This window comes from Strongylocentrotus purpuratus, unplaced genomic scaffold, assembly GCF_000002235.5.
Source record: "Strongylocentrotus purpuratus isolate Spur 01 unplaced genomic scaffold, Spur_5.0 spur5_scaffold_2, whole genome shotgun sequence".
Taxonomy (NCBI): domain Eukaryota; kingdom Metazoa; phylum Echinodermata; class Echinoidea; order Camarodonta; family Strongylocentrotidae; genus Strongylocentrotus; species Strongylocentrotus purpuratus.
In genome coordinates this window covers 5,453,936-5,574,980 of record NW_022145605.1, presented here as the reverse complement: position 1 = coordinate 5,574,980, position 121,045 = coordinate 5,453,936, and the positions used below count along the sequence as shown (strand labels likewise).

General features: G+C 37.6%; 3 protein-coding genes, 1 long non-coding RNA gene and 4 other non-coding genes across 10 annotated transcripts; 1 reads left to right on the top strand and 7 right to left on the bottom strand.

Moving 5' to 3' along the window:
• Nucleotides 1–11,763: 11,763 nt before the first annotated feature.
• Nucleotides 11,764–15,601, bottom strand: LOC105444755. Of its 2 annotated transcripts, none has more exons than XR_004065167.1 (4): nt 15,551–15,601; nt 14,282–14,378; nt 13,751–13,998; nt 11,764–13,415 (listed from the first exon to the last, which is right to left on the bottom strand). It is a non-coding gene; the product is annotated as an uncharacterized LOC105444755 (long non-coding RNA). The 2 variants fall into 2 exon arrangements; XR_004065168.1 differs by having other exon boundaries at nt 14,282–14,372; nt 15,551–15,588.
• A 2,968-nt stretch (nt 15,602–18,569) lies between these two features.
• Nucleotides 18,570–18,643, bottom strand: TRNAN-GUU. Its single transcript has one exon. It is a non-coding gene; the product is annotated as a tRNA-Asn (tRNA).
• A 381-nt stretch (nt 18,644–19,024) lies between these two features.
• TRNAN-GUU lies at nt 19,025–19,098 on the bottom strand. The gene has a single exon. It is a non-coding gene; the product is annotated as a tRNA-Asn (tRNA).
• Nucleotides 19,099–20,010: 912 nt separating this feature from the next.
• TRNAN-GUU lies at nt 20,011–20,083 on the bottom strand. The gene has a single exon. It is a non-coding gene; the product is annotated as a tRNA-Asn (tRNA).
• Nucleotides 20,084–20,435: 352 nt separating this feature from the next.
• On the bottom strand, nt 20,436–20,509 carry TRNAN-GUU. The gene has a single exon. It is a non-coding gene; the product is annotated as a tRNA-Asn (tRNA).
• A 14,249-nt stretch (nt 20,510–34,758) lies between these two features.
• Nucleotides 34,759–69,723, top strand: LOC591641 (somatomedin-B and thrombospondin type-1 domain-containing protein). The gene is made up of 5 exons (XM_030992535.1): nt 34,759–34,873; nt 58,089–58,277; nt 58,725–58,818; nt 59,413–59,504; nt 67,810–69,723. Exons 1-5 carry the CDS (start codon nt 34,759–34,761, stop codon nt 67,998–68,000), a joined length of 681 nt encoding a protein of 226 aa, XP_030848395.1. The 3' UTR covers nt 68,001–69,723.
• A 1,981-nt stretch (nt 69,724–71,704) lies between these two features.
• LOC579533 (clathrin heavy chain 1) lies at nt 71,705–117,804 on the bottom strand. 2 transcript variants are annotated; one of them, XM_030991490.1, is made up of 29 exons: nt 117,618–117,804; nt 110,173–110,380; nt 105,097–105,365; nt 103,137–103,166; nt 101,863–102,024; nt 100,994–101,107; nt 100,376–100,549; nt 98,133–98,330; nt 96,066–96,266; nt 95,444–95,536; nt 94,517–94,699; nt 93,715–93,945; nt 93,047–93,118; nt 92,436–92,687; nt 91,533–91,751; nt 90,890–91,155; nt 89,945–90,179; nt 89,069–89,214; nt 88,388–88,571; nt 87,439–87,631; nt 86,972–87,129; nt 85,337–85,501; nt 83,760–84,035; nt 83,149–83,298; nt 82,106–82,297; nt 81,346–81,567; nt 80,549–80,770; nt 75,104–75,179; nt 71,705–74,479 (listed from the first exon to the last, which is right to left on the bottom strand). In XM_030991490.1, exons 1-29 carry the CDS (start codon nt 117,657–117,659, stop codon nt 74,310–74,312), a joined length of 5,103 nt encoding a protein of 1,700 aa, XP_030847350.1. In that variant the 5' UTR covers nt 117,660–117,804; the 3' UTR covers nt 71,705–74,309. The 2 variants fall into 2 exon arrangements, with proteins under 2 accessions (XP_030847350.1, XP_030847351.1); XM_030991491.1 differs by lacking the exon at nt 103,137–103,166.
• Nucleotides 76,030–80,329, bottom strand: LOC115926616. The gene is made up of 2 exons (XM_030991492.1): nt 79,299–80,329; nt 76,030–78,633 (listed from the first exon to the last, which is right to left on the bottom strand). Exons 1-2 carry the CDS (start codon nt 79,627–79,629, stop codon nt 76,478–76,480), a joined length of 2,487 nt encoding a protein of 828 aa, XP_030847352.1. The 5' UTR covers nt 79,630–80,329; the 3' UTR covers nt 76,030–76,477.
• Nucleotides 117,805–121,045: the final 3,241 nt, after the last annotated feature.

Sequence of the window (121,045 nt, the reverse complement as noted above, 5' to 3'; positions counted from 1 at the left end):
TTCTCTTACAAGTTTTTTTTCTTCATTTTTTCCTCCATCTTTTGACTTATCTGTCTTTTAGAATTACATTTATACATTTATCTATTTCATGTCTCTACATAGTTATCAGGGTGTTAATCATTTCTGAAAGATCTCCGTACATGACCTTCATCTCGCCATGGGTGGGCACATCGACTCGCTCTATACCCCCAGAGACAAAACATGGTGACATGACAAATTATACCCCAGTTAAGATTACAACATATTCCTGCACACCCGGGACTACAGTTCGTGAACTTGAAATCAATCCATTGTTTAGACTCGCGTATCCATTTGCGGATGAAGTGACAGTCTTGATTTTTAAGCTGGTCCTAAAGATTAAACATGGCCATATCGCTTTTTGGGCACGTGCAGGTTAACATTGGAGTCGCCATATTTCGTACAAAGTGTTATGGTATTGTGTAAGTTTGACTTAACTTTAGATTTTAACATTGCATTGAGCAATTAGGGTAAAGGGGGCGTCATTCCGTCTCTAGTTTTGAAAGTACAGAACTCCATTGTGTTTCCAATTCGCAGAATGGGATAAGATGCTTCTAAGTAAGTGATCAATTTCCGTTTCTAAGATAGCTAACACTGTCTTGTATAATGATTATTATAATAATAATAATAGTAATAGTAGTAGTAATAATAATAATAATAATAATGATAATAATAATGATAATAATAATAATGATAATAATAATAACAATAATAATAATAATAATAATAATAATAATAATGAAAATAATAATAATAATAATAATAATAATAATAATAATAATAATAATAATAATAATAATAATAATAATAATAATAATAATAATATTGATAGTAGTAATAGTAATAATGATAATGCTAATATTGATAATGATAATGATAATAATAACAATAATGATTATGATAACAATATTGATAATAAATAATGATAATAACAATAACAATGTAATAATAACATAATAACAATAACAATGTAATAATAACATAATAACAGTTTTATCAAGATAGTATCAAGTGAAGCTGGTGAAGCCCCCTCACCCTCCCTCCCGCCTCCCACCCATCATGAAAAGGTACCGATACCACCCTGCGTAGGCTACCATTAAATTACATCAGTTCATAAACATTAAAGCTTCGTGCATGTGACCCGTATGAAAGTTGTGACGTCAGTTATCATCAAAGGTCAGAGGGCGTGACATCAGGTCAAGAAAATCATTTATCGTATACTGCTTGTCTTTTAGCATATACATTATAGTGTTCGTTCATTTATATTTCTCTCCGTTTTCCAATGTTTCCCTACTTTTCCTCTCCCCTTTCTCTTTCTCTCTCGTCATCTTAACATTAATTCCTTTGCAACCCACACTCCTTTTGTAGTGGTACACCATTTCAAATCAATATTTTCAAATCATTATTTTCATCTCATCCCTAATTTCTTTATATTTTGTCAATACTAAATTTCTTACCATGACTTCTCCATATTTTCACTCTCATTCTAGACATTTCACTTCAAGTTCACCTTCACTTTACTACCGCTAACCTATGTAACTAAAACAAAAAAACCTTCTCCTCTTTCTCCAATCGACCTGTTCTCCGGCGGTGCTAGGGTAATTGGTGCCCGGTGCTCGCCCCATGGGACTGGCGACTAAGACTGAGCGTGCCCCGTCGACCAATGATCAGGATACTGATTTCATTTTTAAACTGAATGAACATTTTTATCAGCTACCTGAAAACCCTGTGCAAGAAATGACTATTATAATATGCTACAGGTATCAAGTTTAGTATCCCTACAAGTAATTCATTTAATGGACATTTAATACTGCGTAATCAATTCAACTAATGTACATTGTTATGTTTTGAAACATAGTTATTGTATTATAGGGATACATGCTGATACATGAAAGAACGTTATTGCTCTTACCTGGTTTAGGGAGAGAGAGAGAGAGAGAGAGAGAGAGAGAGAGAGAGAGAGAGAGAGAGGAGGAGGAGGAGGAGGGGGTCAGGACTTTATATACGGTTTAATCCCGGACAGAACCACTGTAGATCTGCAGCTTATATGCGGACCCATTGGTCCTTATAATGTTAGCTAGCTACTTCATAATTCCCTGATTAAACTATATTTCGGGCGCTCATGCATATGTCTTTCGTTGCTCACGCAACTATGATAATACGTTTTTTCCCCTAAAAACGCTTCATTGGCTTGTCTACTAAATAAATATCTTAACAATTGAGGCTGAAATAAACTGGTGAAATATATTTCACATACACATACCCATGCACATGTTGATCAAAAATGTTTTGATCAATAAACAGAATTTTCGTAAGATGCATGGAGCGGGCTAGGGCTATAGGGCTGAGGAGGCTGAAGCCCCCGTTTATTCGCAGTATTACCTTTAGAACCATACAGAGGCAGAACTCTCATAGCTTTGATATGAATTATACGCCAGCTATCTCCTCCTCCCCCACCTCTCTCTCTCTCTCTCTCTCTCTCTCTTTCTCTCTCTCTCTCTCTCTCTCCCTCTATCTTTCTTTCTATCTTTCTTTCTCTCTCTCTCTCTCTCTCTCTCTGCCATCGTTGTTCTAATTTGTCAATAATCTCTGGAGGTGTCTGTCTCCTGCAATTTGAGCTTACGATAATCACAATTACCATGCATAAGAAATACTCAACCGACAGAAAATATCTTAGATTCCAACTCATTCTCTCTGAGGAGGTGGAATTTTCTACTAAGTGAATAAATTCAGTATAACAGTGCGGTTAGGATGATCATATAGATCCTTTGAAGAAAGCAAATTCAGCAATAATTGCCAGAAGTGGTAAACTAATTGTTGAACGGTCAAAAACCAGCGTGATCAATCGACACGTTTGCTTACAAGTGTATTACTGCTTCCCTGGCGCGTTTAGTCTGTATAGTGAGAAATGGGCCGGTGTACATCGCAAAAGAATATGCACTGTGCCTTTCGAGGAAACAAGGATGTTTTTCGTCATTTTGTTAATATTCAATCTGCAAAATGAAAACAAGGAGTTCATGAATATAAGCGAGAACTTCCTCAAACTTTAAACTTTTATGAAATCATTATGCAGATTCTCGGCAAGAGAGTGAAATGAACCATGAAACTCTCCCCATAAAATGATAACGACATCAACGACGACGACGACAACAACAACAACAACAACAACAATGATGGTAATATTTATGATTTTTGTGGGGATGGTGATAATAACAATAATAATAATAGGCATTTGTATAGCGCCGTCTATCTAGACAATGCTATTCCGAGGCGCACAAGAAAAATAGAAAGAATGAGAAAGTTTGGACGAGAAAGTTCGAATGGGTGTCATAGTGCCAAGTACAGGTATTGCTAAAAAAAGATAAGATTTCAGCTTGGATTTAAAAGTCTCTAAGGAAGTTATAATTCTCAAATTAAATGGTAAATTATTCCAAAGACAACGTGCTGCATATGAAAAAGCCCGTTCACCACAGGCTACTCGTGTCTTTGGGATCTTAAGAAGATGCTGGTGTGATGATCTTAGACTACGAGCTGGTGTATAAGGCATAACAAGGTTTTGTAAATAGTGATTGATGATGATGATGATGATGATGATGATGATGATGATGATGATGGTGGTGGTGGTGGTGGTGATGTCGGTGGTGATGGTGGTGGTGGTGCTAATACTGGTGGTTGTGGTGATGGTGATGATTCGTATATTGATGGCGTATCTTTTCTTGTTGCCGCCGTGTTGGTCTCATTCATTTCAGATACTGATGAGAGTTTGTGTTGGCGACAAAAAGATCAATCAAAATTACATGCACGATATCTGGTCGGAAATATTACAAAGATGACGATCATTCAAAAAGATAAAACATAAAAAGAGGGGGAACGCTAAAAGGGTAAACTGATGACTACAAAACACCTTACATTAACCCTTTTAGTGCATTGCTCAAAATATGTGACGAAAACTTGCAAACACGTCTCACTATAGCTGATGGTAATTGCCGAAGACTGTTCCTTATCGGTGGAGCCTTGGTACTAGAGACGCACGACCACCACCAGTCGACATTTGTTATTGTTCACGCTCGCCCATGATATGCAGGCACCCTACCCGTTAGTCGACCGCAGAAGAACCGGGCGCTCAACGCCGGACGCTCCTGGGGGGCATAGGCCGGACTTCGTACCTATTAGCCTAGCTGCCATGTCCAATTCTAGGCATTTCAACTCTCAATTTTAATGACTTCTCCATAACTTAAAATGCCCAGAATCGACGTAAAATTGCTCTTTTTGTAGGTGAAAATCTTGTTTGGTTTTGAGATAACGATGTCCAATGAAAGCTTATCAAGTTGTGAAATGGTAATTTTGTTTTTCGTAGAGTTCTTCAGAAAACAATAACCTTTTTTGACCCTATTTATATGCGGGAAATTGCTTTATGTACAAATGAAATATGAGCGATGCTGATATTTGACCAAATCTATAATGTCCACTTTGGGTGAGTGTATCAGGTTATGAAAAGTGATTCTATCTATTCAGTAGTTCTGTAAGAGAGATGTGTTAACTGCCACTTATATGCGGGAAATTGCCTCTTTTTTCTGAATAAATAAGTGTTTTAACTTGTTTGATTGATGCCAGAATCCATTATGTCCACTTTGTGTAAGCATATTCCGTTTTGATAATTTATTATTATTATTATGAGTTGAAAAATGATATTTAAAGCTATAAATCCATTGAAATATGCAGAAATTTTCGCTTTTGTCTGCCCCCATTGAGCTTATCAAGTTATGGAATGTGGTTATCGTCATTTTCAGTTCTTTCAAAACAATTTTAACCTCTTAAAAAACTTCAAAATCTACTTGGTGCATTTTAAAGATGAATTACGAGTAGTTTGATATTTGAAGGAAAAAATCTACTCTGTCCGTGACGATCGTTACGAAATGTCAAGTAACTTTAGTCCTGTTTAAAACAAATTGAATTAATTCCATGTTTACTTCAATTTAGCGTAATCGAAGTTGCATATTTATTATTATTATTATTATTTATTCGGCAAAGGAAAACATTACATATCAGTGTACACAATACAAAATAAGACATAATTATCAACCATTGGAACGCCAGGGACAGAAAAAGTTAACTAAATTACTTCGCTTTAGAAGAAAAGTTTAACTTATTCCAGATACAAATTTCAATTTTGAACGTACCAAGTTACGACTCCTGCTTTTTAAATTCCATTGTAAAATTGTTGTCAAAGGAATTTCCAAACTCTCTAGATCATCCTCTTTGTATCTGATATTATTACTGTAAAAATTACCTATTTGGCATTTTCCCAAAGTCTGCATTTAGCCGACAAATCGAATTCATAAGAAGAACAGCGAGTAAAATAAATGTATTTGAAGACACGTACTGATAACATCTTTATTGGCAATTTTTCTTCAAACATTTTCAATTAGTTTCAGAATGATTTATGCACACTAGACTGTACATCCACTTTCTATTTTATTTTAAAATGTTAGATAGTACCTTTAATAACGCAAGGACAAGTGCGCATACCATTGGAAAGATTACTATATCCAAACTATTTGTGCCATTTTGTAATCTCTCTTGTTAAACATTTTCTTTGGTCTATTTCATTTCACCTCCCCCTATGAACACGACCCTTTGACCTACTTGTGGCTCCAATCTTTCGGCTGACGAATCAGTTTTCAGAGTTTAGCCCATATTTCTCACCTCTGCTCGGGTATCATGGTCAATATTTCACTCCGATACTTTGAATACCAAATATTATAACAGCTCTCGGTTTTCCCTTTGCGTGTCATTATCTTTTTTTATAATATACTTCATTTTCCTTTTTTCTTTGCTCTCGTACTTTCTCCGTAGACGTAATCTGTTAATTTGTCTAAACCTCCCTGTATTTTATTCCTTGTTCTTGATAGATCTGTGTAGGTTGGGCTGGATAAATTATTTGATTATCAAACTTATTTTTCTCTTTATTTAGAACTTTGCTAATTTTTTCAGGCCTATTTCGTACGCCTTTCCTCATGAATATATGATTATTTCTTTATAGGATTTATCATCTTTCCAATCATATCTTCGCAGAGGTTTCCTCGATTTCCCGGTTTTTAAAAATATATACATCTGTTACTGTTTTTTTCCTCATGACTATTCACTTACCTTTTGTCTTTATCATAACTATTAACAGACGAATTTATTTTATCGCGATCGTTTTCTCCTATATTAGCGTTTTAGAATGGAACATTTGATTCTCCTCAAATGTATTAGATTATTTTTCATTTCGGGTATAATGTTTTAAGGATGCGAGGTGAGAGATGTAAACCATTGACCCTGCATGTGCGTGAGTCGACGACTATCACGACGAGAACTCTCTGATTTATGCCATATACCATTGCCTAAACTCTCTACCGCACTATACTATGTAAAAAGGGATGGAGTAAGAAAAAAAAATGAGAAAGAAGAAATACGGTTTGTTGTGGCTACCTCATCCCATCGTCCACGAATCTATATTACAGCCATAAACTTCAAAACCGTCTGTTCGCAATAAACACATCTATTATTATTAATCGGCTTTACCCCGCGAGTCATCATTTTTGGCACCAGAAAGTTGTAAAATGGCTGGCGACACTTCCTATGAAATATGGATGTGACGGTGTGGCATTTCGATTTGGAATGGCTCCTCACGTTTTAAGTTCGTCATGGAATAACATTTATGTGAATTATGACTTCGCCAAAATGTTATACGGGCTCCTAAATTAGCTCATGAAGAGATGATGTGTAAAACGTGTCGATTAAGGGTCACTGCGATGAAAGCTGGTGCGATAACTTAAAGAGAAGGTTGAGTTCTGGGAAGAGGTGAAAAATAATTTGTGAGCATTATCATTCTTATTATGCAAGTGTGGAAGAACATCATATAAAACATGTTCCCTGAAAAGCATGGCTCTTCAAATGCCTTCATATTCGAAATATGTCATGTAACATCGTAAAACTCGGGGGGGGGGGGAGGATTTTTACGCCACGTGTTCGTGTAGTCTCATATACATCTTTCTGTGTACAGTGTTTGTATCTTACCAAGACTTGGCCAAATTTCTTATCATGTTGAGGATTCTAGAACCTTGCAATACACACAAATTCTTAAATGCTTGATGATCAACCTTTTCTGGTCGATTCCACACCGATGCTTTCACAATGCAATCGCATGACCAGAACTCAACTTCATCTTTAACGAAAAGCCAGGGTTTTTTTTTTAAACCGATTGTGCCCCCCCCCCCCCCCTTATCCACAGTCCATTAACACGAACATTGTGTTTGCTGGTCCTTGATATAATATCCTTGGTGTGAATTATGTGAAACAGTAATACCAGAAGTCGTTTTCACCTCTTACCTTTTCTCTTGTTTTCCTTTGTGTTTTTTAATAATTTGTTTTCCTTGGGGGGGGGCGTACTAGACTGTCGAGCTAGTCATGCCTTTGTGGTCCAGTGGAGAATTGATGACCATGTTATCGATCCACTTATTGATATTTTAACATTACTTTTGGATCTTGGATAAGATCATACCAAGATCATAACAAATGACGAAGAAAATGTCTGAAGTTCAATGTTATAAATGTGAACAATCCGTACATAAATGTTAGACCAAGAGCTAAAATCATATCGCGAACTTTTTTAATATATTAATTTATTTATTGATTGATTGATTGATTTAATTTGTTATCTTCTCTTTTACAGGAACCTCACTTTGTACCTAAACATTTACTGCTAAAACTTTTGTATAATTGTGTGAAACATTGTATTGTTGTAAGATCATGAAAGTGAAAGGAAATATCCTATGTTTCCACAGCTCTTTCCATCTTGAACTTTCAGAATATTTAAATAGAATTGTGATATTTCAAAAACATACATGTTTGCTCAGTGGGTTGATCATTAGGAGGGAGAAGGATGATTGCGGATGTATAACTCGTTCAAGGTACCGCCCTCTTTTTGAACACTCGCCCCCGCGACACAATTACATTTCAGTGCCGTGGATTCCTTAGCCTCGTTAAGAAACTAATGCCAACTGATCTGTTCCTCTGCCATCGTTGTTATTGCGTCATCCGGTCCAAAAAGAGGTTGTTTTCCAATAACCTATCCTGGATTGACAAAGATGTATGTCGCGTTACTTAATTATGAGTCAATAAGGCGCATTCAGGTTTTTACATCTAAAATCTTGAAACGCGGAACTATGTAATATTAAGCCTTCGCGTCCTAACAGCAGGAGGAGTTGTACAAGGTTTTAAAATGTGTTAATGATTTTTTGTTAATCAAATAAATCTTTACGAGCTTACACCTGTTTCTATAAGAATTACACAAGTAAATGAGAGGCCCGTATCCCTGTGCCGACAACCCTGCCATATGCCCCTCCCCTCCCCCCTCCCCCCTCCCCCCCCCCCCCCCCCCCCCCCCCCATGCGATGACTACTACCCCACTTCCTTACTGGCCTGGCCAATATCCATCTGATGTAGTTTTTTCTAACCTGAATAACAACCCACCAATCAGACAACAGCTATTCCATTACCCGATGTTCCAGCAGCAGCCGGTGGAGGCGCGCTCACACATTTTGACGTCAAGTTTTTTGGCGTCGCCGCAAACAGAGCAGAGCAGACGACCGAGAAAGCATTCATCATTCTACCTCAAGCACGGCGGATATCGTGTGCGTCTGTTTGTGATCGCTCACCTCTTTCGAGCGAGCTTCCCTGGGAAAAAAAGTTTTAATCCTAGCGAAGAACTCTGTCAGAGTTGGATTCAAAACTAAGATAACTTGTTCTATCTCTCTGGTTAATGAGCTACAGTCAGATGTAAATCAGAGAATTTTCTTTCTCTCCGCTCATTCGATCTTGGATTTCATAAGGTGATCAGTGATCGCGATCTCTAATGTGGTGTTATTTAATCGGTGCTAACAGAAAGAAAATAAAGGTTGGTCGTCTGACTTTTTTCTTCGTCTCTTGATTCGAATTTCGCAGCTCAGCAGTAGGTGCGATTTCGGATGGGTGGAAAGTTACAGATGTCACGGATTTATTATCACTTAACGAATGAGGTATTTCATTTTGGATTTCATTTCCTGCTTCCCATAAAGTTCAAGCCTTGCGCATACCTAGGAATCTCTACGTAACGGAATATATCACACATCACCTACGGACTGACTTTAACTTATTTCATCATTTCTTAACTTATTGTTTCTTGGCTGATTTTGATCTTCTATTTAAACAAAGATGGGATCGTCATCATTTTTTATCATATCGACTCTGTACATTTCGCTGCTCCCTGTTCTGGTCCTTGGTAATGGATGTCTAACAGGGGGAATAAACGGGGAGCGTCTTTGTTGCGAAGGGAAAGATGTAACTTGTTTTGCCAATGGTTACCAGTCCTATTACCGGTCGTGTTACTGTGATTCTGCTTGCACCTACTCACAGGATTGCTGTGGAGACTATCATCAAACTTGCGAAGGTAAGAATCATGCAAGATCTATGATAGGTCAGGGGAGTGGGGGGGGGTGGGGTGATAGGACATTTACCCCCGCTTCAATTTATCCGGACTTTATGCTTTATTCCTTCCAGAGTCAAGGGTTAGAGGCTTAGAGTGAGGGTTGGATGTAGTGTTGAGTCCAGGACTGAATTTAGAAATTTGTTTATTGTAGGAAGATGACTGCGGAGCAACCACAGGAACATGTGTCGTAGAACCTATGATTTTATTTCTTCAATATTTCCTCAAACCAACAAAGGTCTAATTCGAGGATCAGCACTCATACGGTACTGAATGTCATTATAAATGATCAGGGTACATATTCATCCCGGAACCCCATCCCCCCAAGGGCGGGCGATGAGAGAAGAGTTATTTATTTATTTGTTTGTGTGTGTGTTTGTGTTTGTGTGGGAGGGGGGGCTCTTGGGTTTTTGTTTAGGGGCTTCATCTTTTTGCATTCATTCTCTACATGTGCCTCGTGAAAATAGTTTGTTGAGGTGGCTTGAATATTGTTTTGGGGCGAGGGGGATTGAGCCCCGCCCAGTTCTGGAATAGTTACTGCCAATCTTCTCCTGTCGTTTTCTTCCTCAAATCAACAGTAGTAGAATTTTTACGTCGAATACTTCTCATTTCATTGATATGAAAAAATGGCAGGTGCTATTATATTACCAAACTCACTGCAAGAGTAGAATTTTTCATATTTGTTTCCCACAACTGCCCTTTTTTAATGATCCTCCAAATATTCGTCCCTGTTTTCACGAAGTGACGGTAGAGCGCGCAACTAAAAGAAAGTTAGTTTTGAATAAATCGCTTTCAAAGGTTCAAGCCATAATCTCAACCTCTTTAATTTATCAAAGGCAAATAAATTTTATATCCTGGGATAGAAAATATCTCAATGTTTAGTTCTATCTTTAAATATTTCCATTATTTCTTATATTTTTTGAGGAAATGAGCTGTAAACATTACCGTCACTTCGTGAAAACACGAAATTCAAGGACGCGCTGTGATTTTGTTTTCACGAAGTGACGGTACGTAGCCGCGCGCGTAAAACATATGGGATTTTTCTCTCGTGGATGGAATTCTCGAAATGGACACTAAATACGACAAAACGTTTTGTTTAATTGATGTACAGATAAAATAATTCGAACTGTGAGAAAGAGTACATTTTCCTCTTTCTGTAGCTGCTTTTTCATTTCTCTGTGTGAACTGTTAACACATCCGTCATTTCGTGAAAACACAAATTGCATAGAACGCTTTGATTTTGTTTTCACGAAGTGACGGTACGTAGCCGCGCGCGTAAAACGTATGGGACTTTTCCCTCGTGGATGGAATTCTCGAAATGGACACTAAAAACAGCATTATGTTTTGTTTAATTGATGTACAGATAAAATAATGCGAACTGAGAGATAAAATACATTTTCCTCGTTTGGTAGCTGTTTTTTTTTTATTGATAAGAATAAACTGAATGTCTCCGTATAAACTTTTAACTTAACCGTCATTTCGTGAAAACACAAATCACATAGAACGCTTGTATTTTGTTTTCACGAAGTGACGGCTCGTAGCCGAGCGCGTATAAAACATATGGGATTTTTATTGTGTGAAGCAATTTCATGAGATAGACACTGAAATACGGTAAAATTACTTGTTTAATAGATGTATGGATAAAATAAGAGCACCTTTTCTTCTTTGTATAATTATGATGTTAGATGTATGATGTCAGTTTTTGTTCACGAAGCTACGGCTCACAATAAATTAACTATCAATAGCACAGATGGATATTGGCACAAAGTGCTTTTAAAATGATTAATAAGCTATTCTCTTTAATCTTAAGCTAAAAATGGATATGTATTTAATATTCTTTGAGGTTTAATTATCAGTTATATTGTATGTAGTAGGAACTAAAGATTGCACTAAAGTTACTATATACTTTCCACTTAAGAACACGTTCAAGTAGTCTCCCTCTCTCTCTCTCTCCCTCTCTCTCTCTCTTTACCCCCTCCATCTCCCTTAATATCACACAAATTCTGCCATTTCTTGTTGAAATTCATGCGGGTGATATTAGGGCTTTTGCTACTCTATTACTATGAGGAATTTCTAAAATTTTAGAGAGGGGCCTAGCTAAGTATATTTTTTCATATAGGAAATAAAGCAAATATGTTAAAAAATATTTTTGAATGAAGGAAAAAGATTCAGTATTGATCATTGACCATAATCTGTAGTCAACTACTCAACTCTGCAATATAAACACAGAAAATGAATTTTGACTGAGCAGTTTTAATTCAAACATTTGGAACCAGAACAGCAAGTGGCAAATGGAGAATAAATTAAAAATATTAAATAATTCATACCAAACATATCATCATCAATTATCATCAATACTATATTGCATTTTGAAATGTACATTTAGAAATTTGTGGAAAAGACGTATCAGGTATACAGCCACGGAATACAAAGGTTATTTAGCACATTATACTGTACTAAATATGCTAAAATGTCTTTAACTTATTCTTCATACATGTCCTGGTTATCATGTTTATTCAGCAATCATAGCAAATAAATGCCACATGTGACATACAAAATGCTTGACATACATGTACTACATGTATGATTAAGTCAACAAAGAAATGAATCTATATTCAAAATACCATTCCAAAACAAAATGAATAAGAAATTTTATATCATTAGAATGCTGAAATATACTGGTTGCTAAATAAACTCTTTTTTTTAAAGGTTCATCTGCACAGATTTTTTTACCTGAAGACAAAAGAGGTATTCAAAACAGTACTGTGTGGTATAGTCTCTTTCGTGCACGCTATGGTTATCCTGTTCTGGCTGAAAGGTTTACATGTTGATCGTAACAAAACGAGGCAGTTCTTGAAAAAAAAGATGGTACAGTTTTTTCAATGGGAAATATGACTAATATAATCATAATCATTACTTTTTTGTTCATTACTGTTTTTCATTAATATCTTGTGAGTAGAGTTTCAGAAGCAAGTCAGTTTATACACAATCTCTTTCTAGGGTATTTCAATAAAATGCTAAAAGGTTGTATTCGCCCAGGCAAACATGTAATCTCTGACTAAACAATTATCAGCTGAACAATGCATGATAAACATGGAAATATCAATTTGACTAAACAATTTCATTTCTCATCAAACAGATAAAATTCAAAACAGCAACATTTTGATTATATTGTATGATTATAAGATAGTTTGAAGTACCAAATACAATTATGATGAGAATGACTATAAAAGTAAAAATAAAAACATTAAATGTGAACTAGTAACATTGTGTTTTGAAAGAAAATCAATTGTGGAAATGTAACTTATATTCATGTTCTAATGAAGGCATCAACCCCTGTGAATACAAACATTTAAAGAAAATAGATAAACAAATTCCTCAATACAAAGATACGATATGAGGATTCATGGAACTGGAATCGAAAACTCTAATATGCATTACTGATTGAGGTAGGTATACCTGATAAATAGCTGTTCTGAACTATACATTTGAATAATAAAGATTTATGTGTGCAGGAGTTCATTGCAATACTGTAACAGAAAACTGACACCTGTACAACTATTCAGTTCATTGTTTCAGAAATCATGGACAATGTTACCAGTTTGCTTTAAATCAATTCATTGATTTTATAATCAATCCATTTAATTGCGATTACAACACACAATTACAATTATGAGTGGAGTTTGCTTTGTTTATGATATTTAAAATGTTTAAAATAAAACAGTATAAAAGAGAGATTGAGGTATTGAAACATTGAAGCATTGTCAAAACGATCATGTAATTGATTCTGGTTTCTCAAGCATGCTCTTCAACAACAGTTCTTCAAGTTTCTTCACACGTATGTCATCCAAGCAATAGTGGTTGAAGCAGCGAAGATCCTTCATCTAGACTGCGTGAAAGCAAAAGGAAATAAGAAAGAACAATCAATAGAAAACCATTATCAGAATTTCAATTATGAAAGGGAAACTTTACAGTGCATTATGATTGGGCGAAATTATTTTGTGTAGTTTTGGTACCAACTTTTAAAGAGGCTCTTAATGAATTAAATACTTTATTTGGTATCACCTTAGTATTGGCAATTTTTGTTAAGGATTACAAAAAAAATTAGATGCTGACCTCGATAGGACCACTCATTCCCTTAACTAAAGGACCTAAGCATTAAAAGCAATTAAGAATATCTAAAATTTTAACTATTGGGAAACAATCAAGAAGGAAAGAAGATACCTTTTGACTCGCTCAGAAGCATAGACAATGGGTCATCATCAGAATCGCAATCGGAGCCGTCAGGAGACTTTAAGGGTCACCATGCCAAGTCACACATGCAGCTCTGACTGTACGTGTTCGGTGAATTGCTTCAACTGTTCCATACCGCTCCCACTCTTAGGTCACTATGCCAAGTCACATTCTGCAGCTCTGTGTTCAGTGAAGTATCAAGGACCCATCTTACCAGCATGTCGGTCCCTGTATCAAATCTAATTTTGTAGAATGAAAGAAATAATTACAAGGTATTTTCTTTCATTTATTTGCAAGCAGAGGTAAGGAAATGAATCCAATATTATCTTTTGTACATCAAATTAATTACTAGGCATAACTGACCCCAAACAGAAGTTTTCAATTGCCCCTATTACCCCAAAATAGAATTTTCCAATTGTCCCTACCAAACACAACCACCCCAATGCACATACGCAGTGAGTGTGCTTAGTACTTTGCTGCTAAAGTGTGATTTTCTTGAACAGATCATGAAACTATTCTCACCTGGATTTGTTTCTGGCCTGTGGCGTTCTTGAAAAGTAGATGTTCTTTCCCAGTGCTTCCTTCATACAAGTGAAAATTGTATCTACTGCATCTGAAACTAAGTGAAAGCAAAAACATCATCATAATGTCATTACCACTGAAGTGTAGGTACTGGTATTGAGACATGTACATCATCTGGTATGGTGCTTGCTTGGAAAATTCTTTAAAATACGAAGTGGAGTTGGGCAACATTTGCTGGTATCAAGAACAATTGTTTAAAAGAATTGTTGTATAGAGTGAAGGAACAAGGGTACTAAAGTGCTGCCTTTGAATATAACAGACACAGAGTACAGATAATGAGAGAAACTAAGCTAAACATGTAGACATTGTTCCCCAAAAGGTAGACTACTCATGATTACTTCAGTCTCAAAACAAAAGTATTCCTTTTTTGGATGGTGCCATTTATTCATTTTCAGGGCAGGACTGTATTTAATTTCCAATTTTTAATTAAATGTTCATTCATGACCTTCTTTGCTTGTAAGGCAAATCATTGAATTCCCTAACAGTTAACCAGGAGGAGCTACATCCCAGGTCATCTCAGCTCAGCATGATGATAATTTTCATAACTCCCTTTGCCCTTGGCCATGTTGATGTTGGCCTTGGGCTTGGAGCCCTGAAGTCTCTTTAACCCCAGGCACGCCTTGCATTACAAGAAAGGTCTCAGTCTGGTCTAGATCCTGATCTACTCACCTCTAGTCTAGATTCTAGATTGATGAGAAGTGGCTGACATAAACTGATAATTATAAAATGATGATCTACAATAACTAGAGTTCTAGACTCTAAAACAAATTAGCTAAATAGTAAATTACTGAAAAAATAAAAGTAAAGCTCTATACTCTAGAGTCTAGCCTAGATCTAGACCTCTAGGCCTAGACTCTATCTAACTTTCTTTCTGTAAAACTTTGTTCAAAATTTAAGCAGATATAAAAAAGAACCTAATAGCATTAATATTTGGTGTGGAGCTAAATAAGAAAGACTCTCCACTTAAGTTATTTAGTCTAGATGTATATTTGTTAAGACATAAGTTGATCTTTTTAGTTTTGGATCACATGATACATCACTCCTTTATTCACTTACATGAAAATAAGTATATGGGGCGATATGTTGAACGGCGGTGTATTTTTCACACATTTCTGTGCTCATGGACATATTTATGGCTTACAAAGAATCAGAATGAATCAAAAGAGTGTACCACATTAATTTATCTTTAAAAAACATTTAAAAACTCACCTTTACATGGTCTGTGACTGTTCCAAACTGCGAAATTTTCACTACCGTCACCCCGACCGTCACTTCGTGAAAATATTAAAAGCAGAAAAAGAGCAAACGATGTTTTCACGAATTGACGGCTGTTAAGCGCGTACTTGGCCGTCACTTCGTGAAAACAAAAAATCCTTTTGCTAGGTATTTTCTTGTTTACGTCATCGTCATAGTGACATAATTAGACATTATTATGATCTGAAATTTTGTGAGGTTCAAGGTATTAGTGAATGATGTCCAAAAATGCAAAAAAATCAAAAGTGAAAATATGTGCGATTTTCCTCACTACCGTCACTTCGTGAAAACAGGGAATGTTTCATGGTGATGCAACTTTTTTCGAGCATTATTACCTTTTTGTGTTCAGTGTCTTACCCTTTTTATAACTAGGGACCTACTCCAAAACTTACACATTCCTTAAATTCAGTGATACATCTGACCTTTAAAAAAAAAAGCAGAACATTCCTCCACCTCCCCCCCCCCCAAAAAAAAGGACAATAAAGAACTTAAGATCCTATATCAATGAAGGTGTCACGCTATCATAAATGGCACCAACCATCGTAATAAGCTTATCTCTTCTTGTGTTCCACACACCGATCTTAAAAGAAAAAGGTATTAAACACTCAAGAATCAATGAAATTCGATTCCTGAATTCTTGAAAACGTAGGCCTTGAGAACAAACAATTTTGATGACAGTTATTTGTTGATTCGTTTCCGATTTTTATAAATCTTCTCTTTATCTCATGATTTATCTTTCAGACTTTGATCATGGTTCGTTAAGCCGGGGGGGGGGGGGGGCACAACCATTCTTGTTCTTTTGTGTGTGTGGTGTTGTGTTGTATGTTTGTTTGTTTACGTTTGATTGAGTTCGCTTGAAATTGTGCCACTTATAAAACGTTGATCTGCCTCTGCATTATACCCTTGGTAATCTCCATCCTATCTATTCACGCCTTCGCCGCGGTGCGTTGCGTCACGCTGGATGCAATTTTTGACGGACACGCCTCAATTTGATCAGACCAGACGAGTTTCACACACCCACACACACACGTCATATAAGACATCCTCACAGTGAGAGGCTGGTTTACTATCGTCTCAAGATACACTTAAAGTGGCGTAGCCGTGAGGAGGGAACTTCCTCCCGCGCCAATTGTTGACCTCCAGCCCCACCGAAAATGGGAGAGGAAAGGAGGGCAGGGAAAGTAAGAGGGACAGAACGATTCTCAATCAGGCTAGCACTACCTTGTATTACTTACTTAATTAAACCCCCCCCCCCCCCCACATACACACATTGAATGAACCCAAGCTTCGCCACTGCAATGAAATAGCGGTAAACATCGCTATGAAAAAACCCAGAAAGATATGGGAGGAATTCTTATATTCAACCATCTTTCTAGAAAATGATTGCCCGAGCACTAGAAACTTAATCATAATTTATCGTCGAATAGAGTGAGATAATACTTCAAAAAGCAACAAGCAGTCAGAGCTACATAAAGTTATTTCTGATACCCCCCCCCCCTCCTTCCACCCAAAAGTATGTTTTAAAAATGTTAATGTGTGTCATGATTTCACCCATCAGCACCCTGTTTCTCCCAGCCCCCCCCCCCCCTTTCCCCTCTTTCCATCTCTCTCTCTCTCTCTCTCTCTCTCTTTCCCTCCCTCTCTCTCTCTCTCTCTTTCTTTTTTCTCTCTCTCTTTCTCTCCCTCTCTCTCCCTCCTCCTCTCTCTATCTCTCTCTCTTATCACCTCAATTAAACGGTTCCCCCACCTATCAATCGACGCCTAGATTCCTCATCATCATGTCAGATTAATTAGAGGTATATTACGGTGTTGATTATTCAATGTGTAGAATTATTCAATATGTACATGTAGGGTCAAAAATAGCATCAACATTCTACCAATCGCCTTCCTATACCGAATGATGTCGTTATGCAATGATTGGGATTCTGTATATATTTACGTTTCCCGAGTGAATGATAAACACTGACAGTGATTTGACAAAAATAAATATACTTGCATAGAATGATCTCTTTATAAATCCTAACAATGCGCCCGTTTTCGTTCTGGTTTGCGCTCATCTGGGCCAAGTCTTATATATAAAGAGTTGCAATTGATCGAAATCAATCGCAGGTATGCAGTCTCCTACCTCTTACGTACATAGTTGCTATTGATTTCAATCGCAAATAAGTAGCGATTACTATCAACTCTTTATAAGACTGAGTACCCATTATAGATTTCAAGGGATATGGAGATCATGCCTTCTCAATCACTGCTTCTCGATTGTGGAAGTTAATTCCTTGCTCTTTTCATAAGACTGACTGCCTAGTGCCTAGAACCCTTCAAATCCATGCCTCATAACTTACATATTTCGTAAAATGTAAAAATAATGAATCAATTGGTAATGTTTGAGGAGTCTGCGACTTTGAGTATTTTTAACATAAATATGGCGCAATGTAAATACTGTTAATCATTATCATCATCATCATCATCATCATCATCATCATCATCAACCTTCTTCTTTTATATCGCATAATGAGACCTTCTACCAATTTGAAAAGTCCTGAAACCTCATCATTGGATCATTAGCCAAATAGAATAGTCCAGAAATAAATAATTTGACTTAAGATTTAGAGGACTTCAGTTTATTATTCTTTGTGGTCGTTCGTTAAACATGCAGGATCCATGGTTCATCGAGACGAACATATACGTGTCCATTTTTTTTGACAGGCAATAACAAGGTTATCACAACGCTCCTTTCATTTACACTTGCTTGGCATTTTTTGCGTTACCCCCCCCCCCCCCTCCCCCCCCCCCCAACAAAAAAAAAAGAATAAATAAATAAAAAATATATAAATAAATATATAATAAGATAATAATAATTATAAAATAAAACTTAATAATTAAACTAATAAATAGATGAATTAATAAAATTAAAAAAGTGAAAAATTTAGTAAACTGTATAGAACTAACTGGGTCGTAAGAGGTTAAAAAATACCGCTCCTGGGTGGGCTCGAACCACCAACCTTTCGGTTAACAGCCGAACGCGCTAGCCAATTGCGCCACAGAAGCTAGATAACACCATGGACGTAGCTAGCTTTATATCAAGACCAGGGTGTAGATTTATTTGTTTGAACATTGCAAAACAGATTTCGTATCAAATACATAACATCTGTCCTAGTAGACCAGTCCACAAATGAGGATTCTGTTGATAGCCCTTTACACACGCTTGTTGAAGCTTCAAACGGCATCGGCAAGAACATTTTCATTTCATTTACACTTGCTTTGCATTTTTTTAACCTTAAAATTCTCACCCCCCCCCCCCCCCCTCCCGAAAAAAAATATTATAATATTGATAATACAATAAATGAATCAATAAATGAATCAATCAATCAATCAATCAAATGAGTAAACTGTTGAACTAACTGGGACGTAACAAGAAAACAAAATGACCGCTCCTGGGTGGGCTCGAACCACCAACCTTTCGGTTAACAGCCGAACGCGCTAGCCAATTGCGCCACAGAAGCTATATAAAGTCACTGAACGTATCTAGCTTTATATCAAGACCAGCATGTAGGTTTATTTGATTGAACATTGCGAAAACACGACACCTGTCCAGTTCACAAAATATGGATTCTGATGATAATCCTTAAAAGACACTTGCTGAAGATTCAACCGGCATATCAACAACTTGTCATATCATTCTGACTATTAAAATGCAATAACCCGTAACGTGTAAATGAGAAGAAAAAACGTCACCTGTTCTTATTAGAGAACAATTTAGATTTAGAGTGCTCCAGGTTATTATTTGTTAGATGTTCGTTCTACAATAAGGATTCAGGATTCTTCATCGAGAGGAGCATGCATATATCCATTTTTTTGACAGGCAATAACAAGGTTATCACAATGTTCATTTCATTAACACTTACCTGCAGTGGCGTACGCAGGATTTTTTCAAGGGGGGGGGGGGGTTAAAATCGGGCCCAAAATTTCGCAACGACTCAGCTTTATTATTTTGCTCCCGAAAATGTGAAAATCGCGCCGGCCGAAAAGTCGCTCAAAAAATTAAAAAAAAAAAAAAAAAAAAAAAACCTCAAAAGGTGGGGGGGGGGGGGGGGGGGGGGGGGGGGGGGGGGGGGGGTGGGGGGGTCACATAAAACCTACAGAAAACATACACATAAAAAAAAATCAAGGGGGGGGGGAGGGGGTTTAACCCCCCCCCCTGCGTACGCGTCTGTTTACCTGGCATTTAGTTGACGTTAAAATTCCCACACACCACCCCCCCCCCTCCAAAAAAGAAGATAATTATGAAATAAACAAATAAATGAAATAAAATAATTGAAAAAATATTTGAAAAAAAAATATCGATCAAATTAATAAAAATGCGTAAAATGAGTAAAATATTGAAGTAACTGAGTCTTTAAAAGGAAAAAAATGACCGCTCCTGGGTGGGCTCGAACCACCAACCTTTCGGTTAACAGCCGAACGCGCTAGCCATTGCGCCACAGAAGCTAGATAGAACACCTGAACGTAGCTAGCTTCATATCAAGACCAGGATGTAGGTTTTTTGCTCGAACATTGCAAAACAGGTTTCGCATCGAAGACACGACATCTGCCCAGTTCACAAATGTTGATTCTGTCGATATCCCTTACATACGCTTGAAGAAGATTCAACTGGCATCGAGAAAAACAGGCAGTAACAAAGTTACCACAATGTTCATTTCATTATGCTTGCTTGGCATTTTTTAAACGTTAAATTCCCTTCCCCCCTCCCCCCCCCCCCCCCCCCCCCCCCCCCCAAAAAAGCGAAAATTTAATAAACTGTTGAACTAACTGGGTTGTAAAAAGAAAAAAAAAACTATACCGCTCCTGGGTGGGCTCGAACCACCAACCTTTCGGTTAACAGCCGAACGCGCTAGCCAATTGCGCCACAGAAGCTAGATAGAACCACAGAGCGTAGTTAGCTTTTTAGCTGGTGATAGCACGCTCGCTGAAGATTCAACCGGCATAGCAACAGCTGTCATATCTGTCATATCTTTCTGACTATTTAAATGCAATAACCCGTAACATGTGAATGAAAAAACATGTCACCTGTTCTTACTAGAGTACATATACATAATACCCCCAAGTCACACCGATGAGATCGACAACAGACCGACAACAGACCAAACAAAATCTTCCATATACCCCGAATGGCCGAAAATCAGTCGATATCGGGACGGTTTGGGGTCAGGCTGTCAGTGTGACTGGGACGTGATAATGAATTGGTCTCCTGCGAATGTGACAAAACAATACAGCTCAATCCCTTTAAAGGTACTATGTCCCTTTTGCAGCCAACCTCAAATTCTGTAGAACTTTGCAGGAATTATGAATATGTCATGTATGTCCTATCTGTGAAATTTAAACATTAGCAGTGTCCTAATATTCAAATTATGCAAGGAAACCCGTTTACTTGCTAGACTTCACTGTCAGACACTATTGAGTGACTGACTGGCTTTTTCTTCTTCTGTGGTAATAACATACATAAAATGAGCTGTAAAGGGTACATAAGCATTTGTCTACATCAATAACCCACTTCTTGTGATGGGACATAGTACCTTTAATACAAAAATATTGAACTGATATCAGAAATACCAACACGTTTTTGGGAAGTGTATTGTTTACTCTGGTGATGTAAACATTCCAAGGTATATCGATGTGAGTGTATCTGGAATGAAACACGTGGGCCATTAGTTTCTTTTTATTCTCCTGCATCATGTTCCAACAAACACATTAAAAACCTATACAAGAAATGCGTGGGAAGATTTTCATAATTCACTCCACTTAAAATTTCAATGGGCTTTGATAATTGGAACGAAACATATGTCTCCGAGCTCAATTTCGTTTTATTGATTATTCTCTTCTATCTCCAAATAAACATATAGGTTTTTCATGTAAAAAAAAAATATGTGGGATTATGCGCAAAATCATGATAATTCACTTCGCTAAACATAATTGAAGTGTTTCATGGCAAAAGAAAGGTACATAATTTGTAATGACATTGTATTTAAAATCAGGGATGTATTATAATTTAGAGACAGGGAAAATTATAAAAGTAATCGAGAGGCCCTGCTTTAAATTTTGCTCATGTTTTTTCATGAGATTCGAATATTTTTCTTGAACTGTTTTGTTTTTTTGTCTTATTAGTCTTTCTCAAAAACTCTCAACCTTTACTTAATGTTCGAATGTCGAAATATAGCAAATAATGTCTTCAAGATTTTGCTCATTATTTGATATAACTGGATAACCTAAGTAGCCAGAGACCTCCGTGAGGGGGGGGGGGGGGGGGTCGACGCCAGGAGTTTAAGGGGCACAAACAAAATCTGCAACAATCAGGAAAACAGAGGCATTATAATTATGTCTCTAAAAGTGTTTGACCAAAAAAGTGTAGTTAAGATTTTGGGGGAATATCTAGAAAAGTGTAGAGAGAGGGGAGTTAGATGTGCAAGCTAGGGCGGTTGCCCCCCCCCCCCCCCCATCAGGCCGCCTCATTGGATGGGGTTATGAACTGATCCTAGCAGTATTAACAGTATTTGTTTTGTTCAAGATTATTCTGGTCTTCTTCACAAACATCTTTCGATCAAGTCTAATCTTCCACAAACACGTCATATCATTCGACTTGGCGATGACAAGTGTGACGTCACACACACACCTATCCCATTCATAAAGAAGATAGCTATCTCGAGACAAATGTGGAGTTTAAATACCCCTCTTTGTACAAAGTATTACATGTCTGTCAATCACAATGTCCTTACAAATGAATTGTTATTTCATCCATTGTGCTGTATCATGACCTATAGTATATCGATTTCGGATGTTTTATAAGCAATAATAATCAAGTTCATTTGTTGTTCTCTCTCTCTCTCTCTCTCTCTCTCTCTCTCTCTCTCTCTAATTTCCTATTGACGTATAAAAAAACATTGGTATTGGTCCTTGTGATGACTTTGTTTTCAGTATCGTATAAATGAATTCACTTCCTTTTCTCTAATATGTATGTCTCTTTCTCTCTGTCTCTCCGTCTCTCTCTCTCTGTCTCTCTCTGTCTCTCTCTGTCTCTATCGATCTCTCTTTCTCTCTTCCTCACTCTCTTCAGTCCAGTTCATTTATGTCATAATTTTATCCAAAATACCATTCAAACAGATAAAATACAAAAAACATAATCATGTAGAATTACATAGAACTTTACAAATTATAGAGAAAGTTACAAGTATAAGAGAACAAATTAATGAGGAAGAAACTAAAGGTTATGCAACATTATATACAAAGAAATGAATTAAGAGGGTAGATAGCAGAGGAACCTCGAGGCTTCTATCGAAGCACCAACCTTGAATGCTGATACACACAAAGTCAAAGTAATGATGTACACAATTACGTTTCCTCTGTCTTGATGGTACCATCACGGAGTTGGAATGGAACTTCCTGGTACCATGAAATTAAAATGGTATACCTATTGCACAACGGACCAGAGAGTTGGATACCAGCTACCTGAACGGACCAATCTTTTATTATAGATATCATGACTGATATAAGAGGAATAGTGTTGTTTTATAGGCCCATAAAACGACTATTCCTCGAATATTAAAGCAGCCATTGTTATCTATTATATACCGTAAAAGGGTCATAGAATACAAGTTTGTTTACGCTATCGAGGTCTGTGTTGATAACTTGCAATCCCATGTATTCTATTTTATTTTGTTGGAAATGGAAATAAACCTAATGAAATATCGGGGTCGGCTAAATCGTAGAGCCACGAACAGGACGACAATTTTTGTTTAGCTCCCTTCGGTGAAAAAGGAGGAAAAACTTGTATGATCATTCTTGGGTATTATATGTTAATTGTGCTAAACACGGGTGTCGATATGAGGGCGTGTCTGGAAAGTCCCCTCTCCTCCCACCCCCCCCCCCCCCCACCCCCACACACACACACAAACACAGTAATCTCTTAAGAGGGTATCATGATGTAATGTGCTTCAGATCAAAGGGCTCCTTTCCCCAGCCTCAGAATGGATATCGAATAGTTCGTGATGCCCACGCGTGAGTAGAAGAATAGGCCCAGAACCGATCAAACATGATTTTCTGAGAGAAGGAATGGAATAATTGACACAAGGTCAAGTGTTATAGACATTACAAAGGCTGAAAATCATGTGTGTGAATCTAGACCAATATTTGCCGCACTTAGGAAAAGTTAAGTGCCGCCATCCCCTCCCCCCCCCTTCTCTCTATCTCTCTCTCTCTCTCTCACACACACACACACACACACATACAAACACACTCTGTCTGTCTCTCTCTCTCTCTCTCTCTCTCCTTTTCCTATATCTCTCTCTCTATTCACCCCCGCTCTCTCTCTCTCTCTCTCCTTTTCCCTGTCTCTCTCTCTCTCTTTTTCTCCCGCCCCCTCCCTAAATTTTCATTCCTCTGTCTTTTTCAGTTCCTTCCCGTTTCTTTGTATCTCTTTTTTCTACCTGCAGCACTGTACGTCTCTCTCTCTCTCTCTCTCTCTCTCTCTCTCTCTCTCTCTCTTCCTCTCTATTTCTCTATATCCATATATCTAGCTCGATATCTCTTTATTCTATACATTTCCATCTCTTGTTGTTTCCTTGGTAGTTGTCTGCAAAGAGAAAAGGTAACTAAAAAGGCGTGTTATATCGAAGTGGCGCCGGGCACTTTTTTGAAGAACATCCGAATTATATTCCGTGTGAATTACACCATGTTTTGAAAGGGTGCTCTGTTTATCCGGAAAAGCAGCTAAAAAGGGATCACAGAAATTGGTTCGTTTGTCATGGGATTTCCCTTTGAAATTACGTGTGAAATGTTGAATGACTGCCAATGTCATTGAATGTTTATCCGTCGGCAAAAGGAGAGGAAATATCCTTCTTCATTACTGAGTAATCATGTTATTGAAAGAGGATTATGGGGATTGTGATGGGGAGTGCCGTGCTGAGCTGGAGTTGAGGGATTCCAGTGATTTTCTTTTTTCTCCCATCTTTCAAGACAAGGCACGAACTAGATGATTATTGTCGATGTGCTGAAACATGAATGCAGGCGCCAACCGATTTGTTGAGGTCATGCTGTGTTTTCATGACTTGTCTTTGATTAAATCGTCAACATTAATCTAGAAATGTCGTCTCAAGCCGCCTCCCCTCTACTGCTATGAAAGCATCCGATTTAATTTGTCATTCTCATTCATGACCTAAATCATTTGAGAAAAAATTAAAGCAAATATACAGGTTTAAATATTTGACTTACACTCAGGAATCACATTTTCGTGATAATGATGACAGTGTCAATATCTCAGCCATTTGCCATTATCATTCTGTTGTTTCATGTATAATAGTGTCTTGTCATTTAACCTAGGTTCGTGTTTTTTAATTAAATATTGTGCAGTAATCTGAATAATCGTCGATTACCCTATATCACATATCAATAACGAAACCTATCAAACTGAGGTACTCGCTTTGTTTATGGGTGGTAACAATTCAAGCTTTTACTTTGAGTCAGTATTGTGAAGGAGTGGGTTAATCTTCAGTTTTAGTCTTTGAATTAAAAATAGGCCATATGGCAAACTCAAAAACTAACTTGAACCTAAATTGTAATCACATCAAAACAAACATTTTGAGACATGCAGTCGCAATGTATACCTTGATCTAGGAGCTCTCCGAACTCCTTGTATAGATTATGTTCTATAAAGAAAAGACCAAATTAATCAGACTATGTAATGAAACTCTGACACCTATTTACATTTGTATACACATACACGTTCTTTTAACTGACTTGGCAAGTAGCGATATTCGATAAGTTTTATCTTTCTGAATGAAGCGCTCAAATCTTTAATCAATATTTGGAATGTGGGTGAACGAAAGTAAACTTAGTGTCATATTAGCTCATTTGTTATCCGGCCCTTAGTGCATGAAATTACACAGCAGAATAATATGCTTGATTGCTAAAGCATGTGTTCTATTGTCGTGGCAACTTGTAAGTTGCATACCGTGTCCGAATTACACAAAACCATATTTTTGTCACATTATCTTTCGCGCGTTCCGATTTGTGAGCATCGACACACCTCGTTCCGCTCTTTAAAAGAGTTCGACAGATAATATATTATCAAGTATGCGGCAATTAACTTGTTGGGCCATAGACGGATGGATTTAACGAACCAATGATAAAGGCATACTCAGGATAAGTACTTGATCCTTTAGCCTGATTCGTGGGAAATTAATTTCCACTCTACAGTCCTTCCCCATTACGACAGCTATTTAAAGTTCATTGACAGCCTACAACCGAAAGACCGATAACCAACAAAACTTCGATATATATATACTTGATAGAAAAGGCATGCAAACGTTTGTTCTAATTATTGGGGATGTAATCACCATACTCTCAATTTCTCTTCTCGCTATAGGGCTTTGCATTTATAAGTGTATCAAAGTTGGGAGGGTGCTCTCGCTAAATATTCTGAGTTTTAACGATACATTAACATTCTGTCGGGGTAGCATAATAAATAGGGGTGCCCCCTTCGTATATTTAAATGTTATTAACGCATAATGTGATAATGATGTGATCATATTATAATCCCTTGATCCTAATTCTTATTTGAATGTATTTTCTTTATTCCATAACCCCCACGGAGCCCCTCACACCCCCCCCCCCCCCCTTCAACATAAAAGCTGGCTAAGTCCATGGTCCTTTGGCAGGTGTATCCTGGGAAGGAGGTTATCAATTACCGGACAATTGAGATCGACGATGGAACGGGACGAAAAGTGACAAAGTTTGCCCTGATAATTGAGTTGTCCAAGCCAACCATTGTAGCGTGGACACATACTGGTCAAAGGGGTCGGAGAGATAGTGGTGCTAAGTCATCATATCATGAAGACCGAGAAACTCTGATTAGTTGAGAATTGGATTTTTGTTTGTAATCGAAATTTAGTAGTTTGTGATTTCCACACTGCAGTCACACGTAGGACTGAAAAGAGATCATTCGATCAGGGAGGTGATTCGATGGATAATTTAGATTTATCCGTAGGCCTTTATGCTTTGACGGATCTTTAGGGTAATGAATTCTTCTTTATTGGTCATCTTAATGAAGCTTTTGGTAAAAAAAAAAAAAAAAAAAAAGGCTTAATCCTACAAAAGTATTGAGCTGAATATGAACGCTTTTCGTTGATAAATCCCTTTTTATTAGGCGACTTACGCCGTGAAAGTGGTTTCTTTCATGTTAGACCTTATAAACGAACTTTTCCTTCAAATTCTTTAAATTCCATCTGCTTTATCGACCTTGTAATTCAGCCTGGCCAAGCGACTTATTACAAAACCCTCTCAAGATTCACAATTATCAGTATCTGTGGTGTAGAAAATCGGTGATATAACACCGATTAGCCAACAAATCAACACAATGAGATGTTAATGGTGGGCCCATTTCATGTTTTGTAAGAAGCCCTTTCATTCAACGGCACGAAAACAAATTAATGGGACCGTTATACGCCAACTTTACTGGACCGTTATGTTTGGCATTACCTAGCGTTTTGTTTGCTATGCACTTTCGATGAGTAAGTGAAGTAAGCTATAGTCAGATTTTTTTTTGTAATGAATAGTTAAGCATTAAAGCTCTTGATTGAGACTTTATATTAGTTTTACAATTTCTCTGAATATCTAAGTCTACGGACAAGCAAGCAAATTATTCAATTACATTTTATTTCCGTTTCATTATTTTATTCCCTTGTATGTCAAACTCTTGGTGAAGTTTCGTTGGGTATACCTTCAAGTATTAATTAGCCTTCAATTCTTTGGCCGAACAATATCAAGACGCCTCAATGCCTTGACAGGCTCCTTGAGCTGTGTGGTATCCGGGATTTTTTGTATAAAAAGGGAAACCACACATATCCTTTAGAGAGGCCCCTGCAAACCTTCTGCAATGGCAAAGGATGGGAGATGGCAAGAAAGATGAGGCAGTGAATGTGTGCAACAATCTTATCATGCTTATATCGTAGTTTTCTTGGAAATATAATGAGTGAAGGAAGCTTCGTCACCCCTCTCCTTATATCTTCCACTGCAAACAAAAATTGTTTAAAAACTGATAACATTTGTGATGTCACATTTTGTTGAAAAAGCAAAAATGTAAGAGCTAGAGATATTGCACCAAATGTCATCAAAATTCAGAGACAACGAAAGGTCCTTGAGATAATATTGCCCTATCTATGTATGGAGTGATTTTTATCTCTTCGTCTTCAAGTATTTGCATTCCCACGCGTCAGATAATGCTACCCTGGATTCGGAAAGGTGGAAAGGGGGTATCTACCAAAGTGCCCCTTTTCGTTGTTGGCTCGTCCCCAGCATTCTTACACCGTGATTGTAAATTTCGTACAGATGAAGAATCGACACTTCTTGCGTATAGGCCTACATCCCCTTGAGTATGATAGAATCTACCTTTTTGGGGTCGTACGACACATGCTTCTGCGGGAAAACTGCTCCGCGGTCAATGTTCTACCCTAAAGTAATTCATCAAGTAAATCCTGGACCAACACTAAACCTAACCTAACCTAAACTAAAACTAAGTCCCAATCCTAACCCTGAGCCAATATCTTTGCCATCAGAGAAAATGTCGCAGGAGATTAATGTTGGATCACCCATTTTGCCTACAGTTGTCAAGTACTCCATACTTCGGGACCCCTTCACCTGTATAACATTGTCCAGTGTCTTTTGCTACCTTCTTGCATTTGGCATCAAGGAGTGTTTGACATATCAAACCCGTCAATGAATTTTCTCTTAGTTCGTAGATGACGTTCGCTAAAGCAAATAAGTTTGATATGTATCCCAGTTTACCTGTTTGCCTAATCCTTTTGGTAAACGTTTTCGCCTTTACTTCTCATCAACCATTAAATACACATGACCAACAAATCCTTGCAAAGTGATGTAGAGAAGTGAAGTACTAGAATGTCAACATCATTAAATGAGTTACGAAAGCATACTAAACGACACAAAGCATTCATACACTGGTTCACCATGAGTGAAGTCAAAGCATTCAGACCCATGAACAAGCTTTTTAATACAAATATATCGAAATGGACATTTGCATTTTCCCATTTGGGAATTTTTTCTCCCAGAGTGGACCACTAATATTATAAATGGTTTTTGTTTAATGTGTCTGGTATATCTTCATCTTCAGTAGATGTCTAATAATACGCGGTATCCCAGTAGACCGACCGTCCACGAGGCCGACGGTCCATGGGACAGACAATACGGGTCAGATGAACCATCAGAAAAGTTGTCAGAAGGCCTTCGAGACCGACATGTTGGCCTTAAGGGCTGTCGAACTCGCGGACTGTCAGTCTCTTGTACCTTCTGAAAATTTTAAGAAGGCAAGTGAGACCGATGTGTTGGCATTAAAGGCTGTCGGAATCGCGGACTGTCAGTCTCTTGTACCTTCTGATAACTTTAAGAAGGCCAGTAAGACCGATGTGTTGGCCTTAAGGGCTGTCGGACTCGCGGACTGTCGGTCTCTTGAACCTTCTGATAACTCTCAGGAGGCCAGCGAGACCTGCGATATCGTCATCGTCAGTCTCGAGGACTTCTGTTCTCGCAAACTATCGATCTTGAGGGCTGTAGGCCTGTAGCTATAACGATATAACGGCGCAGCGTGAAAAAATGTGTTTTTGTCTGGGCTCTTCTCTTTTGATGTAGTATGAGCAAAAAATTTGTATTGAGTCAATAGCGATTCTCATTGAGTCAATCGGAATTGTCACATTTTATTAGTTAGGGCAGGGAGGTGAGACTCACATGCCCTGGTTAGGGGTTGGTTATGCCTACACTGGTTATGGTAACCTCTGATTATGGAAACCTCTGATAAGCCTGCAAGATTGAGTGTGAAATAGATATAAATCCGCAGTCAAATATCACTATTATTTTAGAAAGTTAGTCAGTAAGGCAAAACATGATCACAACCCAGACCATTTCGCAAGACCCCATATTGTTTTGCATCGGGCAGCAGTGTCCAATCCAGGCGGCTAGTGAAGGCGACTTGCCTGTTTAGCTGCCCGGCGGGTGGCTATTACCCGTACGGGTCATCTGCGTTAGAACTGCACTTTTCTCCAACCATTCGAGTGTCGGTTTTCGACGTTCGGGCGTTGTACTTCGGTAGTTGTATCTTATGATGCTCATGAACTCAACTTTAAAGATAAACTCCAGTTCTGGTAAAAAAAAGAAAATTAATTCTCACAGAAACAAACGAAACTTACACTGAATGTTCAAGATTACAAATTAATGACATGTGCCAAACAATTTTGGAAGAAAATGTATACTGGCTCAGTAATGAGCATAGAAAGACAAGGAAATCAAGGTAGTACTAGCCCCGATACCATGTGTGTTGTCCCATATATAGCTTTCTGTGTACAGTGCTTGATATTTTACCAAGACTCGGCCAAATTTATTATGATTTTGATGACTCCAGAACCTTACAGTGCACACCAATACTTACATGCTACATAATCAACTGTTTTTGATCCATTCCACACATTTTCTTTCACAATGCAATCGCATTACCAGTACTCACCTTTATCTTTAACATTATTGTGATTATATACCGTTATAAGTGATCTGGTTTAAACAAAAAGTTGCCTCAGTTCCTAAGGTTCCAAAGATACACTTTATTTTACTATATGCTTAAAGTTACGAATTCAATTAGGTTGTTTGTCAGGTTATGGTTAGAGTTAGGATGATATATATATTGTTCAGTCCTTATAAAGTGAAGTGAGGAATTCGGTTGATGTAGAAAAGTGACTGGGGAGCAATTATCGCCGGACCGTATATAGAACTCAAACATCACCCCAAATGTTGCGAAGGGTGCATCCAAAACAAAATTGGAAACACACCGACAGTTTGACATGACGCAAGCTGACAGCTGCAGTGACAGTTTGTACATCTTTATACTTCTCGAGGTATTTTGATGGCTTCCCGTTTTTCACGTTTCTTCATTTCGACACGTTCCCGCGGTCACCGGTGCTGAGAGGTGATCGTTGTTGACTTCGGACCCCCGATGGGCTGGGGAGTACCGCCCATCATTCACGGGTTCGTCGCGTTGTGTGTCATCGCTAAGGTCAGAGTCGGTGGTGTCATACTAATGTCAACTGCGTATCAAGTTTCGCATGTTTTCGGCTGAATGTTTCTGTTCGTCTTTTTTCATACCTTGTTGTGTGTATCTGTTCTGTTGTTATGATGAATCCGTGTACAGATGTAAGACAAGTCATTGCAAGGAGACATGATCGGTTCATTCAACTATTTTGGTGTATCTCCTTTTTTTTTTTTTTTTTTTTTTTTTTGGGGGGGGGGGGGTTCTTTAATGTCACATTTTTATTTCAATATAGGGCCTTATATTCTCGAGTCCATAACACAAGCATTATTATAATTGCCATTGAGGCAGAAATCACAACTGGGAGTTTCTAATCAGACGGTGAGAATTTTCAAGTCTCGTTTCTGTTATTCATAGTATAATAGGCTTGCTGACTCTATAAAATGAATTAGATAAGTTAATAATGCGCCGATGCTGTAATACTAATGACCTGTACTGTAATGAGCTAGATAGGTAATGTCAAATACAGTCAATTATATTCCGAGAGAACTACTTATAGTAAGACGGTTTGAGTGGCGACTGACGAGTATTCCGAAACGGATGTTTCAAGCTTTTAAGGAAAGTATCACAAAACGTTTGAGCAAAGAAGGTGGTGTTCAACTGAATCAGAATATTATCATGACAGTCAGGTCTTGGTGCTGCGTCAGTATAGAATTCCCGCCATTTCCGCAGATTTGGTGCTGGATAATAACATTGCATTTATGATTAGACCGCCTTTGCAATACTTCATATTATTATTTATAACAGGCGGGTTTGCAAATACAAACTTGTGAGATTTAATGATAGCGAGCCATTGGGAAAAGAGCATGGCAAGAGTAGCAGCGCTTTCAAAGGAATCACAATTACCAAACAACCAAACTGAGAAACCAGCACCTTCTTAAATCATAATGTTTCCAAGAGGATAATGATTCGTCCACAACAATAGATAATGGAGCTGCTGACTGACTTCCTCTGCCTCTCTCAAAATAACTCCTTCCATCACAAAGTGGCTCGCGGTAAGGAAGAAAAGATGATGTCTTTCAAACGAGATCAAAATTGATATGTCTGATCCTCTTCAAATACAACGTCTTCGGCTTTTGACCTTCACGAAGCTTGACTTTCACATGTTGATGGAGGAGGCGCAATCTGTTTTGATGGCAAGGAGCTGGAAAATCCACAGGATGACGACAAAACTTACATCTGGCAAAATTTATAGCCAGCATAATAGAGAGCTCACTCAGCACTAGCACATGTTTATGAGTATTGGTAGAGAGTTTTTGTTGGTTAGAATGTGAAGAATAAACCAAGTTTCTAAGTGTTGGAAGATGAGATTAGGATGCCTTTAGGAATTATCGGGAAATTATGTGAAATGATAAGTTAGAAGTCAAATAGATATTGTTTGCCATCTTCAAGATTAAATGAAATGATACCAAGGACCATATAAACACCAAAATAGACAGGAGTGTAAAGAGAATTGATTTTGTAAATTTGCCCTTCCCCCCCGCATGCATGTGGTTGGAACTCATACCGTTAAGGTTTGAATGATAATGATGATGATAGTTGCTAAACTTGGTACGCACGTATCTATCCCAAAGGATGTTTAAAGCTGATACTCTAAGACAATCCCAAATACTGAGATAATTACATAAATAGAAAGCTTTTAACCCCCATAATAACACCAAATGGTGTCCACCCGACAAAACAAGTTTAGAATAATGAATTTATTCGAGTAAACTCTACCAAAATATCTAAGTCTGAAACCCGGAAGTGCACGTAGAGTCGGGCCTCTATCCGTGACGTCACGAACGGGAGTCATGGGCTCAGTGAGAGTGAATGGCAGTGATATCCCTACGTAAATGCTATCCTGTCAGAGCTTAGATTTGTTGTTGTTAAGGAGTATATTTGATGGATTTTCTGTTTTTATTTGAATGAAGAATAACGAAGCAACATTTTCCAGTCGCTGATTTCTTTTTATATCCTCATATTCACCTATTTGGTAGAGATTTAAGACGAGTTTACTGCTTAGGAATTAAAGTTAAATCGTGCACTTATGAATAGGCGGATGCATTATAAATTATTGTCATCAGATGTACATGAGCAGTTTTGTAAAACGAATAGGTCTAGAACTATGATAGTACTTATCATAGATGTGTGTGACTGCCTCAAAAAAGGATACAGTACCAGTTAAACATTTTATGTTGTAAAATATCAAACTTGAACGAGATCATGCAAGCGCGCTTCCTCTATAATATTTTGGCGAGTGATGCGGCTCTTGCATGAACGTTCGTGGAGCGAGCAGAATCGGGAGGTAAGACCAAGCCGCTGCTTTAGGCGCTGCTTGCTTGTGATGGAACGTACGTGCGCTAGTTATATGTTTATCGGCAATTGCAAGAGAATGAAAGTGACGTTGCCAGCTAAGAAAAACAACTAACAAAGACTTGCTCCTGACTACCGGTGTCAGAATTGGTAGATGAAGGATGTTCAGGGCCAAGGAAGGCGAAAGACATGGGAAAAAGGAAGAAGAAACCATCGGGAGATCGCTGCAGTGTATGGTAATGAACTGTGCATGGGTAGACAGCTACTGTTCACTCCGTGCCTGGGCCGATTTCAACACCAAAACAAAAATTACATGGTGAAAATATCGACTAATAGCACATCGTTGGCATGTATATGTCATAATTTTTAAAAGGGGAATTGATATTAATACTATGAAGTACTAGGGGAAGGTAAAGAATTGTACATAGAATTATGATTTATTAGACTTTTCAGCCTTTGAAACAAAAATATGCAGAAAATCGTATCACTCTGCACATGTTTGCTATGGAACATCCGGGTACGTGAATATACTCTCTCCCGGACGTGAGGTCATAAATAGTAGACCAGCGTCGTGACTGATTTTCTATGCAAAGAGAGGCGGATATTTTAGACATTTCAATTGAGGATTTCGAGTAGACAGAATTTTTTTTGTGATATACTAAGTAATTGAAAAACTTAAAAATAACATATACTTGCCGTAGGTAACAAATTAAGGGACATTTATTTGCTTAGAGTATCAACTTTAACTACAAATTCCTATACTAGTACCTTACGTTTAGATTAGTTGATCTGAGACGGTGAATGAATGAAGATGGTATCAACTGACATTGTGCTCGGGCTTGATATTCAGTGACCAGGGATCCGTCTTATTAACAGTTGCGATTAATCGCTACTTATTTGCGATTAAAATCAATCGCAACTATGTGCGTAGGAGACTGTATACTATGGTTAGTGCGATTGATTGGAGGACTTGCGACTGGTTCGGATCAATCGCAACTCTTATAAGACGGGCCCCAGGATAACAATATAGTTATCGCGCCTTGAATATTCGGATATGTTTACGTTATGAATTACGTAATAAACATGATTCCATTTAATTTAATCTTAGGATCACCCAATATTTTCTTATCTTTTATATTTTCCATCGATGTGATGCTGACTAGAGATGCAGCGCATCAGTGACCAGAAAACCATACAATAATATTGATTGACGTATATCGTCTAAGTCTACATGTTTCGTTGAGCCATAAAAACCCTGGCTGTCGGTATACATTAATACCAGGATGCCGGTTGAGTTGCCGACCTCCCCATTTAGAAGTCTGAGCTGGGCGAGACGTGTCCAGAGGGCTGCGATGCCCCACAAAGATGGAATTATCACGATTCATACCAGACAACCATCAGTAATGGTCGGAGTTATTTTGAGCTGTTGTATGATCAATGTAGAGTAATGAATGGCAGTTCTTTGAGACAGGACAGCTAGGGGCGTCGCCGAGGTCTCCATACGTGGTGGGTTGTAACAACCCTCACCCTCCACCAGCCCCAGCCCCATTTCTTATTATAATTTCTATGGGAAATTATGTTGTTATTGTCGACAGGTATCCATTATCCGTTTCAAAGTTAATTATAATTTTACAAATTGTTCTTAGATAATTACCGGCAACTCATCGAACCGAAATATTTGGTTCGAAAACCCTCCCCTTCCCACTCGCCCCTTACGCGACGTCCATGGATGGAGATGAAGAGAGATGGAGAGATGTGTCCATCGGGGGATGCTGGGGCACAGAGCGGAGCTGACGCGAAACCCCTCGGAATCCGCGGAGTTCGTGGAATGCGTTTATCGAACATCGAATGCGCGATGAAGATTTCGAAGAGTTTTTAAGGAGGATGGAGGGGTCATCTTCAGAATCCCTTATACCACCATCAAGCATGGCGTAGTCCTTTATCTTGGGGTTTTCGCTAGGTTACAGGAACTAATCCGTTGTTGATCACCATTAAAGATCACTGTGAACATACACTCGTAGACTTGGTAGACTAGTATACACTCTCTATTCTCCGAACTCTGTTTTTCAATAAAGGATATACGCCTCATCGGTATTGCAGAATTATCTCGTTATTGAAATCAAAATCCGCTGCATTGGGCAATTTCACAACAGCGTCTGAACGGTCAAGACTAGTCAACTGATCGCGTTAACTATGTTAACCAGAAACGATTTATGAAATATTAAGTTTTGATGCTAGCCGTGACTCTTCTGTTTTCTTTCAATTTTCTCCAAATCTAACTGACCTGGTCATTTATCGGACACGATACCATTTAATTCAGGGGCGGCTCTACATGGGCTTCGTAAACAAATGGTGGAAGGCAACGTTAAAAGATATCTGACAAGCAATAGCAAGCAAAAAAAACAACAACAAAGGCTTTCATATTTTCAAGAGCTGTTTGGGTCTAAAATTGAAAGAGACACAAAACACAATTATCAGATTAGTGGATACATTTTTTAAATTATGGTTGGCTTTTAAGAGGGGCGCGCCGAATTCCAATCCCCTCCTCTTAATCTGCTACTGCATTATTTGCAAGGTGAATTTACTGACCTTTTCTATTTTCTCACAATAGTTTAGCCAGCATTTCGTATTGTATGGGGGTGTGCAAGTGGGACAACAAATTAATTAATGAATAACAAGCTTACTCAAGAAGTATAGATGACAAATGCTGTCTGCAGAATATTAAAAAAGCTATAAAACTCCACATGTTTTCTTTGGGGCGATTCTCGCCATTATGCTTTGCTGATTCCCTTGGTTGTATTCAATGACACTTCATTACTCTGTTAGAGCTCCGTTAGCTCTCCAGCAGATTTCCTATGATTTTTTTTTCAGACGGGATAGCTGTATTCCTCTTTTGTCATTGCTTAATGTTTGTTTTTTTCTATTGTCATGTCATAGTTGAGGGTTATCCCTGAAAAGAAAGATTGTTAGGTCAATGGCGGAGGCGCCATATTAAAGTCACCTTTCAGAATCTTATTCGTCGCCCAACTCATGGGTCTCTTTTGATTTGACACTAATGAGAATAAATCATCCCCAATCTCAACGATAATGCTGGAATTATCGCCTTAAAGTACTCCCCAATCTGTTACCCAAATCATAATTATGTCATTTATTGACTGTAATCGTCATAATGTCTGCATCCCTATTTCAGCTCTCTACCGTCGCTTCGAGAAAAACTCTTCAAAGCTATCAGACAATTTTCTAGGTTATTAGTGTATTTAGACGTGACCTAAATGTCGTTATCGGAAGATCAAGAATAACTGGTTTATCTTCGCCCAAGGCGCCTATATATTGCACATGATTGAAAAGCATTCAGCATATACCATTCGACTTTAAAGCACTGTACAGAAAAAGCATGGCATTAATTGCCTTCTTTTCAAGAAAATAGCGAACGCATTGAATGTGAGAGACGTCAAGCGGCGTGTTAATATCACTTCTGTAATTTAGCTGCCGCTGTAAGCTCACCATATTTGTTTAATGAAAATATGTTGTTGGGTAAATAAAAAGAGGTGTCGTATCTATTCATTTTGAAAAACTATGGAGATCTTAGTTACGTGCAGTAACACAGTAAACATGGTGTAGTATCTTGGAAGGAGTGTAGATCGCATACACTGGTATTTCGATACAAGGGGTGGGGCTAGGCTAGGTGGATCAATCAAGTACCTATACTAGTAGGGTGTAACACTCCACGAATTTTCTTGGTGAAAGTTAATTTAGCAGGGGGTGTGGGTCACATTATCGTCATCTGGTATTAAAGTAGAAAGGGGAGGGGAATGAGTGGAGTCTGGTACCAATGTCTGTAACACTCCGAGCGGTTAAAGTTCATTTGGCAGAGGCAGAGGGGGTGCGGATCGCATCATCTGGTAGCAGTGGTAGGAGAACGGAGGTAGGGTGGAGTCAGGTGTCAATATTTATTATTATTTAGAACAATCCAACATTGCCAGGGGGAAATTCCGTTTGACAAAGGGGAGCAGATCGCACCACCTGGTATAAAGGTAGGATGGGTAGCTAGGGTTGGTGTCAGGAGCCAATAGTTTGTAACACTCCTCAAGGTGAAAGTTCACGTGGCAGAGGGGAAACCCTTGGTACTTTCTACCTTGACCTCTCGCTTGTATTCCTGGTGTGACGCAGTCCCGTTAAATCATTCCATGATGTCACATCGTCGCCTTGCTTTCTAAGAACTCACCCCGTCAGCATTGAACCCCGTCATCAGACGACGCGATACGTCTGCCTTCAGGTTCGGAAGTAATTAGACGGGAATTAAACCTGTCACCTCGATGGAGTGTCGTGAACTTCACATTTTTCCTCGTTCCCGACGTCTCCTACCCTCTTTGTGAACTCTTGGCTCCTTCCCCCTACTTCTTCTGTTACGTTACTCTTATATTATGTACCCGTCTCGAATGTGTTGTTTTGACTTGTCTGTCCTCGTCCATTCTTTCTGAATTCTTTTCTTCATTTTTCTCATGCCATACTACAGTGGGGGATACAGTAATCTATGGCCGATGAAGGCTTGGGGGGGGGGGGAGGGGGAGTGCTAGGGTGAAGTCAGTCCGATAAACCTGTGACAAGAACACACAAAAAGAGCCATCATGTTTCATAGGTGCCTTTCCAATCCACGAGTCTCTGGCAAAAAAAATAGGGGTGCACCCTAGTATCAGGTGCGTTTTGCAGGCTGTTTTGAGGACTAGAATAATTGTAGCAGTGAGAAGAACACAATTAGGGGGCACTAATGTGCTTAATCACATATTGTTCGTATTTCATTTGTCATTTGTTTAATTAAGAGGGATTGGGCCTTAAAATAATGAAATACTATTAAGACCTATCTGGGCGAGATGGGTATAGGCCTACATTATACACTAATCATGCTAAACGATGAATATTGCTGCAACATAATGTACATCATTTTTTCGTTTGCTGCGCCTCTCGCAGAATATAGAGAATGGAAAGTTGATGTTCAGGCAAAAGACGGAGCAGTCCCCCTTCAAGTTATTAAAATATAATGTGCATCAACGTTCTGCAGACACATGTAAACGTGTGTATATGTCGTCTTCATATAAATTTATCACTGAAACCGTCTTCGAAACTGTATACTGACAATAATAGAGTAGTACATAACCCTATGTCAGTTCTTTAATGATTGACCCAACTATACCACTATCCAAACACAACCTTTACTCGACCTTAAAGGTTAAATGCATAGTTTAAGAGCTTATAATCTCAAGTGTATTTGAATTACGGTACCATTATCAGAATTATAATGTAATTTATACCTCTTTGACATTATCCTGAATAAGCAAATAAAATTTGAAAAATATAGGCCTATATAGGCATGATAGGTTATGATACGATATGACATGGTATAGCGCGACAGATCGTAATATGATATACCAGTAGTAACATTTTCGGTCATAACATTGTGACAAAATATATTTATATATGTAGGTCTATACTGTAACTTATAAAGGCATCAGTTGTATTTATGGTTCTTGATAACACAACATTTTCTAGAAATAATGAACTATTGATATTGTGAGACATATCCACGAGGTAACAAGCAAGGGTTGGATGTACATAGGCTGCCGTAAACCCACTTCATCGATATTTGTTTTTTCTTCTTAGCCTTAAAAAACGGGGAGGGGCTGAGGGGCGTTTGCCGATTCCATACTACGTTTGCTAATTGAATAGCTTGGCATGCCATCGGAAAAAGCCAGACGTTTGTTTCCACGCAAACATCAACTGAATTCAATTTTCAACCATTATGTAAGCCAAACTAGCTCCTGCTAATCATGTAATCGCTCACGCCAGTCCAAAACAAAACGCGTACCTTTAATCAGGCATTCCAATCGTCTAGACAAACTCAATTTTGCACACCTTAAAGTGGTCCTCCATTCATCAGAAACGTATGGCCCTTGACTGTTTGCCAAAAAGCAAATAATATAAAATCTCGTCGGGCATGCAATAATCTGTTCGATCTACATCACTACATAAACCCTATGCTACCAGGCAACTGCACATTAGCCTAGCTATGTGTGAGGTCTGGGTTTTCATCAAGTGTTGATGTCAAAATTTACGAATATCACCGTGAAAAGCCATTACATTTTTTTGTTAACATGATATAGGTCTTATCGTGAGCTCCATTTGGTAAGAACAAATACAGACTGGATTAGGTCCGGTGTTGATGTAAAAACTTTAAAAGTATTCTTGATTTTGTACTATAGAAATATATTCGTGTTGACATTTCTGTATTATTTCCATTTCAAGTAAATGAGGTTTGTATGTAGTGAGTGTTCAAATAAGTGCGGGAAGGGGTAGGGTCAAGCCTAATTTGGTCGAAATACGAGCTAGCGAGGAGAGGGGGAGGGGGACCTCCACAGCGCCCCCTCCGGGATAGGTGAATAATTTTGTGGCGGAGGTAACCCAACCCCAGACCTTTCTGCCCCTCTCTTGTGCCTCGTTACAGACTGGACATAAGATTAATAACTACCTGTCATTTTTATCGCCATAATTCTTTTAGATTCAATATCATTGCCTTTGCGCCAACTGCCTTCACACTCTATCTGTCACTTGATATACGACAATCTAAGCAATGATACAAAATAGAATAAATTGTGATACGATCTTTATGATAATTTAAGTAAATAATTATCCTTTAGCACTAACTAAGGAATGCCCATGTTTTATTGTGATTATTTGAAGCATTCACAAGGAAACGGGTCTAGTATTCTGGTGATATTTGCTCAGCTTATCGGCTGACTTCCTTTCCACGCATATCTTAGGCTATACTAAGTGGAGGGCATCGACTCATAACGAAGCAAACAATCAATGAGCTATAAAATTCATTCAATAGAAAAGAAAGTATTATTGAAATGCATTCGTGTGTTTGTTTGAAAGCTGACAATCTACTACCAAGCAGGTGCAATACATGTATATACGAATCGTACGAAACATGTAAATTTTGCTATTTTATCTTTATTGGAACGTAATAAAAATGATGAAATTTTAATTGAAGACAGATTTAGTTGAAAACTAGCATGTTGCAATGGAAGATGTATATCTTGATTTCTTAAAGGGTTGGCCTCTTACAAGGTTTGTCTCCTTGTAGGCCACTGCCTTCCTCACTTTTTATAATTCATTTTATGTATTGTCATACATTTGTCTGTTTATAAATGTATTTTTATCTGTTGATCTCTTGAGGAGAAAAAAATGAAACTTTTCTATGTTGACGAGGGAGATGGCTAGTTATCTATAGCCTTCAAAATATTTCATTTCTACAGACAGACTATTCAAAATAGAAAGACGGCTGGAAGTGAGCAAAGTTTTAGTCCTGACATACACTGTATTCATTGTATCCCGCAAGTTTAAGAAACGGTACCCCATAAAGGACAATATTAAATTAGGAGTGCTCGTCACTTCACAATGGGTGCAGCTCTCTTGAAGAAAAATAAAGACTACTGTAATTCCTGTTCTATCTACGTTTTGTAAGTGGTGTGCATATATAGCATCTAATTTTTTCCCCATGCAATTCCCAGAAGACATTCTTTCTACCTGAGAAGTTCCAAGCCTAATATTTGAAACAAGCCATTACCGAATAACCAACATGTTTTGGCGCCAAAAATAGCTCCTTGGGGACCCCTTCTGACTGCCTTATTCATATTGGCTTATTCATTGACTATGCGACCCGTCTCGAGATAGCGTTTACTTAGCAATTATGATAACATCGAAACATCATAAATCATTATGATACTTCACCTCAGATCAAATTCGGTGCTGTAATACTCACATGTCGCACAATATTTGCTTTCTATTTTAACTCCGTCGTTTGCATGATATTTGTTCATCGTTTACTGAGGCTGAGGGAGGGGGACTTTGATGCACCTGGGCTAACTATGTGTCTGGTGTCTATTGAATTTTAGTTTGATGGATGATGTTGGCTTTTCGAGCTCTTATTTCGACGTATCGGGAGACTTGTCCGCATACATGGTCCCGGTCATTGCCATCCATGTCTAGTTCCATGGTCTAGATTCTCTCCACTCTGCGTTGTCACAGATTCCCTGGTCGTGAAAGACGAGATATTGATCTTAAATTAAAGGTTGATGATTATGATGCTTAAATTACTGTTCATGGTGTTTTCAAGAAGAAGGACTTTCTGATCAGTTTTCGGCTCCAAGTTCTTTTCATGAGATGATAATGTGTGAGTGAGTGTTGGAAAACATGCATCATATCCATAATATATTTCAATAAGAAACAATCGGATATGAATTTCCATTGTCTGTATGTTGCACATAAAATGGCATTATTCGTGTTTATGGAGAAAAAAAAATGGATAGGATAACTTATTAATTCACGCAAGAATAAAACTTACGCAATTACAATTAATGTCAGGTGGAATGGGTAACACCTATGTAAATGTTGTATATATTCCCCAATCATTATCATATTTTGAGGGGAAGGGGGCACCCCCCCCCCCCCCGACGCCAACATGGCCAAGGTGTAAAAAGTCACATATATATGGTTCATAGATATCACGTTGGATCCATTTCATTGAATATTTTGGACACTGATAGTTTGCGTTCGTAAAATACACAGCCACTTAAACCTTTGAAATGTCAATGTTTGTTTTACCCTGTCATGATTCAATGTTTGAGCATAGGCTTGCAACATTGTCGCACTGATCTTTTATTTCTCAAACATTAAAGTAACATGAGATTGTGCTTTATTAGCACGGTAAGTAAAGCAAATCAATTTGTATATAAAAAGCAATTATTGAATTAATTATTGTTTGTATCTAGTGCATAGTATTCACAATTATAAAACAAATTACTAAGTGGAACCACATCATGCATTAAAATTAAGTTAAGTAAAAATGGCATTTGTGAATGTATACTAGATGTTCGACCAACTACGGGTTTGGTGAAAAAGAAACCTAAACAATTATACTGCTTAAGTTGTAAATATATAGTAGCTCCATGTTTTGACAAATGTACTGCTTATACTTTCTGCAAATGACAGTGATGGGCAATAATATATCCGTTCGTATGCATGAGGATTTCAAATGATCTTAATTTAACAATGTGGAATAGTTGTTCTTATTTTTACTACATTTGTGTGTTTTGTCACAAAGTCCAATGAAATACATGAGCATTGGGATTAATATACAATTGAGAAGCTGTGAATAACCCAACAATTGTGCTGGTAATATAAAAACATATGGTAAATTGTAGTGATTTTATTTTAAAAAATGATAATGAGAACAAAATATTGTGATTGCCATTGGGTGCATGTGTCTGTGATTGAATTTTAATAAAAATTGATTTAAAAAAGCAATTAGAGGTGTACCACAGCATTATTTGACAGGTATGCTGTATGGATAGCTGAACACCTGTCAAAATCGTGACAACTTTGGATGTATCTAAATTCATCAAATCCTTCATCAAGTATTTTCTAAGAGTGACAAAAATATTATTTCACCATCTAGAATTAAAAACTACAGTACAAAACCATAACAAATATTTTAACTCGAATTTGTGATCTTTCGCAAGGTTATATATCATCCTGATCAGTACAAATCTCTTTACTCTGATATATTGGTTTATTTGCTGTGTATCTCTATTCGACAGCTGGGTGCAGATATTTCTCTCAATCTGTCGTAAATATATTTTTCATCGTCTGTACTTGAAAGCTTAGACGTGGCTAAGGAGACGCATATGGTATCAATTGACACGTCTAAATTTAAAGTTGGAATGGAAGACGACAGCGAACTGTCACTTTGAGAATCATCTTGTCCTTCAAGAATGCTCACTATGCCATTATGACGAAACGAGTTGGCGTTTGAGATGAAACACTCAAAGATGTATAACGGTGACACCCCCCCCCCCCCCCTCTCTCCCTCTCTCTCTCTCCTCCCACTCATAGGTGTTTTTGCATTTGCGAACATTATTACGTTATGGGCTGCAATACCTCTTTACCTTATCCATTCACATTTCTACTTAGAATCCCGCAAGAGATTTCTTAAAAATAATATCCTTCTTATCTATATGTGAACCGGCATTTAGCCATGTGTATTATTCTATGTTTTCTTGACGGTTGAGATTTATACATTTAAAAAGCTTCGATTGAGTTTTTCTCTTATTTATTCTTATTTTTTTTAGGGCGGGAGGGGGGGGGGGGACGAAATGATGATTTGATTTTTTTTTCTTTGAATTAGGTCACAAACATATCCTGATAATCATTTGAATTGCTAGAAAGTTGCCGCAAAAAGGAAATTATCTTTATTGATGGACGGCTTAGAACTACTTGGAAAATAGTTTCAGTACAAAAGACCCGTTCACAAAATAAAGTCACATCCATGGATATCTATTGCATTCACTTGTTACGACATCGGTTGTTTTTGCTATGTCCGACATTCCTCTGGCAAACCGTCGGGTCGTCACTAGTTACCATTTAAATAGTTTGTCACACAAATATATTTGCAAATATTACAGTAAACGCTCTTGTCCAATAGGATTTTTTTTTGGCATTGTGCACAAGAAATTGAATTTGTCTACTTTTAAGGGGAAGGTAGATTCCATAACTTGAGACTGTTTTACTCTCGCAAGCCGCTTGTGGTCGTCAATTCGTCAACTAGAAATACCGAAGGAAAATTGTTTATTTGTATGCCTTATATGTACCTTCACCCCCTACCTTCACTCACTCAATCCCTACTCTCCCAGTAATTTTACTAACTGCCCTGCACAGGGTTGAGCTGTTGTTTGATATTGGAAAGTTTGAAAGCTGTTTGGGATGATTGCATATTTTTACAGTATGGGTATGACAACACTAAATAAACTTGCGAATGGGCTTGACGTCAGACCAGTTGCTATGGTTACGAATATACATCCAATAATTGTTTTGCAAGAGCTCTTCATATTTTGAGGAGATGGGAGGTGGAGGGATTATTCATAAGTGAAATGTGCTAGAAGGTGCGATATTAAGGAGCAAGATATAACAAGAAGAAGAGAAAGATGAAGTAACAGAAGATCTAAAGTAGACGATAAAGATTGATGAAGATGGATTTCAGCGAAGACTGCAGACGGGGGACAAGAAGAAGAAGAAATAAAAAAAGAAGGAGAGGAGAAGAAGAAGAAGAAGAACGAAGAGGAGAAGAAGAGGAAGAAGGAGGAGGAGGGGGAGGAGGAGGGGAAGGAGGAGAAGAAGGAAAAGGAGGGGGAGAAGGAGAAAGAGAAGAACAAGAAGAGGGGGGAGGAGGAGAAATATGAAAAAGAAGAAGAAAAAAAACGGAAGAAAAAGAAGCCGAAAAAAGAAGAAGAAAAAGAAGGAGAGGAGGAGGAGGAGGAGGAATATATTTATTTTAAAAAAAAACTTTCAGAAGAAGTAATAGCATACAAAGTAGAGTCATAAAAAGGAGAAGTGGTAGGAAAATAGATTTTCCCATGTTTCTTTATATTACAGAGAAATCTGATCTGTTTCTCCCTTCAAAGAGTCCTTCAAGAGATCTTCAAGAGATCTTGAAGGTGTCTTTCGCACCCACTTAACCCACACCTTACACCATGTTTGTTAAAACTTCATTAGATTCAAGCACTTCAGTCCACACTCCAGACAAAGGAGAACAAATGTACAAATTTGTCCCGCTTAAATTTACCTTTGAGTTTTAAAGTGAGGTAGATCAAACAAGATGGATACTCAAACACTTTTGTGACAAGGAAGGTGGGATGGACAATGTGATTGGGAAAGCATAATATTTTGGTTTGTTTAAAGAATTCCGTTTTGATGGAAGAGTCGAGCATGTCATGTTTGCTAGCAAGTAGATATAGTTTGTTTAGCTGAACAATGCATGGAGAACATGAGGAAAGGAAACTTCATCATGTGATCATTGCTCTTTTTTGTGATAGAGTTAGCAAGATATAGTTTAGCACCGTTGTAATGCATTAGTATTTCAGTGATAATTCCTGTCATTATTCACATATTTCGATAATGTATTTTGTCAAACTTGTATCTGTTGTTCTGTGACTTGTCTATTTCATGTAAAGTGTTGGGGGTAAAGTTTAACTTGGTTTCTGTCACATGTCAATCATGCTCTGTCATGCAGGCTTTAGAATATGTAGAAATAAGAAAACTATTATTTGACTGAACTATATTGTGATTCATTTTTGGGGGTGTAAACTCTTCTTTCATCAACATCTTTAATATTGGATACACTACTGAACAATGTCGAATGTCTTTTTAAAAAAAACTTAAAGTGACATCCACCATGAGGAATAGTTTGTAAAAGATTTCTGAACCTTATATTTTGACATTAAGTTAATCACTCAGTAACTGTTTACATCCCTTCAAATTTAATTATATTTCCTTATCCGGATTTCGTCCTTCAAAAAATATGATATTTTCACGCATTTCGCACGAAACGAGAGTTGGAACTGCTGTTTTTATTAGGCAGAAACGCTAAATGGACTACGACATCCTTCTCATGGTCACTTTTAGTCCTATATCCATTTTCAAGTTCAAGAAGATGTACATGTCTTGACGGAAGGTATATACGGATACTTCAAACATCGTCTCTTTCAAAATAGTTTTTCTTGGAGGGGATTTGACAAATGTACATTCGTCATGTATGTTATTGACATATTATCGTCACACTTTGGTGAGAGAGGGTTTCACGAAGAGCAGAGGTAGAGTGCAGGGGGTGCCTCTCCATATATCGCTCCCCTTTCATCCTACCTTAACTTTCTTTCTGTATGCTATACTTTTCAATACTCTTATCCGGACTCTTATCTCTTCATTTTCCCCTTCCAGCCCTCCCTCTCCCCTTCCTTCTGTCTTGCCATCTCTTTCCCCATCTTCCTTGCACTGCTATAACTCCCCTCTCTCCTATTGCTCCTCTACTCCCCCCCCCCCTCCCTCTCCCCATCTCTCCTCTCCCTTCCACTCCCTTTCCTCCCTTCCCCATCCCTCTCTTTTCTCCTCCCTCTCCTCCCTCTACTATTCACCCCTTATCATGCATATTGTACATGCCATAAAATCAAGGGAAAATGGGTATGAAATGCGGAATGTAATGTGACGACGAAGATTAAACATGATTGTTCATTAATATTTTGTGAAGGTCACTTTCTTATCGTAGCTACCCCTCCATTTCTGCTTGCTTTAATGTCCTACGTTTCCACTTGTATTTTTCTGTAACAATCCTTTTTTACGCTCTGCATTTACCAATAATTTGATTTTTGTCCAGGGTTATTATGTCTCCTTTGTTGAACAAGTTTGGTCAATAAAATGATGTTTTAAAAACATACATTAATACCTATAACATGCGTGTGTGTCTTTACCGAATAATAAATAGAGATAATTAAAGACCTGGATGAATATGGTTTAGCGCCTAACGTGAAGGGAAGTAAAAGTTGGGGGCGGGGGGGGGGTATCCCTAACAAATCAGTCCAATATATCATCGCGACCTTGTCAAGATCACATTCTTGACACTTGTAGTTGTACATCGTTGTTTGTCTTTCATGTTTCTTCACCTGATATGGCCTACACCCTGTAAACCTCACACGAAGAGAAACAGATGGGGCTACGTGGCATGTGATTGACCGATATTGCTAGTTCGATACCCGAAATTTGTGCTACTGCTGCGTCGTCTGCAATCATAAATCCTATATCCTACTGAAAGATCGGCCCATCATTAAAGTCGTATCTATCATCCCGTGTATCCCATCAATTTCTTAAAGCAATAGAAACTACAACGATTAGGCTACAAGTACTATTGATACTTAATCACTGAAACACTTGCAGTAAATTTCAGAACTCTTGGGGAAGGACACACCAACAAAATGGTCCGCTATTTAATTGTCATATGTATTAAGTGCTACTCCTCCGCCCCCCTCCCCCCCGCCACCTCCATCACTACAGGAACGAATAAAAGCTACTATTTTATGACATTTTCACATCTTTTTATTAAATAAAAGCTGAGAACACACCTGGAAACCAAACCAACCCAGATATATTTGTTTTGATAGAGCAAACATCTATTTATTAAAAAAACTGTGAGGTTACCTCTAGACCCCCTCCCAAAAGTTTAATTTATCTATTTCCAGTTTCGTGATGTGATTTTACTTTCAACATGATAGCACAGACTTTCGAAAAAATCATCCCAAAGGCCTGTCCATATCTCATTGCATATCCCATAGAATTCATATTCAGTTTACGTATGACGTCATTGTAAGGTTCCTAAATTTGAAAATGTGATGGACAAGGCCATTGAAGTTGCTGAAGTTGATTATCCGAAAGCTTTAGCGATCGTGTTCCTTTAAATCATGAAGATTGATATGAATTCCCTATCCTTATAGCGTGATATTCTGGTGACAAAGGAGGCCGTCACACAGTCGACGTTTGAAACTCGATCAAGACTGGGACCTTAATGTTAATGGAATGTTTGACTATTACCCAAAATAATTCCATGTTCGATTGACGGATCAGCATTCCAAAGGAAATTAATATTATTACCGGTCTCCGCCTGTTTGTGCCATTTTCCTTACTCAAAATGTTTCATAGCGCAAAAAGGAAAAATCCGAGCATTTTTAGAGCGTGTACTGTTGAAATGAGATTTTTTTTCTGGATTGGAAAAGGCCGCATCATTGCGAGCTGATATATTTTCTTTACTTGCTTTGTGTAAAACATATTAACCATCCTTTCCTATGTTTGTATATCGTTAGCTCTTGATCGAAATTGTATGATTATATTCAATTCACCCTCTCGTTATTCTACAAATTTCTACTGTACTAGAGGCTTCGTTGTTTCATTTCATTGGCACTTTGTGTCTTCTATACATCCTTCTAAATTTCTTGTCATCGCCTCATTTAGTTATTATCTTCGTCGTCATCTAATCATCATCATCATTATATTTCTTTCTTTCTTTTCCCTCCTTTTTCTTCTCCTTTCTTCTCCTTTCTTCTTCTTCTTCTTCTTCTTCTTCTTCTTCTTCTTCTTCTTCTTTTACTTCATCTTCTTCTTCTTCTTCTTCTTCTTCTTCTTCTTCTTCTTCTTCTTCTTCTTCTTCTTCTTCTTCTTCTTCACTACGTCTTTTCCTTTTTGTTTTCTTCCTCTTTGTATTTTCGCTCATTCTCAACTATTTCATAAAGTTTAGTCGCTACATGCCTTCACTTTCCGACGAGTAGTCTAGCCTGAAGTATTGCATATACCGGTAAAATTCCGGAACGTTTTTTCAGGGACTATCTAGGGACTTAGTACCAACCATATCAATATCACCCCCACCACCGAATAAACAGTTTACAATGTCATCCTGTAATATTATTCTTGTTCTCAGTGTTTCATCATGTTTGAAGTTTGGACGACAGGAGCAGATCCGTTCACACATGGTCTGAGCTCAACAGGTGCTTCAATAGTCATGTGACTTTAATCTTGACATTGGATGCTTTATAATTGGGTGCCGCAGCTCTGCTCCGCGTGAATTTTGTTTAGTTAGATGAAGTTGTACTTGCTATTCGCGAGCTACACCGAACTAAGTTATCGATGGCGAAATTCATGTTAAAAGAATTTTACCTAGAGACACATAAGAACAATTTCTTTGGCGTCATCCACGCTTCTTTTTTGGAAATTCCCTATTATTCTGTTTTTAAGCTTCTTTTGAATTCTCGTCGTTGATTGATATGTGTTTTTCTGCAAGTTTTGCTCACGTATAAGAATAGGAGTAGGATTGACGTCACATTCTCATATTGCCTATAAGATTGCTCTGATGAAAAATCATGCCGTAACAAAAAAGAAAAATAATTGTAGAAACAGATATGACCGATGCCAACATTTAGTTAGAATTCACACGGTTAAAAAGTGCGAGCATTCACATGTCTTGTACTTAACAAAATAATATGATCGCGTTACCATTAAGCTTCATCATTGATACGAATCATACCAATGGTAATGTGAATGACACCTTATGAAATCCTCGGCGACGTATATGAAAGGGCGATACATAATCAACAATAACAGAACACCCCACGGGTATTGATCATGAAACAGATATTATTTACCCAGTATTCTATAGGGCTTTACCCTGTTGACACTTCCAGTAGATGGATAGCCCCGAAAATTACGCGGTTCACGAACACTGGGAATATTATATGTCTTTCTGCATTAACATGCTTCGACCCCACCCCCCCCCCCCCATCTCCTTTTACAAAAGTCCATAAAAGAATACTTTATAGTTTACAATCTTGAAGGACGGAATGAAATCATGTTCCAAATCAAAAGTGGTAGTCAAACCAATTCATAAATCACTTTAAATACGTTGACAAGGAAATCGGAATAAGTATTCATGACAAAGAATGAAACATATTGAATCGGATTGACCTAAAAAAATAAAGGCGATTTTCTTGATACTAGCAAATACTAGTACAAGGAAATGAAATAATGTATTTACCCGAAGAATATGAAACATATATTTTTATAATCGGGTTGACCTTTAAAAAGAGCCGATTTTCTTCATATCAGCAAAATAATATTAAGTTCAAGATAAAATTATATCAGTTTCTAAGTTTTATCCTCCTGGACATGTAAATTACATCAAATACAATATATATACCACTTAAGAACATTTAGAGGTAGAATTCTTTATAATAAATATGATAAGAATGTTCAATCATTTGTATACTTTGTTGACCATCTTTATGAGTGAAATTGTAGTTTGCTTAAGTTTTTATTTAATTCCAGTTTTCCAAATGTGGTAGCAAAAGTTTTAAAAAAGAAGAAAGAAATATATTTAAAAGAAACATATGTCTGATTTAACTCGGTAAAACGCTCCCGTTATACACACTGACTTCTTGATTTTGTTACTCAAAAGAGGAAACATTGTCTTTAAACGGACCCCCTCCCCTTGCTATGAAAGTGACGTTGTGCCAGATACAAAATGATAAAGTACTTGTGTACGTAGGTGTTTCGTCTCTACTTTGTGATTTCTTTCCAAATATTTTCTTGTTTTTGACTTCCAAGGTGTGCAAAGGTGAGAAGTATACTGGCATGCCTGATCTGGGCAGCAGCCAGACTCTACGGGATGTAATCATCGCTGGAATGTATACCAATAATAAAGTGGTGGATGGGGGGGGGGGGGCACATCAACTAGCCCATGCCCCCCCCCCCCCCACCCCCGTAAAGAACCAGATGTGTCTTATTTTTGATGCACGTTCCTCTAATTATTTTGTGTACCCTCCTTCTCCCCAATTCAAATTTTAGACCAAAATTATCTGAAAATCTGGTAGCTTTTTCTTCCTGTACATGCATATCTTCTTCTTCTTTTGCTTGTCAGAGTGCTTTAGAGTAAATTTGTACCTGAGGAAGATGGTAACTTTTCGGGGAGAGGTACTTCCAAAAAAAATCGGAACTATGCCCCTTCTTTTTTTTAAACAGAATCCTGAATTCGCCCCTGCTCTTGCCAAAAACTTTAATCCTGCTAAATATATTAAACTTTAATCCTTCTTCACTTCCAGAAAACATGGCGTAGAAGTGTATCGTGTACAAAAAAATGAAGAAAAAAATCATGAAGTGAAATGTTGGTCAAGGTCAACATCAAAAGAGAAATATGCGAGAGAAATGTGCGAGAAGAATGAAAGTTCATTTGAGTTCAGATAGAATATCGTTTAAAGGTATTGGGTAACTTTACCTCTGATTCTAAACAAAATCATAATTATAATCCTTTAGGTCAGAAATGAATCCCATGATTTTTTACTTTTTTTAAAGCAATTTGAGATCATTTTGAACTGCATTTTTTAGGGCTTCAATATTACACCTTATCACAGACACTGGTAACACGTAGGGCCATGCATCTCTGATTTGTAAAACTGGAAACATTGTTAAACAATGCCTTTAACATGGCTCTAAAATCATAAGTCTTTGCAAGTCAAAGCAGAGGCGGTGATATATTTTGGTCACAATTGTATTGTCTTGTTTTGTATTTATTTATTTACGGTAAAGTTCATTCAATAGTCACCTGATAGTAATGGGAAGGAACTAGTTACAATGTTTTTGTAAAGATTACCTTGAGAGATGGAATTTCTTTCGACGCTGTTGGATTAAAAAGAATGCGGAATTTCTTTAATTGATGCCAGTGCTCATTTTGTGTGCTTTGTAAACTGTGAGAAAAGTAAATCGGAAACCATAAATAGTAATGATATCCCTTCAAATCTAATATCAGAGCTATTGTTAGTACAGTCTATTTTTCTATCTGGATTTATTAGGCATGTGTATACAACTGACAGCTAAACCAGTACCAAATCAGCCTGTAATTTGAAACACAATGGGGTCGCTGCAATCATATCAATATTAACGTTGTATTTCATTGCTGATTTATCTACAAAGGAAACATTTTCGATTCAGTCGTCCAATTTCAATATTTGGTGATAAATTTAGGCACATTTCTTTCTTGTTTGTAAGCATTGACTAATCATCTATCCAACGTCACAGCTTATGATTCTTATATCGCGTACCATCACCATATCCATTGTATTACGGTATTTGCTTTGATGCCAAGTGACACAATTCAGTAATGTAATAACCAGATTTCTGTAATAACTATAGATTTCGGTGATATCGCGACAAATTTTTGTGCGCGAAATCGCTGCATGTTCACCTAGTTATAAATCAGTCGCAACTGGTAATGGCTTTTGACATACCAGTGTGAAAACTGCTGTAAATTTGTCATCAAATTTATTTCCGATTTATTGCCATCTGATTATCAGCTAGTAAACATAATAGAGTAAAGGTATGACCGTTTGTGAAGAAAAAGAAAAATTTAACACAATAAAAAATACTTATTCTGAACTAAAACTTGGTGAAAAGGCAACGTTTTAGAAACTATATTGTTGTGAATGAAGCAGGAGCACTACTGTTCAGTGTTCGTCTCAGGGTTTTTTTAAGGATCGCAATAAACTGATGTCGTAACTCTTCTTGTTTAGGCGGTTTTGAGAGACCTTTGGGCTTGACTTCTCCACTCGTCATGCTCATAAAGGTATATATTTATATTAAGCGCATGAACAACTCCTGATTTTATGAGTATATATTTTGAAGTCGATAAATCAAATTCATATTGGGCTCGTGCACAATTTAAAACTTTCTTCCTGATCATAATACGTTTGTGACGTTATACTGACGTAGAAACCATAACTATGACCTGAGTCTTTTTGAAGCGTTAATCATATGTGACAATGGCATAAAAATAGAATAAAAATAAACATTTTGATAAAAACAGCCACCACACCCATTTATAGCACCCTACACTTCGGCATGCTGAAAACAGAACTGCGATAAGGAGCATATGATACATACAAAGAGATGATTTTAAAAATCGGGAAAAATTAAAGACAAAATTAAAGAAAGGGAGATGAAAACAGGAAGACAGAGAGTGAGAGGGGATAGAGAGAAATGAACATAGATTGAGATGTGATTAAAGGAAGAGAGAGAGAGAGAGAGAAATGAAAATAGATTAGAATAGAGATTTAAATAGAAAGGAGTAGAAAGGGGAGGGACGGAGAGGAAAAGGACAAAAGACAAGAGGCAGACAGATAAAGACAGATATATATATAGAGAGATAGAGATAGAGAGAGGCAGAGACAGAAAAACAGGCATAAAGACAGACAGACAGACAGACAGACAGACAGACAGAGACAGAGACAGAGAGACACAAAGAGAGAGAGAGAGAGCCAGATAAAGAGAGCGAGTAGATAGAGAAAATGTGGGAGGGGAAAAGTGAAGACAGACTGAGATGGAGATAAAGCTAAATAGAAAGGAAGAGAGAAAGAGGGAGAGAAATAGGGAGAGAATGAGAGTATGGAAGACTATAACTATTACAAAATATTTATCCAAAACGATATTAAAGCGATGGATCGCGATTTTCAGTAGGTCGATTTTTAGGGATTGTCTTTCAGTTGTCTGCTTACAACAAATTTTGCCGCCAAAATAAAATCTGACATATTTTCCTAGCATCGTTATCCTTTATATATTGATCTTTAAAGAGAATAATTGATATTTTAGCATGATCACGACCTATAACATTTGGACAGATTTCCAACATTAACATGATAAATGCATGCATATACTAGAGAAAGAATCGTCAAGAATATTCGTATGTTTAAACTCATTATAATTTTGCTACCCGCCCCTCAATATTCTGCCAAGACATTGGTTGATGATAGTTTGGTCATCGTCGCTTAATGCCTTAAAACCATGAATCACGTCTCCGGTCATCGTGATAAAACATTGTTTCTACCTTTAATATTTCAATGACCATGTTTAATATTTGTATAGTCGGTGTAAACCATCGTAGTCCAGTTCTCACGGCTTCTTGACTTTGATTCACAAAAAATTCCTCCTCTCGACATTCCCTTCTTCTCGTCTTTGTTTACATAATCTTCTAAATACAGGTCAATTTTCTGACCTCTAGACAGCAGAAAGCAGCTCAAGTTCTGGCAGGGCTCACGATTTTTTTTGTTTTTAATCTTTGCATCATCTAGGAATCTTCTTGTTCTTCTGATTCATCTTCAGAATATTGGGGAAATGCGAAATATTTTCACTTCAGTAAGGCCTAAAAAAGAAAGATGTTGTATTGCCCTTTGCGACCGACCCCAAAATCTTGAAATCTACGGTCGACTTTTAAAAAAAGTTTTTTTGGGTACCGTTTTTTAGAGAAAAAAAAATTTTAAACATAAATCTGAGAAATTTTAGCTAAAAGAAGGAGAAAAAAAGGAAAAAAAAAGTTTTAAAAAAGAAAAAGATTTCCGACCGACCGACCCATGTTTTGGCACCTAAAGGTAAATGTAATGACATTGTGGAATTATTGTCACACGTACAGTATGTATGTACATTACACGCCAAGATTATGTGGCAGTCAATACGATTTCAATACGTATCAGAAAAAGTTTTAATCTATATATGTTGGATAATAATTATTCTTGAAGAAAAATAACAACAGTGAAGCCATTAACCAAAAATGGTTGAAGAATTCGGTAGTCCTTACGTAGGAATTCTGTCACGTTGCCGCCCTATACCCATGAGAGTGTAATGGGGACGTGGTATCATGAGCTTCTTCTGTGGCGTTTGAGATTCCTTCGACAGAGTCACGGAAAGGAATTCCGTTCCCGTTGAAGATTAAGAACTTGTGCGCAAATGATTGGTATTCCAACAACGGCTTGATTTCTTATATTTTCTTCATCTCCTTCGCTTCTCTATCTCCTGCTCTTTCTTTTCCCTCTTGTTCTCGCTGCAATTCTTTTTTCCCCTCAACCACTCTCTACCGAGTCCCTCGACCTCTCTTCTTTAGATGTATAGAAAACAAGGAGCCATAGTGGACCTCGGTCCCATTTCACAAAACTCGTCATCTGTGACAAATGGCAGTTTTTGTTATAGTGAAATCCTTGCTTCTGATTGGTTATCAGCAGATTTGTCACTGAGTTGTGTCATTTGTCATTGATAAAAAGCTTTGTGAAACGGGTCCCAGAAGTTCACGTCACTGTGCAGGATAAAGTTAATTGATATACTACAAACACCCAAAAGGGTAACAGTGATGCAAATATTATCATGATGGTGAAGACACTTCTACATCTTCTGAAGACAGCAATGGATTCATGAATGTACTGGTGTGTGTGATTATGGCTGAAAGAGCATTGTGGTTGTTGATTCTATTTGGGTTAAGAGAGCAAGAGAGATAGAGAGAGAGAGAAGGGGGAGAGAGAGAGAGAGAGAGAGAGAGAGCTAGAGAGGGTGAGGGGGGGGGGGGGGGGGGGCTCGAAGAACCAAAGTCACAACTAATACAAAAGAACCTAGTTGAACACGTTGATGGTGAAATACCATTCATTTTGCGCACCCAAGTAGAATTCCTAAATAAGGGAGAGAGAGAGAGAGAGAGAGAGAGAAGGAGAGAGAGGGAAAGGAAATGTGTGTGCGTGTGTGTGTGTGTGTGTGTGTGTTTGTTTGTGAGAGAGGGAGAGAGAGAAGACTGAAGAGAAGATGGATAGATGAAAAGCGAAAAGAAAGAGGGAGAGGAAGAAGGAGAGCAAGAGATTTGGAGCCGAGGTAGCGAGAGAGAGAGAGAGAGAAAGAAAGAAGGGGACTGAGATATAGCAGGGGAACTACAGGAATTGGGACAGACAGACAGACAGAGAAAATGGAAAACTCAGAGACGATTCACAGTTCACACTCAATAAGAGCTTCTCTTACCTTAATCCATGTTTTCAGACAACGTTTTTGTCTATCAACGTAACATGATCAAAATATAGAAGAAGATTGTCTAGTAGTGATACCGCACTCACCCCCGAATTTTGCATGTTTCACTGATGACTGATTCGTCTGGCCCGCCATCTTAAAACCGATCCCTAGAGGTGAACCGCGGCCAATCATGCTTGATTTATTACCCAAATGTGATCCCGTCTTTCATCCTGAAATAACATTCGTGTTCCAACATTCCCCGTTATTCCAGCAATTTGCCCAAATGTATCTATTCCCATCATACCTTCAGCTAGTCAGAGGCGTAGCGTCACTCTAACCCTGTAGGGGACACGTAAGCGACAATTCTAGAGGTGTTGTGGTCTAGTGGATAAGTCACCAGACTGTAGATCACAAGGCATGGGGTTCAAAGCCCAGCCCGGCACTCAATCTCATCGGCAAGACGGTAATCTACATATGCCACTCCCCACCCGGGTGTTAAATGGGTACCCGGTATAGGATGCGAACGTTAGTGTAGTTCGTTCAGCATTGTGAGCGTCTGTAAAATGGCGCCTGGCTGGAATGCTCCTCAGGGAGTGGAGAATGTGCATACATTGTGTGCAGGCAATCCTGAATCCGCTGAACGGGGTAATAATATATCTGTTCAGCGCTTAGACATTGTCAGTGTTTTAAGTGCTATTATAATCACGGAATATTATTATTATTATTGGGGGCACCGGTCTTACTCGGAATACATCAAATGCGAATTTTATTAGGGGGGGTTGCGATAGGTGGTCAATGAGCCTCTTCTTTTCCCCCTCACCCTTTCCCCCTTGCCCTCTCCCTTTCTCTTTCTTTATTTTTTCTATTTTTAATTTTTTTTTTTACTCATCAATTGGGTGCAGGTGCCTCCCATGCCCCGGATAGCTACGCCACTGCGAAGAGGTCAGTCACACGACAAAAATCCAGTTGTATTTTTTGCCAATCGTCTGTAGAGACCTAAATCTCGAGTTTCCGCTTACGTGCAAGTTGAGCTCTCTTTATCTAGCCATTGTAAATTACTAGTGAATGTTTGTAACGACGTGATGGAATGTGTTGTTTTTCTTTCAATTTTACATTTTCTTTCACTTTTATTTCGTGAGAAGTTTCTCTTAAAAGTAGACAAAATAAACGTAGTTTCTTACCAAAAAAAGATCAATTTTGAAAAAGTTTATTTGCAGAGGAAAATGATTGTAAATATGTTCCAGGAGGTTATATTGGACTTTCGATATTTTTAAAAATATTTTTCCATCTTCAAAGTTTACCTAAACTATCAAAACAACACCCGATCTAAAACTTAAGTAAACTTGCAAAATCAACCTGAGTTTTATATCAATTAATTTGGGTTAAAGTCAAGCGGATACGTCGCTGGACTGTGGATCAAACTATTCACAGTTCGAGTCCGCCGGACTAATACCATTTAGCAAGGCATTAATCTACATTTGCCATACTTAAACCATCTTCACATCAGCTATAATGATTTGCCTTCCAGATTTGAAAAAAGATTGAGATTTAACATCGTTTGTATCATGCAATGTAAATTGAGTTCTCCTCCCTGTTCACCTGTTCATGTTATCAGCAAAGTTTACTTGAGATTTTATATCAATTAATTCAGGTTGTAGTCAAGTGGATGCGCGTCGCTGGACTGTGGATCAAACTGGTCGCGGTTCGAGTCCCAGTCGCGGGACTAATAACTAGCTTTAGCAAGGCTGTGGCTGCAGCGAGGTCGATTTCAAATAAATAGTCAAAACAAAGGCTTCTACGGGAATTGTAGCTTTAATTGGAGTTTCATTTTCGTTCCAGTAAATTCCGTGAAAACTGTGGATAAATCACAGATAAAGAATAATAAATATAAGTACATCATAGCATCATCAATATAGCAATAAACACAGTATATTTGAAATAATGTACATTGTGTCATGATCTTTATAACTCATTAAAATAACCCCAGTCACTATTCTAGTCCATCTGCATTAAATGGCTTTACATAAATACAAACTCACACCAAAAGTATCACAACTAGACTTCACTATAGCATGTTTAAACAATTATCTAAACAATTATAAATTCTGAATCTCTACTTAGTGCTTCAGCACTCTCATAATATATCATCAAATCATTAGCAGTATCTTTACTGTTATCCTTGTTCTTCATATCAAATCAAATATACATATTAAACCAGCATGGGCTTGCATGTCTTACACTACATACCAACATCAACATATCTCAGTATGAAGTACAAAATACACACACTAATTTACACTTTATGTTTCAAGAATTCATAGAAATAGATTCAATATACAATAAAACTAACCTCTTTGCCTGACATAATGACAATCTTAAGACTGAAATCTCCTTGATGCTCTGGCAAAAAGGGGATTCTTGGACCTCAGCACAACCATGTTAATGTAGCCTTCTGAGAGTTTGATATCAAGTGGTTATCAATAGGTGGCGCTATACTAGGCACCTTGCCTGAGGAAGTGCTATTACAAATATATGTGTATTCATGTCATGCATCAATAATACAAGAAACAAATGACTTGGGTGATAACTTAATTAAATGCAACTGTCACAACAAAGGCATTAATCTACATGTGCCATAGTTACGTCACCCAGGAGCATAAAGTGGTACCTAGAACGAAGTTGTTCCTTGAATGTTTCTAGCGCCTAAGGGCAGCTACAGGGCTAACGCCAAGATAATAATGCAACTTGAGCATCCCCTGAAATGGTCAATATAATATTGCGCTTGTATCTATTATCGTGATTTTTAACATTCATATTTTTTTCATCTATTTTCAGCTGTCGATTGTGAAGTATCGGCATGGAGTTACTGGAGCGGCTGCAGTGTACATTGTGGTATAGGAATCAGTGAGAGACGGAGACTGGTTATCACAGAGCCTCAGAATGCCGGTCAGAAGTGTCTACCGTTAAGACAGGTCAAAGCGTGTTTCAGCAGTTTCTGCGACATCAGCAAAAAATATGGAAATAGTAAGTAAAATTAAAAGTTATTTGAGGTATATCTAGTGAAGGTAAATTATTTTGGAAATAGTCAGGAAATTCAAGATCATTTTGTTCAAATGTTTCTGAAGGTGGCAATAAGAAAAGGCTGTTATGTTTTCTTCTTTTATAGATATTCGCTGTATCTGAAAGTTTATTGTGATGAGGTTTCTAACATTCAACACCTCAATAATCATTGTTTTAGACCATTGTGTTGTTTGATCGGAACATGCTTTCAAAATAAGAGTGTACTTAGATTAAATTTTTAATAGAAGTCATCAACCACCCATATTTTTTTTTTTTTTTTTTTTTTGTATTAAAGTTCTCCCTCTGCAGATGGTACCTCGTTTGTAACGGGAATTAGATCTAGGGTGAGGAAAATTCGATAGTTTTACTTCATTTATGTTTTTACCTTTTGTCTCTCGTTTCTTTATATAGGTGTTGCTTTAATTTTACCCCATAATTATGGCGAGAAACGCGACGACGCACAACGCAACGCAGTCAACAACTTCTTCTTCCGAGATCGAATGACGTAAGTAAACTGACTACTTGGTTTGTTTTGGTTGTTCTTCCAAGGCCTCGTCAGCTCAAGAGGAGCCTGAGAAGGAGAAGAAGAAGAAGAAGAAGAAGAAGAAGAAGAAGAAGAAGAAGAAGAAGATGAAGAAGAAGAAGGAGGAGGAGAAGAAGAAGAAGAAGAAGAAGAAGAAGAAGAAGAAGAAGAAAAAGGTGAAGAAAAAGAAGAAGAAGAAGAAGAAGAAGAAGAAGAAGAAGAAGAAGAAGAAGAAGAAGAAGAAGAAGAAGAAGCAAAAGTAGAAGGAGATGATAATGATGATGATGATGATGATGATGATGATAATGATGATGATTATTAAAGAACAACAACAACACCAAAAAGAACAACATGAAGAAGGAAAAAAGAAGGAGGATGAGAGGAGAAGGAAAGGAAGACGCTTAAAGATGAAGAAGAAAAAGAAGAATGTGAAGAGTTTAAAGATATGGATAACAAACAAAATGTGAGCACGGGGAATAACATTTTCGACAAGATGGGTTGGGTAGTGACTCTAAAGAATCATTTGCAACACGATAGTAAAACATGAACGTTATTGTTTTTTATCTTTCCTCGCAGATTCAAGAGTTACTGTGTATATTTCAAGCTAAGGCATGTAAATAAACGCTGTTATTCAGATGATGCAAGTTGGACAGCTAGTCTTACGAAACGTAAGTATTCCGATTCTTACTCTTTTTCACGTTATTCTTCATCAAGTTACAAGTTTACAAACACGACCTAACATCCACACCCCTCCCCTCCACTCCCTCCCATCGATATGTAAAATGAAGAAAGAATTAAATATTGAATGAATTAAGGAACAGGAGGGGGGGGGGGGAGGCCGGGGGAGAACTTCAAAACAAAATGAATTCGTTATAATGGAAAGGGGGTATTCAATTCCAGACCCTCGTCCTTTCGACCGCTCCACCTCCTCTCATTTCGTCAACCTACTCCCTTGACTACGACAGTTAGGCCCCCTCCATCCCCCTCCTATCTGTACCCATGCTATTCCATTGTTCACAAATACTACATCTAACCTAAAGTAGAAATAGTTATACCTTCACCTTTAAAATCTTGACCACACCGTTTACAGTTTAATATCCTTTTACTTTGGCACTATTCCGATAGTGATCGTTATTTCTAGGCCTACTATTCCTTTAGCCAAATTAACATCAGAAAATGTTCATTCTGATACCGGTAAAAATAAGCTCAGTGTCAAATATAGAGGTCAGACCAACGCCATGATGGTATTGGACTATGGACCTTGTTGCGGTCGAGTGGTCACGCGACTCGCACTGGGCGTCTCTTTGACTATGCTAATGACTTGTGAACTTGTGAACCCCTTTCATAGTGGACTTCACCCTTCAAATCAGCATTGAAATATCATATTTTGATAAATGATTATTTTAGGATAGGACTAATTGTGAGTGATGATGATGATATACGGACAATTAATACAACGAGGTGAGTTACCCCCCCCCCCCCTCCCTCAAAAAATAAACAATAGTAATTCCCTCCTAAAAGAAGAATAAAACATAGAAGTAGGCCGAACAAAATTGAAAACATTAAAAGAAGGGAAATTATCAAATGATGGATTGGTGTTGTGGTGGTTATTTTAACTGACTGCTAAGAAAGCATAAATGCTTGTTAGTAAGCAACTAGACGGCCGACGGCTTAAGGTCATCTCCAAGGGACTTGGTAATGAGGATAATGTCTTACCAAAGGGCACTATCATCGACTTGGTTTCGAACTTGGGTCGCCGGATCACGAGACCACTGCTCTACTGACTGAGCTATCGCGCCTCCTGGATTACATAATGACTCATCGTCATATACCTGATCATAGCCCTTAAAACCAAGTGTTGATGGATAACATTTAATTAAGTGGTGTTAAGAGCTAATGAGAGATTAAATTATTTTAACCCTAGGTGCCATTTCCAGCCTTCGTGCCATTAATTTTTATAAATCGTATAAATGTCACTTTTATAAGATTTAGACTATTGCCAAAATGTTATTTTTACAGGACTTTCAGGAACTTTCTTTATCAGTTTTAAGTGAGAATTTGATCATTAAAAGACTTTTTAATCGGTTATTTTTCATGTGTTTCATAAGCTCAGGTATGACAAACACAGTTAAGTGCTCAGTTAGAGAGAAATGAGAAGCCAGAAGGAGAGCAAGGAAGAGAGACAGTGGCAGAGAGAGTGAGAGGGGGAGGAGAGACAAACAGACAGAGACAGCAATATATAGCGCAAACATTAAAGGGAGTGAGAAACAAGGAATGACAGAGAGAGAGATAGAGAAAGAGAGAGAGCGAGAGAGAGAGAGGGAGAGAAAGAGAGAAAGAAGCGAGAAAGAATGTATCAGCTTGAATGAATGAGAGAGAATAGGGAGGGAAATGAGGGAGGTGAACAAATTAAAGGGGGATGAAGAAGGAGAAATAAATTAAGAGAGCATGAAGAAAAAAGATATGTAGAGAGAAAGGAAGGGGGGGGGGGGAAGAAAGAAAGGAAAAAAAAAGATAGAACGTAAGAGGATCTAGGATGTGAGGACTACGGGAGGGGTAGATTTGGAAAAGAGAACAAGAATCGAAGCAACGAAACAGACATGGAACCAGAATATGAAGACAAAAAGTTAGGGAAATAAAGTCATATATTTATCTATGTTAACCTATTGAACGAGAGAGGACCACCTATATACCTCTAAAAGATTGAAAAGGATCAAGCTAGGTATAGGTACATGTCAATGGAAAGAAGAAAGACATTTTGAAAATGATAAATGTCCGCTACCAGAACTCTATTATTAAGCCATGGGACAGCGGTATTCGTCAAAGAGCGGTTTACTCGTGGAATAAACATCATCTTTGTCGAATGATGAGAAGGATAATAGCTGTCAAAAAAAAGATAAATGTTTCTATCATAAATATATCTTTCTGTACCTCCCTCAGCTTTGATTGTATAGCCATTATACTTCTATCTATGCTTGTCAATATGGTATGTTTAATTTGAATACTGGTTGGCCAAAGGATTTATTTTCTCACAGTGTGGTCCGATATTTAGTCTAAATTTCAAAATGTTATTTGAAAGGATATAATTCTCTGGGATTATTTATATCCATGCCTTTGTAATTATATTCATTCCATAATCTTGGTCATGAATCGGGTGAAATTGTATATATTATAGGGTAAATGTTAGTTCTTCTATTCTAATTCAATAACGCTACTATTCTTTAATGAATGTTTCTTCTCTGCTGATAAAGAGATATTCCATGCAGTCAACTATTGAATGGTTATGTAAACTTCAGAAAAATATTGGAGGTTGCCAAACACACTCTCATCACGAATCCTCCAGTTTGAAAACTTTGTGGTTACCTCTAACGTTGATTGTCATTGATGTGAATCATCAAAATACAATTACTTTAAATACGGCCAAAGTAACGCACAATCGATACAAGTCATACTTTAGTCACCTCAGTTACCTACGGTTGGGGACCATTTACGGAGAGGCCGTCAAATACATGGTGACCTGATTCCTATTTTGGAAGTTTGCGATATCGAAAGATACTTTTTAAAAGTCATTTGTCACAACATCTTTTACACCTTCCTCACCATTAACCCGAAAAAGCAAGTTACAGGAAACATCATCTTCACGTCCTGATTATTTTCTGTGACAAAAAAAAAAAAAAAAAACTAAATCCTTACAATAAGATTCAGAATACGTTCGCTTTATCAGACCTTTCATAAAATTGGTTTTTAATTGGATAGAAACCATAATTCATTGGTGGCGTTGAACTTAGCTCATCGATGGTTCTTTAAAGGTAGTCCCATGCAGTTTTCTGTATCAATGTTGTGGGAAAACCAATGTTTGCGCATGAAAAGCATATTTGGACACCCTTTACTTGCCTTGTTGCTTAAATATTGTAATGTTAAAAGCAAGTCATTGGCACTCATTATATTCACTGACAATGAACATACTATTGATAATGATAATAACAAACAATAATAATAATAATATGTCTTGTTTACCCAGGGTAGCCTCATCGATATTAATACTGTTATCCCTGAGGGCCCTGCAATCATACTTAGTCTAAAAAAGGGTAAATTTAACGGCTGGTAACAAAATAACTATGTTATCAATATCCAATTACCATTAAGAGATCATTTTCAAGGTTGCGAAATAATACTCCGAGCCAGCTCATCTCGAATCAAAACTTATCTCTCCTCATTTTACTTTGATACTGCAAACGATTTAATTTCGAAGGACAGAGCACGCTCCATTCAAACCTTGTTAATCTTCGCCCCCCGGCTCGTCGCTAAATGATGAGGATATTAGCTGAACCTCATGTTGAACTTAACACAAATCAATATCCTCTTGCACAATCCCCATTCTCCGATCATATTGTTACCGCCGCCGATTCACGAAAATGCCCGTATCGTTTAAAGTTTTTCCGAAACGCGAAGTGCTTAACCTCTCTGTTTTTGGTGAACGAGAGTTCAAAGATATAGCCAGAGGCGAGAAAGCATGAAATTGAGCTATTTATCTTCTTCTCTCGTTCATCTGTGGTTTTTCAGTGATTGTGTAAAGCGGGGGATACCTGCAGAGGTGACTGCGATTTCAACTTCAAGAGAGAGAGAAAGATTATTGTACTAGATGAATGAAGAGAAAAGATACGGAGTACTCTTTAGATGGGTGATCAGTCGGAACATCGTCTTATTAACATGTCTGTCGGCCCCAGGGAGTAGGGGTGTTAATACTTTAACAAAATACAGAAAACAAAAGTGAAGTGCGATGTTTGTGGTCTTTTTTACATGTACTTTGCGGTTTGTTTTCGTCAACTGAGGTATGAAAATTGCGGTTTGAATTGGACGTGAACTTAATTTAACCTCTCTTTTTAATATCTCACGATAATCATTATTATTTATTATATCTCTGTATCTATCTGACATATCAAACCTCCCAAATATATAACATACATCAACATTTGATTTCTTTTTTTTTTTGCTGGGTGTTTTTTTCATATCGTCATCTCCATCATCGTCATCACCATCATCGTCATCGTCATCATCATCATCATCATCGATGCTTTGACCGTTGTTGTCACAATAAATTGTATCAATCGTCTGAAGCTCTATATATGAATCGGCCTTTAAAAAGTACGAGTCAACCCAAAAACCTTTGGTGCACCCGAAGGTGTTTCTACTTCATTGTTGATAATTTCTCCAGGTGATATATCTCCCCATGATTCACAACCCTATATACCTCCTGCCTCGCAGGGGCACATACAGGGGCGTCTCCGGGAAAGGGGGAGTATAGGGGTGTTTTGAATTACCCATTGTTAAGACTTAAGCCTCTAATTAAAAGTTCAGCGCCTGTTAATTGTTTTTCTGTTACATAATTACTATTTCGTTTTCTCATCAGAAACCACAGGACAATTAAAAATACTAAAAACTGAATGAGCTTTAACAGGATAACCTGTTTTGTTAACCCGTATGATGCTCTCAAAGTTTCATCATCTTCCAAGAGTTCAAAGGAAAGAAACTATTTGAACGTTTTAACTATTGACTAATAGTTTTTAACTATTGAATTGCGTGTTGATAGTTTCTAAAATGTTAATGACTTGTGGGCGAATCGAGAATCATATTCGTTTCCTTAAAAGGAGTGTTATCTAAGAGTATTGCAGCATCATTTAGTCTCTTTAATGGGCTTCTTGTATATATCTCTCCCTCCTTTAAGCATTAATCCTTTTTTGTTTCGGAGTTGAATGCACTTAATTATAGTATGAGTCTCTGTATTACTCAGCAATTACATAACTTTTATTAAGGTGGTGCGGAGTACAGGTTGCCAAGTTACTTACGTAGTAAGGTGTCAAAAGATCAAGGAAATGTGGCTTTATCTTGTTTATAATTATTGACAACTTATAAAATCATCCATTTGCTTGAAGTCCAGCGAATAGCAAATAACGTAAAAAATAGTATCATAATATGAGGCTATGGCCTGAATTAAAACCATCTGTTTCCTTGCCACGCTTTAGAAGAACAATTTTGCTGGCTAGCTGCCCTCTCTATTAATCTACTTTTAACAAGTTTGTGTGAAAAAAATTAATAATTTGAAGGATTGTACGTCAGGTCTATCAATATACATCTATTTCTTGAATATGTATTCTTCCTTCCAGGGGGGGGGGGGAGTGAACTTGCCAAATAGGCTCTAACCGTGATTGTTTCTTTAAAACACTGTCGATTGTTTCTGAGGGCTATATAGGGTATTCTTCAATTACAGGCGTATCCACATGGAGAATACAAATTGCAAACAAATCTAGATTTTGTTATCATTTTGACCTTGCCAATTACTGTGGTTTACAAATGATTAGAATAGTGACTCTCACCTATATAGCCCCTCAAAATGTGTTTTGAATGTGGTGTCATTAGAAAAGTTATGAGCCGTAATGAGCTGAATTTTCGTCACTTTGTTGGTGTAACGGGCTGTGACGTTTGAGAGGAAGTGTGTTTAATGAGAGTTATATTGTAGCATTGTTTCGTAACAAAGCATAATGATTCAGTCATGAGTGTGGGAACAATGACGCTGCCCCCCCCCCCCCACCACCACCCCCTCTCTCTTTCTCTCTCTCTCTCTCTCTCTCGCTCCATGTATGATTCCTCATTTTCTTTTTTGTTTCCTCAAAATCAATGATTAATGATCATCATTTTTAATTGATTTCTAATCTTCTCTAGAAGCATTTTTTTTTCATTCCTCTATGACAGAAATAGTTTTATCTTCATACAGAAACATATTATTCTAGAACAATATATCACTAATATCCACATTATGCAACTGAAAATACTTGGTCTACTTTGGAGATATTCGTTAAATGAATTACTGATTACATTGGAAATCAAAGTCATTGGAAATATTTCAGAGATTTGCTATTATATTTCGGATTTCCCCTTTTCCCCGCTGACTTAATGAAGTGCTAGGCTTATAATATCATCTTTACTTCGAAGGTACTTTAAAATGTCGTGGCCGTTTTGTGACGAGATCATATATCATAAGCTGAACTGAACTCGCAACATGGTTAACATCATAAATCTGATTTTTAAAAGTGGAGTGCTTGAAGATATTTCAAGTAGAACTAAATAAACTCATCTTGTTATCTTCCAAATGTGCCTTGAGAGTCCTCTTTTTTACCCGACCCCAATTTCAAGTTATTTTATCAATTTTACGACTCGATAATCAAATAGGGGGCGCTCGTTAATCATAAATATGAGATAATCCATTTAACTTGAATCACCCGCGTAATGGAAGTCCGAAGAAAGAATCTCTTGTTCACTTGAAGTCAAAGATGAAATCCTTCTATTGTACAAAGGGCTGGTAATGATTGAAGTGCTGAAATTACTTTGTGGAACTAAACACTCGTTTCTTTTGTAATCTTCATGTAAATGAAATGTAATTTGGGAGCTACAAAGAGGGATTCGCTCCCAGCAGCTTTCTTTTCAGACAATGGTTGTCGCAAAGAATGATTTATCGGAGTTTTTGTTTGACGCATAAACTTGGCAAAATCTGGTGCCAGAAATATAACACCGATATTACCGTGTTTTTGTTAAATAACTGTAGAGAACGCTCTATGTATATTGCAGGCCCATTGAATTTAACTGCATAATATGTTTAGGAGCCCCTGGCCACACCATCCTAAAATATTCTAAAGATACTTGAAGTCTGATGAGATTGAACGCCAAATGAAAAATTCGATTTTTCTTCAAATGAGTTTGTTCACCTATTGGAGCAGTTATACATATTAATATAATTAAATTTTTCTATTCTATGGTATAGTACCGATTTAAGCGCTATTGTCCTATAGAAAATTATATTAAACTTTTAGCTAGCATGTTCAAGACAGGGTGTAACATGCAAATATGATTATGGCCTTCATGAATAATAATTAATCAGGGAGCAAATGTATCGTGAAATTGCCGTATCGATCATTTTCAAAATGGATAACGTCACAAGACATGTAGGCTGTATTCTTGCTCAATTGAGTGCAGCCTAATGTAAATGTAGATTGTGTTTCGGTAAATATTTCCCATGTATGCTCAACAATCATAAATCGTTTTCGCCTCGTTCATCAGGGCAGAATTATTGACACGGCTAGTTAAGTTTAACGAGTACATTGGGAATGAGGGCGATTTGGGAGCTATCAAAAGTATAAACGTCTATTATTTTGTATGATTCAACTTATGTTTCTCAATTTGACTGAGATTTATAGCTCAACCTTGGCAACAGCTAAATGCTCTGTGGAAAAATACTAATTACCGTAGGGAAATATCAAAGAAAGAAAAAGCACATGATTTAATTAAAACCTGTATAGTAGTCATAATTTATGTACATGAAGCCGCCCATTGAAGATCAGACAACTAAAGTTCCCGATGAGCAGGGCGGCGGTTTGGGGAAGAGGTTACCCCCCCCCCCCCCCAAGATTTGTCAAACGTACACCTTCGTATTTGTGATATTCATATAAAAACATCCATACAACTCCAGACAATTAAATAACCCCTGATTGACCCGCCCTCCCTCTCCCCTTCTCGGACGACTTCACTTGTCTGATGATTGACAGTGTAAAGTCGACCTGACTGGATAACACCCCGCCCCCATATTATCCAATTTACCGCTCCCTGGACACGGTAGAAAGATTGCGATATGGTGAAGAAACGCCCTCAGATGGTTGTCCCTCATCTAATTAATTATCCACTTCTTCATAGACGGGTCACTGTCCTCACTGATAGATTTAAAGGGGATGACACCGGTCCGTACCCCTTTAATCCACGATATTCGTAAATTAAACGGTACCGTGAGAGATTTTTCGGTATTTAGCCCCTTCCTTTCTACTTGTACTTCGTCCTAGGTCCTGATTGTTGTGTATACGAATTACAAACAAAAGTCTATCTCTTTCCTTTCCATCTTTTACCATATTTTTTTCGTTTCCCACACAGCCAAGATAGCGTGCGTGGAGTGTAACCGCCCCGCTTACGGGACGGATGGGCGGTGCCATGGGGAGGGCGTCATTAAAGAAAAAACCCGATTCGTGGCCGTCGACGTCAAGGGTTGCCGAGGTCGATGGATCCAGCAATCTATGGAAGACGACTGCAAATGTGATACTGGAGAGGATTATATATTCATCTAGTAGATAATACATCTTCTTCTCCTGACATTATTATTCTGATTATTTAGGCTGTATTTTTTACTTTTAAGAATTTGTCGCTCGGGTACTGTACGCTATTTGGATAATAATAAGACAATGTGAATGTCATATGTATAGCATGTTATTACATAAAGTATCGAATATCATTATAGAGTTCAATGTAAATTTGTTTGATTTCCTAACATCCTTGAATTGTATTCTTATATATTTTGAAGTATTCTCCTTCTCCGTGTCTTGTTTTATAAATTTTCATGAAATGGATGATACATAAAACTGGTATTCTTTAAACATCAGCAAAAAGTATCTCTTCGATTAAAAATATATATTGTATATTCACAGCAATAATGATAGAATAAGGAAACGCATTTACATGAATGGTTTATTGAATTATAATACGATGTCACGATAAACATGTATGATAAAAACATAATTTCAAAAACATTTGGGGGCCTTGGAGTATAGTTGTTTCTAAATGTTTATAAAGTAACATGATGGATTGTTATGACATTTTATCTTTTATTTCCTGATGTTTCTTAATAATCAACGATTATATATTAGAGTAGATATGCTTTAATGAATATAACGTGTCCTAAATTTATTTTATAGCTTTAAAGACATGCTAGTATTTGTTTCGAGGAAATGCGAATGATACAGAGTTAAATTAATTTATGTAAAAGAATCATCAATTAATATCAATTTGTTTCAATAAAAATGTCTCAATATGCAAACGAGCAAAGTAATAACTAGTTCTACTCAGCAATCTTTTTTTAACGTACAACAAAACACCAGAAAGTATTGTTTACATTATTTTTCAGCATCTTGGACCAAATGGGTAACACCTCAGTCATATTTTGTATTCAGTCGTGTAAATAATAGTCTGTTTGGTGTTTTTTATACACAGTTACACACAACTATCAAAATGGTATATTCTTAGTCATGAAGATTTGTAATATGAAGGCGTATAAATCTACATAATAATGTGTCCTATTTGACTGTAGGGTTAAACTTAGATATAATAACGTGTTTTGTGTACTGATAGCCGCATGACAAGTATCATATAACTACGTGAAGAGTCTAAATACTGTACTATGTTTAAGGAATACATAATGTTGCATTTTATGTAAAGGTGCTATCTTCTGTCATTGTGTACATACTATTTTCGTGCATGGTTTTTAATGCTTTTTAGACTTGTATTTATATTGAGATATATTATTCTTTTTGAATTTCCACATTTTCTTTACTTGCTGTAGCCTTCTTGCTTGTGTTATTGACAGTGTATAGCGAAAGACCTGCTATTTTGTGTAAACCGAATTATTCTGCTGCACGTCCTAAATTTATCCTAGTTTTATTTTTCAAAGCTATTTTATAGATTATGTTGTATATTAATCCAAGGATTGTTAGGTATTTGTGTAAAACTGCTTTGTTTTATTGATTCTCAGTTAAATAGATGCGAACTCTTGATATTGATATCCACATTATTTATTTCCTTATTTGCTAACCTGCCATGTTATCGCCTTGATTTCGCTAGCAATTGTCTCTTGATTTCTTGATTTCTAGACTTGTAAACACTTTAGTTTCGTATAATTCAGATAACGCATCTCCCATTTCTTCACGATTGCTCATTTTTGTATTAATTTTGGTAACTATGCAAATTAATGAACCAAATAATGTAAAACACGGAATATTTGTAATAATCTCCTTCTTTCTTGTTTAAAGAAAAAATGTCCTCGTCTTCTTCTTCTTCGCCTCCTCCCCATCTCCCTCTCCTTTTGCTTCTCCTTCTTCTTCAGCTTCTTCTCATTATAATTATTGTTCATATTTTCTTCTTTCTTTCTTCTTTTTCTTTTCCTCCTTCTTTTTCGTTTCTTCTTCTTTTTCCTTCTTAATCATCCCTGTATTATATACCTTCTATCCTTGTTTTTGTAACCGTCTAATCTTAACGATATACGTCAAAACAAATCACACAAAAGTAATCTTTGATATTTTTTTTCTATTGATAATCTTGATATCATAATTTAAATGACAATCAAGAAATTGGGTTAGAATAAAAATGCTGTTTAATAGTAACTCCTTAAAAAGAAATAAGATTTAGTTAGAAGATTTTTCCTTAGATTTATGATGGGTTGTAAAGTCTGGCAGTGTATCGGCAATAAAGAGTGTGTGGTATACAAAGAGAAAGTGCATTTTGTGTTTTTATTGAAGCATAATTGTCTTGGTTGTTTGCCATAAAACTTTATCAATGTGCACGTCATTCACTTTTCGTTAGAACATTAAACAATTTGCGTCTGATTTTTTTTTAAAGTTACCGAAAAACATCATGATCCACGTTGACTGTTATGAAGTTTGCATAGATGCTAGTAGAAATTAAATTTTATGAATCCATAAAAAAACTTAAACATTGTCAAAGGACATGTATATATATTTTTTAATGTAGGCATTAATCATGTTTTAGTCCCACTTGCTTAATTTTCAGGGCTATGCTAATAGACTCACAAAATTGAATGTTATGGCTAGTATATATTTTTGATTTCTCGAAGGCAATATGCAGCAATGTCTTTCAGTGGATGATAAGTTTTAATTTGTACAAATCTAAAAGCTGTGCAAAGTCAGTAATTAAAAATGACCTCATCCAAATGAAAGCCTGAGCCTGCTTAGCAAATGATTTATGAGAATTGAGAAAAAATGACCAAACAGAAGTGATGTCTGCATTAGAAATCTTTAATCATCTCAACTATTTTTAAACTATATAATATTTTATTTATATTTCTTAAGTCTCGTTAAAATCATAAACGCGAGCAGACGATCAAAGCCCCTCACCTGTCAAACGATACGGGGGCTTAAAATTTTCCCGTCGTCGCGTCGTATCCCACACACAGAACAAGCTGTCGCGGGATGAACGGATCCCAGTGCGATCTCGATAAGAATGTGGACGTGTGTTTTACGCGGGATTCCAACCCCATTGGACCAAAAATAGTCCAGCGTTGACACATCCGCGCCTGCCTGGCATTCCTCGGACTCGTAAACTGATTTTCACATTAATGCTCGTTCGTCATTGTCTGCTATAAATATAGCTAATAATAGGTCAAGATAGGGTTGAAGGATATTTTTAGAAATCAAATTTGTACGTTGGAACTCGGGTGTAGCTTGGATCTGAAGAATATAGTAAATGAAAGCTCCACCCTGCCGTGGGAGCGCGTGAAGAAAAAAGAAAAGATATTAATTAATATCTAAGAATTAAATTACAAGACCATTCAAGTACATAAATATACATGTGTATATTGGCTCTCCATGATTCTTACACTCCCTCCCTCCTATAAAAAGATCGTGGAGACGTACGTCTATCTTCATATTCTTCTTCTCATTCTTTCTTTCTTTCTCTCTCTCTCCTCCTCCCTCTCTATCCCTTCCTCCTCCCCTCTCTCTTTCTCAATTTTAATTATTATTTCCCAATTTTCCCTCTCCCTCCATCTCTCCCTTGCAATATATATATATATCTCCCTTCCTCCTTCCCTCTTTCTCTCTCTCTCCCTCCATTCCAATCTCTCTCTCTCTCTCTTTCCCCTCACCTAATATCTGCTCCCCTTTTTTATTTTTAAAAGATAATTTCGTATTTTCCTCAAAACACCCTGAATCAATCACAATCTTTACAACACACATGTAAAAATCAAATCAGCGAATGAGAGAAATGTGTTATAATTACTGGGTTTATCACATTTATTTGTACGGTATCGTTCCCTCATATAATCAAAGAGAGACAGGAAAACAACATTCTTAATATGGATGGGGCCAGCAAGTAACAAATAGGTTCGCACATGTAAAATGAATGAAATCAAAAGAGAGAAACTCTCTTTTGGGATAACCATTTATACCAACATTCATTTCCACAAGCAATTTCCTGATATATAAATGCTTTGCTACCATATAAAATTTAAGGGGCAGTTCTTTTGTCATTAAATAACTGATAAATCAGATTTTCAAATGTTTTTTCAAATAGTTACCTATCTACCGTACTCTTTTCTGGCGATTTCAATTCACGGTCTCCATAATTAACAAAATGTTTTTCAGTTTTTAATTTTCAATGTTACGTGAGGGTTTTGCTTCATTTGGTATGTATGATCACATGCTTCTACTAAACAAAATATAGAAAACTATTCCTTTATTAAAACAAAAAAATAAAGACAGCATGTGTCTTATCTTGGAGCTCATGTATCATCTCGAACAAAATAGAAGAGAACTCTCAGTTTCAATTGAAAGTCATGAACTACCAAACCTAATACTGCAGCCAGAATGCAGCAAGAAAACGTCGGATATAATATTTTTATTTAGTTGTTAGCACATTGAAGGGCGATTCCATTTCATTACCATTGGTCCATGTCGATTCCTTTCACCGTCTATCAAATATATACCATTCAAAACTATTTCACACTCTTTTACCTCTACGTTTTCCACAATGAGGAATGAATTCAGTTGATTAGACTATGTTTTCCACGAGGGTCCACAAAATAATATATCATAGCTTCACAAAACAAAATATAATAAAAAGTGTATTGTACCTATGCTCGGTATTGTAATAAATGCTATTTGTTAATATTGACAATAAATGACTAGATGATACATAGTAATAACATGGTGATGTGTTCATTATCTCATCTTCCACTGGGGGTGATCTTACATTCAGTCTATCCTAGTAGTTGTACATTTCTGTTTAAAATGAAACACAAAATTTAACAAACTCCTTCACGCCTTTGTCATTTCTCCCTGAAATTACTGGGAATTTTTGACTCCCTTAAATAATCATATTATATTACATCACTCAATTTGTGCTCCTTTTCTGTTTAACATAATCAGAGATCTCATTAGTCTAAAGTTAATGCGAATTAAATTCCAGATTGTAAATACAATTATTTCTCTCATTCTCATGAAAGCTTTCAAAATCTGATTAAAGCAATAAATTTTGAATTTATGATAAAACTATAGTGGAATTTAAAAGCTGGGCTTCAATGAAAACATAATATATTCTTGAATTAGTATTCCTCTGGACGAGTTACAAGATCTTTTCTCATAAAAGCTGGGCTAGCATATGCAGACATTTACAAAGCATGACAATGAACTGACAATTAGAAACACAAAGAACAGTACATTCTAAACCCTTCCATATCTCTTCATTCTCTCTTCTCAAAGGGTATTCCCCTGTAAACACACCGGGGGGAATCCCCTAAAATGAAACACAATATCTACCTATACTTGATTCCCTGGAATTTCTGGGAGCAGTCATATACGAACGGCACTCCTTCAGCTTTAAGCATTAGAAATTGCTCCCGATTCTGATTTATCTTCGCAAAAAACAAACACATTGAGTCTTCTCTTATAATACATGCTGACAAAGAAAACAGTTTTCACATCTGGCTCGGCGTTGAATTCAAGAATATCGCAAAATACTTCCAATACAATCTATTTCTCTCTTTCTCTCTGGCCTGCCAAACATCTCATAATCATCCAACTCATCTCATGGACCACATAATATAATATCAATTACATAAAAATACAATATATAACTAAGTTTACTAAATATCACATTGATTGGAAAGCAAAATGGTTTGGTTTCTGAATCCACTATTAGATATTACAAAAAGGTAATAGGAAACAAACTGAAATGATATGCATGAACATAGATAAAAACTAAATCTTGACAAATCTAAGTCTACTCTGATAAACTATGGTATTTTTGGACCAAAGATGAGAAGGAAAGCACTAAATCTGCTCCCTTTGTCTCACTTCTACCTTTTCCAATTTTCGTTCTTCTACTTATTCTTTTTATAAATTCATACATTAGCTCCTTTTCCCCTTTTTTTTTTATTAACGTTCAATTCTATTAAATGACTTGCACATAATCATGGTTATAACTATATATATATCACAAATTTAGGTATCCATTTTTTTATGTGACCAGTAGTTTCCGCCTGTGAGTATTAGCCAGTTTGAGATGCTAAGTCGGATCTTAGCATATGTTTCTACATTGATTTGTACATCTCTGTATACAGCATACATATAAAATCTGCAAATCCAGTTCATCATATATCATTTTCCATAAAACAATCGTCATCCAGAACGGCCTATCCCATCTCACTTCATCTCGTAGAAAGATGCACTTGCTGGCTGAGCGAAGCGTTCGGTACTGCAATAAAAGAATTTCAGGTACCACCCATGTCTATATATTTGGTACCGGAGGCGTTGGTTAGTGTACCGGTGGTTGGGTTATATGGTACCGCCGGTGCAGGTTGATTACATGTGTTACATACCGTAGTAGCCGGCTTGTGCACCGGCCATAGCCATACCCGGTGCCATACCAGGCATCATACCTGCTGGTATCATACCTGGTTGAGGAGGCATCCCTGCTGGCATCCCTGCTGGCATGCCTGGTGCAATACCGGGACCGGCGGTGATCATGAGCGTAGGCTCATCTGAGTAAAGATAGAGGGAAAGAATAATTAAATGGAGTTCATGGATGTAAGCTGTTTATTTCAATGTAACTATTGTAATTCATTCCACATTTCTAGTCATATTCATATACATACAGTCCCTTATTACTGTTTAATAAAAATAAAAAATCCAATGATAGTGGAAATGAGTGTCAATCACAATGATGAGACATTTTTATTGTTAGAATATCAAAATAGAGGTGTTGTTATTTTTACTTGGCAGTTGAAGATTTGATTTCTAAGCGTTTAATCCCTCTCTTGCTAATATGGATGCCAAGGAAGCAATTGGCATCTTATCTTACTCATTCATCTAAGAACTCCCTGATAGAGCAAAGATGTGTGCAACTTGGGGAATATTTCTCTAAAATACTTCACTTCCACATTTAAGAAAACATAATGAAAAGTTCTCCCATCTTAAAACATTACAATACAAAAGTACCACTGAAAACTAATCATTTGTGAAAGCTTAACAAGGGTAGGGCCATAATGTCGCCACTATGAAGAGCTAAGCAGAGATTGATAATGCTGTCATCTGATGAACCAACGGGCACTTAACATACCCCCCCCCCCCCCCCCACCCATTCACACCAGTGCAATAATACTCACTGTATACGAGGGGTTGGTTTTCGTTTGACTGCTCCTCTTCTTTCCTCTCCTTCTCTGACTCAGTCAGTCTATCAACCTACAATGAGACAAACAATGATTGGATTATTAATGCCCGAACCACTTGGTACACATCGCTATATATATCTTTCAAGATTCACATGTGGGCAGACTGCAATACATTTAACAATGATATATAAAACTAAAATTTGAGGGAACATGTGTACAATCATTTTGAAATGATGATTATTGAATTGAATTGAAAACCTGATGCAGTGGGAGCATTAATTCGACTATCAAAATATCTTCCTGAAATTCACATATCGTAAGTAGTAAATGAACAGATAGATATGCCATGAAGACGTATAATTCATATGAATCATTCACTAATTTAACCCATTGCATGCCACAAGTTTTTATCAATGGTCATGAATTAACTTTCATGTTTTGCCTGTATGATAGCTCAAGGATCGCACCGCAATCAAGAAGTCTCTTCCCTCCCTTAAAGGCATTGTTTAACAATGTTTCCAGTTTTACAAATCTGAGATGCATGGCCCTACGTGTTATCAGTTTCTATGATATGGTGTTATATTGAAGCCCTACAAAAACTGCGCTTCACACTTATCATAAAGTGCCTCAAAAAGTAAAAATCTTTGAGTGACCGGTTTTACCATACTCATTTTCCCCAATAGACTGTAGTCAGGGTTCATACTCTTTCTCATAAATTTAATTCCATGACTTTCCATGACTTTTCTAGCCAGAATTCCATGACCTTTCCATGACTTTTACACATTTTTTTTACACGGTAGACTGAAAATTTGATCTCAAATCAAAGCGAAGCAAAGTGCATGTTTCAAGTCTACTAATAGAAAGGCAGCTTTTGTTATCTAGTTATTCATCTGTTACAATTACATGTTATTTTTTCATCATATTCGATATGCACTGCTATATAATATTCTTACAATTACACATACATGTATTCATATCAACAATTGTCCATTTTTTAATGGCAATTTTCACTTCTAAAGAATACAAATTGCCTGTTCCTGGTTTCATGGACCACCATGATTCCTTCAATAGCTCTCCTTTGCATGTACAAGGTAACTACCCCCCCCCCCCCAAAAAAAAAGAAAACAAAACAACACCAACACACAAACTCACACACATACCATCACCAATTTTGATTTCACCAACAAAACACAGTAGGCCTACTCACATCAGCTGATGAATTCTTGTTTCGCTAGCATTAAGCTGGTCAATAATTTCTGAATGAGTTTTTTCTTGAGACATCTTCATGTAGCTGTTTGAAAGAAATCCCTCTACACATTGCACCTGTCTGAATATTTGGTGGCATTGGTAACAAACTGTCCAAGTTCTTTAATAATTCTTAATGGCATTCAGCTGTTCATCAATCTGTTTCTGAATTACTTGTAACTGGGATGCCTTCTCCTTTGCTGTACGTCGGAGGCTGTTTGATTTGGAAATACAAGTCAATCTTCCTTGTGACTCTGCTTCCTCAGCATACTTGTCTGCTGAGGTGTGAAGACTTTTCACATCTGCTTGCAGTCTCATTTGTTTGGCCTTTAGTTCTTCCAAACCATCCATCAGTCCTTTTCTCTTTCCTTCTTTCTTTTCCTTTTCCTTTTTACGCCTCTGTTCATCGAGATAGATGTGGTATTTCTGCCTGCCTGCAGACGCAGCCAACATGATTGATTTGTCAATAGTCACATTCTTGATTCCTCCAACATACTTGATATGGTCATAAATGGCCCTCAATGATATCAGTGAGTGTCCCAGGAGATTGTCCTCTTCAACTTCGTTGTTGATTGAGAAACCTCTCTCAATGGAGGCTTGTCCATGGGACAAGACAAGCAACATGCGGACCAACTTTAAGAGGGTCGAATAGCGAGACTCGGACAGAAATTTGCACATTACAGAGTCCAATCTCTCTTTCTTTGGATCAAAGTCTCTCATCTCTGCACTTCTTGATGCCTCATCACATGCTTCTGAGTATTCTCTTAGGATATCGTCACATGAATCCTTAAGTCTGTGGGCATCACTAAGGGTGTTAAGCACCCTCTTCAGCTTTGCAGTGGAGTTTTCTTTGTCTTTTGCCATGTTCTTTGGACTCAAGCATCCTATATTTCTCACAAGTGCATACTTAAGCGGACATCGCTCAATGAGCTTCCGGGTCATTGCAGCAAGAAACTTCTTTGCTTGAGTGCGAAATTCCAGAACTTTCAGCTCACTGATGATATTTTTCGCCTTCAGATCTTTCAGCTTCTTCTCAGTGTAGAATCCAATGTCCAACTTGGCCAAGGGCAGCTGAATGGCCTCACTGCTAACATCTACCTGCATTATCTTGTAAGGAGAAGTAATGGTACTCCTGTCCAGCTTTAAAAATCGCTGCATAAGGGATGCAAGCATTCTAGTAAGGTCTTCAGCTAAAAAGGGCAGCATTGGTGCATCAGTCTGATAGTCTGTTAGGAAAGGATTGACCAGCTTTGCAACAGATATGAAGAAGTACAGTCTTGCTAAGAAATCAGTTATATGAGTACATTTTGAAACAGTTTCAAAGGACTTGTTCTTTGGGTGAGGGATTTTCTTCTCTTCTACTGCTTTAACATACGCACATACACTCTCCCAGATGCTGATTGCTCTCTCTGCAACAGGAAGGTTTTCCAGCCATCGGGTCTTGCAAAACTTAAGTGGCATGGTATGATCTCCAGTTATCTTCTGATAATCCTCTCTTCTGGCAGGGGAATCAGAAAACAGGTAATACAAGGATGATAGAAAGCTTTCCACCTCCCAGTCAGCAGCCTTGGCACCTGTCAGAAAAGCACCATTAACTATATGGAGCCCGCATGAGCCTATATTCAGTATGGATTTGGTCAGGTCAGCAGTGTACTCTCGCGTAAAGTCATCATACATCTTCCAATTAACGTTGGGACCATCCATTGATATTTGCAGTAATTTTTCCAAGCCAACTGTGTGCAGAACTTTATTCAGTTCTTCCTTGAGGTGAACAGCTGAACCATGTCCGATGAACACAGACGTCAAGTAGCGAGTGCAAACTTCATTGTGTTGCCATGTTCTTATGAGGAAGTCCATCTGCTTTTTCTGGAGCTTCTTGTTGAGGCTTTCATCAAACAGTATCACATAGTGGTTTGATTGTTTTATGTTGTCATAAAGGAGGTCTTGCACATATGGGCCCAAACCAAACACCGTCATATACCGACATTTTGTTTCTGACAACGTGAAACCCTTAGCAATAGCTGAGTCCGGAAACATTCTTTGAAAGAGCTCACTGTTGTGCTGGCAAGAATGAAATGATAAATGATCCTCCACCACTTTCAGACACCAGAGTATTTCAGCTTTTAAAGTTTCCTCTCTTGCAGCAACAGGAATGGGAGTTGTCACTTTAGAGGTTGATGGCGCACAAGTACTGGTTGTTGCATCTGTAGACGTGATAGATACTGATGAACTTTCTGCACCTTTTGCCTTGAAGAAGCTCTTGAGTGAGAGAGTAGAATCTAGGAGAAAAGAAAAAAATGTCTATTAAAATAAATAAAATATAAATATCATCATTTGGTAAGATTTAGGGCCGAGTCAAAACGTTTAACTGCCGTTCAAACGACCATTAAAAGCATAAACGTTTTCCTATTTTGACAACCGTTTGACAGTATGGGGAAGGAAAAAAAAAAAAAATTCACGGCAACTTTTGGCCAATTGATGTAAGTCACTAAGACAAGTGGACTAATTTTTGACTCATTCCTTAAAAACATATTTTAAAGAAATAGAAAGGAGGAAATACTTCTCAAGGCAAGCAAACTGTTGGACCCAATTGTAAGTACAAAATTTAGTTTTATGATTTTTGGGGTCAATTTTAAGGTAAATTATTATTATTTTTTTTTTCTGCAGTCCACATACAGTGCCCGGTACAACACTGGCGTGTGAGTGCGGAGCCCCCTGGGTTAGCGTTCGGGCTGTTGCATGCAGTAACCTAGCCGGCCCGGCCCGGGGCCGGGGACGCTCCCGAACGGGCTGGTCGCAGTAAGCAGTAACCAATGCCTGCGAGGTGACATCGCATCGCTAAATAATCTCAAATCTTTCATTTTTATATAATTATTATCAGTCATTATTTGGATTCATGCTCAATAAAGGATCGGTAAAATTCACATTAAAAATGCTCACTTACGACGTTGTTGCTGTTGGAGGTTTGCTGTGTGTTTTTCACTCTTCTTGTGGCTCTTGACGGCTGCTTCGCCCATATTACGGACACTGAATTTACACATACAAACAGCACATCTAGCAGTCCCCAGATCGGAACTTTCTTTCAAAATCCAGCCACGGTAATCCGGGTGTTCTAACCAAGCATCCTTAAAATGACAATTTCCAGGCATTTTGAATATCACTTCCACAAAATTTGTAATGGTGAAAATATCCACGTGACGAGTTCCAAGGTCTGTGAAAATAAACAACTCCGTTTCATGAAGAATCAACACATGCACAAAAGTTTCAAAACACATGCCGTCGCGTCGATATATAGATCGTCAACGAGCTAGCGCTGCCAATTTGCCTTGTTGACACGTCAGTATTGTTCCTTTTTTATTTAAATAATGAAAATTAAAAAACAAATATTACTAATTTACTTTTTCCTCATTTATTGGAGAAGTGTAAAAATTGTAGTAGTCTAAGTGGTCGCAATTTAATGCAAAGCCAAAGTGCAATCGAGGCATTACATTCGTTCTTGGAGTGTCACATGTCGCGTTGGCACCATCATCATATGCACACACACACTGCACACGTACACGTGCGCTAGCTTGCTGAACTGAGCTAGCGCTAGCGAGCTCGCTCGCAAGCTAGCCATGTGCGCACGATGTGGACCGTACCGCCATACACTGACCATACACACGTAGTTCGTATCGTACACGTACACACCCACGTACACAGCGCTTATCCATCGATCATAGTGAACACATTCACAAGTACAATCAGTCGGTATGTTACGAATGAAAGAAAATACGAGAAGAAAATGGTTGAAATATCTCCATTTATTCACTTGTATAGTGAGAAAATACTATAGTTGTCCATAATTTTGATATTCCATGACTTTCCATGACTTTCCAATGGAAAAAATAATTTTCCATGACTTTCAAGGCCTTAAAAGCAATAAAGTAAAATTCCATGACTTTCCAGGTTTTCCATGACCCGTACGAACCCTGTGTAGTGTTCTAAAAACAGTTAGGAAAACGAAAAATGAAATATTGATTTCCAATCATAATATCTTGATAATCAGGCGGACAATCGGCTTTTAAAAGTCATGGGATTCCTGACTGACCTTAAAGGTTTATAATTATGATTGCATCATGAGCTAAATCCAGGATTTTGTTTCAGAATTTGAGACAAAGTTACCCAATCCCTTTAAAACGACTAGAGTTGACCTACCTTTCCCAAGTATTCTCTCATGACCTGGACCATGTAGGGCATGGCAAAGTTCATGATGTCGTGCCTCCAGGAGAGCTCCAGGATCACGTCTGGACGCAGGAGATCGTAGCAGTTGAAGAGTGATGCACTGAAGCACTCATGGTTGTTCTGCTCAAGGAACCAGTTCACAAGCTCCTCTGCGATGTCGATATTCCTCGACTCACAGGCATATTGCATTGCATCCTGTAAGAAAGATGCGAGAGAATTGTCTGATATTGAAGACCAAATGGTTCATAAAAAAATACTGCTTAATGGTAAAAATGAAAAATCACAGATGACTAGGGATCTATAGAGCTGGTGCACTGCTCGTTAAGATTATTTCAATGTCTTTTCCCCCCTACAATTCTTTAAGCATGATCGGACTGATACATTGTTCAACAACAATGATATCTGTAACTTTTCTCTAAGTAATCAACATTTCTGAGATAAAATATGGCATCACTATTAGTACCAGTCAAATAATATCATCAATTACAGTAATTACCGTGACGATGATACACTGATTTGGTTAAATAGCAAAATTCGTTTTCCCATTCGATAAAGCATTCTGTGCCAACCCCTAAACTGCTTCCATATCATGGCATCTAGTTTGCCAATAACTCCAGACTTGTAATAATAATAATACATTTTTATAAAGCACATTTCAGAACTGACAGAACTCCAACAACTAAATCCAAGATAAAAAGTTATTCTACACTTCAAAACAATATCAATATTTTATTCTACAGTTAAGATACAAAACAACAAAACTAACTAACCTTGAATAACCTATCCTTCTTGCAGAGCTCCACAGCTTGCTTCCAGCGGTTGTTGCGCTTGTAGAGGTAAGCAGCAATGCGACGGAATTCAATCAGTTCATGTTTCTCTAGGTTCTGGGCCAGGGCGATGTTGTCAAAGTTGTCAAAGGCATCGATGGACGCCCTCAGGCCCTGGTAGTCTTCCTCCTCGATCAGGAGATCATTCAGGGCATCGTTTATCGCCTGAATAGAGAAAAGGATAACATATCATGAAAATGTAGATTTCCTTTTCGTAAAGGAATTAAAGATTAAATTTCTCATCAGTGCCAAGCTTATAAAACTGTATTCTTATTAATTTTTTTTTGAAGGTATCAAGAGTTCAGTCTCAAGCATTTAAAACTCAAGATTATGAATTAAACAGTTACCAACAGTTAACAGGTCAAGCCAGCAGCCCCTGTAAAGAGAGCCCCCACCCCCAGAAAAAAAAGCCAATCAAATTGACTCACTGCTGCTGAGATAAACATGGAAATCAAAAGTGAAACATGACATACAGCTTATGGTCACCATCTAAAGCAACTTTTGACTTCCTCCCAATCTGTTTACCCCCCTCCCCTCCCTCTCCCTATCTGTCTACCCTTTCTTCAGCTAATCAGTCAGACAAGCAAAGCGATGATAAATTTTGAGAGCATACGATTAGAGAGCTCTACATTGATCAAAACAAGTAGAAGACCACAGGAGAGCTAATCAAACCAAAAAGAATGGTACCCTTTCTTTGACTCACCTTATTGTTGTGACTCTGTACTTGTCTGAGGTAAGGTTTGACCAGTGGCAGTTGGCTGAGCTTCTCAAAGAGTCCTACAGCTCGGGTGTGGTCCATGCGAGGAATGAGTACTACCAGGAGGTCGTTGAGCATCATGGGCTTGTAGTCCAGATAGAATTGGATAGCCTTGTAGTACAGCTCAATGTTGGCAACCTAGAAGACAAACCAAAACGCATATCAGCATGGTATTGATAGTATTGGACTATTGGTTGGTCCATTCGATCGCATATAATGCTTGAGTTCATTCTTTGTACTTCTGCGTAGCGTTCAGAGAGGCTAACACTGCTTAACTCATCAATTCCCATGGAGTTAACTGCAATTTAACCCAACTTCACTTCACTTTATAAGAATAAAACCAAAATAAAACAAAATTTACAAACATAAATTGGAGAAGTCATACTTAAATAAATGCATTACAATGAAAAACACTTTAAAAGAAATGTATTTTGAATTTTCATTAATGCTCTTCTTACTTTCACTGAAGATAAATGAATGTTGAGCTAACATACTTCCTCAAATTGTAGAATTTCTCATATTTGATGTAGTACAAAGTTTTTGTTTTAACCTCTAACAGTGACCAATTACCAACAAAATAATGTCTATATTCTACTGGTTCTTCCATCGTAAAATGTAAATTATTAATAAATGGGGCACCTATATGTGTATTTCAGTGTCAGACAAGACAATTTTGAGGTTATGACTACAGACATTTGTCTGATTTTATTTTAGGGAAAGGAAGTTACAGAGGGACAAAGTTTTACCTTCCTAACTCTCTAGTTATGACTTTAAAGCCCCACTGCACTAGTTTGACCAGGAGGGATTAGACCCCCCCTGCATGGTCACTGACAGGTGGTTATCTCATCAAATCAGCTCTCAATTTCTCAAGAAAAAAAGGATCATGGGGGACCAATGGTCACCGATTAGGAATTGTTTGCTATATAGAGGGCCCAAGTAGCTAAAAGTAGTGCAGTGGGGCTTTAAAATCCCAAGTGATGAGATCTTACCTTAGTGATGACATCTTTGAAGTGAGTTTCTCTCCATGCATCAGTGGGGTGTGTCATCATGGTGACTATGGCGTTGTCAAACTCCTCGTACTTGTCGTAGAGGAACACCAGCTCCGCCCAGAGGTGAGCTTGCTCTGCTGCACGAAGGACCTGCGAAGGAAAGACAGAGGGAGGGACAAGAGTTACAGGAAATGCTAGAATGACATGAAGCATGGTGGCTCTATGGTGAAACTTAGGTGATCTTAGAACTTGGAGGTTCACAGCTTGAAACCCAATCAATATGCTAGGAACTTTTAATCATAAAGGATAGGACTCTCATCATAGCTCCACTGGCCGCTTATCTACAAGCATACACATCGACATGATTTCTTAGCAGTGAGGTAAAAAGTCAAAGGTATACAATGTATGTAAACTGTAAAAAGATAACTGTAAAAGATTTCTAAATGCCCCTTTTCCTTATCTTTTGAATGATGATAAGGGACTGGTATTAGGTTAGGCCTTTAAATTACAGTAATTTATCATTCATTAACAATTTGTGTTGTGTCATGCCACCCTTCTCTTTGATATGCCCCTTCACTTTGATATGTTAACAAGTGCCCACACCCTCTTACCTTTGGAATGTTGACACGTGACCAGAAGAGCTCCAGATGTTCCCTCATCTTGGATGGTTTATATTTAGAGTAGAGGATAGCCAACTCGGTGAACATGCCCATATGTGCCCGCTCCAAGCCCAGCGCAGCCTCGAGGAGCTGGATCAGTTCCTCAAAGTAGCCCCGGTCCTGGTAGTAGTTGATGAGCTCTTCCAGTTCGTCGGCGTGGACCACGATGTGGAGACCGCACATCTGGGCCAGACGGAACTCCTCGCCGTCAACGCAAGAGAAGCATACCTGAGGAAGGGAAGAAGCAGAAATGAATGAATGAACAGATTAGGATTCACAATCAATTATGAGAGCATGAAATATACATGTTGGGATTGGTAATGAGCAAATTATAGGCAGAGAGTACTGGTAATCGTTAATGAGAAAAGTCACAAGAAGATGATAGTAATTCGAATCCTTCAAGATGAAAAGCCAACCCAAACTGCCTAAAAATACATTGTAATCGGTCAACCACAGAATTTCCCCATTTTATTTTTCCTTTCCATTCATTACTTTAAGTTCACTGCTTCTTCTCATTTGAAATTAAACATTCAGCAATTCAAAAGTTCAATCACAAATAACCCTCCCTGCAGCACAATAACATCCAATGAAATGGAACATAACTATCAGATAAAAAGCTAAAGCAAACACTATGTAACTCAAGCCAGCCTCAAGCCCAAGCAAAATGCATGTATTGCCAAAACCATCAATACAATGGAGAATGATTGAGAGAACAGATGGAATAAACTATCCCAAGAAAAGTTTACTTGAAAAGAGTAGGGCAGGTGGGGAGAGAATACGGGGCTAATCTCATTAGATTGATTAGCCTACCCTCAATTATAGCCAAGTATTGAGACCTCTATGTTGCTATTGGAGTTGTGGGTCATGAAGCATTCCTGCCTTGTATCAAATGATAAACTCCACACACCACATGGTCAGTGGAAGAGTGATTTGATCTCTATGTAGCACAACGTGTTAATGTGATAATTGGGAAGAATGTGTCCTTGATATCACTGATAGATAGGTCAAAGCTATGGAAAAGCTTTGGATGGTGGATAAGGTATCTGATCTAAAGAGGTCGGGTCAGATAGGGTTGACTATAGTTGACAAAAGGAACTATCCATGAATGTCAAAACCATTTAGTCATTAGAGGTTTTGATGTGCACCATGCATGTTCCGGAGAGCTGACATGCCAGAAAATCTTGAAAAACTTTAACCCAAGCAACTGTAAAAAATATTTGTAAAGGGATCCAGCCTACTTGTAGGTATTATTTTGAAGGATGCTCTTGAACTGTTATTCTTCACAACCCATTTTATTGGAATAGAGAGAAATAAATGGGAATCAGGGGCCTCATCTTATAAAACAGTTACCATTGATTTGAAAATCAATCACAACTATAAAAAAAAAAAAAAAAAAAAAAAGGGAGAGAATGGGTTTGGAAATTTGCTATCGATTGGACTCTTTGCCATCTATCAAGATCAATCGCATCTCTTCATAGGATGAGGCTGTTAAATGGTATACAGCTGTTGATAATAGAAAATTGACTTACCTCTTTCCATGTGCGGGTGCTGTTAGCCTTGCGAGCGCTGTCGACAGCAGCCTGGTATTCACCGAGATGAACGAGCGTGGATGCCAGGCGAGCAAAGTTGGAGACATTGTTGAAGAGCAACTTGGCTGCTTCATACATGCCTTCATTATAACACCTGTCACCAACCTAAGGTAGGAGGATTGAGAATGATGGATATGGTGTCAAACATGATTAATCTCAAGAGTCCAACCATCTTGAAACGTTGCATCCTATGCTGAAGAATTCTCTGGGGTTGAAACTCATCTGGTAATGCACGCTAAATAAGTTTCGACTTGGTTTAAGGGTCAGTAAACCCAGCAATGGTAGATTGTGATGTATCTCATTGTGATAAGAAATTTCATATGGAGAGAAATGAGAATGTAAACTCAAGGATATCACACAAAATCACAGCCCATTTATAATCTATTTCTATAGTTTTGTTACACACAAAATGCAATTCCAAAAAAGTATTAGAAAGAACAACAAGATTAATAAACTAGATGGAATTTTGACTGCGCGCAGTCGAAAATGATGCCTCCGCCATAGAGCAATTTAAACAAGTTTGGAGTTTAAATCTCCAGTGGTTCTTGAGATATCATGATAACAATCTCAATGTATGGAATTTCATAAGTTGACCTCTGTGACCCTTGACCTTTGACCTACGTGCTCCAAAATCTAATCAGATCGTTTTCCTATAGTGATACACACTATCACTAAGTTTGAAGTTTAAATCTCCAGTGGTTCTTGAGATATCATGATAACAATCTCAATGTATGGAATTTCATAAGTTGACCTCTGTGACCCTTGACCTTTGACATACGTGCTCCAAAATCTAATCAGATTGTTTTCCTATAGTGATACACACTATCACTAAGTTTGAAGTTTAAATCTCCAGTGGTTCTTGAGATATCATGATAACAATCTCAATGTATGGAATTTCATAAGTTGACCTCTGTGACCCTTGACCTTTGACATACGTGCTCCAAAATCTAATCAGATCGTCTTCCTATGGTGATACATACTATCCTTAAGTTTGAAGTTTAAATCTCAAATGGTTCTTGAGATATCGCGCTAACAAACTCAATACAAGGAATTTCATAAGTTGACCTCTGTGACCTGTGACCTTTGACCTACGTACTCCAAAATCTAATCAGATCGTCTTCCTATGGTGATAAATACTATTCCCGAGTCTTAAGTTTAAATCTTAAATGGTTCTTGAGATATTGTGATAACGGTCAAACGGGACGGACGGACGGACGGACGGACGGACGGACGTACGGACGGACGGACGTACGGACGGACGGACGTACGGACGGACGGACGTACGGACGGACAACCCGAAAACATGATGCCTCCGGCACCACCTTCGGTGGCGGAGGCATAAAAATGCATTCTGCAAAATTATTAATTATTGATAATTATTTGGTCTAACAACTCATTTGCTAAATAGGCACTTGTGAAGAAAGGACACATATCAAAATAATCCTAATCAATCTCTTGAACCATCAAAAGGTATTCCCCAATCTATCAATCATCTCTATAAGTTTGGCTACATATCACTACAAACTATTACGTCTACGTTACTGAAGAAGGATTCACTAAGACATATCTGCTTACCTGTTGGATCTGCGCATGGTTAGGCCCTGAGATGAACTCCTCAAGATCAGCGAGACGGTTTGTCTTGGCGAAAGCAAAGATAAGCTCGGTCTCAACGTAGGCATCGCGGGCCTTCTTGCGAGCCATCTGCAAGTAGCGTACCAAGTCCTCCCAGTTCCCTGTGAGAGTGAAGTGAAATATATAATTTTGTTATATTAAATATTCAAATACTTCATGATCACAGCATTTCATTTCACAACTTTTGGTGACCTTGATGTAGGTTATATTAATTGCCACCTTAACCTTGCCAGCCTTGATCTAGATCGGCCAACTGACTCAATACGTAAAGTTCTGACAGTATGAGGCATAGCTATTTCTATACTGGCTCTCAGGGGCATTTCATCCTGCTATGACCCCTTGAGCCTATAGAAACAGCTATGCCTCTCATAGCAGTCGATATCTCTATACTATTGACCATGGAATATTACCTGACTCTGAAGCAGCTTCTACGACCTCCAGGTAGGTGGAGGGGTCGTTAGCCTTGATGTAGGAATCAATTGCCTCCTTGACCATGCCAGCCTTGATCTGGGCAGCAGCCAACTGACTCCACACGTCCGGCTCGTTGCACCTCTCCGCAAACTCGTAGGCCCGGTCTAGATTCTTTATGTGCTCGATCAGGACCTGGATATTGCAGGAAGATAAAGACAGATTTAGTCTCAATTGGTCAATATCATTATTATTAAGTACTAGTATTTGGCGACAACTGTGCCTGGGAGGCGAAAAGCAAACTGAATCACTGTGACCCTTGGGCCTCTCCTCCCGGTATAACTGATTGCAGGTGTGCAAGTGGACCACTACACAGGGGTCATAGGGTGTTCTTATACTGAAGGATTCTATAGCATGATCTATATTTATAATCTGCTTTATTTTTCCTTGCTTCATATGCTCTTACATTCATTCATATGTTTGCATATTTACACATTTTAAAAAAAAACTCTGATATCCATTATCAAACTAGTAAAGTGCTATCAAGCCTGTCCACAGTGTGTATACAATTTCCATTTCATGAAGAGTAATAATACCCTACACGGACTGTTTAAATACATGCATGAGCTGCAATCATATGGCAATTTGGCCTTCACAATCTCAGTGACAATCATGTTAGAGCTACAACTGGTGCTTGAACCTTCATTGGTTTATCCTCATTCTGTATCCAAATAACATTCCACTCAACAAGACAAGACAACCTGTACAGTTACGCTTCAGTTGCAGCGATGAGATCAACATCGGACAGGCAACAGAATAAATAAAAGTATTACATTTCCCCTGATGGACTGGATTAAATAGATTTATTAGTCAGTTTTGAGTTGGTCTGGCAGTGTGCCCCAGGCATAACATCTCCACTTTTAAATACAGAACAAATGACCATCCACTTACTTGAATAGCAGATGTGTTGACATCAAATTTCCTAAAGATGGCGAATGCTTCCTCAAAGAGTTCGCTATCGATAGCAATGTTTGCGATGTCTGGAGCATCATAGTTGTCCAGGCGGTTGATGTACTCCATGACACGGGTACGGTCTGCCTTGATAGCCGTTAGGATCAACAGGTTCTGAAGGTTCCTGGGAGGGAAAATAGGAAGAATAGACAAACTTTGCTATTATGTGTGGAAGTGGTGTCTTGTGGAAAAGATTTGTGGCTTGCATATAAAAGAACATTAAAGCCCCATTGCACTACTTGTAGCTTCTTGCGCCTATAGCAAACAATGCCTAAGCGATACCCATTGGTCCCCCATGATGCCTATTTCTTATGTTAATTGAGAGCTGCTTTGATGAGATAACCACCCGTCAGTGACCAAGCAGGGAGGTTTTATCCCCCCTGGCCAAACTAGTGCAAATACTAGGCTTTAATAGGTACCTTTTGATGCACAAAGTTGTTGCTAAGATTTCTGGTATGGGCTAAATGACTACGGTAGGTAATGCAATAACATCCTAAAGCAAACACAACAATTCTCATTGGGATAATTTGAAATATCGGATATACAGTTCTGAATACATATTAGAAATCCATCAACATTTCCAGCATTATCATCATCTCTACTATATGTAGAAGAGTTTACCTGTGATCACTGAAGACAGAGTTCTCCAGCACAATCTTTTCTAGGAGTTCAATCAGTTCGTTTGGCAGATCGGCAGTCATGAAAGCTTTCACAGTCACGGATATATCTTCTGGATCTTGGGTCTCTGACAGGGCAGTTTGGACAATCTATAACAGGGAAATAATATGTTGTTACCCCTTGACATTCATGGACATCAATTACATAAATTTTAGTCTTTTCATATCAATTTTCATCTTTCCAAGATGTTTCGAGAAGGGCTAATTTTTAGTGCAGATTATGCCTCAAACATACTTTTAACACATAACACCTTCTTTACACTTACTCACAATGGCACTGCATGCTTTTACCAACTGCAGTACCCTTTTCAAGGTATTGCTGAGGTTGCCTGCAACAGTAACAACATATTTATTAATCATATTTGGTGAGGTGAGGTGGTAATGCTTGACAACCACTGATGCCCAGTAGCATTAATGTGCTGAAAATGAGAAAAGCAAAGAATTTGAATAGATAAAGTTAATATTTCAACTCTTCCTGCAGAAACCATCAATTTAATAACCAGTATTATCTGCATTATCAGGGCCCATATGAGGATATGACTTCATGTTGATGGATCTGGGGGGTGTTTCACAAAGATCCTAAGTTGAACTTATCTCTAGGTTGGACTTAACAATTATGGAAAGCCGTTAGTCTATTAAAGTATTTTGTAAGTTATTTTAAAAGACATAGGTTGTTGCTCCAAATCATTCATATTTTCTAAAATTTCCGCTTTTTAATATATTTCATTTTAAGGCTACAAATAGCTCTCCATAATTTCAACTTAGTGTTAAGTTCTACTTAGGATCTATCCTCCATTCTTGTGGTAGGTAGCTAGCTTACCTGGTCAATGAGTTGTCTCCTGAATGGGTTATCCTCCAGGAGTACCTCGGCCCACAGCTCCTGATCCCGTCGTCTCACCAAGTAGCGGGCTTCGCTCTTGAACAGGGAGTTCTCGTTACACACGTTGATGAGCTCTCGGTCACACTGCCCTCGCTCGTAAGCCACACAGGCCAGGTGAGGGTCGCGCTTCTCGCAGTACTTGCCGACGACACGGCTATCGTAGAACTGGTTTTCTCTGCAGGTGGAATGGGACGAGAGAAATTAGTAGTAGTAAAGGCAAACTCCTCACAATTCAACTGGCATATGAAGTTAAATGAAGCTATATGCTGGTTTAAATGCAGTAAAAGATGTAAAAGATATTTGCACTTTGTTTGCATGGCTTTTCATTTGTGTAAATGGAACAGGGATGTCTGGGGTTTAAACTAAGCCAGTGAAGTACTTTCAGTGAGGGTATTATTCTTGAATTACTTTTTCCTTGGCCAGATAATAGAACTACAGAGCACCCATTTATTTACTGCTCATTAGTTTTATCCTCAGTAAAAGAAACCCTTCATGTGTCAATCACACCATCATTAAACAAATCATAATATTTCATCCTTATCACAAGTACCACGATCCATGTCTACCATCATCATCACGGATCTGCTACTTTCTCATGGTGAGCTGCGAACAACTGAAGCAGCATTCTGTAGCCAACTCTCAAATTGAAAAACACACGAATGGTGGAATCACAGATATGCCAACCTTAGCATTCAGCTTTCAGGGAGGATTCATTCAGAAATCAGGGTGCGTCTATCAATTGCATACAGCATAATAGGAATAATCTTTTAAAAAATCAGAGGGGCATTAAAATTTGTGTGGAGTGACGTATCAAAAAAATTATCAAATTTGCAGGGAGGGTTGGCATCTCTGGAATCGTCACCAAAATCTACAAGATCAACTGACCTGAGGAACCGCTCCGGGTTGTTGTTGCTATCGATGTAGATCTTAGCCAGGGCGTTGTGGGTTGCCGGCTCGGTGCTTCCCTCATGGATGCGGGTCTCCAGCCAGGGCAGGAGGAGCTTGAGGCGATTACGCTTCTCCACCTCCTCCACCAGCTCATCGGTAGAGAACTGGCCCCTGACCACCATGATCAAGCTCTTGATGATGTCCTCTGAGCAGTCAACATCGAGCAGGCCACCGATGACCACAGGCAGACGGGATGGGTTCACCTGAGAAAAGGATGAGAACAAATCATAAATTGCTTGAAATATTTTTGAAAAGAGCATGTAAGAGCACACAAACATCATCTACTGTTATAACATATTCCATAGGCTACCCGTAAAAGGATGCTACAGCAAGGCAATGTCATCTGCAACAAGAGCCTTACATGCCTCAAATGTAGCCGGTTTTACAGGCAGGCTACTTTGGCCAATAACAGGACACAAAGCCAATTTTCTTTGTCAGTTGGAAAAGGAAATTATGGGTAATGAGAATGCATCACAGCAAATAATTTGTAACTTCTGGATAATTCACAGCCTGGCTTTATTGTAGACAGCTAGTAAATCTACCACTGAGAGAGTAAACAAACAAAGAAAGCTATTCTCACCTTCTGCACGTAGATCTCAATGTACTTCTGCAGGTTGTTGCGGTACAGGTAGAGCACTAGATCATGGACAAAGTCAAAGCGATCGCAGACGATGATAAGAGGGAGCTGATCGGTGAGCTTGGCCTCCTTCAGGAAGTTCTTGACACGTTCAGGATCGTAGCAGTTGCTCTCTCTGCAGATACGCTCCACCTCCTTGATCTGACCGGTCTTGCAGGCAGACTGTTGTCAAGGGAAAGAGGAAAAATCATTACCATGGCAACTGAAGATAATTAGACAATATGTGTTGAAGGTTTCAACTTTTGCATTCCTTAAATTTATTACTCTTGCAAATAGCTTGTTTGAACAATGTGCATTAAAAGCAGTTCCAGTCTATCATATGGAAGTACCTATACTAACATAATCGAGTAACTATGCCTGAAGAAGTCATACCCCCACAAAAAAAGAAAATAAGAACACTAATAATGTGAATTATTGTCCACGAACAATTGGAAAATCATCAAGAACAATTAACAAAGAGTGCAATCATTGTAATAATGGGATGAAAGAGACAAATATTACATCACCTTCTCAGGTGGGGGGAAGGGAGGGAATATTGTAGGAAATGATTACGAAGCACTGGCCCAAAGATTGAATTGACCAGCACTTGTCTGTCACACCTTGGGTATTTCTCTATGGAGACTGAGTAAGTGCCTTCCCTATGGTATGATTAGAGAGACCACATCTACCCTGTCTCCAAGATGTCAACATTATTATCATTCTGACTATAACTTGCCTGTCCTATAACACCAAGACATTATCGAGAAGCTTACGAAAATGAAAATCTTGGTTATGACTAAACAGTGTCCCAGTTATTGTCCCAAGGCGTACAAATTCTCGATAACAACTCAAACTGTGAGTGCTTACCTGGATATACTTGAAGTGGACATCGGAGTCCTGGCTGAAGTTGACGATGGAGCCCAAGAAGTAGAAGAGACCCTCGTAGCTCTTGAAGGTCTCAAAGATATCGATCAGGGATGTGGTGGTCAACTGTTCATGGTACTTGGTGGCCACCTGGACACAGATCTGGAGGTTCTGGCGGATGTTGGCAGTCATCATGGCCTTGATGCATTCCAGGGAGTCCTCAACAGACAGTGAGCCAAAGTAGTTGACTAGCCACTGAGAGCAAAAGAAACAAGAAAGCATGTTTAACATCAATTCCGGATAACTTCCGTAGATACATGTAATAAAAGAAATCGTCCTGTTCTCTGATCAAATGATTACGTGGGTTGGTTGGTGGGCAATTCGCAATTCATATTCACCTCAAAGGCTACTGTATTCCAAACTCACCATCGGTATCATAAATCCATAATTCACAGGATTTGTTTATCAAAGTTTTCATCATTTCAATTTTCAATTAGGACCCACATAATGGACATGCTACTAAAATCTTTATTTTCAAATTTGCATCCATAAATCTGTAGACCTATGAATACAGCCAATATCAAATAATAACTCAAGTGCTATATATAACCTACCTCTGGGTTAAGTAGATGGGTGTGTACTACAGCCCTCTTGATGTCATACAGGTCTGTGTAATGCTCAAGGGCCTGCAAAGTAGAAGGAAAAGAGAGAGAGATTGATATTCAACAATGTAAATTACACTGATTCCACAACAATTGAGCGTGACACTTTCATAAATCTATTCATTATTCAACAGGCTTATTAAGAATAATTAGTTTTGAATATTAGAATGTAGCTCAAAGTTATTTGTCCTTGCATCAAGGATTAATTATCGATCTCAATTGTGGCATTAATCTAGAACACTCATTTTTCACATGTCAATTCAGTTTTTGTTTCAATCTCTTGACAATACAAATTTGCAATTCACTTGTCAATCAACAACATTTGAACATTTCTTATCATTGTTTTATCTGATTACTATGCATCATGTCTGTATCCCATTATAGGCTACGTCTTGAAAATGTTGGTTTAAAAAGAAATGATTGATCAAGAAGTTTAGCCCCTGGCTTTCGAAACCACAATGATGATCAGTTTTCAGTTCAGTTCAGTTTGTTTTATAAGCATATTGCAGCCTCAGCTGAATTACATGACAATTTACAATCAAATTAAAAATAACATCCCATTTCTAAGCAACATATTTCAATTTCATAATACAATGCATTTTTATATTTCTGTGACTCACCCTCTGTAGAAGACCAGCCTTCTCGCAGAGCTGGGCGATGTGGGCGCGGTCATAGTGGGTGAACATCTGGTTGCCCAGTATAGCATCGGCGACCTGAGGGGCAGAGAGGAGGTTCATCTCCAGGAGACGGGTCTGCAGGTGACCCTCGGCGGGGCGGTTGTTCTTCAGGGCGTCTAGGAGGAACGAGGTGCAGGGCTGGACAAGGTTCTGCTCCATGAACACATCCACGATCTACAACAAGCAAAAGAGAGATGGAGATAGATGGTTTTAATACTATGATACTACAATGCAAGGAACTTGAAATCTGGGACAAGCGCACCTTTTAAGTCTGGAAGTCTTAATTTATAATAACATTTTATCTCTTACAAATCTTTACATGAACATAAACACATGCAAATTTAAATTTTCAAAGTATTCAAGGTTTAAAAACTATATAGGAAAAGGGACCAATAAATTGACGAATTCTTCTCTCAAATACAGAAAAGACAGGAAAAATAAATAAGCAGAGAGAGAGAGAGAGAGATGAACCATGATTGTGAAAAGGTAAAGACAGACAATCAACTTTCGCACATCATGAATACCATTTGGATCTATCAGATAAGCCTGATGGATCTGTACAAAATTTAACGCCTTAAATAGCTTGAAACAGAGAAGTGACAGAGCATGAAATCAGGTAAAAGGCTGAACACTGGGCATCTGGCTATACAACTAGAATGAAGACATTTTTAGGACATATCTACATCAAGTACTGACGGTACACACAGACACACACACAAAATAGATGAGAGAGTATTGATCATACCATGTTGATATCAGCGAGCGGTTCCTCGTCTTGGACCAGCATCTGGGCGAAACCGGCTCCCTGGTCTGGGTTGACACGCATCACGTTACGCAGAAGGAACACATAGTCTGGGGTGAAGTTCACCTTCTTGGCATACAGAACAATCTTCTGGAACTGGCCAGTCTCAGCAAAGCATTGGATCACCTGGTGTAAGAAAGGGAAAAAAAAATCAATTGTTGTCATTTACAGTGAGGAAAAACACAGGAAAGTGATAAAGCTCTGGAAAATTCCAAATGAGCTGATAGTTGTAGGAAATGATTACGAAGCACTGGCCCAAAGATTAAATTGACCAGCACTTGTCTGTCACACCTTGGGTATTTCTCTATGGAGACTGAGTAAGTGCCTTCCCTATGGCATGATTAGAGAGACCACAGCTACCCTGTCTCCAAGATGTCAACATTCTCACTATAACTTGCCTGTTCTAATGCACCTAGACATGATCAAAGAGCTTACAAAACTGTAAATCTTGGTTATGACTTTACAATATGGGCTCTGGATTAGAACAAACAACAAATATTTAAATATCAATATCTCACTTTTTCTATCTAAAAATCCAAGAATATATCTGACAATTTTGTTTTCTTCTTCAAATCATTAATGAATAAAATCTAAAGAGTTCTTATGAGTTAAACAATACTTCTTACCCTGGTCATTTATATAATTATTGGGTTTAATATCACATATACACTTTATTTTTTTCTTCAATTCTGATTTTTCTTTTTCTTCTACCAAATCCTTTTCATTCTGGGGAGAAAGGCATCATTAGCTGATTTTTGTTTTCCTTAGAGAGGAGCTAAAGGGAAATGACCTAGGACAGATAGTCTTGACAGTGAATAGAGGTTTGACTACAGCTAAAAATAAGAGACAAGGAGGGTCACTGCTTCATACCTTGTTTGGTACACTGGCACGGAGATAGACAGAGAGGGCCAACGTTGGGTCATGAGCCTTGACCAGGTCACCAAGCTCCTCGCTGCATTCAAGCTGCAAAAAAAAAGGATGCATTAAAAATTTATACAAGGACTGATATCAGCAAAACCCTTAAAGGCAACAACTGACCATCACTTCCACAAAACAAAGAAATAAACAGAAATCTTTCATCTCAGGAGATATTAATGTATAAGTCAACCAATTAAAAGACTGTAGGAGCATCGTGAAGCATATACTAAAAAAAAATCTAAATGAATCCAACAAGTTAATCTTCTGTTACATCGCCAAACCAACTCCGAAATGGCTCAATATAAATCAACACTTGGCAATTTAGGGTAATGTAAGTGTTTTGTTTGGTCTGTTGTTAGTCTTGTGTTGGTATCATTGGTGTGATTGGATTCTCCTTGAAGAAACAAGAGATACAAAAGACCCAGCTCCGCTAAAACGGTAGTTGTTTTCACTCGTACTCAGTTAACTGTACCTCTTAATAGGCATTGTACACACATCTGCACTGCACCTCAACAGTACGACAATACACCTGACGGTGGCCTGTACTGCAACTGAAGAAGAAGAAGAAACCAACCTTGTCTTCCTTGAGCCACTTCTCGAGCAGCTGCTTGCGCCCCTGCTGCAGGACTGGACGACACAACTCCAGAGACTCATACTTGTTGAGCTGACCCTGGTCTAGCAGGATACCAAAGTATTGCAGGAGGGGTGAGGTCTGGCCTGGCTGGGTGGGAACCTGCTGGAACCTCTGAATGGTCTGAGGGGTCCTCAGGATACCCTGTGAGAAAGAGAGGACAAAGAGGTTGGGTTTATATAGGGACAATCAAGAACAGGTGCCTGGACCACTTTGCGAGGTTGTAGATGGAAAAGAGATCAGAATAGTAATTCCATTATTACTTCTGAGAAAATACAGGGAAATAACATTCAATGAAGCTTTCAAGCAAGAGAGATTAATATATTTCTTGATATTCATTTATTCGCTCAGTAATTCATTATTTGTGTAGGTAAAATATGCCAGGTTTGAATAATAAACAGAGCTTATGCCTTAACGCAAGGCATCTAATCTCATCTTGATTGTTTGTTAAGATTTCACTGAATTCTTTCAGCATTGTGTACATGCCTAACTTGCTAACCTGCTCTAACCTACAACCTACACGTACATACAATTTGACAATTACTCAGGAAACTCTTCTAGTTCATCCTATAACCATTGTTTTGTTACTGTAGTAATCATTAAATAAAATTAAACTTAACTATGCACTACGGGCATAGGAATCACATTTAATCTCAGGTAAAAACTCAATTAACAATTAACAAAAAGTACAATCATTGAAATGATGGGATGAAAGAGAAGAAATATTACACCATAATAATAATTGTAGGAAATGATTACGAAGCACTGGCCCAAAGATTAAATTGACCAGCACTTGTCTGTCACACCTTGGGTATTTCTATATGGAGACTGAGTAAGTGCCTTCCCTATGGTATGATTAGAAAGACCACAGCTACCCTGTCTCCAAGATGTCAATATTCTTTACATTCTGACTATAAATTGCCTGTCCCAACGCACCTAGACATGATCATGATCGAGAAGCTTACAAAACTAAAAATCTTGGTTATGACTTAACAGTGTCCTAATGCAACCAGTCATTGTCCCAAGGCTTACAAAGTTGAACCACTTTTTTATAATGTATTAATTATGTCAAACCAACAACTATGCGCTACGGGCATAGGAATCACATTTAATCTCAAGTAAAAACTCTTAAATCGTTTCCTGCATCAGGATGTTCCCTCTTACATGTGTTCCTAAGTGAAACAACACATCCGCTTTTCATTTCTATTTTGTGTCTTCAATGAAATACAGTCAAACATGTACAGGAACAATACCTCAGGGAAACTCCAAAAGTGGTATAGACTATATGCAGGTGATCTTTCTATACAGGTGGTCACAAAAGCAAGTTTTGACAGTATCCACTGGTAAGTCTTAAGATATCACTGATAATTGCACCTGTTTTGGAACTGACTTGCAGTACACTGTAGTACCATTATTGACCATGACTCATACAATCTATAAATACCTATATGAAAGACAACATTGCTTCCTATTTAGCATACAGTGTACCTTTAATTACTCAGTTATCTAAACCACACATGTGGCTGTTGTTATAATTTCGAAATTGAAACTATACAAACGATCTCTTGTTATCATTGGTATCTACCATCCACACACATATCAAATCACTGTATTACCCAGTTAGTTCCTGAAATATTATAGCAATACAGTTGTGAAATAGCATAATATGTCAATAATATCCTAAACATACCGAGGTGTACAATCATATGGAAAATTAAACTTTGCAGACCTTACAATGGTTTAATTAGTCAACAATTCAATGATCAGTTTATCATGAAAATGAACAAAAGAACAGTGTTTGCTTAATCTACATTCCCAAATCTAAGACCATCTTTTTTTTTTTCTTCATGTGAGGGCCACTGTGCAACATATCCCAGGATTTGTTGTGCCCTCAGTAAACTACAGTCAAACCTGCTTTAGTGACCAACTGTCTACAAAGGCCACTTTTTTGTGTTTCCCTTTGGTAGTCACTATAGACAGGTTGGACTGTATAATCCATATCTCTCTTACCTTTGGTGCATTGGCAGCCACTTTAGCAGCCTCAGAGTAGTTGCCCTGCTGGAACAGGGTGTTGAACTTGCGTACAAAGAGGTCTTCGGCACCAGACAGGTTGTTACGGACAGCGATACGCAGGGCCAGGTCTGGGTTCTGGAGATTGTTGGTGATGTAGGGAACGATGTTCTCATCATCAACACTCACTGTCAGAACCTGCAATGAGGGTTAAAAAGTATCACAGTTAAGGTGATTCAATTTTAAGTGTAAAGTAGAGCCCTTTAAATATAAATCAACACAAAGGGCTCTGAAATGATTAATCATATACGTTCACTCTACATGAAATAACCCTATATATACAGAGTACGTTTCAGCCTCTGTTAGGCACTTATATTTTTTTTTCTTCATTGAGTCATACTACAGAATAAACAATGATGAATGCAGCCATTCCCACAAGGTAAATAACACTACAAAGCAACCACACGGTACAAGAAAAAACAAATATGTTCATCATAATATTTGTAATTAAAGTACACTATATAGGTATCTAGCTAATATTTGTTACACCATACATTCAAATAATAAATTGTCACAACACAATTTTCTAAAACCATGAAATCAACTATTTATTGTTTCCATGTTTCCATAATTTTTATCTAATAAAATGTTCCTACAATTCCTACATGTAACTCTTAAATTTCAATGGAAAGGAAAATATTTGATGTTAGTGCCTTCCAAAAAACATTTTTACTCTGTCATTGAAATATTTTTAATATGTGACTTCCATGTCCCTTGAATACAAGCAAATTTAGGTTTCTTCAAAAGATAGGGGGGGGGGGGGAGGGTTTAATATGAATGTGTACCTAATGGTCCATAACATAAATAATGTGTCACCCCAGAAATTACACCTTTTAGCATCCTACATGTACTCCCATGTATGTACTGTACGGTTGCAGGCAGATACTAATCAAATTACTGCATCATATCCTGTGTACCTCATGCATGCGTGGAGTATTTGACTTTCATAAACTCCACCCACGCCCTGCTTTCACAAGAGCACTCCATGCGTAACTTCATGTTCCCCTGCTACTTGGGCACGGTATTGCCCTTAGCAATGTGTGACCTTGCCGTACACTGCATAAGGTCATCTCTGGTTTAAAGATATTGCCAAAGTTAACCTTTACCATTCATTCCTTTATAGGAAGTGTATGATGACTAGAAATCATGTAAAATCCTTAAATCCTAGTCCAACCCTACATGTATTACTATGTAGTTTTAATGAATGAAGTACAGGTTTAAAACATTGCCATTAGCAGATACAGTATTCTAGTGAGAACAGACATGATTATTTAATACCCAAACCAAATATCCACATCATCTATTGACTAATGACTAATAATACATTAAATAAACAGAATATGGCTTTGAGCATCTAAAAATGTCAACAATAACAAATAGCTGCATTGCTCATGTTTTTAAGACTGTTCTGCAATGACATCATACCCACATGAGCATGCTGATTTTTAGCATTAATGTTAACTGCTCGTCATTATATTCTCAAGGCTAATTGTGTTTGTCAAGAAAGGGCAATAGGAAATCAATCGCTTCGCAACAGCCTACTCATCTTAACTGGCCCACGTACTGTGCTCCGTTTTACCCTCGTGATTAAGCAGTCTTAAGATTAATGCTGTGCTTAGACTTCTGATTGCACTTTACATGCACCATATACCAAACCAATATGGCTTTGATGATTATTATTATGAGACATGGCTGGATACATATATTGCAAAGAACAAACCTAAATGTATCATTTGTATGGTTTCTGCAAAATGACACATTCTAAATGTTGAGAATTAAAGTAACAATGCTATATGACATGCTACCACAGGAATGTTTTACGAAAAACATAATGGGTACAACAAGTACATGTATGAAGAAAAGAAATGTTCTCATGGAATAACTGCAAGCAATAGGTTAAATGAATAATCAAACTCTCTAATTTATTCTAATTTCCCTATAAAAAAAGACATTAAGCCAAATAAGAGGGGAGAAAAACCTATTCAAGATAGAGTGATCAGGGCAACAAATACTTCTTCACTGCTTCACAAAACTGAATGGAAGCAGAAATCGAATACTAACCAAGTCCTTTTCATCAACCTTGCATACCACCGCATTAGTTTCTAAACATAATGCTCTTTTGGAACTATTGATGAAAAGACAAGTACCTACTAAAAGAATTAATGAGTTTGTTTGTAGCTTACCTGTCCTTTCCTGTTCACACCGATGATACCAGCAGTCGTCTCATGCGCCGCGGTCACAAAGATGGTCTCACCGCTGATACGGTTCATGTAGATACAGGTTGCTGTCTCTACGTCGTACAGGTGGACGTAGCCGTACTTGGTAATGAGGAAGATGACATTGTGTTTGGGACTTACCTGGAGGAGAGAATGAAGTAAAGGGGCAGGCATTTAGTTTTATACGATTTATTTCTACAATTCAAATGAAATTACAATGAATAGGAAGAAGCATATAAATATAAACTAGAAGATTGATTAATAAAAAAAAGCAATACAAATACGAATGTGGGGGATTAACAGATAACAGGGAACGCTTCATCAATTTCATTAAATAATACATTTTTCACAACAGTTTACACATATCGACTACTAAAACCCAAGATAAGCTGTACTACTAGACTTCGAGCATGGATGTTGATGGCAGAAACATGAAGAGCATTAATTTTTGTGTAAATTGGCTGAGTGATTCAAAACATTTTTTAATAACTACTTTAATATTTCTCACTATTATTTTCTTTGCTTTCGTTTACTAATCTGTAGGTGAGTAGGGTAATGGGTCAAAGGTCGGATCTTTAGACTTACTTGCATGGCTACAGGGAAATCACTCTGGGCTTCTGGTGGGAAAAACAGCTCAACGGCCTTCTTGGTGAATGGCTGATTGCCTGTGGCTGGGGAACCAACTTCAATGATGTGCAGCTGAAAGAGAACACAAACAATTCAAGCAAGTCATTAGAATTGTTTCCATCCATCTGATTTGCATAAAACCAAACCAATCATGCAGTTCAGAATGTATTGACAATCTCTTACATTACATTTACACTGTTATTTGCTAAATGTACGCCAACTGACCTCCTAAATCAGATGATTGTCAGTTTTTGGATTTTCATGATCTTCACAGTCATATATTGCTGCTGCATAAAACACAAGTTAAGGGTTTTCCCCAGTCTGGAGATGTGGGGACAGGTCATTCATCAACTGCCAGCACATGAGTTGTATCTTGTTGAATACTTGTCTCCTGATGATCATTCCACGATACTACATTTTTTATTATTGTCCTGTTTTTGACCACTTTGGTGATAAATTCTTTAAAGCCTGTCTGCACTAGTTTGGCAAGGGGGGATTAAACCCCCTTGCAAGGTCACTGACAGGTGGTTATCTCATCAAATCAGCTCTCAATTAACATAAGAAAAAAGAAGATCATGGGGACCAACAGGCACCAATCAGGCATTGTTTGCTATATAGAGGGTGCAAGTAGCTACAAGTAGTTCAGTGGGGCTTTAAAAGAGGTGAGCATTTCAGAATCGAGGATGTATTCTCGTGGTATAGTAAATATCAAAGTTTAGAATTTCTTTGAGACAAGGCCACCCTGCTAACTAAGTGCTGACCATAGCTACCTGAATTCAGTTAATGTAGTAAATTACCGCATCTTACAACCTCCATTTGAGACTTACCTTGCCGCCTGCAGCACCACGGACACCAAAGCAGAAGAGAGTGGACAGCTCTGGGTTGTTCTCTAATTTGAAGGACGTGAAGCACGCAGCGTGACCCTCGATCGGCTGGCTGACCTTGCGTTCCACGGAGTACAACTGCATCGCTCCAACAACACGGTTTTGCTACAAAGAAGACAGAGAATTGGGAAGATGCAGGTTATAGTCATCTCTAGGAACAGAGTTCTTCACTAGCTATCATACAAAAGGGTCCTGCTATGTTACCTACTGGGACAAACTTTCAAAATTTGGGGATATTCTGATTTTAAAAGGTTATTTACACTCCAGTTTGCATCAAGTATTGCCTAGGGTCTACACATGTACGACAGTTTGTAACTGAGGGGTTTTGTTTAAATAGGTCATTTTTTATTCCCCAACCCCCTTACTGGGCTTTCTCTACACGTTAATGAATGGTAATGTCAAGCTAATTTGGATTTTTTTTTCCTTTTCAAATTAATTTAGTAAGGATATAAATGCTATGGGGAACATTATTACTGAATTCAGCAATCAACGATTACTATAATACTAATAAATATACAAGCATATTCCTAGAAACATTTCTATCTTCTAGATACAAAACAAAACTGGCTCACTTGTTTCTGTGTGAAAAATACATATCGGTCAGTTTTCACCAACAAAATAGAGAGAATCTTGATGACTAATTCTTAATTGAAATTGTGCCGAAAAGTCACTGCAAGCCACACTGAAGATATATTCTAGTTAGGGAATCATTCTCAACTCAATCATTACAACATTAATTACTGCGCTGACTGCAATTACAAAGTAATCACTTCAAACAAATTTGGCATCTACATGTAGTCACTGCAAGTAACCTATAGAGAAATCCCTTCCACCACATTTTCATTGAATCTAGCATCTTTAAGACATTACACCATGAAACAGACTTTGACTAAAGATCTGTTTTTTTTTCTTCAACAAACTAAACTTTCTTACACACAGCACTTTCAACTACGAAAGACCACATGGATGATCTACATGTACCTGGACCACAGGAGAACAGTATACCTTCACTACACAGGGGTGTTAATCCTTAGACAAGCATGCTTTGCTGCAAGGTAGGCAATCCACTACATAGCTTGGCGTAGTTGGAAGTCAATGGGTTAACAAAGCAAGTGCATAGGGGTAGAGAGAGATAGAGAGAAAGAGGGCACATGCTAAAAGCATTAGCCATTCTACAGGGTGTTAAATAAAAATAAGAGTTGTTTTGTGTCTTCTACCTGAGGAACGGATTCCTGTTCTTTTCCAATCTGAGGATAAACAATATACATCGTGTAAGAAGCAGCTTATGAATCACACTTTAACTTTCCTCTACATAACCTCTGTTACTTTGAACTGGATTATACAATGTATGCATGCTTTAGTTTTGAACGGAAAACATTTCAGCACAGGCAGTTTGTGTCCAGAGTTATATCCCTGTTCTCTGAAATTATATTTAATTCCTAATTTTCATGAATACAATAAGATTACTACTCACTTGTGACCTCACAATTTTCAAGTAATTTAGGTTTGGTGTTATCTCGCAACTTCAGAGACAGAAATAGAAGGCCCCATATAATTTGTTTGTTTTTATGGCTTCCTGTCAGAGCCTTCATTTCCTGCACTTAGCTTTAAGAGTTGTTTAGTGTGACTGCAGGATTGAAGAAGGTTTTAATTAAAGCAATAAAAATAACCATTGTAATAAGAGCAGAATAATGGAGAGCAAACAGAAACATGGATGGTTAAACATATCCCTAAACAAATACTTGTGTAAACATTAACATTGGATGCATTTCCTGCTTGGAGTCATGCTAAGGTTTTGTACGAGTCCTTGTATAAATACAGCAATTCAAAATGTATCTCATGGACTTGAATGCATGTTTTATGACCTAAAAACCAAATGTGAAATGAAATTAAAAGCAAAACATAAATGGTAACCATAATATTCCATGGTCTAGAACACCATATGATGTTAGGCCACACATGTGCAACATGTACAGTACAATATCATTCCACGGACCTACCAAGACAAGATTGGAGCAAAGACTAGCACTAATCCCAGGTCAAATCTACACCAAACCACATGAACTTGAATCCTTTTTGAACAACATCAACAAGGCTCATGTCAGCTAAAATAATTAAACTTGTGCAAAAAGAATGTACACCAGCTCACAAACGCATCCTAAAGATGAAGGATACAAATCTGCCAAGTTACTGAGAAAGTTGGTGCATTGGACAAAGAGTAAATCTGTCACTAGCAACACACAAGAACTACCTTGAACAACATTTCATCATATCTGCTAATTCAAACATGCTTTCATTGTGCAATTTTTTTCCCTCCTTGACATCTGGCCAGACAAGAAAATCAAGTCAGTCAGCTGCTTACAGCATACTCAGTACTAAGTCCTGAAAACAACATCCCATTCCAGCAAAGAAAGCAATGCTGAAAAGGCCAATGCTTTTCATATCAGTCCTTCTGTGATAGGTAGATTAGTGTACAAGCTTGATGACTCCCAGCAGAATCATTGGCATCTCGAGACACAAAGCCTACATAAAATAAACACTCTTCCAGCCATTGAGCAGATGATTACATCTAGCCAACAGAAAGGGACAGAAAGGGACAGTCTGCCATTTTCCCACTGAAGTCAATATTGAATGATTCCCGAAGTCTCTCGGTAAATATTAATATCAATAATCTTGAAATCCTCAACTGGAAAAGGCAGAGCTTCAGAGAAAAACAAAGAATTACAAGGAACCATCTGCATCTCCATCAAATTGCTGGTTAAATTTGAGCATACTTTGAAGTAAGGCAGTCTTTCTCTCAACCATATTAAGCAGACCATACCCTTATCAAACCATGGGAGATGCCTTGCTTTTCTTTATAATGTAACAATGAATTTAATCAAGAGTTGCATCAGGTTCAGAACTCATCTAATCCCTACATGTACACCTGGGCATCGATTCACGAAACGGTCATTAGTACAAGTTCAACGACATCCCATTGAAATGTGAGTAATAAACTTTACATGCATTTCAATGGGATGGCGAGGAACTTATACTTCTGACAGTTTCATGCAACATTACCCAGAACAAAACTGTGTCTTCTACTTCATTTCACCCTCTCTTCATAGAGTCCAAGGACAGATTACCCATCCTCCCTCATGGCATGACCTACATGGTCAAGCATTATTTTCCGCTTACCTGCGCTGAGATACCAATGAGCAGCAGCCACTGCATCTTGGCGTCCGTCCTGTAGTTGATGATCTGACATCCAGCCAAGCTAGAGTGACGGTCAAATGCCTTGATAGGCTGGGAGTCGCCCTCCATGCCCCAATGGTAGACGGTGGTATCCGTCACCAAACCGATAGTGTTCACATTGATCCACTTCCAGAAGGTGACTTCCTCCGTCATCGTGTGGGCCTTCATCTTGCTCTTCATCTCAATGTTGAAGATCTGGAGGGTGCGGCCAGCTACGAGAACAAAAATGAAAAAAATTACAAAGAATTAAATTTCATCAACTTAAGCACAAAAGGACACAAACAACAGCAACAACAACAATAAAACTTGTATGTCAAATATTCAACATGACTATGTGATTGAATGAACGGTGGTTGTTATTTTACCTGACTGCTAAGAAAGCATCAATGCTTGTAAGTAAGCAACCAGACGGTTGACGGCTTTAGGTCCTCTCCGAGGGACCTGGTAATGAGGATTAATGCCTTACCAAAGGGCACTAGCGCATCGCCCTGGTTTCGAACCTGGGTCACCGGATTACGAGACCACTGCTCTACCGACTGAGCTATCGCGCCTCCTCGACACGATCAACACGATCGCCTGCCAAGCTAAAACAATAATGTATTCATTTCTTAACATTATATCAACAACAATTTATACATGTACAACATATATGCCATTCTTAGATGTATGACAAAACCTGGCTGAATAATTAATTCACTCTCTTAAATATAACCAAAGGGAAATATACCCTTCAATTAGCAATATTTTTTTTCTTTGAGAGAGTTACATGAATTTGGACCAAAGTGACATTTGTCAGAATTCATTATTCATCCACTTTTTATTTTGTCAATCATATCTCTGTTTACTCATTTTGCTCCCCATTATACCCAGGACACCACAAAGTGATTTCAAAGGAATCCTTGAATTCCCTAAAACTATGCCAATTACTCATATGTATCTGTACAGGTAGCCCGTAACATCCTATCAATCCATCAACAAGAAACTATTAAGAAAAATAAATTTCCTCATCATCTTCTCCAGGTAGATTGTTACACAGCTTAAAATGTATAACATACATGTAGATTGCAGTCAACAATGATACCAGATATTGAAGCACTAATTAGTGCCTTTCAAAAATATGAATATGTCCAAAAATATGTGATTGGATAATACATGTACATTTACATGGCATACATGAGAGCACACTCAGTCATGATTACCTTCCCCAAATTAGCTCTAAAAATAATGTTTGTTTCTTGTTTGTTTGTTTATGCTGTTGAAATAAATTGTTCAATTTGTGTGTGTTTGTTTGTTGGTTGGTGTTTTTTTCTTTCTTTGATTCTCAGTTTTTCCTTTTCATCGTCTTTTTTCCTACATGTACAGTTTGTACACTAATATTCATTTAACCAGTACTGTGTACATGATTGTACATGTAGGTCAATTGCAATGGCAAACATAGTGTAAGAAGCTCTTTGATATGGATAGTGATGACTAATCTTCCACGTGTGCAACGCTACCTCGTGATTAAATACATCCTCCTCGTTACTATCCAGACATGATTAAGGGGTTTTAGATTCAACCTCTTATGATTCTATGCCAATGCTTTCCATCCATGTACATGTAAAGGATAGCCTCTTGAGAAAGCAATCAAAACCTTCAATGTTTGTGTATACAGTGTACAGAGAAAGATGCATGTGGATGCCTACATGTACACTTGACTCTTGGAATGTACAAACTAGTGCTGTAACATCACGGATATCTCCAATTCCGTTTAACCGCCTGTCAAAACCGGACGGTTTTCGGTTAAACGATTTATTTATTATAAAAAAAAAAAAAAAAAAAAATCGTTTTTTTTTTGGTTTTTTTTTGTCCGTGTGAAAAAGCTGGAAGGTAATTTAACTGAAGGCGCCGATTTGTGCTTGTGAACTAGTCACAAATAATAGTAACAATGTCGTTTTAGAATAATGTGTAAGATCATTAAAGTAAATTTAAAAATAGTAGAGGACCTAGGATAGAACCTTGTGGTACACCATGTGTTAAACTTGGATGAATATATATTGAGATCTATTACAAAGATTACTTTCAAACCAAGATGACAGACAAATTGGAGTGTTGTTCTAGTTTCCAAGTGGTAAGTCATCACACCGATTACTGAGCTGGGAGACATTGCCAGGCATAGTGCCAGGTGGAGGGGCATAAATCGAAACTTAAAAAAAAAAAAAAAAAAAAAATTATAAAAAAAAAAAAAAAAATTATAAAAAAAATAAATAAATAAAAAAAAACGGGTAAACGAAACCGTCCAATTGCAAACGGAATCCGCCATGGGCGGTCGGATACCGGACGGTTAAATCAAATTCAGTCATTTTACAACTTGGCCCTTGATATTAATCAAAAGCCATTTGTAAATATTTCTTAGTATAGAACAGTGGGAAATACATTTTTGCTTTATACAGGGGCTCTTTAAAAAAATATCTTTTAGAGATAAAGTGATTTGATTGCAATAATTTAAACGTATTTTATTGATTTTGTCCATAGCTCTCTCTGAGTTATAATGAGCTAATTTAAACAGTGCTCCTTTATGTTCATCTCTTCTTCTTTTTTTCTCTCTCTCTCTATCTCTTCTTTTTTTCTAGGCTCAACAAAACTAAGATATGCCTGCAAATGGCCCACTGGAAATTGTACAACATTCAGAAATCAAAGTAGTAAAGGAGGAAAACAATTTTAAGCTTTCCAATTATTACATGCTTGAGAGCTCTGTTACTTGCACTCTCATTTCACCTGAGAAAGTGAAAATAAGTCAAGTACTAAAAAGAATTCCCCACTTCTGTGCCCTTTGAAAGTGATGCATGTCCACTACTCTGGCATCCATAGCTCAAAGGGTTTCATTGTAATCTATGCAGCAATCTTAATCTGCTGACATTCGCAACAGTGGCCAGTAAGCCTTGGGTGCATGCATAACGTACATTACGCCATGCTATTCGTCTCATTCGCATTTTAAATGAGTGGTTATGCCACCGACCGACCGACTGACTGACGCAGTTGAGCGAAGTACACATAACGGGGCTCTCTATCATCGGCACATGGATCAGTTGACCCATCCCACTAATTGAGTCCTTGTATTGATTTTCTAGCCTCGTATTGCGGTATCCCCTCTGGCCTAGGTGAGTGGCCCAAGCCTGATCCTGCCTAGGATATCGGGGCGTGTGAAGGGAAATTAAAAAGCTAATGGTACTTATTGTTTTTTTCAATGGACGTGAACCAATTGACCAATGAATAAAAAATATTTTTTCAAAGATATAGGGCCTGAGATGAAACGCATATTTCTTTTCCAGACAAATATGATATACATTGTCAAGTATTGAAGATCATGACAAATTTTTAAGTTAAAACTTTAATGGGATTCATTCTGAATTTTAAGCAGCAATTCTTAAAAGAAATATGAAGGCCTGAAGAAAAGACTTTCTTGATAAGAAGAGAATTTTAAAACTGGTTATAAGTGAAGATCACTATTGATATGTATCTCAGCAAAATAGGGACAGTTAAACAGACATTTTTGTTGTTGAAAATTCTTTACATTTTAAGGTCCTTACTGAGTACCAGTACAGCTCAATCCTTCATACTAGGTACATGTGTTTAGAGTCAGGAAAACATAGGGCCTACATGTATGTTTTGTCTTTAAATTCTGGCTAAAATATCAATATTTTTATGGTGATAGTTTTGTTTTTGGTTCTGATAAGTATATGTGCATGTCTGCTGAAGTAATTGATCGATAGAAATTCAATATTATTAGTATGAGAGATACATGTAGTGTAAATAGGTGATTATACATCTGTTGAGATCCAGAAGATGTGTTATCCCCTTCTGGGTCTCGATGGATAATTTCTCTTTGCATAGCTTCCAATCATCATAATGAAAATGGAAAGTTGCTGTTGGATGATTATTGGAATTGAAATGTAGCAATTTTGTTAGCCACCACAAGTCCACTATGACATGTATTTTTAGCATTGCCTATCAAATGAATAAATGAATATATCTATCTCTAGAAAAGAGCATTTCAATAGAAAATTAGATAAATTCAGATTCAGATTTATTTCCGTTTCAAAACAAACAAAATATAAACAGACATAATATAATACAGTCAAATATAATATAAACAAAGTAAATTCAGTATTATGTAGAACAAAATTTAGTTGATAAGAAATATTGGGAAAAAACAGTACTGAACAATAGAAAAAAAAATGACCTTGATGAAGTAATTCAAAACGGAGGGGCTTGCTAAAAAAGCAGAGCTTGTATGAGGCAAGCCCCTGACTGTGTAAAGAAGCTCATTCATTATAAAGCCATGTATTCAAAGTACATACAATGAATCCTAAATAGTGTTTATATTCATAACCTTGATTCTGTCTTGATCTAGCAGTCAGCATCACGTACGCGTACACTACTTACAGTATGTCAGAGAGCTTTTTATCTTTATCCCGAATCACAAATCCGCATAGGAAACCTAGATTCTAAGCGACAGATATTTGTGGGAAATCAAATGATCCACACATCAGGCCAATTTGGAAATCTAGCTTAGTCAGGGTACATATATTTAGGCATTGATGAAAGTGAGAAGGTAGGAGCTTAGCGTCAGTCAACTCAGTGAGTACTGCATTACCTACATTTATCCAAAGTTTTCATTAGAAAAAAATCTGTCTCACAATCCATTGCACAATTATAATTAACGTTTATACGTATGAAATGGTTTCTGCTTTATAACAATAATTATGGACAATCTGTATCTTAAAATTAATAGTAATGAACACACCTGATGCATAATTCAATGTGCAATTTTGAGAATGGTAGGCGAAATTATCTGCTTTTATCATTCATTGCCATATTAAGTCAAGATCTAAACTATATAAAGGCATTTTTAATGTTGGGTTGTTGTGCAGAGGGCATCAAGAATCCTGCAAATTTATATTTTGTAGATGACAGAGTTCTTTGCTTTCCTTCATATTCAAAATGTTCACATGAATGTAAAACTGTATGACCTCTCACCTTTGAGGGCAATGACCTTGCTGGCAGGGTTCATGATGGCTGAGTCTGCAGAGATAGGTCTTCTGATGGGGTTTGCGGAGTCGTTGAGGTCGATGATGACCACCTGGGCCTGGTCACCTACCTTCTCCCTCACGCAGATGAACTTGTCCGACTCCATGGTCAGGGTGCTGAATCCGATGTTGGCGGCATTGATGCCCAGATTCTGGAGCTGTTTGGAGTAAGATATATCACATACATTAAAGTTTTACAATACTTGTGTGATATTGTTTCAATTTCATCTAGAAACTGATGCTGCAGCATCTATTACTGTTTAATAAATTTATTGCGATAACAAATATCATTTAATAGGGGCCTACAGTATATGCAGTGTAATTATATTGTCAAAAAAATGATCTCTTTATATTGAATTTTTTACAAGAATATTAATCATTCAATTACATTACCCCTTGATTCTGTATGTTTTGTGTTGCTTTATGCTTAACATTGTTTTTAATAAAGTCTAATCTTTATGTATTTCTTCTACAGCCAAAATAACTAGGCAAATACAATGTACATGTAGCAAATGTTGAATGCTCACAAGAGTTTTAAATATCAACAGAAATATTCTCATCTTCTTATTTTGTCATAGAAAGTTTAACAGAGGGTGACAGGACAATTGCTTTTCAATTACAATCAACCTTTTCTCGTCGATAAATGCTGCTTTTAAGTATCTTTTAAGGTGAAATGCCTTTAATTCAACATTAAATATTCAAAGGATTTGTAATGCGTCAGGTGTACTCTATTTCGTAATTGCCTGTAAGGCTCTTTAGTCTTCAAATATTCATGAATTCCACTCTTAATTCAGCCAAGGTTAATAAACTCCTCTTATCTTCTATTAAAAATGAGGGGAAATACCAGCGTCTCCAACATTCTTCATTACCATTCACCTTTCTGTACATCGTCAATACAATTTTATGTGTTTTTTTCCACATCATTTAAATGCAACCATCTTTCACAGTCACATGAAAACTGCTACCTCAATAAACATATGGACATTCAATTCCATCGCTAAAAGATGCACACATAATTCTTGATCAAATCTAATCCATAGGATAACCACACACACACATGCATCTATTGTACCAAAGCATCTCATACACACAGCATCTCACACATGCACATGAACACACAACTCCTTTGCTCACCACTCTGAAAGCCATAAATGCATTTTTGCTTTCTGTACAAAACTCATTACATGTACAGTATGCCTGCTTGATATTATTTTTTTCCTCTCCTCTTCTGAATGAAGTAGACTATAAATAAAAATAGTGAGATGACTTTTGTTGTAAATATACATGTACATGTAATAATAGACCTGAGCCCCTTCCTTCCAAATGAAAAATTAGAAAAATAGTACTGTTTGAAATCTCACTGTACTGTTGATAAATATCTCGTAGAGCAAAATAAAATTATAAAGGATTACTTAAAAACTGTTCTCAATACCATTTCAAAACAAATTATACGGCCTATACTTTGGTAAGTTACGGTATGCCAATTTAGAACGGAAATAGCAAGGAGTTATTCCTTAAAAATGGTTATCATTTCATTTGATTTAATAAAAAGTATCATTTCCTCTTCTACTTCTGATTGAATACACATGTACATGTACATGTATGTAACTGGTATCAGTTTCTATGTGCATGTATGCAATGTAAATGCATTCAAATTAACAAAACAAACAAACATATAGGCCCAAACCTAATATTCAATTGAATTGATTCGTACATACATGTACATGTACAGTACATGTACATGTACACGTAGAGTATGGTAATTTCAATTCAATTAAAAGAAAATTGTAATAATGAAAAAGGTTGATTGGTGCAAACAGTGGCAGAATAAAAATGTCTAAACTACACCTTCGGACCTTCCTGACAATTTATTCTAGGAAGTGGTTTACATTCCTTCGATGACCCAGAGGATGTTCATCATACATAAATTCCAAAATAGTTTGGATATAAGGTACCGGTAACTGATGGTTGGAAGAAAAAAAAGATGATACCTTTAAACCAAATTAACTATTGTCATTTGTCAGCTCATATTGACATAAAGTCTGAGTTGGTTTTACTTTAGAAGGTCACAGTCACACATCTGGTTAAATTCTACAACTTCTGATGGTGTAATCTGATCATACAAGATGTTTCTATTTTCATTTCAAGTGACACATCTGTTGCTGTTAGGAGAAATGTCAACATGTACATGTACATGAACATGTAGGCTTAGATTTGCATGTCTGTTCATCCATGTGAACCTTGTCTACTGTTAAAAATTGATTTTCATGAACACTTTAATTCATGTGTACATTGTTTTCACATTGTCAACCAGTAAATGTAAATATATTTGTAAATGTAGATGATGTTCAAGATTATTATCCTTTCACTGCTAATTTGATCTTCTCTGTATAAACTACTTTGTATGTGTGTAGCCTTGTCATGCAAGGGCATTAATGAACAAAAAATTATATGTTGGTTGATTTAGTGTTCATAATATTAGGAAATCAAATTCTATTTCTGGATTGATAAATTGCAATATGTTTTAATGCAGACTTCACATACATGTATATGTACATGTTCATAAATACTAGGCCTACATTCTGCTGCAGTTGGCATGCAATTAAAGCATGCCCTGCTAATGAATTCACTACCGGTAATTAGGAGAAGTTCATGACCTATGATGTCACTGTTTGTTGTGATTCATGTAATAGGTATTTCAATTCTTTGGACCCCTTTCTCCCACCCATCTGCCCTCAGGAATGCACACAGCCACATACCCAGAGGACGTTCCTGAATCACTGAATACACTCGTGGTTTTATGAATGGGTGTGCATGCAAATCACCACTACACTTGCATACTACCGTATATCAATGTATCTGTGGCTGAATCAAATTACATGTAGCCAATTCATTCAGCCAAGCATGAGTGCACAAATTTACAACGGCCCATCTTGGATTTCTATACAAGAAGTACATGTCCACTCGTGTTTGATGTATTAAAATCACTCTTTAATTTCATGTGCATATATGTAAAGGCAAAATATTCATAAGCTTTAATTATTTAATAACTAATTTGTTGTAACGAAAAGATTGGATTTCTAGTCCCATTTTCATAATGTAATCATATTTAATGCACACATCTTTGTTAAATGCCTCGTTACAAATTATTTCATTCACCTGTTACGACTAATTGTACTTCAAAAGTTGGAATGCAAATTGCATACATTACGTGTTGTTAGGTAGGACAAGCCAAAATCTTTGATCTACCTAGCAACAATTGCAGTTGCATAGCAACTACCAGCGGAACATCGGAATGTGAGAAAAATAATTGATTGTTGTTTGCAATGTAAATGCAGCTTTTTAACTGTTTTTGTTCTTGGTTAAATTTCCATGGTGCAGGCCATTCTATTCTGGACACTGACTTACATAAAAATTTACTTATAAAAATTCAATGTTTATAATATAAGTAACGTATAAATGAGCCTATGAATAATAATTTTGATTTGTGTATTATTAAATAACTTGCAGGAGATTCATAGCAAGATACAATAATGGAGAGTTTTCTGTTTCCTGTATTTCAGAGTCAGCCTAGCTCATTAAAGAGGGTGTAAACTGACGAATTGAGGGACACCATCTACGTCTCCTCTCGGACAACTGCACGTAAACGAATGGACTTGATTAACGGTAGTCAGCGACTTAATCTCTACATGGTCAGCATTCACGAAACAGACCATAGTACTCCTCATGCTTCGGTTTCGCGTATGTAGCACGCATGTGATTGCTGCAGTCGCATTGTCTGTAGTCGTATTATACTTGATCGGCTTCAAGTCAGGACACGTAGTCTCGTCAGTTTACACCCCCTTTAAGCTAAAGTATCGTCTTGAGGTTTCCTTTTATTGTGAAACAGGTGGTCAACATCAAATTCTTAAACCTGTGATGCCTGGGAATGGGATGGGTGCAGGAACGGTTCTTCATAGCTGGCAACCAGATCAACCATAGACGGTTGGTTTAGTCCAGACTCTAGAGGGAAATCTCAACTGTTTTTAGTATTTACTTTGTGGAAGGAAACGTAATAGTCTCAGGGCTCTACAACGGTTGCTTCCTCGTTTCCTATCTGGTGGACACCAAGAGGTCATCTAGAGTGATTGACTGAGGTGTAATACAGTGGTTCATCCTGCATACATACACTGAAAGTCACAATTTGGAAAGGACATGATACAAATTCAATATTTATAAGGGTAGTAAAGAACTTTTGAAATTAAAAAAAAAGAAGAGGATTTGACACTTTATGTTTGCTGTGTTTAAAGTAAATGATGTTAATTTTCAAAGTTGCTTTGTAAGATATTTTATAAATAGAACCCCACAGGCGGAATTTGTGCAATTTTTATTTGCTGCCGCTAAAATTCTAAATTGAAACCTGACAATTTTTTTTTCAATATTAATATACTTGTACATGTAGCCCTACATTACACAACACCTCTTCAAATAGATTGGCTCTGTTCACTTTCACTGACTGGTCAGGAGAACCAATTTAACTTCTTGATTACTCAATGTGCAGATCACAAAGCACAGAGATCTACCGACATCACACAGAAAGGGAAAAGTTGTTCAATAATTACATTTAAATATGAAGAAAGAATGAAAAAAATCATACAGTTGTCTGCAGTACATTTTGCAACATGAAGCTAAAATGCTAAATGTAGACAAAATACTTTACAAGTAAACAGGATCCTACTATAATGAAAAGGAATAAAACAATTATATCTGACACTTCAATTAATAGAGAAACCGAAAAACAGTTCAATGCCAACTGCAGTATCACATAAGCTTGCAGTTTGGAACCCTCATACCATTCTACATGGCATTCACTTAAATGTCATGATATAAATAGCATTGACTGAATCACACTGAAGTTATACAAATGACTTCATCCTGATTTTTTTCTGGCTCAGGAGGAAATGTCTGGGACTTGACACAACTTACATTGTAAATGTGGAGAGACAGAGAAAGAAAGAAAAAGAAAGCAAGTGTGAAATCCAGACCATCCAACTCAGAAATACCTCTTCATCAACTGTGTTTGATTTATCTACACATGTATTCAATGAAAGTAGGCTATCAGGACTTCAGGAAGTCTGTATTTAGATATAAATGTATATATATATTTTTTTTTTTTTGGGGGGGTACAGATTTATTCTGCCTAGTTCTTTGCTCATTTCTTTGCTCTTTTCACACAACTAGAAACCACATTTTGCAGCAAAGGTCATACTGTAATACATTCAGGCAAAAAATTTATGGATGAAATAAAATTTCAATAAAATATTTGAATTTGATGATTTATGTGTACTGGTATTCTGAGAAAGGGAACATCTCTACATGCCATCAAAATTACTTTGGAATTAATATTTTTAGAATGTAAATTTATACGATTTAGGTTTTTTTTTTTTAGGAGTAGAATTCTTCCCAAATTGTGCATGGTTGATGACAGTCATATGAAAGAATACATGTGGGCTTAAAACACAGGAGAGACCTACAGTACATGATGTACATGAGTGTACGGGAACTGTGAAGGAGATACGGTAACAAGAATAATTGTATACAGCTATTTTTTTCAGCATGGTTTCCAAGAATCATTATCATAAAACTATGAGGTAAGTACTATGAAAATACAAGCTCTCGAAGGGTTCCCTTTGATTGTGATGGGTAAGGTACAATCAGCACAGGGAGCAACCATCAAACTTTAATTTGTTGATTTAGCCCAGGTACATAGTCTGAAGGGGGCAAACTATTAATGCAATTATGGACTTCTTAATGTACATGTCTTGTACATTGTGGCAGATTTTATGACATGTGATCACCCCATCAGGTGAGAAAAATTATGACAACTTGAAAAGTATCACTTACGATCATAAAGATAAATATTTGATTTCCTGCCTGTGGTTTGGACCTTTTGAGTGTAGCAAAGACTGTACAAAAAATGATGGGTGTCTTTTGGTCTGGCAATATGATTTGCACACGGCTAACACATTCTTAATACTGCCAGACGTTTAGCATAAGTTTGTAATTTTAGAGAAGTCAGATTGAACTGAACAAAACAAATTTATCTCATGGGAGTTTTCTACAGTCAATGAGGATATAAATGCAAAGTCATTAGAACTTTTAAGTGTGCCTATGATGGAATATACTAGTACATGTATGTGTCCTTAGCATTATCAAAATCAAAATATTTATGACATACTTTAGGATTTCAGATAGGAGACCATGATATATTTTATTATAGGCTCTTTTCAGCACTAGCATCACAGTTTGTTCATTTCCAATACAACATGAATTTTAATGGACAAATTGAGATTGGTTTTGTTTGTTAATGGACTGTGAATGGGTATCCACTCTGAAAGGACTGGTTTCCACTCAGATGTAGGTACTCTTTGTGGGGCTTGCGCTCGTCAGTAGGGTGCACAGGAAAGTGATTTTTCAGGGGGTTTAAAGATTCTTTGTAGCTCTCTGTAGCTTTAAGAAAGGTAGATGTAGATGTAAGGACAGGTGCACGACAAGTCTGAAAGCTTCTATCTTGAAGATATCGATGGTTGTTCCACTGAGAGTGAGACATCATCTGGTTCCGCTGACCGCCGTTAGTGTATGGTGAAGGTCAACAAAATGTCAGTTTATTACAGAATTCCCAAGAGCAAACTGTTATTTCTGTCTAGCAACTAGTGCACAACTTGATCAAAATAGGCCTAGAGCTAGGATTAGTCTAGGCCTAGACCTATGTCAATGTCATTCAATCATGAAAGACAATTAGGCCTATTATATTAATATTTATAATTATAGATCTAGACTAGGTCTAGGCCTATGTCAATTTCACTTCAAGATCTCAGCTCTGCGATTTCTGCATGTATTTGTCTGTTACTTAAAATAATAGATCTAGATCTATATATTTAGGCTTAACTCTACACTGTGCAGGAAAAACTACAAATTTAGTTTCACCAAGATTATGAACCTCCCCTTTTTCAGTGCAGTGCATATCTGTGTCTGACAATCATTCAGACTTTATTTTTAATTTTGATATATTCTTGTCAGATCTTGACTGTAGAAAACACCTTTGAAGGTCTGGTTAGAGTAACTAACACACTAGAAATATCACATAATCGTTCATTGACATGGATAATTATATGTCGAAATTTATGTGAATTAGTGAAACATAATGTATGTAAATGAGAAAAGAATGTCGATCAAAAACCGGCGTTATCTTTTTTTTACTGGAGGGCGTGTATCTCTCACACATTTCTTACACACATGACCGTACACACTCACCGGATCTTTATATTGATGAATCATACACACAGGCCATACACCTTACACGTACGCGATACTAAAAATATACCTTACTGAAACCTGTAAATACCGACGGCTTACCTGCAAATGCTCCTGAAAACGGATGGGCAAAACTTGCGACATCTTGCTAGATTCTGATATCCACTAATATATTAAAGTTTTATTTCCACAACCTGAAGAATTGAGAAGAATCAAAGAAATTTGTTAACGGTGTACCGACCAAATGAACTCATGCAGGCCGACATGAATAGAGAGAAGCAGCAAATAGTTCCGGATAAAATAATATCCATTCCCTTTTACTGATATAATAGCTATAGCTCATTAAATAATTATATATATCAAAGAACATAAATAGTGCAATTTTGTAGTCATTGTTTAAACTTAACAGATTTAATAGATCGAAATTTAAAATACGAAAGTCACTTTTCTATTACTATATTCTTACTCGGTGAGTTAACTAGCCTTGCCACATATTGCCAATCCCCCGCGAGTATACAGACGCGAGCCGAGTTCAGTCAATCGGCTCGCCAATAGCTTCCGGGTGCCCGAATCCCGTCAGGCCGATTTGGCGGTCTGCTACTGAAAAGTAACCCAACAAAATCAATAATTTTAGCAATATTTTATGAATGCAGCTTACAGAAAATCAACGATGAATGAGTTTACGACGGATTTACTCAACCTGTGATTTTTTGCATGGCTGCTTTCCACTGCTAGAGGAATGCAACTTGTAGTCCAGATATTATGGGTTCATTAATTTTACTGAAAATCGCCCTAAATAACCGTATTATTGTCACGATTAATAAACGCTAAATCCTATTTTTTAGCATTACGGTGAACGACGAATATTTCTTTAAAATTACTTTCAAAATAAGCCTAATAACCTTATAGGTGAAGATAATTCAGTCTATACTAGGGGGCGGAGCCCACTATATTACGTATAGCAGAGGACTAAACTAGGCATATTTACAAGGAGGTGGAGAGATGTTATGGACTCTTTGGTAGGGCCCCATTAAAACTTACACGCACTACACAGGGTCGTGCGGGGGGGGGGGGGGTGGGGTGGGGGTCGGTGGCGGATCCAGGGAGGTAGGAAGGAATTCCTTAAAATGCTGTGAGCGTCGAAATCGGCAGCCTAGCATAGCTTGGTAATGTTGGAGCGCCTTGAGGACCTTGCAAGGTTGATACGTGCCCTATAAAAGAATCCATTATTATTATTATTATTATTATTAAAAAACGTTGATTTTTATTTGGTGACGAACCTCAAGGAGGAGGGGGGTGCAAATTTTCAAATTTTCGAGGGCAAACAAAAATTAGTGTTGCTCACTACCTCCCACCCCCTCCCCCCCCCTCCCCCCCCCCCCCCCCCCCCCCCCGCTTATCCACCGGCTGGCTGTTTCGCTGCTAAATATTTTCTCACAAATTTGGCCCCTCCCCTGCTGGATCCGCTCCCTGGGGGGGGGGGGGTAATTGCTTTACTGCGCTCCACCTTGAAATAGTCGGGGCGGTCGGTGGGGGGGGGGGGGGGTCGGTGGAATTTTGTTATCAGGCCGTCGGAATAAGCATCACTATGTCAAGGTCTTAATTGACTCACACTCACAAACTTTACCCCCCCCCCCCCCCCAGGACCCCGGCAACAATTATAATCGAAGTGGTGGTATACAGGTAATATGCATCGGATAATGACAATGTTTATATTGTTACTGTTCAGGCCCTGTACTATAAATCTTTCTTTATTAAAATCTGCATATTGATCATTCTACCCCCCCCCCCCCCCCCCCCCCCCCCACTCCGGGGTCGCAATGACCGCATGCGTGTTACCAAAATGTCCGGTAAAGGGGTACTCTTCACGCACCAAAGTCCGGCTCGTACATACACAAACAAGACTTTACACACCGGACTTAGGGAGTGTTTTCAAAAGGAGGGAACACAGGGTACCCTAAATAACACTGAGTGGGGGGGGGGGGATTTTTTCAGGCTTTATAATTATAGGCGCTATATCTTCAGTTGGACTTTACTGATTGGAATATGGACAAGATAGATACTGTATACTATGAGAAAATTACAAGATACTATGCTTTCGGAAATTCGGAATGATTCTTCGATATGCAGAATTACTGAAAGTCATCTATAAATTATGTACTATATTTGAAAACTATCAAGTTTAAATGAATTTTTAGAAAAATGAATTGTAAAATAGTGATAGGGACTTGTAAAATAATACAACTTTATATTCAGGCCGGCTTTGCCCAAATGGAAAAGCCCCCAAACCGGAATCATAATGATGAAGCACAGTGATGGTAGATGGCGCTACCAATTTTCGGCGAGATGTTTTTGAGCTGACATGAAAACAGAAACTGCTGGGAAAAATAATAATCGTGCTTACTTCATTAATATTCCGCCTTTGCGAACCATGTATCACAGTCGGGATATAAAGGGGTGTATAATTATGACCCATCCCCGCCCCCGTAAAAATTTACCTGCAATATTGGACCAAAGGTAATATGAAAAATAAAGAGAAGAAATGATTGCTTACAAATTTAGAGTTTAAAAGGTGACATGGGCCAATTAAGCCTCCCTATGTATCCGCCAATACCCACAATCATGACGGCGCATGGTGTATCGACAAACTTTGATTTGATTTTGATTTTTTTTTTCTTTCTTCAAATTGAGAAGTTGAGTGGTTAAAAAACGAAGCAAGTGATTAGAGGCATGAGAAATAGACCCCTGCCCCCCACCCCCCCCCCCAAAAAAAAAATCAGGTGTAATTGAGGCAGTTTTCTTGTTGTCGACACTAATGTCGCTTTAGACTTCGTTAGCTCCTTCCACTGCTAATTTTATCGTCAAAAACAATGTTCACTTCACATTCGGAAAAATAATTGTGCGTGCTGCCCATCATTATCTTATGTCAAGAGGGCGGGGAAGGGGTTAGGGCCCCCACCAAAATTTGGGAATAAGCAATTCTCAAGCGACCGCCACCGTTCATATTGATTTGGGCAAGCGATGACATTGTCGTAGATGATTTTTTTTTTTTAAATAAGCAACAAAAACAAAAAAAAAACCCGCATATTTAGGAAATAACTATCAATTTCCATTCACCTTCAAATCCCCTTCGGTAACATGGGGATTTTGACACATCTCTTGTATAAGAGGGCTTTTGTATCGTTGTGGTTAATGTTCTTGTAGAGGACATTGTACCATTCGTTTTACTTCTATATGAAAAGACCTGAAACAGCATTAATATCTTTTCATTAATTTTGACCGACTGAATTTTGAAAGCTCGCCATCCAGAGTTCATTATCTCCTTGAAATTTCTTGTCCTTCTCGTGAAGAAAAACCCAATTTTAAATTCATTTGAAAGAAAGGTTAGATTATTCTTGTTATTTTCTTTTCAATATGATGTCAACATTTTACCAGTTGTTTTTAATTCAGTTTTCTAATTTACTACTCCAACACCTTTCAATCACTCTACCATTTCTCTATATACCCCCCCCCCCCCCCGAATGTATTAA

Coding starts and splice junctions, on each gene's coding strand:
- LOC591641 (XM_030992535.1), top strand. CDS start 34,759: ATGAAGAGAGATGGAGAGATGTGTCCATCGGGGGATGCTGGGGCACAG. Junction 58,278..58,724: donor CAGCAAAAAATATGGAAATA/GTAAGTAAAATT, acceptor TTCTTTATATAG/GTGTTGCTTTAATTTTACCC. Junction 58,819..59,412: donor TTCTTCCGAGATCGAATGAC/GTAAGTAAACTG, acceptor CTTTCCTCGCAG/ATTCAAGAGTTACTGTGTAT.
- LOC579533 (XM_030991490.1), bottom strand. CDS start 117,659: ATGTCGCAAGTTTTGCCCATCCGTTTTCAGGAGCATTTGCAG. Junction 110,381..117,617: donor GTTTTCAGGAGCATTTGCAG/GTAAGCCGTCGG, acceptor TACTCCAAACAG/CTCCAGAATCTGGGCATCAA. Junction 82,298..83,148: donor TCAAAGATGTCATCACTAAG/GTAAGATCTCAT, acceptor TTTGTCTTCTAG/GTTGCCAACATTGAGCTGTA.
- LOC115926616 (XM_030991492.1), bottom strand. CDS start 79,629: ATGTGTTTTGAAACTTTTGTGCATGTGTTGATTCTTCATGAAACGGAG. Junction 78,634..79,298: donor CCTCCAACAGCAACAACGTC/GTAAGTGAGCAT, acceptor CTTTTCTCCTAG/ATTCTACTCTCTCACTCAAG.